The sequence below is a fragment of the Vulpes vulpes genome, unplaced genomic scaffold (assembly GCF_048418805.1).
Source record: "Vulpes vulpes isolate BD-2025 unplaced genomic scaffold, VulVul3 u000000664, whole genome shotgun sequence".
NCBI classification, from domain to species: domain Eukaryota; kingdom Metazoa; phylum Chordata; class Mammalia; order Carnivora; family Canidae; genus Vulpes; species Vulpes vulpes.
In genome coordinates, this window is record NW_027325791.1 from 113,778 (window position 1) to 257,956 (window position 144,179).

General features: G+C 45.0%; 1 protein-coding gene across 1 annotated transcript; it reads right to left on the minus strand.

Annotated features, from left to right (window-relative positions):
• Positions 1–4,787: 4,787 nt before the first annotated feature.
• Positions 4,788–111,504, minus strand: LOC112912636 (solute carrier family 13 member 1). The gene is given in 16 exon segments (XM_072745606.1): positions 4,788–4,868; positions 33,276–33,440; positions 35,803–35,940; positions 37,340–37,501; positions 39,569–39,678; positions 42,140–42,246; positions 45,549–45,650; positions 45,980–46,078; positions 50,484–50,603; positions 62,539–62,690; positions 80,543–80,591; positions 80,673–80,730; positions 81,272–81,459; positions 83,539–83,675; positions 92,152–92,280; positions 111,363–111,504. Coding segments are annotated over 15 exon segments (1,788 nt in total). The 5' UTR covers positions 111,462–111,504; the 3' UTR covers positions 4,788–4,868; positions 33,276–33,302.
• Positions 111,505–144,179: the final 32,675 nt, after the last annotated feature.

Sequence of the window (144,179 nt, forward strand, 5' to 3'; positions counted from 1 at the left end):
GTCCCGACCGGAGTATTCCCCTGAGTCATCGGCCCAAACTCTTCTGAAAGCCCCATGGTCACCTCATCTCCGGGTGGTGATGGGTGGGAGCAGACGGGGTGTGTGTGTGTGTGCAGGTCGGGGAGGTGAGGTGCCCCTGGGGCAGGTGGAGGGGTGGGGGTGGGGGTGCCCCCGGGGCAGGTGCAGGTGTGGGGGGGTACAGGTGTGGGTGGGGGGTGCAAGTCAGGGAGGTGAGGTGCCCCTGGGGCAGTTGCAGGTGTGGGCATGGGGGGTGCAGGTCGGGGCGGTGAGGTGCCCCTGGGGCAGTTGCAGGTGTGGGCATGGGGGGTGCAGGTCGGGGCGGTGAGGTGCCCCTGGGGCAGTTGCAGGTGTGGGCATGGGGGGTGCAGGTCGGGGCGGTGAGGTGCCCCTGGGGCAGTTGCAGGTGTGGGCATGGGGGGTGCAGGTCGGGGAGGTGAGGTGCCCCTGGGGCAGTTGCAGGTGTGGGCATGGGGGGTGCAGGTCGGGGAGGTGAGGTGCCCCCAGGGCAGGGGCAGGTGCCCTGGGAACCCCCCGTCCTTGCTTCCGGTGCGGGCCCGGCGGCCTTGTAGAAGGGCAGGGCCGGGCCTGCGTGCTGGGTGAGGGAGGCCCCCGCCCCCGAGGGGACCCCATGCGACCAGCTCTCTCGTCCTCAGCGTGTCCCGGGGGGGCGCAAGCGAGCTTCAAGGTAACAGGTTTATTTACTCGGTCTTTCGTCTCCCTGAACGTCAGCAAGGTGAGAGCTCTCACAGGGATGCAGTATTTCGAGGTGCCAGTGAGACCGGGGCGCCGCTCGTGGAGTCCATCTCCGAGTCTGGGGAGATGCAACTGAAGGAATAAGGTAGCGCAAGGTAACAACAGCTGTGATGGAAGCGTGCGGGGGAGCAGGTGAGGGAGGTGGGCCGAGACACCCAAGGCGTTCACGACCCGTCCTTTCCTCCAGCTCCTCCTCCACGCGTGTCCGCGCGTGTCCACGGGGAGCAGGGCGGGGAGGCCCCGGCGCCCAGGGCTTCCCTTCCCGCTGCTCCTGGAGTGGGGGCGGGCGGGGTGGGCCGCAGGCCGCCAGCAGCATCAGCCAAGGAAACGCACCTGCGAGAGGTGAGCCCCTTCCAGCTCCTCTCTGCTCCCAGACAATAGCGCGGTTAGAGACCCACGGAGGGTCACGCACAGAAAATCGTTCCTCGAGCCCCGTGGGGACAGGGGTTCCAGGGCCGAGGGCGGGCCTGGGCTGTCGCTCAGAAGCAGCTCACGGCCTTCCAGGCGCTGGCTTGAGCCCAACCCCAGATGCGGTCAGTGTTATTTATGTGACGTCTTCCGGCTTCCCGGCACCTAGAGAACGTAAAGTATATTCCAGAAGCAGGTGGTGAACAAGCTTCTCCACTTCCAAACAAAAACAAACCAGAAGTGCCTGGGCTGGGAGCTGGGGAGGGTTGGGGGGAGGAACGAGAATCAAAGTCCTTGACTCTTGGTGGGAAAGGTCACCCTGTGACCGTGGAAGTGGGCACGAACCAGCCCTCCCGTCACCGCCCGTCGTTAAACGCAGGAAAAGTGTCTAAGGCTTTGTCTCCCGCGCCGAGCACGAAGCGACAATTACGCGGACAGTAGTTGCTGCTCCTCGGGTCACTGGGGCCGTAGCGTAACTTGATGGCACTTGAAAATCAGTTTTGTGTTTTGATCACAATAGTCAGAGCACACTGGGAAGCGTCCTGACACCGCATGGTCTTCAGCTATTGGGTGGAGACGCGACTCCCGACGAGGCCACCGGGGCCGCCCCTCCTCGTGCTGCTAGAATAAGGCATTTCCCACCCGATTTCATTCCGTGGAGGCCGTCCGGTGAGGGACGCTGTGGGTCGGCCGTGAGCCAAGCACACCCGCCCCGGCCCCGGACAGCCTGCCCCCTGGCGCGCTCCGGGCCCCCGCAGCACCTGCTCGAGGAGGCATCACGTTGCTCCTCTGGCCTCGAGGCCGAAGCCCTGGGGCGGCCCCGGCAGTGCTGCAGGCACCTGCGTGTCCGGGAGCAGGAGGTGGCCGCCTTGGGCCAGGCCGCAGCTTCTGTCGGGGCAGCTCCCGGGGACCCGGAGGGCCACGGCCACCGACTCGGGAGGGCTGGACCGGGCCCGGGGCTCCCCACCCTCGCGTCCCCGCTGCGCCCTTTGCCCGTTGTGAGCGCCCTGCATGGACCCTCCTCCTCTCGTGTGACATGACTGGTGGGGTGGCCGCGCCAACGTGGGGACACAGGCCCAGGCCCCTCCATTACCCAGTGTGACCACAGGGGCCTTGGCAGAGGCGGGGACGGGCCTGGACGAGGGAGGAGCTTATCTGCTGCAGTGACAGGTCTCTACCCTTCGCCCACTCGATCTGAACGAAAACCACAGAAGAAAGCCCCCGGGTCATTCCCCGGCGTGGGGACTCTCCACCGCCGCGGCTTTACCGCCCCTGGCGCTACAGATTCATCGTGTTGGGGATGTCGCCGGCTGGAGCAGGGAGTGTCGACAGCCTGGGTTGCCCACCCGGGTCCCTGCACACCTGGAGGGGAGCGGCCCGGACTCACGGAGCCCCCGAGGCCAGGCTGCAGCCACAGCGAGGGACGCCGCCAGCCCCGGGGCTCTCTGTCCCCGAGCCAGCCGCCCCAGCCTGGGGGTCGTGCCCTTACACCTGCCGGGGGACAGCAGGCGGCCGTCCGTGATGAACGAACTCCAGGGGATCCTTCAGAACTAAGGGGTTAGGGAGACGCTAAATACAGCATGACTGAAGCTGCTTTTTCTTGAGCTCTTGGTCTCACTGCTTGTCTCACAAACCGTCCCAGCAGGTATGACCCAAGCTGTGAAGACGGAGGCCGCGGAGGCCGTGGAGGTGCGAGGCACCGGCGTGGGGCGAGCCGCGGGGCTGACAGCAGTGCGGGGGAAAGCAGACGGCACAGGGGCCCTCGCCCTCCTCACCTGGCTAGGCTGGGCTCTGACACGGTTCCGCGCGGGACACGTCAGACGGCTCTGGGACGTAGCTAGCAGGCGGCCTGCAGCCCTGGAGCCCCCGTGAGTGGCCCAGTTAGAGGCCGGCCTCCTGCTGGTGAAGCCCCTGTGCTGTGAGCCGGTCCGGGCAGCGAGACACGACAGGCTGCTGCTTGGGACAAAATCCAACTCTGATGCCCGAGGAAAAGGGTTTTCTCTGAATCAATAGCAAGTCAGGCCCAGACCGTGGCCGACTTCCTTCCGAGGAGCTCTAGCCGTCGGGGGGACGGTCCGGGCACCTGCAGCTCCCGGCCGCTCACAGGCTCTCTTTAAAGAGCTGCTCCGGCACTGGGGGGGGGCGGGCACTTGCTGGGATGAGCACTGGGTGCTATTCTGTATGTTGGCAAACTGAACACCAATAAAAAATAAATATATTTTTAAAAAAAGAAAAAAAATAAAGGACAATGCTTTTACATTAAAAATAAATAAATAAATAAAGCAGGAAAACAAACAAACAAAAAAATTAAAATAAAGAGCTGCTCGGAAGCACTTGCTTCGCCTTTGGGAGGGTCCTCGGACCCCCGAGCCTGACCTCACGCGGACTCTGCCTGACGCCTGCACTGCTTGCAGCTCCGAGGCCTCACGCCACTTCAGGGTCTCGGAGCAAGTTCCTCCCCGGAGGCCCACGGACCGGGCACCTTCCTGCCGGGCCGCCCCCCAGAGGCGAGGGTGGAAGGTCGGGGCGCGCAGGCAGCTCCTGCGGGGTCTCTGTCAACCTCCTTCTGAATCACCGTTTCCACAAGGCCAGGCTTTAGCTTCCTGGTGCAGAAGCCCAGCCCCAGCGCGTGTTTCCAGGGAAGGGGGAGCACGGAGCTTCCTCTGCTCGGGTTGCTCCCGAGGGAAGTCTCCAGCTGCCGAGGAGCCCACTAAGCGCTCACAGAAGCCCTAAGAACCCCACATTGTCAACCCGTCGGGATTTAGATTCCCACCTAAATAAGCCCGGGTGGCTCAGTGCTTGAGCATCTGCCTTTGGCTCAGGGTGTGATCCTGGAGACCCGGGATCGAGTCCCATATCGGGCTCCCTGCACAGAGCCTGCTTCTCCCTCTGCCTGTGTCTCTGCCTGTCTCTGTGTGTCTCTCATGAACAAATAAATAAAATCTTAAAAAAATAAATAAGCATTAGAGAAAATGTCTTCAAAACACTGATTGATGATACTCTACGTTCTCGAACTGTCAGTCATTTAGAAAATATTTTCACAAGCATTATCTCAGTCTATGGATCTCGTGATTACCACCCACCCCTCCATTCTTATATTTATTCATCAATAATTTTGAGTCATTTTAAACCACCAGACAGACCTGTATGAGCTACATAGTAACAAATTTATTTCTGAATTGAGGAAATTGAAGGTGAGGTTGATTAAATGACTAGTTCAGCATCACAAGAGAGTAAATCCAGGGGGTGCACAGAGTCAGGCAAATCCAGTACCGTCCTCATGACTTTCAGAGTTGAAAACCAGTTTACTCGAGCAGAGCAGATGACTAAGACCAGTGCCTATTGCTGCTGAGATAAGTTTGAGCTTTAAGTATTTTTCTTCTTCTTCTTCTTCTTCTTCTTCTTCTTCTTCTTCTTCTTCTTCTTCTTCTCCTTCTCCTCCTCCTCCTCCTCCTCCTCCTCCTCCTCCTCCTCCTCCTTCTTCTTCTTCTTCTTCTTCTTCTTCTTCTTCTCCTCCTCCTCCTCCTCCTCCTCCTCCTCCTCCTCCTCCTCCTCCTTCTTCTTCTTCTTCTTCTTCTTCTTCTTCTTCTTCTTCTTCTTCTTCTCCTTTTCCTGATCCACATAGGTGGGAAGTCAAGCTCAGGAACCAGAAAAACATTCATTGTGATATCTATGTTCCATCATTTCTAGAAGGAGAAGAAGTAGAAGAGAGAGTCTATCAATCTCCAGCTCCTGATGATAGAGATTAACGATGATGGTACATTAATGGGTCTAAAATTACGTAATCACTCTTCTTTGATTTGTACGTGCCTGGAATGTTAGCCTTAGATGACACTTGTGCTGATATTTGTGAAATGTGTTTCTCTGAGAAGCTCACGACGTTAAAAAACTAGCCATCTTCCTAAGTTTTATGTCACCGTGGTAAGGAAGCCGTGGTACCTGAGATGAGTTGGACGATGTCAGAAAAACTGTGAGACATAAACTGATTCAAATACATTTGAATTTAGTCAGAGTATCAGTTAATATGGTGGTGCTAATTTTAGAACTTTATTAATTCTTGATTATATTGTGTTCATTCTGGGTTCACCTTATTATCCCTTTAGAGACTGTGACCATGTTCCAGAAGGGAATAGTCACAATCAACTTTTCTCCTAGTATTTCTGTTGGGCCCGCAGGAAGCACGGCACGTGTATTGGTCAGGACAAACGAGGCCACGCCCGGGCAACCTACTAGCCGTGAATTCCAGCGGTTAAAGACCATAAAGGTTTATTTCTGCGTCAGGGCCAGACAGAGGCGGGCTCTGCTCCACAGAATCACTCGAGGATCCTGGTTAAGGGAGGCGCGGACAACTCAGCGACAGGTCTCGGGGTTTGCTGTAGGAGGCGTAGAGAGCCTGAGGACCGCCTCGAACTGGAAGCGACCCGGTCATTTCCATTCACATTCCTTTAGCCAAGACCAGTCCCACTGGCCTGCCTAATTGCAAGAACTCCTAGGAAATCCAGTTTCCCTTATGTTCAAGGGCAGGAGAACTGCATGTACAGTATTTGTCTCAGCAAGTCTGCGATACTCACAGCACGTTGATGGGATCTGAGAGTAGAGAAGACGAAAAGGTGTGTAAACCAGTTGTCTAAATAAAAGAAAATACAGCTGGCTACTTGATACAGTGTATAATTCCTTTTATTCAAAGTATATGTCTCTCAAGCCATCTTCCTTCATATTGTTGATCATAATAAAGAATTTTTTAAAAGAATTTCATGACATACTGTATTACTCAGAGTTTTGTAGAGAAACAGAACCAATAGGGTGTGTGTATTTGTGTGTGTGCGGAAAGATACCTATTTTAAGGAATTGACTCATATGATTATTGAGGCTGGCAAATCTGAAACCTGCAGGGTGGGATGGCAGGCAGGAGATCCAGGAAGAGCCAACGCCGCACTTCAAGGACACAGGCCATCTGCCGCAGAATAATTCCCTCTTGCTAGGAGGTCAGCCTACAGTTCTCAGGAATTTACCTGATGAGGCCCATCACCGTAAGGAGGGTAATCAACTTTATTCTAAATTCCTATTTTAAATGCTGATCTCACCCAAAACAATGATTATCACAGAATTATCCAGAATAATGTTTGACCACATACTGGGCACCGTGGCTCAACGTAGTTGACACATAAAGTCAATCATCACACACACGGAAGTATAATCCCACCAGCTGGGGGAGCAAGGAGGATGGACTTGCCCTCATGACCAGCGCCTTCAGCATGAAATACTCTTTTCTAGCCACTTACAGATTTATAATTCCCTAAGAATCACTGTGTTTAGTAATAATCCCTTAGAATTACTGAAGATCACTTTACTTTCAAATATTAAGCTTTATAAATCAAGTGTAAAACCTAACAGCATTGCTTATCCTCATTAGTTCAGTAAATTCCTTTTTTTTTAAAGATATTATTTCTTCATTCATGATAGACATGAGAGAGAGAGAGAGAGAGAGAGAGGCAGAGACACAGGCAGAGGAAGAAGCAGGCCCCATGCAGGGAGCCCATACATGGGACTCGATCCCGGGACTCCAGGGTCACGCCCTGGTCCGAAGGTAGGTGCTAAACCGCTGGGCCATCCAGGGATCCCAGTTCAGTAAATTCCTTTACAGCATCTGCTCTTTTCAGATTCTTTTTTTTTATTATTATTAATTTTTATTGGTGTTCAATTTACCAACATACAGAAAAATACCCAGTGTTCATCCCGTCAAGTGTCCACCTCAGTGCCCGTCACCCATTCCCCTCCAACACCCGCCCTCCTCCCCTTCCACCACCCCTAGTTCGTTTCCCCGAGTTAGGAGTCTTTATGTTCTGTCTCCCTTCCTGATATTTCCCAACATTTCTTTTCCCTTCCTTTATATTCCCTTTCACTATTATTCATATTCCCCAAATGAATGAGAACATACACTGTTTGTCCTTCTCCGATTGACTTATTTCACTCAGCATAATACCCCAGATTCTTAATCACTAAACCATTACAATCTTTTATAAAAGCTTTCCTTAGATTTTTTTTCTTCAAGTATGAAAATATTTCTACCCACCCAGATCAAGTTTTTAAATGTGTATTAAAATCAGACTCCTTTTCTATGTTAAGAATTAGGTACTTACAGTTCAATAGCATGTTGAAAAGTAGGAAGTGTATTGTTGCCTGAAGAAAAGTCATCCAAACCACAATGAGATCCCACCTCACACCAGTGAGAATGGGGAAAATTAACAAGGCAGGAAACCACACATGTTGGAGAGGATGTGGAGAAAAGGGAACCCTCTCGCACTGTTGGTGGGAATGTGAACTGGTGCAGCCACTCTGGAAAACTGTGTGGAGGTTCCTCAAAGAGTTAAAAATAGACCTGCCCTACGACCCAGCAATTGCACTGCTGGGCGATTACCCCAAAGATTCAGATGCAGTGAAATGCCGGGACACCTGCACCCCGATGTTTCTAGCAGCAATGTCCACAATAGCCAAACTGTGGAAGGAGCCTCGGTGTCCATTGAAAGATGATGGATGGAGAAGATGTGGTCTGTGTATACAATGGAATATTACTCAGCCATTAGAAACGACAAATACCCACCATTTGCTTCAATGTGGATGGACCTGGAGGGTATGATGCTGAGTGAAGTAAGTCAATCGGAGAAGGACAAACAGTATATGGTCTCAATCATTTGGGGAATATAAAAAATAGTGAAAGGGAATAAAGGGGAAGGGAGAAAAATGAGTGGGAAATATCAGAGAGGGAGACAGAACAGGAGAGACTCCTAACTCTGGGAAACGAACTAGGGGTGGTGGAAGGGGAGGTGGGCAGGGGGTGGGGGTGACTGGGTGACGGGCACTGAGGGGGGCACTTGGTGGGATGAGCACTGGCTGTTATTCTATACATTGGCAAATTGAACACTAATAAAAAATAAATTTATGAAAAAAAAAAGAAAAGTCATCCAACGTTCATAAGCAGAAGAAAGGAAGAAACTATCAACTATCACATAATAGCCAAAACAGAGGACTTCATGGAACATGTTTTTCAATAGTTTTCCTTTTTTAAGGAGCACTGGTAAGGCACTTAATCTGTGTCTCTGAATTAACAAAGCCAGTGGAATCGTGGTGTCACCTATTTGTAGAGCACCGGGTGGGGATTAACACGATCTTGTTGGTAAATCGCTCGGAGAATCTCAGCTGAAGGCAGTGGGTGAGAAAGTGGTCAGCTAAGCACTGATTACAATACACTCACGTGTGTGCAAATAAGTACACACACTTCTGATGTACACTTGTGTGTAGGGTATGTCATGACGGCTTCTACGTGTTCCTGTGTCGTCTGGAACAGGGTTCTCAACCTTCGCACTAGTGACATTTGGGGTCAGACAATCTGTTGTGGGGGCTGCCCTGGGCACCCCTGGTCTCTACTCACTAGATGCCAGGGGCACCCCTCACTTCAGCTGTGACAACCAAAAAATGTCTCCGGACATCATCCAATGTCCCTTGGAGGGCAGAAATCACTTCTGGTCTAGAACCACTGACATAGAGACTAAGGTAGAACTAATGGTGGGAAGTTAAAATATGAGAAAATTCATAAATTAGGCTAAAAGGGAGCTTTTAAATTAAAAAGAGAATGAAACAGTTTTTATTCAAAGTGATAGCTCAAAGGAGACTTTTTTTTTTTTAACTTGCTACTCTGGCCCCACAAATTTATACTGGAAGAAAAAAAGGACAAAAATAACGAAGATGATTTTGGATAAAATTGGCAGGAGAATTGCCCTTTTGATTAATTATTATATTAATTAAGGCAGAATTTTTTTTTCCGGGAGGGCAAAAACTAAGGTTTTATTTGCGTGAAGGAATGTGCAATTATACATGCAAATTTTGAAATGTCTAGTATGAAAATTAGGAATTTCAACACATTGAACTCTGCAAAGACATTTACATTTAAATATATATCCACTTACTAGTTAGGTAGTAAACAAAATTTTACATGTCTAAGCATAAATACTTTATATAAATATCCTAAATGTTGAAAAGATATGGGCACACATATGCAACCACTACATACCAACAAGTAATTAAACCATATATTCTGAATTCTTTTCCCCAAATACCTAAATGGTATTTTTATGGAATTTTTATGTTAAAAAACTCACTACTTAACAGTCAAGACCTTAAAAATAAACACTTTATGTATATTTGTTTGAACATTTAATGTTCATTTTAATAGCCTGAGTTCTTTTTTCTTTGTTTCTTTCTTCTTTATTTTTTTTTAATATCCCAAATTCTTAAGTAGTTATCTAGGGAATTGTTTTTTGAAATTTATTATTTTTTTAATAAATTTATTTTTTATTGGTGTTCAATTTGCCAACATATAGAATAACACCCAGTGCTCATCCCATCAAGTGCCTCCCTCAGTGCCCGTCACCCAGACACCCCCACTTCCCCTTCCACCACCCCTAGTTCATTTCCCAGAGTTCGGAGTCTCTCATGTTCTGTCTCCCTTTCTGATATTTCCCACTCATTTTTTCTAATGAAGGCAGAATGTTATTGATACAGGACTAGACAAATGGTCCAATGGAACATGATTAAGAACCTAGAAATATACACAAACACAAGATGCCCCTTAACCTTTGTAGGGTCTCGGGCAAGAGTGCAAACGAAAGCCCATATGCCATTTAATCAAGCTAGCAAACAATGAAGCGAAATATGTCTTACCTTTTCATTTTGATATATGCACATTTATATGTATATATATTTGGAAGGCAAGATCTGAATTTATAATTCTTGGATTCCTGGAGTTCTGTCTCAGGATGTGGTGCTATGGAAGGAGCAGACCTCAGCTCCAGCTCCCGAGTCTCAGCCTAACCCTGTTCTCTTTTCATCCCCGAGGGTCTCATGCACACCTGTGTGTGGACGCCGGGACCGTGGCCTGCACATCCAGGCTCCTGCCGTGGACAGCACAGCCCCCATGCTTACTGCGGTGTGGTCTGCCCTTGGGGCTCCCTGCAGCCACACCAGTGCACCCACAGTTGTCTGGGCATAAGATTCTGGGATCCCGGGTGTCTATCGCTGGCTAGGTCTAAAGCTGGGACACGGGCTCCAGGTGGGTAAGTCTCTTGCGTCGCTGTCTCCTCTCTGCATGAGAAGGGGTGTGGCTGGAGGGGAACAACAGCAGACCCCCTGAAGCACGGGGCCTAAGCTGGAGGCTCCCCCTTCTAGAAGTCTGTGGTGGCATCGCACAACCGTACATGGAAATATTTTATATGGCAGAGTCTTTCAAACTAGTGGGGTAAAATAGGGGCATTCAACAACCAGTTTTAGAATAGTTGGTCATTTATATAGAAAAAATTAAGTTGTATCCTGTCCTTATAGCAGCACAAAATAAATTCAAAGCTGTATCAAATACCAAAATATTAGAAGGAAAGCTTTAAAGCTTTTGCTTTTTCTTTTCTCCTTCTTTTTAATATAAGAAAATGCCCACAGTCCCAGAGAGAGTATCATGTGGAGCCACAGGGGAAAGTCAGACAGACGCAACATAAAATCTATCACCACAGGTTCATAATTGATATCCTAGTGAGAAGTTTAAAAGAATATTTAGTTGCTCTGTAAACATTCACCAGAATACAGTTTAGGGCCTCAATTCAAAGATCTTAATTTGTTTTAATGAACAACAGTAACCGTGATGGGCACCCTGCTGAGGCAGGATTGCTGGTCTCCCCTCCCCCTCAGACTTAGTTCCTATGTCAGGCTAATAAGCTACACAAGCACCAAGACGGTACGAAATGTTGTATTACTCACATAATGAAACTTTCTGGGGAGAGCAGGGCAGGCACCCAAGCAGATCAAAATACCTAGAGGCCCAGTCTAATCATGAGAAAAAAAAACATTAGAAAAACCCCAATAGAAATATCAGAAAGGGAGACCGAACATGAGAGACTCCTAACTCTGGGAAACGAACTAGGGGGGGTGGAAGGGGAGGGGACAGGGGGGTGGGGGTGACTGGGTGACGGACACTGAAGGGGGCACCTGGTGGGATGAGCACTGGGTGTTATTCTGTATGTTGGCAAATTGAACATCAATAAAAAATAAATTTATATTAAAAAATAAAATAAAATAAATAAAATAAAATAAAATAAAATAGAAAAGAAAAACCCCAGTAGAGTGACATTCTACAAACTACCTGACCAGGACCTCTCAACATCGTCAAGATGGTTAAAACAAAGAGTGTCTGAGAAACTGTTGGGAGAGCCTAAGGAGATATGACACCTGAAGGTGGTCTTATCCTGGAGCAGAAAAAGGACATTAGGTAAAAGTAAGAAAACAGGATTAAAGAAAGTACTTTATTTAATAATAATATTCCAATATTGGTTCCTTAATTGCAATGCATCTTACCAATTAAGATATCAATAATAGGGGAAATTGGGTGCAAGACATAAATATTATCTGTCTTTGCAACTTTCTGTAAATCTAAAATTATCTGAAAAAAATCTTATTTAAAATTTATATTAAAACTTTATTTTTTAAAAAATAGAACCAATAGGTCAACGAAAGAGATGAAAATGCTAGCACGGGGATTATCCTAAGGGAGTTTGGCACGGAAGAAGACAGTCTTGCCAATCGCCTGGGAAAATATTAGACTTCTCAACTTATATTACCAGGGCAATAGGTTTATTCATACTGAAAGCTTAAACATAGGTGCTTATTCTCAGTGTTTACCAAAATACATTTTAAATGGATTAAAAACAAATGTGAAAAGCAAAACAAATATTTTAAAAGAAACTGTAGAAAATAACTTTCTAACTGGAGAAGGGAAGGCTCTTCTTAAATAAGATATGTATAGAATAAAAAAGAAAGGAGACATTAGTTTGATAAAAACTTAATGAGGATTAAAAGCTAATTTGATGAGGGTTTAAACCTAAAAACTTCTATTTAAAAAAAAAAACAAAATAAACAAAGGCAAAGACGGTCGTTTATCAGGACAATTGGACGCGGCTTCAAGTGTCAAAGGATTACAAACAAGAAGGTACAAGGAGATGGTAGTTTGACGAACAGAAGCCCAACAGCTCAACAGAAACATAAATGGGAAAACATGAAGAAGCAATTCAGAGAAGAAATTAAAAATATTCTCATTATCAATCAGGGAAATGCAGACTCAAATCATCAAATACTGATTATCCATTCACCAAGTGGGCCGAGATTATAGGAAAGTTGCAAATATCAATTTTGGGGGGAAAAAATGAGGGTAAGTGAAAATGGTCGGTCATCCCGGTGGGATCGGAGTGTGGCTACTGTCAGGGGTCACCCGTTGGCCGGGGGCTCTCACTCCCTAGCACCGTGGGCCCGGGCACTGCCGGCGTCCACAGGTGCCCCAGCGCAGGTGCCCCCAGCAGTGCCGCGTGGGCTCGTCGTGCACAGACGTTCTCTGCCGCGGTTGGGAACTCAGGGAACAGGCATGTCATGGTGTGTCGTATTATGAATATATATTAAGGGAAACACATATACGGACGAAGCACGAACATAAACAAGACAAAATTTAGAGTGAGACTCTCATTCCAGGTCGACCTCCCACTATCACATCCTTGAATCTGCTGGGATCATATCCCCCCAGTCGTGTGTGGCGGAGGGCGGTGGAGACAGGGCCTGGGGCTGGGCGTCAGCCCCCCGGGGGTCCCAGTATCGGGGACGGTGTCGCTGCACAAGGCTGGTGGCTGTGCTGTCGCCACCGCGGCTCCGAAGGCCTCAGGCCACTTGGTCACAGCCACGTCACCCGTTCCTGAACCCTGCACTATCCGTGTCTCTTCTGCTCAGGGAAAACGGATTCTTTTCTTTTCTTTCTTTTCTTTTCTTTTCTTTTTTTTAAGATTTATTTATTTATTCATAGAGACACAGAGAGAGAGAGAGAGAGAGAGGCAGAGACCCAGGCAGAGGGAGAAGCAGGCTCCATGCAGGGAGCCCAACGCAGGACTCGATCCCGGAACCCTGGGGTCACGCCCTGGGCCCCAGGGAGGTGATGCTAAACTTCTGAGCCCCCCAGAGATCCCCAGAAAAAAGGATTCTATTTGCTTTTGTCCACATAGGATCTTAGACCTCGTGTCGCTAGGACAGCCTCCCTGCTCCCCGCCATCACGTCTCCTGCAGATTAGGAGCAAGACAGGTGTCACTCTGGGTCCGGGCAACAGGTGCTGGTGGCTGCCCCAGGTCCCCATGACCCCAGGGCCCCTCCCCAGGGATGCTCTGGCCCCGCACCCCCAGGCTCCTTCCCCAGGGATGCTCTGGCCCCGCGCCCCCCAGGGCCTCTGAGGCTGGAGGCCACGCTTGGGGCTCCTGGAGGGCTGCTCGGGGCACTGCTGCCAGGTCGGCGGGTGGGGGGGGCGACCACAGGCAGCGAGCAGCACCCCGGGATGGGCGGCGTCCAGGCCCAAGGAGGGCCACTGTCTGCGCGTCTGTCCCGCCTGAGTCCGGGGGCCTCCCTCCTGGGCCCCCCTGGCTTTGCAGCGCCCAGACCCGTGGCCAGCAGATGGGGCAGGCCTGGCGCAGCCTCAGCAGATGGCCGTGGAGGGGGGGCTCAGTGCCAGGAAGACACAGGTCAGGTGCTCCCCGCGGCGGCTGGGGGGCCGTGCAGGTTCTGCCCCTCATCTATGTGAACCCCGCCGAACACCGCGGGATAAGTGTGCAAAGGCAGTGAGCGAGGCTTTAGAAAATAGCACCAAACGAATGAAGAAGGGAAAAAATAGCAACAACAAAATCCTGTGAGGATCATTTAGAATCTTCTATTGTCACCGGCGTGATTTTAGGCGTGTAATTCCAAATAATGAATTCTGTCCGGCTGCCTTTGCGTGTTTTTGCACAGGCAGGCGGGTGCTGGCTGGCGCCCTGCTGACCCACCCTGCCTGGTGGCGCCGGCTGCACCCTACCGGGAAGGGCAGGAGGGAAATGCTGAGGATGCGTCCCCCACTGATCCTGCTGCCGCTGAATCGGAGTTAAACTAATTTTCCACCTTTAACAAAGCGGTGAGGTGACAGGGAATGGGCCCAGTGTAGGAAGCCCAAAGTGCCCTTAGGGCTGCCACCCCGAGTGGCGAGTGGGAGCCCGAGAGCCGTGGGGCCAGGCCTGCGCCCAGGAGGATGCTGGCCCTGTCATGGGAGCCGGGCCCAGGCCAGCCCCGAGTGCCTGCTGTCCCCCGCTACTGGAGAAGGGGTGGGGAGCGGCCCTGGCCCCCAAGTCCTCAGGGCTGGTGCCCGACACCGGGGGTGTCTGGGGCCTGGGACACACACCAGGAGCAGCCGGGGCTCCACTGCTCTTCTCTGTGTGCAGCCAGTGTTCTTCGGGCAGCGCCTGGGCCCGGTCGCGAAAGGGTGACGGCCTAACCTGACTAGGAGCAGAGATCCAAGTCAGGAAAGCGGTGACACAGGCTGCATCCGACAGGAACGGGGGAGACAGCAGCTTCTCCCACGGTGCACAAGTGACAGGAGCAGGACGGATTACAGTGAATCGCTGGGCATCGTGTGGAATCCACGGGCGCGGCAGCTCGCGGAACAGGTGCTTGTTCTGACCACGACGTCGACAACATAAAATCCGCGGGGACCTATGAGGAGAAGACTGGAATCTTATGAAAGCACACACAGCAGGATCTCAACAGCCGTAGCACAGGGGAAAGTGCACAGGGCATACGAGCACAAATCACTCGGTAGCGACACGCTGACAGCACCGAGATGCTACTGGAAGCAACTTATGGAACATACGTAACAAACACACCAGCATGACTTACAATTCACGCCGTATGATCATTTATTAGAGATGTTTTTAAAACGTGTAACGCTTGAGGTTATTTTGAACTATCTTTATATTATTAGCTACTAATTTTATTACATTGTGGTCACAGAACATTGTCTCAAGTTGATTTGTTGTGATGTATTGAGAGGTTTTGTGAAATAGTTCATGATCAGCCAATTTGTAAAAAAAAATATAATGGAGAGATGGGCACAGTTACAGATATAATAGACAAAATAATAGGATCATAACAAAAACTTTATTCTGATAATACTGAAAACTGAGGTGAAAGTCATTCATAATAAAGTTTTTTAAATTCCGAATTGGTTTATTATATCAAGGCAGAATCAAATCTATTTACCCCCAAGAGTCTAGTTGGGCAGAGAGTTGGAGAGATGGACAGATCCGTGATAAAGCAAGTACAGTAAAATGTTAGTGGTACAATCTAGGTAGTAGGTACGGGGACCTTCACTTAAACTCATTTGACTTTGCTATATGAGAACTTTCACAGTAAAATTTTGTGGGAAAATTCTAGATACTTATGTAGTCAATTTCTCTCGACTCTTGGAAGAAAGATAGTCTATAGCAAACAGAAATGACTTCAGGGAGTAGAAAAAGTGGGAAAGATATTTAACTCACATGATGAGTATCATAACTTTGATAAGGAAATTGGACAAAGACAAAGAAAGAAAAATTATAAACTAATATGATAGATGAGATTGCTGCAAAACATAAGAAAATAGCTTTATGCCATTGGGGCACAAGGATGGGTTTCCTAAATGCATAGAGTATATCCATAAGGGCAAAAAGGACAGAAACCACAAAATGCTAAAGAAAACAACTCATAAGTTTTACTACATTAAAATTAACAAATTGGTTCAAAGATAATCCGTCATGAAAAACAACAACAACAACCTGCCAACCAGCATGAAGACTGTTATTTAAAATATAAATTAAAAAAAAGAATTACTATGAATTAATAAAAAGAAATAGCAAAACATTAAGGAAACCCAATTTATAGACACGTCAAAGAACATGAAATTCTGAGGGCTGGCTAATAAATATATGGAAAAATGGTCAACCTCAGAACATATTAGAAAAATGTTAAAGCAATATCAAGACAGAATTCCTATGAGAATGGCGAGAATTGAAATATCTAACAACAAACGTTGAAAAGGATGTGGGCAAGTGAGAACTCCTGTATGTTGTGGGCAAGTGAGAACTCCTGTACGTCGCTGCCGGGAGGATAGATGCGCACGGTCACTCCCGAAAGCCGGCTCGGTGATGCCTAGTAAAACCGGAGGTGTCCGTACTCTGGAACTGAGCAATTTCAATGGTACCGATCTTCTCTGGAGAAATTCATACGTGCGCACAATGAGCCATGGGCAAGAATATTACAAGGGAAAAAAATATTGTCCACAACTAGAGGAGTTGATAAGATTGTCTTTTAACATAAGATCTAATGCTATACAGAAATTAAAATGAATAAACTAGGTCTATCAATACAGTTATTATAATAGTTATCTGTTAATATCTAATAATACACATTGATACAGTTCCTAAGAAAAATATATTGTAAAAATACACTGATAGAATGAGAAAAGTTATATAAAACTTAAAAAAACCCACTCTCAACATAGCACTATAAATTGCTTATGGATACACACAGATGTTGAGGAAGTATGGCATCGTGGATGGATGGCAGTGAAGCCAGTGATTACCTCTAGTGGAAATAATGAGTTTTGGGGGGCTTTAGATTTTATTTGGAATATTTATTTCTTTTTGGAAAATATACATGGAATGAGCATCATACATTGTTATTAATTTTAAAGATCTGCATCATGGATTCATGGGATAGTGGGTGTACTGGTATTGTTACTAATATTTTCTGTGCTTTTCTATATATTTGAAGTCTTTCATAGTAAAAATTAAAAAATATCAGGAAGGGAGACAGAACATAAAGACTCCTAACTCGGGGAAACGAACTAGGGGTGGTGGAAGGGGGGAGGAGGGCGGGTGTTGGAGGGGAATGGGTGACGGGCACTGAGGTGGACACTTGACGGGATGAGCACTGGGTGTTTTTCTGTATGTTGGTAAATTGAACATCAATAAAAATTAATTTAAAAAAAATAGATAAAAACAATTGATTAACATGGAATATGTTTCAAAGACAATGATGAGATGAGCATTGGGTGTTATGCTATATGTTGGCAAATTGAACTGCAATTAAAAAAAAAAGACAATGATAGTCATTCTTTAGATAAAATATTGAGTCAAGCCAGTAGGATACCAAACACCTGAACTAAATGAAAGTGTGTCATTCCCCCTCCATCTGTCCTCCCCACCTCAACTCACCCCCACTGCCCACCCGGTTGTAACAAGACTTGCTTTTCCTGAGTGATATCTTGTGATTATTTTATAGGATTTTATTACAGAGCATTCTAAGAAACAGCTCAGGAGCTTCACTATTATATTAATGTCATGAAGGCTGGGATCCTCTTTAGCACCAAGGTAAAAAGACACCTGACTCTGTGCGACATTATCTTAAATGCACTGTAATGCATTTAGCTTCAACTGATATTCCTGTATTTATTTTCCCTATACTCTTTCTTCCTCTATTTTTAAAAAAATTATCTTAGATTGCAATATCTATAATCCAATCACAGTCCTTTTTGGAAGGAAGTCCAGGGTAAAAGTTTAAAAATAAACAGAGTAAAAGAAATTATCAAGAGGATTCAACAGGAGTTGATTTTCTGACCCTACTCTTGTATAAGAGCTGCGATCCATATAGGCAAAAACGTATTTTTTAAGGAATAATAAAATAGTGAGGACGATTTTAAAGTGCTTCCTAAAAACTAAATACAAGCACTATATCTTGTACTCTCAATAGTATGACATTTTACAGGGGCGAGTGGCAGAGACAAAGGGAGAAGCAGACTCCCCCTGAGCAGGGAGCCTAACTCAGGGCTTGATCCCAGGACCCTGAGATCACGATCTGAGCGGAAGGCAGACACTTTACGACTGAGCCACCCAGGCGCCCCAGGCCTTGGGATTTCCTACTCTCAAACCAGGTTCTTAACTCATATATATATATGAATAAACTAGGTGTATTAATACAGTTATATATATATATATATATATATATATATATATATATATATATTTTTTTTTTTTTTTACTTTCCTAATCTTAAATTAGACAACGGTACTCTGGCAAATAATCTAAATCCAAGGCATCTCGATAGTGTTTGTTTGTTTATTTTAAGGATTTATTTATTTATTTTAGAGAGAGAGGGGGCGCATGAGGGCTTGCACGTGGGCAAGAGTGGGGCGGAGGGAATCTTCCAGCAGGCTCCTCACTGAGCGCAGAGCCCTTCTCATGACCCTGAGGTCACGGCCTGAGCAGAAACCAAGTCGGTGACGGAACCAATTGAGCCCAGGTGCCCTGGATGATACTTAAATATTATACAAACATGGTCCTACCTTATCTTGTACTTCCCCACCTCAGGCTTTCATATTCCACTCACTCGTTCAAAACAACTTGGTCACACCTTCCTTAAAATCAGCTGGTCAACGAGCTCTTCATATCAAAGATCTTTGAGCACCCACATTTACACAAAAAATGAGAATGTGGACTAAGTGATCTTTTCCGGATGATCATTGTTTATTCTGATTTTTTTTCCCCTAAGAGTGACAGAAATATTTATTACAATGATATGTTCTCACAAAGAATTCCTAGAACCGATTGCAAGGTCTTGCTTGAAAATAACGCTTTGCACAACAGGCTGAATCAGCCCCCAACTAATTCTAGCCTCTGAACGGGAGTGGCTGTGCGTGTGTGTGCGTGCGTGTGTGTGAGTGTGTGTGTAGGGGACGTGGCTGATTTCCCAACTCTTCCTGGAATGTTCGCACGTAACGCTGATAGGAATTAAGAACAACACTGGGGAAACAGAGAGCAGCTCTTGTTATATTTTTTTTCTGAGGGAATTAAAAAAGGGGATAGAAAATGTCAACAAGAAAATTTTGGAAAGTCTAATTCACAAGCTGACATTTTCCCACAAGCCGGAGTCAGAGGATGAGCCGATGGTTGCGTTGATGGTTCAGCTCCTGCTGCTTCGCCTCGCACGTGGCACGTCCCTGGACTCCGCTGAGAACGAACAATGCGAAGGTTCGTGGAAAACAAGAGGTCACGGGGGGATGCGTCTTCCAACTCACACAGACATTCTGCGGGCTTGAAGGAAAGGTGTCAGCCCCCAGATAGGAAGAATGAGAACAGATGGGTCGTGAAGGATGACACTGGGAAGGGAAGAGGAGGCCCAGAGCTGCTCCCTCCAGGGTCACTGGGTCACTGCGGTGCCTGCGCAGCCCAGGCGTCTGCACCTCTGGGTGCCCCACTGCCCCGGCACCTTGCAGCGCAGCCTCGGGCCCCACACCCCTGCTCACCACGATCTCCCGTTGGCGGTGGGGGGACTCAGAGCCACGTCAGCAGCAGGTGTTTACAGGGACTCCCACTAATCTCCTAGCGCCTCGGGAAGTACGACCCCACGACCCTGAGAGGCGCCTGGGCCTTTCCACTGGGCGGCCACGGACACTCAGGGGCTTAGGCCCTACAAGGCCCCAGCTCGGTGCAAAGCAGTTGTTCTTTTTCAGTGCTGAGTGATGTTCCCTGGCACGAGTGTGTGGCTCTGCTCCACCAGACGTGTCTGAGGGTCAACAAGGCTGTTTCCAAGGTCTGACCTTCGCTCCTATATAGGTTTTTGTAAGAACATACATTCTCATTTCCCCCAGAATAAATGTCCACAATTGCAATTTTTGGGTCATATGGCAGTATTGTGTCCAATTTTTTGTTGAGAAGCTGCCGCTTAGTTTTCCAGGGCAGCACCTGTACGCGTGGCCGCCTTCCTCCGCTCCTCGCCAGCATTTTGTGCCGTCATTATTCTTTATTTTAGCCATTCTGTTGCAGGGCTGGTAATATCTCACTGTGGTTTTAATTTGCATTTATCTAACGGATCATGATGTTGAAGTTTTTTCCTGTGCTTATTTAACATCCGCAGGCGCGCCTCTGGGAAGAGTATCTTCCTATGTTTTGCCCACTTTCTCATTGGATTGTCTGTTACTGTTTAGGCGTCCTTCATCCATTATCAGTATTATTCCCTGTGGTTTGCAAATATTTTCTCATTTCGTGGCTTGTTTTTTTGTTCTCTTAATGGGATATTTGTTGAGCAAATTCAAATTTTAAATTATTAAGTTTTGCTTTTGCGGACTATACTTTTGGTGTTAAGTCTAAGAACTCTTTGCTAAGCCCTAGATCCATAAAGATTATCTTCCATATTTTTCTCTAGATGTTTTAGAATTTTATGTTTTTCCAGTTTATGCATTTAAGTTCACGATCAATCTTGAGCTAAATTTCATACAAAGTATGAAGCTTAGGTCAAAGTTTTGTTTGTTTTGTTTTCTGTTTTTGTCCATGGATGTTCACTTCTCTAACACCATTTGCTGGAACGGCTATTTTTCCTTCATTAGATTACTTTTGTAGCTTTGTCAAAAATAAGCATAGTTATGTGAGACTACTTATGGGTTTTCATTTCGTGTCAACCCTACTTGTCCATCTCTTTCTCAAGAGCACATAGTCTTGATTACTATATCTATTTAATAAGTCTTGAACTTGGGTAAACTATCTAGTCTGGTTTTGTCCTCTGTCATGACATTCAAAAATCTAAATTTAAAGTCTATTTTGGGGGATCCCTGGGTGGCGCAGCGGTTTGGCGCCTGCCTTTGGCCCAGGGCGCGATCCTGGAGACCCGGGATCGAATCCCACATCAGGCTCCCGGCGCATGGAGCCTGCTTCTCCCTCTGCCTGTGTCTCTGCCTCTCTCTTTCTCTCTGTATGACTATCATAAATAAATAAAATTAAAAAAAAAAATTAAAAAAAAAATAAAGTCTATTTTGAATTTCTTTGAATGTTTTTTGTTGGATATACTGAGCCACTTTACTACTGATTCAATATCCATAATCTTTAGAGAATAGATTCAGAGGAGATTGCATGAGATGCAATAGTAATACTAGAATCACCGGTACTTGTGTGTTTAGTTATCATCTCTGCTTTCCATATAGGTTTTCCCAGGAAAACTCATCAAGGATTACTAGTTAGAACGGCTCTTTCTTGGAAACTTGCTTTATATTTTGCAAAGTACTTGGCTAATGACAGATTTTTAAAAAGCAAGAAATGCTCAAAAGTGCTTTAGGGAATTGCATACAATTGCTTTTTTTTTTTTTTTTTGTTTATATTCTTTAGTCAAATGAATATGTGAAGATAAAGGAGATAGATATAGGGGATGGTATGTACACAGAGGCCAGTGGGACTTCTGTCTCCATGAGAAGACTGAGGTTCTTTATAACCTTCAGAGTTCTGGTTTTACAAAAGAAAAAGAGGGGGGAGGGAAGCAAGCACAAGGAACAATAGCCCTCAGTAATATATTAACTACAAAGCTGCTTTAAGGGACACCTGGGTGGCTCAGTGGTTGAGCATCTGCCTCTGGTTCAGGTCATGATCCTGGGGTCCTGGGATCAGAATCCCACATCAGGGTCCCCCGCAGGGAGCTTGCTTCTCCCTCAGCCTGTGTCTTTGCCTCTCTCTCTCTGTGTCTCTCAAGAATCAATAAATAAAAATCTTCAAAAAAATAATGAAGCTGTTTTTAACTCAAAGTACAAAATATTTAGCACATTAAATCATGCATACAGTCCTGACTACAGATGCAATAAAAGAATTCGAATTCCAGTTCTGATGATGGATTCTGGCCTTGTTCAAATTCTAGGGAGGGCCCATGAGTAGGTTCTGTATGGGGGAGGATGAGGACCCTACTAGATTCTGTGAGGAAAGGACTGCTTGCTCCTGTGAACCCCCAGCTCTGGCCAGAAGCAATTACTTTCCCAGCTGAGATGGAGATGAAAAGTTTATGGAGAGCAATATCAAGGACTGCAGTCAAAAATGCCTTCCCAGACCCTGAGGAATAACCTGCCATTATTTATTATTCATTTAACATTTGTTAGATGATCTACCCAGAAAGCCCCATGGCTGTGAAGATACAATTTTCTTGCCAGACCACAATCTCTGTCAGAGACCTAATCTTCTCAGGTTGAACTTACTTTGGGGCTGAATTGTTCTCTGAACAATTTCCCCAGGATTTTAAACTTGCTTATTCCTTAATTATTTTTACATAAAAATAACAACAACAACAAACACGAGTTACATTTAAGTAATATTGTACAATTATATTTCAAGTATGGCCATAAAATCTTCAGTTTTGTATTAAGATAATAATTAAAAATATATCAAACAACTTAGGACATTAGTATTAAGTAGCTGTCATAGTATTGAAGTTGATGAAAAAACAGAAAGGTTGTTCCTACACATTTTTTCTATTTTCTAGACTCCATCTTATATTTTAAACTAGAATGCAGGTCCGACCATTATTCTGCATTTCACATTTGGATTATTTAAGTGCCCATTAGTTATCTCTTCTTGAGTCTCTCATGAGTGGTGAATAAATCTCAAACTCAACAAATTCAGAATTGCATTCCTGAGGTAATAGGAGGAGTAGGCTCCTCATCCAGGGTTTGCTCTTACTTAAGAGCTGCATTATACACCAGTGATTAAAATTGGAGACTTCATAACCATCCAATTAACTCATCTTGTTCTGATTCCAACCTTACTAGGAAAAATAAAAATAAAAAAAGACTGTAATGAAATCTGACTCTTCTAGATACTTCTACTTTCAGCAAAATGCAGCATGAGGAACAGGAATACCCTCTGCCTGAAACAACTACAATAGGAGAAATTATTTGAAATGGCAGTTTTCAGACATTGGACATCAGGCAACATAGGCAGTGATCGCTGAAAGAGAAAAAATAGTTGAGTCCTCTGATTATTCCAACTTACAACAAGGAAGAGTTTCCAGGCAGCAGTTCAAAAAAGGAGGAATCCAGGCAGATGCTGATGATCATGTGTTGAATAGTTGGAGCTGGGAGTCTGAGGAGAGGTGGTGGCTACAGTTTTCAGGCAGAGAATCAGAAAGGAAAAACAGGCACGGACATGGGACATGTGCATAAAGATCTGTGGGCATCCTGTCCACTATTCTGCAGACTACTGATCAACACAAGTCCCAGAGGAAACTACCTGAGGGTGAAGAAAGAACTAATCAAAATTATTAAATGGAACAAAGTCCAAAAGCTAACACAGGGCTGGGAATAATTCATGTTCCCACCAGCCACAATGGAAAACCTTAAATTTAATGGAGCATTAAGTACAATGCTCAAAAGGGCATTGTCTTAGTAGTGAGGCAAGTGTAGCTGTAGACTAAAGAGTGTTCTAGTCTCACTCGATAAATCTGAAGAGCAGGACAGCCCGGGTGGCTCAGCAGTTTAGCACCACCTTCAGCCCAGGGCGTGATCCTGGAGACCCGGGATCGAGTCCCACGTTGGGGTCCCTGCATGGAGCCTGCTTCTCCCTCTGCCTGTGTCTCTGCCTCTCTCTCTCTTTCTCTCACTCTCTCTCTCTCCCTCTCTGCATGTGTGTGTCAAAAATAAATAAAATCTTTAAAAAAAATCTGAAGAACAAACCTCAAAAGGATCAAATTGTTTCCAAATAATGCAACTGTGTCCCAGAATAACATTCAAGTATATAGGAATAAAAATATATCTGGTATTAAACAAAGCAAAATAAGCAATGTCTTTCTTTCAATTGAAAAAACATATCAGGCAGAAAAAGCAGGAAAATCTGATTCTTGAAAGAGAGAAAAATCAAGCAATAGACAGAAAGGCAGGAATGAATATGTGATAGAATTAGTAGACAAGAATATTAAAAGTTATTAAAACTATACTATGTATGTTCAGGAAGGTAGAGAAAAATATACATATGCTCAGTAATGACAGGAAAAATATAAAAGACCTAAGTCAAATTTCTAGAGTTGAAAATTACATTTCCATTAAATGGAAAATACACTTGATGGATTTAATAGACGATTCAGCAGTGCAAAAGAAAGAATTGGTGAACTGAAAGATGTAGCAATAGAAACTATTCAAAATAATACAGAGAAAATGGTGGAAAAAACAAAGAACAAAAACAGAACCATTCCAGCAAGTGTACTTTGGGATAATTTCAAGTGACCAAATATGTTTGTAATTGTAGTCTCTGAAATAAAAGGTGTAGAGAGAATATTTTAAGGGATAGTAGATGAAGATTTTCTAGATTTGATTAAAAAACAAACAAACCTATAAATACTTCAAAGCCTAATGAACCCTGAACACTAGAAACAAAGAAAATGACATCAAGGTACCTCACAATTAGTTTACACAAAATCAGTAATAAAGAAAAATATCTTAAAGGCAACCAGAAGAAAAAAAATACACATTACACTCAAAAGAATGGAGTTAGGAATTAAAGTACATTTCCCATCAAAAAGGATATAAATCAGAAGAAATAGAATTAGAAAAAAATAGCAAAATGGTAGACTTAAGTGCAATTATACCAGTAATCACATTAAATATAAATGACCTAAACACCCAAATTAAAAGACAGAATCTGTCACTTTTTATTAAAACATAAGAAAGCAAGATTCAATTATATTTCCTACAAGAAACTCACTTTAAAGACTCAAGTAGGTTAAAAATAAAAGGCTGGAGAAAGATAACTCATGCTAAAACTAATTTAAAAAGTTGAAATACCTATATTAATATCAATGTATTTCAGACTGAAGAATACCAACATTGATAAAAGAGCATTACATGGGGATAAAGGCATAATGTGCAACTTTAAACATTGGCACATTAACCAAAAAATACAGCTTTGAAAAACATAAAGCAAAACCTGATAAAAATGCAAGAATTGGTGAATCCACAATTATAGGCAAGGATTTTAACATTCCTCTCTCAATATATCACTGATAGAACAAGTAGGGGAAAAAATCAGTCAGAATATAGAATATGAAAAAAAGTAGCAACCAAGTGGACCCAATTAACACTTTAGAAGACTCTGCCCAATAATAGCAGAATACATATCTTTTTCAAGGCAGAATATCAGAATGTAAATTTCATAAACAAATCTCAGTAAGTTCAAAAGGATTTAAATTCTACAACTCTTGTAGACAACTGAAGAGAAGAAATGCTTTCTAGCTCATTCTCCAAGGCAAGCATTACCTTAATACAACAAGGTCTGAAAGCTTCAGACCAATGTCCCTCCTGAACATTGGTGCAAAAATTCTTAATGACATTTTAGTAAATAAAATATAACAATATATATAAAAATACAAAATATCATGTTCAAAGTTTGTTTAATTCAATGTAATTTAGCATACTAACAGACTTATAAAGAAAATCATAAGATCAGCTCCAAAGATATAGAAAAAGCATTTGACAAATTCCAACATCCATTCTTGGTTAAAAAACAAACAAAACCTCTCAGCAAACTAGCAATAGAAGTTTCCTCAATCTGATAAAGAGGCTCTGAAAATTCTACAGCCAACATTCATGATTAACGGTTAAAAAAAATGCTTTGCTACTAAGGGAAGAAAAAAGACAAGGATATCTTAAGATAAAATGTGAAATAAAAATATCTAGATTGGAATGGATAAATTTCACTGAGTTTATTCACAGAAGATATTATTAGGTACAAAGTCTTATGAAATCTATTTAAAAAAAAACCCAAGTAGAAATAATAAGTTAACTTAGTGCAGGTGCAGATACAAAATCAGTTTATTAAAATGTGCGGCATTTCTAAATCCTGGTAACTGTCAATCAGAAATTGGTGCCAAAAAACAGACCACTTACAATAACGTCAAAAAATGAAATACAGTGATATCAAAAACATGAAGCACTTAGGGATAAATGTGTTTAAAGATGAACAAGACTGCATTGAAAGCTCTATGGCATTGCCCAGAGAAGTTGAATACCTAAATAGAGAGATACAGTGTGCTCCTGGGTCAGGAGGCTCAGAAATTTTGTGATGTCAATTCTTCCTGAGTTGATTTATCTGTTACGACTAGAGTTCATTGGGTTCCTGTGCTAGTCTCAAATTTTTTTTGCGACTGGTACCTGCTTATTTTCATTGTCTAAGGTGGTAAAATCCCTAAACATCATCAAGAGTGTTAAGGAAGGACCCTGGAAGCTAGTCTGGAGGGCTGACGTCTAACAGATACAAGAGTGTTTGAAGAATCAACGTCTTTTGTCAAACTGGAAGCCAATTTCATGGCAGTCGTGTGAGGATAAATCAAACTTGCTTTATTCAAAACATCTCGTCTCTTCTTTCCTAGCTTTTCCAGCAAACATTTCCCTCACTCTCTATCAAGATGATTTGGAGTTTGAAAGCCATTGCACAGAATATAAGGTAGGTAATTTTCAAGCTTTATTTGAAAATTTATCCATAGGCCACAACAGAGGTTGGAATACATGGATGAAGTGATCTATTTGTAATTTTTTTGTGTGGAAATGCCGTCAGAGACCAGTATTCTTAGAGATTCTAACAAACGTAGCATCCGACTTTCCGAGAAGTCCAATCGCATTTGCTTAAATAAAAATAAAAGACAATATGTTGAGAAAGACAGCTGTGCTGATAAAAAAAGGATAGAATGAAGCAATTAGAATAAATAAGGAAAAATAATGGAAATGCTGGCTGTTGCAAATGGAGGCAAGAGCACATACATTTTCTGGGAACGAAGGAGGAGGCTGCGTGACATTTCCGATGCTTGGTCCATCTTCCGGTCATACTTTTTACAGAACTGTAGCCACAAAGGCAGGTGTGGACTCCACGGCCACCGGGGGTCAGAGGGCACGCGGGCCCCAGCAGGTGCGCTACAGGTGGGCTACAGGTGTCAGGATCCATCAACACCCCGCGGGCAAGCTCTGGGGGTACCAGCAGCAGGGCGGGGGGGGGGGTGAACTATCTGAACATCCCTGAAGTGAGAACAGTGATGAGAATCATTTCATGGAGGGAGAGGCTCATTCGACACCAACATGCCACTACTATTATTTCACTAAGTTATTGAACTTGGGTTGCAGCATCGCATGTGGGGTGGAAACCCTCCTAGACTCTCTCCCTGAGCCGGGCTCTGTAAGTGGGGGCCCGTCTAAAAAGATACATGCTTCGTTCACCCTTTGACCTCCAGGGCTCTCTCTCAACCGAGGACTGATTTTGTAAAAATGAGATTTTCTGGAAATCTGCACTTAGGCGTTATAAACAGGAGTCGCCCTTCTACCGTAAATCCCAGGCTCCGGGGAGACCCGGCTAGCGTCTTCCAAAGCAGGGCTTTGACCCAGGTGGTGGGTGCGACTCCTGGGGGGACCTGGGGCTGACCCCACTGCGCCTGCATGAGCCCAGGGAGGGGCCTCCGCGACCCCTCGTCTCATCCCTGCGGCCCTAGAGGCAGTGCCCAGCCACTCCAGGTGAGGACCGCGCAGGTGAGGGCTGGGGGCGGGGCCTCCTGCGGTGCGAGGCTCCCCTCCAGGGCACAAGGTCACACTCCTTATTTTTGCTGTGAACCCCTTGCTACTAGGACTCAGGGCAGAAGCAGTGAGTACTTCCTGGGGCGGGGAGGGGCCGGGCTTCTGGGTGCAGGTGGGGCTCCATCCTGGAGACCGGGGGCCGGGGTGCAGAAAGCACGAGGCTGGCTCTGCAGAGGTGGAGCGACGGGGCGGATGAGGCGCGGGAGGCACAGTCTGGGGTCAGAAGCTCCAGCCAGCCTCCCAGGGGGCTGCGGACGCACCCACTACACAGTTTAGATAAAACCCCTAAGCGAAATCAATAAGAGAGAGGCTCTAAAAACCTAAGGCCGAGTTGACTAAATTAAACTCTGACATCCGTTAAAACACAGACATGGTGAATTCGACTTGGATTCAACTAGATTAAGTGTTCTGCCGCCAAGAAAAATGGGGGCTTCAGAGAAAATTAGAATGTTTTGCCTCCTTTGAACTGTATGTTACACTTTTGCAGGATTTTAATTCTAGTCGGTTTTTTAAACCCACGTATAATGTGTCACATTATCTTCTTTGTTGGATTATCTTTTCCTTTGTTATAGACGTTGGAAGTAACTTTGGAGCTTTGGTTGGTGGTAAACTCCCTTAGTTTCTGCGAGTTTGAAAATTCTTGAGTTTCCTTTTATTCTTAAAATGTAGATTTTCTAGATGTATGATTCTAGGTTGACAGTTCCTTGTTTTCGCACTTGCGATACTTGTTTCCAGTTGCTCTGGAGAAGGTAGCCTTAGGCTAAGCCTTAATTTCTCTGTTAAGATCTTGTCCTTCCTTTGGGGGTTCCACTATTCCACAATCATGGAGGTGAGTGTACATTTACTTTTTTTTTTTTTCTTTTTAAATCCCGCTTTGGATTCTTTATGCTTCCTGAAAAATCCTGTTTCACTTATTAGTATTGGAAAATTATTACTCATTGTGTTCAATGATTGTCGTCTCCCTTGTTTTTTAATCTAGTCTTGGAATTTCAACTAAACATATGTTATATTTATCATCCTGGCTTGTATTTTCCTTAATGTCCCTTTCAGAGTTCCTTTTGTCTATCTCTGTGTTGCGTTCTAATTAATTTTTTTGGAATGTGTCCTCAAGTTCACACACATTTTTTTCCTAGTTGGTGTAATGTGCTATTTAATCATTTCATTACATTTTTAATTTAAATTATCATGCTTTTCATATCTAAAATTCCTATTCAATACTTTTTCAGATATGGTCACTTTTCACAGTCTCTCATTCTTTATTATATTTGATTTCTACTGTTGTCATGAAAAAAATTACCATAAATTTAGTGGCCTAAAACAATAGTCATTACTATCTTAAAGCTCTGTAGATGAACAGGCCGGTCCAAACAAGTCTCATAGGACCAAGATCGAGGCCTCCCTCTGCTGTCCTCCTTAATGGAGGCTCTTAAGGAGAAGCTACTCCCAGGCTTCCCACGTGTTGGCAGAGTTCAGTTCCATGCGCCTGTAGGACTGACGACTCTGTTTCCTTGCTGGGTTTCAACCAGGGATCATTCTCAGCTTCCAGAGGCTTTCTGCATTCCCTGGTTTATAAATCCTTTCAACTTCAAAACCGCCAATATTGGGTCCATCCTGCTCATGCTTTCAATCTCCCTGATTTCCCCTTGTCTCATCTTACCCCCTTGATCCTTCGACCTTCCTCTTTTGCTTCTTAAGGCTCATAGGATCACACTAGGACCACCTGAATAATCCAGGATAATCTCCATCGTTTAAGGCTGGTTGAGTCCATGTGTAAAACCTCTTCACAGCAGTACCTAGATTGGGGTCTGACTGAGTAACCAGGAGCCAGAAGTCTTAGAAGACATTTTCAGCATTCTTCCTACCACAATTACATTTACAATACCCTCTTTTATATTCTCAAACATATTTCCTCATCTTATATTCTCTATCTGATAATTAGAGTATCTGTTGTCTTTGCACTCGGATTGTTTCTTTTGTTCATGTGGCTCTTGAACAGTAATGTTTTCTGTCTTGGCATAATTGACAAGTTTCTATCATAATCTCTTGCTGAGCTTTAATCTTAGTAATATGTTGAGCCCCAGGTTGAAGAAAGTGTTCCTTTTTTTGCCAGGTACTTAGGCACACTATCAACCCAGAATTGTTTTAAAATAAAGTTTGGGATTAAGGGTTTGGTCTCCCCCTACCCCCACCCCCACACTGGTATTGGCCCATAACCTGCACATTGTGAATTCTCCGGGGAGATTCCTTCACCCAGTGCATAGGCCAAGACATCAAGGTTCCCTTGAGGTTTCCCTTTATAAGATGGGATTTTGTCCTAGCTCACATCTTTTCAGAGAACACAGTCCTTTGAGATCCTCACTCATAGTTTTTCACTCAACCCACAACTTGCTTGGGTCCTGGCTTTGTCTCCCATCCCTTGTTCCTTGTGTTTCTGTTAAAGAAAATGTTGAGCTCTCTAGGGATTAGCAGTTGCCATGTCTGCATTCTTGCTGATGCTCCATCATCTTTCTCTTTGGAGGATTTCCATTATTTTCTTGCTGACACAGAATGCACGTAATGCAATATTTTATTATTATTATTATTATTTGGCTTTAAGATCTACTCCCCTCAAAACTGCCCCCAGTATCTCTACCACTATACTATAAGTAAGAAAAGTCCCTTTGTTTCTTTTTAAATGCTGTGTCTTTTTCTTCCAAGGTAAATGAAGATCCCCATATTTGGAAAAACCCTTTAGCTTCTGCTTTGGTTATGTGCTGTTTCACTGTTTGCTCTTGGGCTAGTCTGGCCTCGCTTCTACAATGGGGACCTGTGTTTTTGATATGTGTGTTTTCAAAACTTACCTAGCAAATTTTTCCTTTGACTAAAGTGCTTCATTTTTGAATAGCATGGCTAATGGTGTCCTAGACTAACAATTTTAACCTTTCCTTTTTAGATTATGTTAGAGTACTAAAACTGACCCAGTTTGTTTGAGTTTATTCTTTTGTTCTTAGTACAACCCTCCCCGTCCTAAAAATTAAAAAAAATTTTTTAATTTGGTGAAATTCACATAGTCGAGCAAAGATAGTCATTCATTAACTGAATCAGTAAAATTTTGGAATAAAAGGATGGATGACACAGATCTTTATCATATATTTAGTCATGGCAGAGATAGAATAATATATTTAATAACAAATCTTTGAAATATAATCCTATGCAGTACACATGTCAAGAAACAGTTCAGGTATCAGGATAATTTTTTTAAGTCAATTTTGGCTAATAGGATTAATTAGTACCATTGGCAAAAAGCATACTTTCCTAATGTCCAGGCTGAAAGGAGAGAACAAAGCCTTGGATACCAAGTGAGGTGGAAAGAGTGCAGACATTTGAAAGGAAGGAAGTCTGAGTTCTGGAGATGCTGACATGCTCAGAGGCGGTTGGGGTGAGTGAGGGATCCACACATGTTGGTGGAGTCTTCCAAGCACTTGCATGAACAGACAGTAAATAGGCACTTAGTGAAATTGCTACTATTATCTAGACAAGATCCAACCCTAAGTGAGATACTGGGATTTAAAGTGACAAAGATTTCTAGTTAACCTTTAAGTAAGGATGAGGATAATGACAAAAACACTATCTACCATAGAGTGGGAGGACAGAGATTTGTTTGATCATCTTTCCAACTAAAAGAGCTTGAGAACGTTGATGTAAATGGAACAAATGTGAAATGGATGAGTTAAGTCATTTTTGATATATCAACTAAACAGAAAGATGTAGCAAGAGAATGATATGGCTCACTTAAACAAATTTTGACTAAGTATTACTTTTCCTGTACTCAGCTGGCAGCTGTTGGAAGTAATTCATTAAAATGATTCAAGTTGAAATGTTTATATTATTTTCTTGAGAGCAAAACTTACTCATTCTAATTTGAAAAGTCATTTCATTTTTCATAATTAAAATGTATTCATCACATAATTCAGCAGTGATAAATTGAATGACTAGAGAAAAGCCCAAAAGAAATACTATTGATCTTAAGTAAATATGTAACATATGATAGGGAAAGAAACAAATGAATAGAGGGGGAACTTAGAAGATATACATAAAGCGGCAGTATATTTTAAGGTTTAAATTGACAAATTTTTAAAAAATGACAAATTGTGCATTGACTAATTAATAAATAGATAATAGACAATGTATCATGTATGCTTTTTAAAGAAATGTCTTCCTTTTTAAAAATACTTTTTACTATATTTAATTTTTAAGAACTTTATAAATACCATCATTTGCAAAAACAAACAAACAAACAAACAAAAAACAAAAAACAAAAACAAAACAAAACAAAAAAACCCCAAACCAGGTCTGATGACTTCTATGAAGATTAAAAATACCAAAGATATTTTCTTGGCCTCTCTTCCTTTTTATTTTTAGAATGAAATTTGTTATGTTTTAACTTCTCCATCTTTTCCTAACTGCACATTATTTTGTTTTTGATTGTCATTTTTCCCCTTGTAGTCTGATTTTGGAATGTCAATAGATCTTATTACTCTTCACATCCCTCATATTAGGAGACTATTCTCTTCCACTTTTTGTTTGAATGTTTAGATCTCCTTTTTTGTTTGTTTGCCCATGAATAATTCATTTTCTTTTTGTAAATTTTTCAAGAGTTTTATTCTTATTTTCCATCTGATATTTCATCTCAATGTTGATAATAATGGAGTTGTGTGACCTTTTTCTGTCTCTATACATAGTGATAATTCATTTAAATTTCTGAGTCTTTTTACATGACATTATGTATTTCTATTTCTAAACTTTTAAAAATTCATTTTATTGTTTACTTATTTATTTTTAGACAGAAAGAGAGAGAGAAAACAGAGGGAGAATGAAAGAGAGAATCTTAAGCAGGATCCAGGCCAGGGCTCAATCTCATGACTGTGAGACCATGACCTGAGCCGAAATCGAGAGTCAGATGCTTAACTGACTGAGCTCTCCAGACACCCCTAACTTTGTGTATTTCTGAAGTAAGATAAACACTAAAGCAAAATTGCTATACAGCTACATAAATGTGTTAATAGTTCTATAGTGTTTAGCTTTCTTTTATAACTATGCTGTGCTAACAGTGCATCTCACAGCAAGCATTAGTCACAGCCCTACAAAATGCATTTCTTAGCACACTGAGATATTAAAGGTATGAATTACATTAATCTAACCACAGGGTCAAGTAGAAATTAATCCTTATCTACAAGTTTTCTGTTGTTTAGTTGATTCAATTATAATTTTGAAACTACTACTTCAATTTCAATTTTTCATGCCATATCTATACATGAAGAATAATCTGGCATTTTCTAAATGGGAGGATGCACATTTCATTTAGACTAAAACGTTTTTCTGCAATACAGTGCAGATAACCACAGTGTTGGTTTTTCAACAAATTCCCTTCAACAACACAACAGGAATGATTTATCCATGTATTAAATAACTGGTATGTTTTATTTCCTATTTCTAACTTTACGGGAAGTTTTTGAGATAATAAATTGATGTTTGAAATGTTACACCAAACCCAAAATGTAAAATGAAGTAGATCGCCTAATCTTTTTGCAGGTCATGTTATAAATTATTCTTATGATGAAGCAGGATGCATATGGTCCATGAGCAGAATCTCAGCTGTGGGCTTCTTGATAAAGGGACATGGTCGCTCTTTGGTTGCGTCTCAAAGGAATTGTGAACTCTAGGTTACGACGGCAGGTTTTGGGTGTCTACTGGAACCACAGCAGCTACAACAGGACTAATTTAAATGAGTCACCAATTTTCCAATGCCGTATCTGCAGTGAATTCTCAATGGTTTCCAAAACTCACCAAAGGATAGTCATAGCATCCAGCTTGTCATGGCATGGTCTCATTACTGACTGGAGGAGCCCAGGAAGGGTAAGTAGAGAGGTCAAATAGAGCCCAAATCCAGGTGGACATGCCAAGCATCACCACAGCAACACCCACAATATTAACGCCAAGTCCAGCTTTAACCTTGAATAGGGAAGAGCATAAATGTCAGTTTCCTGAAAAGAAAACCTATAGGAGGATCCGAATACTACCGCAGAAAGCAGATGTCAGACTTACATAGGTCATAAATGATTAGCATAAGTTGCTGTTACTTCACAAAACAATGAGCTCTCCATTCGTATCAAAACAGAATCTATCCTCAACTAAATGACATTTAGTTGCAAATTCTATGAGGTTCCTTTTAGGAATATACTGGAATCACTCTGATTCAAGAAAAATCCCTTTAAAAATTTCCCATTTCGGGATCCCTGGGTGGCGCAGCGGTTTGGCGCCTGCCTTTGGCCCAGGGCGCGATCCTGGAGACCCGGGATCGAGTCCCACGTCAGGCTCCCGGTGCATGGAGCCTGCTTCTCCCTCTGCCTGTGTCTCTGCCTCTCTCTCTCTCTCTCTGTGACTATCATAAAAAAAAAAATAAATAAAATAAAATAAAAAATAAAAAAATAAATAAAAAAATAAAAATTTCCCATTTCATGTTAAATCAGAATATGAGTTTTGAGGTCTTGTATTTCAGTGGATAAGGTTCAGGTCACTATATGATAACTGGATCTTTCAAATTCACTCAATACCATTATTAGTTTAGCCTTCAGTATTCTCTTTTTGAGATTTAATGAAATGCCACTTCTATTCATCTTCTTTAGAGTTCTCATTTTTCTAGCTCTTGTGTCATCATCCTGGTGTCCACTAAAAATTTCAAAGTTGCTTTTAATCCATTAAAACAGAGGTTGGCAAACCCCTGCTCATGATCTGTTTTGGCAATTAAGTTTTATGGGACCACAACTATGGTGGTTACATATTTTGGCTGCATTCATGTACAATGGTGGAACGAGCAGTTGTGACAGAGAGCATATGGCCCAGAGAGCATTAAATATTTACTATCTGACTCTTTACAGAGAAAGCTTATCTCTGCATTCTCTGTATTAAAACATGGAGCCACAAAGCAAAAGGGGATACCTAGCAATGTTTATTATAGAGGCCCCCTTTTCTGTCCATGCAAGCCACTCATTTAATCCAGAATCCTGTTTTTTGTTTGTTTTTTTATAAATATATTTTTTATTGGTGTTCATTTTGCCAACATATAGAATAACACCCAGTGTTCATCCCGTCAAGTGCCCCCCTCAGTGCCCGTCACCCAGTCACCCCCACCCCCCGCCCACCTCCCCTTCCACCACCCCTAGTTCGTTTCCCAGAGTTAGGAGTCTTTCATGTTCTGTCTCCCTTTCTGATATTTCCCACTCAAGAATCCTGTTTTTATTTTTTAAATTCACATACACCCAACACTGGTTGTATTCTATTATGCACATTTTCTTTTCCAAAAGGATATTATGTGACTTCTGCATAGAGACCTTTCCAGAGTTTTTACATTGCAGGGTTGTAGGGACAGCACTGTGTGTGGGAGGAGGCAACTGAGACCTTGGAACTGAATTTTCATAGTAAGCTCATTGAGTTTACTTTGGTTATATTCTTTTTTTTTTTCCTTGTTTGGTTTGGAAGTTGGTAATCAAGGTTAGGGGGACACTAGAATATTCTCAAACTAGTCCTTGACAATCACTACTTTTGTATTTGGGAAAAATGACCATGTTTTATCACTTGAATGTCTCATTATTGCTTGTGCTTTTATGTCAGGTGCCACCATTAGAATCAGAGCAAGAAAGATGACCTTTCATCAGCAGGTACTGAGTCCAGTGTATTATGTGAAGCAAGTATTTGCTGCAAAATATTTGTGGTAGAAAACCACAGCGTGGGGATCCCTGGGTGGCTCAGCAGTTTAGCACCTGCCTTCAGCCCAGGGCGTGATCCTGGAGTCCGGGATGAAGTCCCACGACAGGCTCCCTGCGTGGGGCCTGCTTCTCCCTCTGCCTGTGTCTCTGCCTCTCTCTCTGTGTGTCTCTATGAATAAATAAATTGAAAGAAGAAGAAAAGAAAAGAAAAGAAAAGAAAAGAAAAGAAAGGAAAAGAAAAGAAAACCACAGCGTGTAATTGCTGAATTTCATTAACCCTATTTCTTCCTTTTGACTAGGTCAAGTTGGATCCTGATCCTGATATGCGAGTTTAAGCCATTGTGTTGCATATACTCTGTGCTCTTCATTTTTCAAGTACATTACTGATGCGTTCAGTATCTCTGTGTTTGTGACTGCAAATCCTAATGGTAAGTTTGCTTCTAGTTACCATTTTTAAAAACAGTTCTGTGACCAATCATGCACTCACCTTCAGAAGCAGAACTAAAGCCTGGCTTTTCCTGGCAGTTGATAGTGTGTAAAAAGAGCGATAACCCAGGACATCACACACACACAAAGATGTCTATTGGACCTCATTTCAGCTCACTCACCATGTCCATAACTTTTAGATGTCCATAGGAAAAAACAATAGCATTGGGTGGATTTGCTACTGGTAGGAGGAATGCAAATGAAGTACACAGAGTAGAAGGTATCAAAATATAAAGAGGGTTCACTTGAATGGCTTCAGCCTGTTGGAAAAGATAAGAAGGAGTTTAAGTAAAATTTTGAGGTAGGCACCAAGCATCAAAATGAACAAGATTATTATGATAAGCTTTCCCAGAAGCAGGTTAAAATCTAAAGACCTAATACTATATACATAAATGCAGTTATCACTTGAAGAATATTTTCCTCTTGTTTTTATATGGTAATTAGTGCTATTTAAGTGCTATAGCTCAGTTCATATAGAAAATAAAGTATCATTTACTTCAAGAACCATATAAAAACAAAAATAGTTTTTACTCATATAGCGCCAGGTGCTCTGTGTGTGGGGGGGGTGTATGTGCATTTATATAAAATAACTGAATTTTCCCAGTGACCTATGAGATGGCTACTATAGCCCCAAATAACAGATGAATAAATTAAGGCACGGAAAGGCAAAAGTAACTTGTCCAGACACAAAGCTGGCAAGCAGTAGAGTGTATGTAGGGTCTCAGGTCCCTCTGGCTTCAAAGCTTCTCATTATTCCATTAATTGTCTGCCCCTGTGCCATATATAATTTAAAATTGCTTAGGGATCATCATAGAAGAAGAGTTACTACTACCCTTAATTCATCACATAATTTTCTAACTGTGCCTTGTTGAGAAGCAAAAAAGAGAAAAACCAAAATGATATTTTACCAATCAAAACTGCCTACATTTCTTCTCTAATTTGAAGCAGCACCTCAAGAAGGCCAACATATGCCCCTTGAGTTGTGGCAGAACAATCCCAGAAGGGCGATCCTTCTTAATTTGAAGTGCTATCCTTTCACCAAACTCAGCTGTCCCCATAAAAAACACTTTACTTAAGGCTATTTCTTGTAATTGCTAGCTAGGTGGGGAGACAGAAGTAAGGCTGTCTTTTCCTCTCTCTCTCTCCTTGCAAATCTGCTTTTTTACTTCTCTTTAAAAACTATTCCCTGGGCCGCAGAGAACTGTGTCTAAGATATTTTAGCTTAAAGCCTGAAGTGTAAGCCTAGGTTTTCATTCATTTGCAAATCACTTATATGAACCACTTCTCAGAAATTGAAGAATAATCCGAAGAGAGAAGTGTTAGTGTCAGAGCCAGAGTTGCCAGGAAACATGGATTCCCAAAGTCTTACAGCTAGAAAGGATTCAAGCTGACCCTCCCGATGATCTGCAAATATAAAATCCGGGGAGACAGAAGAAGGTAAGTGCTTTTCTTAAGATCCTTCTACTTGAATGTGGAAGAAAAGAGTTCTCTGGATTTAAGGTCTCCTAAAAATGTATTCATGCAAATAAAGACCACCCTATAAGTTACTTACAGGAAGATCATTCACACCCGAAATGATTCTAGACCACAATATGAGAACAAGCAGAGTGGAACACTCTTCTTTTGATGAATATAAAAGCAGATGAATGAGATACTCACCAATGGAGATAATATAGGGAGAAGGAGGGTGATGGTAGCTGGATTGCTGGCTACCTCTGTTAAAGATGTGACGAGCAAAGAAGATATCAGAATTATCAGCCAAACTGGTAATGAACCTAGAGGAGATCATTTATTTCCTATCCACTTAGATAATCCTGACTCCTAAAAAAAAATTGCAATATTATTCATTAACAATCATTTTAATCAGACACAATTTAAATGCATAAGATGTCAGTTGCTCTAAGAACTCGGTTTCTAAAATACAATTTTAATCTTTCCTATTTTCCCATGGTTTGGTGGATCCAGGCGGCTTTGACACAGAGAAACTCAATTATTCTTATTTCAAAACTACTGACATGCTTTAGGAAATTCGAATTGTCTTCCCACATTGTTTCAATTGAAACTTAATTTTATCTAATTAATATATGTGAATAGGTTAACAAGTCATGTGGCACTATACGGCTTTAGGAAAATGGCAGCCTCTGATCTACCTCTCTCCCCTCCTAAGTTGTGTTCCTCAGACACAATTTTCAAGCCATATTAGCTATATATAGTTTTTAAAATATGCTTTTTCCTAATTTTCACATTTAGACATTGTTTACTAACTTTCTAACATGTTACATAAGGATTTAGTTTTCTTACATCATCAACCATATATATATATTGTGTCCCCCTATTTCTTTTACTCTTGTATCCGCATTTTTATTAAGTCAATGTTTAAAGTTTGCCATTATGATTATATCAATATTGCTCGTACCTGAATCACTTAGTGTACTGTGAAGAATAAAGTTGCTACTTCTTTGTCCTATGATCTATCCAGTTTATATAAAGTACAAGTCTGGGGAGGCCTTTGTCACTTGAAAGTCATTGTAGGACTCCTAGAAGGAAAGTATCTTCTCAAAACGTCCATGAAAATTTTTTACTCATTTGACTAAAAACCTCTCATTTCTGGATTTTGAAGCCTTCTGTGAAACATTTAAAGCTCATGGCTGTTCCATTTCCTTATCCAGTCATCAAAGTAAAAAGGTTGGTGAGAGAGATGTGTTGTATCCACCCTTTTAGCTTCTGGAGAGTTAAATTTTTATTCTTCTCAAGACAAATAACTATCAGCTATTTTCTTAACAGCCTATAGGGAGGGTTTTTTTTGTTTCTGACTTTATTGTCATTTTTTTTTATTTGGACACAACTCTCAGCAATACGATTTAGTAATGGGTGAAAATCTTAGAAATTGTCTCAATTCTGAGTGCCACTTACAATGTTGTTTGATGTCTAGATTTGGCTTGCTTCATAGACCACTCAAGTTTAAATGATAGAAATATAAGACAAATACACTTTTCTACTATTTCAGCAAGACTGAGATCTGGCTTCTCAGAATCAATAACTTCCATTCTTTTGACAGATACTTTGAATTGTGAGGGAATCAGAATCAGCAATTGCAACCTTGACATGAATTTTATTCCTTATGTTGGTTTTATTTCTCTTTAAAATTGGACATAATATATTAGCCACGGTTATATAAAATTCTGACTTCATTCAATAAACATGTACAAAGCACCTTTAACATACTTAATATGTAATAAATAAATGATGTAATAAAGTACTATTATATTTCTCCTTCTCTTTCTCTGACAGCCTTAGGACTATGATATATTGAAAAGAGGTCCGTGAGCTACTCAAATTCATCATGAAGTAAGATAAGGTTATAAACAGAATGTTTTACGAGGAGTCATTGTACATATGACTTTTATATTTTTTCTTTTTAGTCAAGTTTCTAATACTATTTCATGGATTAAGAATTCTAATCTTCAGGGTCCTGCGTTGGATAAGGGTCTGACTTTTGATTTTGGCCCAGGTCATGATTGCAGGGTGGTGAGACTGAGCCCCATATCAGGCTCTGTGCTCAGTGGGGAGTCTGCTTGAGAATCTCTCTCTCTCCCTCTCCTTCTGCCCCTCTTTACCCCCTTCCTGCAGAAGGGGGGTAAATTCTAATTTTCTCTGCTTTATCCCTTTCAACATACTGAGACATCATTTAAAAACGATGTTTAATGCCTGCAGCCTGCCAAAATTATTAAACTCACTTCATCTGTGTGGTATACTTACTGCATGGCTATTAAAATCTGCATCATTAAAATGATAGGATAAAGTTGAATATGCCAAAGCTTGAATATCTCCTGTTTTTCTTTTAAAAAGTCTAGTTAATTGTTAAATATCTTAGTCACAGCATATTACCTCACAGCCATCTGCCAAGGCAAACCCTCCACCAACAAGAATGGCTATATCCCAGGGCATGAATGACTGGAATTCTTTCCAAGTAATCAGTGGAGAATAATCAAAAGCAACTGCAAAACACAAGCCCAATAGTTATACATTGCTTGATTATGACCATATTACATTTTTTTCTATTATCCTAAATCACCATCTCAGGAGAAGTTTTTAATATCCCTATCTTGAGGTGGAACACTGCATTACAAAAAAAGAAAAAAAAAAGCCATATCTTGGAAAAATCCTTTGGATCATATTACAGAGTAAACTTAGAAAGACTATATCATTGTCCTTTATAATGTCTCTCATTCATTCATTCCACTAACATCTTTGCCTACTATGAGCGACACAGTGCATTGGACTGTACTCTTCTTTGCTATACAAAATGTGTATAATATGCCATTGGTTCTAACATCATCAGTGTGACATTATACTTTTATTCATTAATATTTACTTGAATCTTTACTGTTTTTTTTTTCCAAATCATGAGGAAGGTCATAATAGATTCATCAGGATTTCAGTTTAAAACAAAGCTCAGATTAAATAATTGAAGTATCATTTATAAGACTCTTAAAATTCTTATAAAGCAATTATCATGAAGATTTCTCTTGATATTTGGGTCATAATGGCCCATTTGATTTATTGAAAAAAAAGTCATCCATGAATATATTATTAACATTTAACATTTGTGTGTAACAAGCAGCCTTCTACGGTAAGATTTTAAAGTTACTGATAAGATCCCTTCCTATTTCTTTCCCACAAACCTAAGCCAAACCTACCATCACTATTGATGGAAATTTTGTTATTTCTTACTTGAATTAAGGCATATTCCTGTTATTATGCAAACATCTCTGAAATGTACCTCTCATGTAAAATTTAACATATGATATCATTTTTAAACCTAGCGTGAGTGGGTTTTCAGGGAGAACAAGAGTTGAAGAATGAGAAGAGAGAGAATTATGGATAGGGGTGTGGGGTCTAAGGGCAGGCTGTCCCAAGATGGGCCTCTTTGGCATGAACATTATTTTGAGTTAAAAGCAATCAACACCCAGCAGATTCAGAAAAAGCTCTTGGCCTCCCCCTCAACTACCCAACTACCCTCTTGTACCAAGAAGAGAGATTAATACAGATTCCTTTTTATCTAAGAACCTTATCTTCATAATTAGGCAGCCTTTGTTTTACAAATATCTCCTTTCACCTTCCTGCTCATGGTCTTTCTCCTCTTTGTATCCTCAGACCCCTACCCTTCTTCGCAGCCCATCAAAGTGTCATGTTGCCTCACTGTCTTTGGAACTTCCACGTCTATGTGGATTCCTTGCCTGCACACTATTAAATTTGATTTTCTACCATTAATCTGTCTCATGTCAACTTGATTCTTAGTCCAGCTACAAGAATCTTGAAGGGCAAAGAAAATTCTTTCTTCACAACAGAAGCAAGGCTCTTTCTCAGTGGGTGATTCAGATATGGGAGCCAGGAAAGTTAAGCCAAGCATTGGTTCTTCAACATTTGCCACCGACAGGCCTTAGGGCTTTGTGCAATGGTCAGTACTCAGGGTCTCATAGAAATCGTTACTCTGTACTTTAATATCTCCTTCTAACACGCTTTGAGATGTTCTAGTGTCAAGTAAGGAACAAAAGGCACTTATATCTATGCTGTGGTATTTACATATATCATGTCCTAGACATCTGACTCTAGTCATTTATCAGTTTGGACTCAGGGAGTCAGAAGGGCCCACCCAACTACATGAATCCCAGTTCCATCTAAGTAAAAAAAAAATGGAAAAAGAGAAATAAAAGAAAAGCCATCAAGAAAAAAGCCCACAACTATACCAGACTATTTTCAAACAATTTTAAGCTCTTTGTCCCACAATAATAACATAGAAATCTGACTACCCAAAACATACTGTATTAGTACACAGCATAGATGCAGATGAATCCTATGTTTAAAAGGTGTGTGTGTGTGTCAGGCAAAGGAAGGGTAGGTTCACATAAACGTGGGTACTTCTTTATTCACGTACCACAAAGACAACGAATGATCCCACGGAATACCTCATCTTTCATTTGTGACACTAGGTTCCGGCTAAGTGTGGGCTGGATTTGCATTCCCTCCAGGATTACTGTGAGGCTGTAATAGTAGTTTCCCTTGAAACTCCTCATCTTTTTAGATCCTTAGCACTTATTACCAAGGGCTCCTCATGAAGTGTGCCTTCCAAGTTCTTGTTCCTATGTTTGCCAATAGTAAGATTAATTCTGATTATGGCAGGGGAAGTGGGTTTATTGTGGACCAAATAGTATCAGTCGTAATGGAATCCTAACCATGGTACATAAGGAAATGTACTTCTCACTTCTGCCAAGAAAGATGATCCTTCTTGTAGGGGGAGAACATGTGCTGGCTGAATCAGGGTTGCGATGTGCACACAGGGCATGCCCAGACAGGGTGAGCACGTCCATTCTTTCTAAGTACTAACTGAAACCAATGGAATTTTGTAATTTTTTTCTCTTCTGTCAAATTCATTCAGAATTATAAATAATACTCAACCAATTTCTCCTGTAGGTGTAGTTTTAGTCAACCTCTTAGCTGGGATAATAAAAAATAGGATTCCTATAAGCAAGGCAACAGTTGAATCTGTAGCAAAACCAGGATACCTGAAAAAGGACAGATGGATACATTAAAAGATTGCATCAAGAATTTGCATGAACTGAACAACAATTGACTATGCTAATAAGCATACAAATAGTAGTGATGTTATAGGTTCTTCATTCTGGATAATCTGGTCTAACATCTATGGATTTCCAACCAAATATTAAAACTTAGTAAAGCCAAAAATCTCAGACCATGTTCCCATTGTTTCCATATGTTTCCAACATATAATGTTTCCTTATTTTCAAAACCATGAATACACATGCTGACATACAAGGGCGACATGGCAAATTCCTTTTAAGGTAAAGCTTAAGGATTTGATACACAAGTTTTTCTTTGAATTATTTCTTTTAATTATATTGGCAGAGAATTGAGGCCAAAACAATTGCTAGCCCAGGTTAAACCCTGTATGATTGTTGTATAACATCCTACTATTGCATTGTGGCAAGGAAAGGGTATTTCTGGAGTCCTCTAAAATTCTTCTGAAAAGAAATTGATCTGTTTTTCTAAGATGCAACATCTGCTACTGTGATTATAGGCCCTAGCCATATCATACAAATGAAATCAACCCATTTAATGCTTTGCACCCTATGGAACTCAATCAAGAATATTAATTATTAGAATGGTTTATGAGATGCTCATAAATGATCACTGTGCAAATTAAGAGTGATTCAGGAACAGATGGGGTCTTAGAATCACCAGGCCATTCCAGCAAATAAGACAGGCTCCCAGAAGCCTCAACAGTTAAGAAGCACCTGGAAACCAGATATGAATGAAACCGACGTAAATAATTAGAATTCAGTTCTAAGACTCAGCAATATTAGCTAGTGAATATTTGCAGTCTGAGAAGAGCTATGCACACCCCGGAGATTATTTTGCTCTCCTGTGACTCAGCAACGTGTCCACAGTATAGAGGCGTCTACATCTGTGGTTTACTTGAGCAGTCTAAACAATCAAGGAAATGGACTATTTTATTCAACCTGACAAAGGATAAAGGAGTCTGGTAAAGGAGTCTGTTTTCCTTAAATATAGATTTTATTTATTTCTTTGCTGAATAAAAAGCTATCTTGGTGTAATTCATTCAACAAATGTAACCAATATTTATTATGTTGTTGTTCCTTATTTCTTTTATTTGAGCTGTAATTTTTTACGGTATTTTTGCCAAATTAGGTCAGGCATCATGTAATCTGATTTTGTTTTATATGAAAAGACACATTGAATTCAGTCCAGGTTCAAACAGATGGAATGAAAACATTAGGTGGTAGCCATAAATCTTGATATATCATTCTAGCTTTGGAAATTCGAAATGCTTAAAATCTCTATAATGTACATTCTACAGATTATACTTTAAATAAAATCAAGCTATAAATACTGACGTAATTTTGTTCCAAAAGACTTTTAACACTATAATTATTTTATTGTTATTTTCATTTTATTTTTAGTTTATTAGGAACAAAGGTTGTCTCACCATTACAAAATATTAGGCTTACACAAATTTTATTTGCTTTGGCAATTTATGAATCAAAGTTGATTAGATTTGTATCCTCAAATCCCCTTTTCTCTCAAACCTTTGTTCCTTTTCGTATTGTTCTCTCAGAATTCTAGGTAACCTGAGCACCTGCCCATAGCAAATATACTCTGTTCTCCTGCTGCAAACAAAGTGTCTCCTGAATTACACTCTCCTTCAGGAAGGAATAGAAATTAGAAACTGATTATATTGAATTTTCTACTGGGATTTCTTCCTGGTTTTTATTAGCTACTGTCTGATTTCATTTGGTTTTTACACCCTGGTGTTTAGAGAAGACTCTCCCTTCCTAAGGTAATAGGACTAGGATTTTATTTTATTTTATTTTTAAAGATTTTATTTATTGATTCATGAGAGACACAGAGAGAGGCAGAGACGCAGGCAGAGGGAGAAGCCGCTCCCTGTGGGAAGCCTGACGCGGGACTCGATCCCGGGACCCCGGGGTCACGCCCTGGGCCGAAGGCAGATGCTCCACCTCCGAGCCCCCCAGGTGGCCCAGGAGTAAGATTTTAAAAGGATAATAATCACTTTATGTTGGTTTAGGACCTATTACAAGACCAAAAAGTAATACTCAACGCGTTAAGTGCCAATTTGCTATGAACAGCCTGCTTAGCACAACCGGATGCTGCCTCGTGTTTGGACTTTGCAAAGTGACAAGTCTTAGTTCGAAACACGAAGTTCACCGTCTGAAGCCGACCCCGTGGAACCCGCCCTCCCGCGGCACCGCTGCGCCCGGAGGGGACCTGCGCCCCTGTGGAGCTCCCAACAGCCGTGGCAGGGCCCACGCAGTCGAAGGTTCTGGCTCCGGGGTCGGGGAATTCTTTACCCCACGTGGGCCGGGTACTTCTAACCCCAACAATTTTGGTTTCTGTCCCCACAAACGTGGATTCCCGCTGTGGGGTGTGAGGCAGGAAGTCCCCACCAGGGATCTGCTCAATTTAAGAACCCGAGCACCTCAGTGAGAGATGGATTAACAGCACAAATCCCAAAAACCCAAGTATTTATATTGATATGTAGGCTGGTCCTTAATTTAGAAATCACAGTCTCGTCGTCCCCCTCACTTCATGTGACTCAGCATGACTGCTGGCCTGGGAGATGCGAGGAGGTAAAATTAACGTGACCCAGCTTCCAGCTCCCAACGTCAGTTTGTAGAATCGGTGCAATTACTTACTTGGAAATTCCCGGTCACAAAATAGGGGCAGGGATAGAGTCATAGGGAACTAGAGTGCAGGTGAGCACGATGAGAGGACAAGACGAGATACTGAACTGAATAATAAGCTGAAGAATCCCAGAATGTGAGCCTCTCTCGGGGGCCAGCGAGGACAGGGTGGCATTCATGTCACCTAAGAAACACGTGTCTCGCCCCCCCCATCGTGGAGCGACCATCGCCAGTGTCCCTTCCAGGCCCGAAATGTGGGGGACTCGCCCCAAGCGAGGAGCCCGGTGAGACCCAGAGGGGCCCCGGGGCTCTGCTCCCACCCGGGGCTCTGCTCCCACCCGGGGCTCTGCTCCCACCGGCACCCACAGGCCCGTTACGGCCTCACCCCTGGGGGACCAGCAGGGCCTGTTCGGAGGAGCCCAGCTGGGCATAGACCTCTCGTCTGCGGTCACCCCTATCGTTTCACTCCTTCCCACCTCTTGTCCCGAAAAGATTAGAACCGAGCCAATCGAGCCACTTCCCAGCAGAGAGAGGAGTCCCTCCGACCCTCCAGTTGTGGGGCCACCGAGGAGAGAAACGGGGCGAGACGGAAGGGTCACGCCGGGGCACGGAACGATGCTTACTTGGAGAACAGCGCCGACCAGCCGGGCACAAACCCAGGATCCCGGCTGAACCAGAGCAGAGCCATCACGATGAAGAGGATCAGGGTCACGATCTCCTGGTACCTGCGGGAGGAGTCGGTGCCTAGTCGGCCCGGGCCAGGACGCCCGCAGGCACCCGGAGCCCGGCCGAGCCCACACCGTGGCCAGGTGACCGCGACCAGCAGCTGAGGGCGACCGTCGGGTGAGAGGGCCCCGGCTCCCTTCCACTCTGCCTGGGAAATGTTTGTATGTGCTTTGTCGCGTCGAGTCCTATCTACAAGGGTCAGCGGGCTCCAGGCCCCCGTTACGTGTTCCAACACGTTAAATCACGTTAAGGTGCACGTCACCTTAAACACGGGCCGCATAGGCCTCTGCGTGTGGAGGGTTTGCACGTGCGCCCACGCGTGTCTCACCTCATTGGCCCGAGTTTCTGGTATTCCTGTTTGATCACCTCGGCACAAGCTTTTTGTTTGGCTGTTTTGGTCTTGCCGCATTTGAACATCTCCTTGAAGCTGCAAACAACAATAATGGGGCCCGTTAAGCAGAGGATCCGCCCTAAAGAGGAGATTTGTGCCAAAGCTTCACAAATACCAACCTCCCGCCAGCCTCAGAGATCTGGGCGCAACGCCGATGCCCCCGGGTCCTTCTTTGAACGTCCTCTCCCCTTTTCCCGTCTTGCCTGGTTTGCTCCGTTTTCAAGGCCTAATATTTGTTCCGTATTTCACACATCCTGCCCCGATCGCCTCCTTCTCGAAGTGTTCACATCACTGGAATTTTGCCACGTGCTGCTCATCTCCGACCTAACGGGTTATTCCGTACCTGAGTGTTAGATTTTGATTTCTCTATTGTCTACCTTGAGTGTCACTGGCTGCACATGTGTAGGCCTTATCCCTGTAGGTGATGAAGGCTTGGAAGGCCGGGCAGCGCCACTGGTGTTTGCCCCGGTGCAGGAACTCTCAGCGCTGGCACGCACGACAAATACTTGACTCGTCAACTCAGCAGAACCTTCCTCAAACTTATGGGACAGCTGGTTGTCAGACCCATCAGTTTGCACAAAATATACCAGACTCGAGCCATTCTCTAGGGCAGAGAAGTCGTGTACGCTGATTGTCAGGCGAGTCGAAGCTAGGGCTCTTACGCTCAGGACGCACACCAACTCTATTACATTTTCTTTTCTTCAAGTTTCTTTCATCCTTTATGTCCTAATAGAATCCACTAGTTTCCCATCTTCTGCCAATGGTAACTGCCAGTCTCCGTTTTTTACTGACACTTTCCCTTGTGACTAATTTTGCTTTCCTGAAGTCTCAGATCTTCAAAACTTTTTTTTTTTTTTTTTTTTTTTTTTAGGTGAAGTACTGCTCTAGGCCTAGATTTAAAAAAAAAAAAAACTCCTCCAGTGGAACAAACAAATGAGCAAATGGTTAGATTCTTATGGCTTTTTTTTCCTTTCTTTTTTTGTTTTTTTTTTTAAGATTCTTATGTTCTATCTTTTGGAATGTCTATAAGTAGCTCAGTTAGATCACATTATGTGTGGGTAGGGAAGGTATTTCTGAGTGGAGGATTAAGGAATTGAAATCTGGATCTTGAAGAGATACCTGCATTCACGTGTTCACGGCAACATGACTCACGATAGCCAAGGTGTGGAAACAACTCAGATGTCCGTCGACAAACAGGTCGATAGAGAAAAAGCGGTATAGAAAGAAAAGAAAAGGTGGTATAAACATACACTGGAATATTAGCCTTAAAGAAGCAGGAAATCCTGCCATTTGTGATAACGCAGATGGACTTGGAGGACCTTGCGCTAAGTGAAATAAGCCAGACACAGAAAAACCGAATATTGTATGGTCTCCCCTATAGGTAGAGTCTAAAATAGTCAAACACCTGAAAGCAGAGAGTAAAACAGTTGTTTGTCAGGGAATGTAAGGAGACAGAAATGGTGAGGTGTCAGTCAAAGGGTGCAAAGTTTCAGTCACCAGAAATAAGTCCTGGAGATCCACCGCACAAAGTAAGGCCGATAATTCATGACACTCTACTGTCACTTAAAAATTTACTGAGAGCTTAGCTCTTACATTAAGTGCTTTGACTATAAAAGGAGAAAAAGAAGAAAAAGAACCTCAAAAAGCAAAGGGGGCAACAGGAAACTTTGGGAGGTGATGGGAAAGTTTATGGGCTTCACATTGATGATGGTTCACGAGTGTCCACGTATCTCCAAAGACATCAAGTCGTATACGTTAATTATCTACGGCTTTTTGTATGCCAAGGGAGCCTCAGCAAAAGCAGTTTTAGAAAAAAGAATGAGTGCAGAAGCATGTTCTCCTATAAAATTGCTGGGCTAAAAATAAATAAATAAATAAGTAGATAAATAAATAAATAAATAAATAAATAAATAAATAAATAAAATTGCTGAGCTAAACATGGATATATATGAGGGAAAAAATAAGAAGTCTAAGATGGTGTGACCGTAACCATCACACACATTTTTATTTACTTATTTTTTCCGTAGCTCTGCTATTCTGATATGTTTAAACTCTTATTCCCTTTGAATGAACAGATTTTCCTCAATTCTTACATCCATCGTACGTATTGAAAATCATTCTCCTGGACACACTCCAACCACTGGACAGAATTACATGGATGTTGTCATATTTAAGATCGATGAGGTAATATTTAACTTTTATGATCTCAACTAAACTACTGACCAGTGCCAATCTTGAAATTTTACCCCTTGCCACAATTTAAATAAGAGTATTGTGAGAAACGGATCCACAGACCACTTTGAGATCCACCTAGAGGACAGAAAGTAGAATTTTAAAAATTCTCAGGGTGCCCGGGTGGCTCAGCGGTTAAGCGTCTGACTCTTGGTTTCGGCTCAGGCCATGATCTTGGGGTCGTGAGATTGAGCCCCTCGTTGGGTTCCGTGTAGGCTGTGGAGCCTGCTTAGGATTCTCTCTCCCTCACCCTCTGCCCCTCCTGACGCTCTCTCCCTCTCTCTCTAAAAAAAAAAGAAAAAAAGAAAAGAAAAAGAAAAAGAAAAAAAAGGTGAGTCTCCTTAAAAAATGTTTTTCGCCCAGTGGACTGCATGCGTACTTGGGCTTTTTGGTTGAAGATGATAAACAGTGAAGACAAATGAAGTTGGTGCCTTCGAGCGGCCGGTGACAGGGCGGCAAGCTCTTGCTTTGAGTAGGTTCAGGGCGCTGACGGACGAGCTGCTCCCGCCAGGTGTGCTGGGGCCACTTATAACGGGGCGTCAGCCGTGTCGCCCCCAGCCCCGAGCAGCCCCGTTGTCCGGGGAGGGGCTGATCATTTCTGGTTGTCGCTCTTAGGCCTCCGGAGGTGAAGACCCTGCCGCCCTGAGGCGGACACTGCAAACTTAGCAGAGGCAAAGCCGTGCGCGGCCTAAGGGACACGGCGGCGGGGGCTGCCCCAAGGTGCCCGGGACCGTGGGTCAGGGCCTTGCCTAGCGCAGGCACCTCCCCGCATTCTCGACCTACACAACCCCCTTCAGTGCGCCTGCCCTCTATTTTCTTGGTTTTCCCTTCAAGCACGGTGGGCCACTTCAAAATAACGACCATGGTCGCGTACGTTTTTTATAAAGTCCTTGTACGTAGTGAAAGGGAAGGACAGCGCTGTGGGTCTGGGCCTGGGCGCTGTCCCACACGGCTGGCACTGCCGCCCTTCGCCTCCTGCTTTGCCACCCGTGCGGTTGAAGCCACCCCAACGTGCGTCTCCAGGAAGGGGCGTTAGGATGCAGCTGGCCTCCCCGGGCCCCTGCTGGGGTCCGTGACCTGCCACACATTTGCTTCAGCGGGAGACGGCCGCATGCTGGTCCCACAATCTGCACAGAGTGGGCTGTTTCGTTTTGTTTGTTTTAGAGCCATCAGTACCGTCTTCCGACTACGAACAAAACTGTGGCCGTTCTGGAGAAGACCCGGGAAGGGGAAAGGAGGGGGAGGAGCACCTTCCTGGTGGGGCTCGGAGGGCGGCAGGGAGCACCACCTGGTCACTGCGCTTTGCTTTGCAGAGCGAGGCTGCGGAGCTGACCGCGGGCCCCTGCCCGGCAGAGAGCGTGTGGCTTTGCTCACAGGTCCTTGAAATTATTTGAATACAAGACAGTAAAGATGAATTTGAATTATTTTGGTTTTTTTTTTTTTCAGGAAAAGATCCTCAGGGATTGATTTATAGTCATTTCCCTGGTCTTTCGGGGGTTTTGTTATATGTGCTCCAGGTATAGGCTGCATTCGGATCTGCCGTGGAGCCCTTCGGGATTTTAGACGCTGCCCGTCACTGAGGTCATTTAAGTAGCTCATTAGCTCCAGCCACAGCCGAGGTAATATTTGCAGATTCTCCTTGAACACAGAGATTTGACCTTTTTTCAGCTGGCACCCATGTGCGTTAGAACCGCAGCGTGGGAAGCGGGCTTACTCATCTTCCAGTTAAATTCCATCGTTTTATGATGGAAACACTGAGACCGAGACAGATGGCTCGTCGCGAAGAGCCACAGCTCTGTCCCCGGTCTTCCGGCTCCTCGTCCCGGACACACAGGGCGCGCTCTCGGTCTCCCTGCGGCTCTTCAAGGACGTGCCAGTCTTGGCGGCGGCCACGGGCACTGGACGGCACAGGCGATGCCCGCGTACACGAGGGGACAAAAGTCTCGGAGCCCCCCCGGATGGGCTGGCCTGGCCCATCAGGAGGAGGCCTCAGGCCTGCCGGCACTCGGTGAATCACTGCGTGGGACCCGAAGGACGGCAGGACGGGCTGGGTTCTACGGGCCCCGTCCTCCGCCGACCTCGTGTGGGGACTTGCTAGGGGCCTTCAGCCGGGCCGGGGGCTCTGGGAGTCCGGGCACCGCGGGGCTCCGGCGGCTCTCAGGGAGCCCAGGCAGCCTCGTCCCGTCATCAGCATGGGGGCTCTACTTACTTGAACCCTAGGAAAAGCCACTGGAGCCAGATCCAGGACAAGAGCAGAATGATCACAGCAGCCGGGAAGGAAAGCAGAAACCAGGATCCGAAGTTAATGCAGCGGCAGTCAGGGTAGCGCCTGTGGAGACATGGAGGGTCAGGGGGGTGCGCCCGGAACCCGGCCTGGGGCCTGGGGGTTCTGGGGGTCTGGGGGTCTGGGGGCCTGGGGGCCTGGGGGGCCTGGGGGGTCTGGGAGCCTGGGGGCCTGGGGGGTCTGAGGGCCTGGGGGATCTGGGGATCTGGGGGCCTGGGGGGTCTGGGGGTCTGGGAGCCTGGGGGGTCTGGGGGCCTGGAGGGTCTGAGGGCCTGGGGGGCCTGGGGGCCTGGGGGGTCTGAGGGCCTGGGGGGCCTGGGGATCTGGGGGCCTGGGGGCCTGGGGGCCTGGGGGGCCTGGGGGTCTGGGGGCCTGGGGGCCTGGGGGCCTGGGGCAGTGGCCCACATCTCCCCGCGGCCCAGCCAGCAGGAGGACGTACAGCGGTCGGTCTGACTCTGCCCTTGGGTCCCGATTCCGTGAGTGCTCCCTTGTGGCTGCTCCCCTCCAAGGACGGTGGGAGCTGGGGCTCGGGGTCTCCTGTCGATCTGTGAGGCGGCACGGCCGAGCCGGCTCAGGCCCGGCCGTCACCCAAGGCCAGGGGATGGGAGCGCAGCCTCCGGGGGCCTTGCCCTGGTCCCGGCCACCAGAACGGCCACCGGAACGAGCCCCAGGATCCGACCGGTGCTGCCACCATGGGGTGCACCTGCCCCGCCCTCCGGGTCACCCGCCCTGAAGCAGCCGTCACCACCAGGCGGGCCGAGGCTAGCCCTGGGCTCCCTTGAACACTGAGACCAGTTAAAAACAATCCAAAGTTCTGTGGAGAGCGTGAGCTCGGCCGTCACTCCTCCTACTTGCAGGTGTTCAGGCCACAGTCACGAGCAGTAACAGGACACTTGGGGAGCGTCAGACACCAGCATAGTTTCTTTGGTAACCTCACACTTATTTTTGCGAAATGTAGTATAAATTCCAAGTAAAATCTCATATAGTTATCTATTTTGTGACAGAAGAGGGAAAAACAGGTAGTTTGAGAGACAATTGTCCTTGATTTTGTTTCTTGACACAATGACACAAAGAGTTGGAACTTTGGAAAGTATAGGAAATATTCAGAAGCAATAAAAACACCATTAACATACTTTTATTATTTTTGAAATTACAAAATATAGAGAACTTTCTAGGAATGATAGATTTTTAAATTGTTATTCTATTGAAATCACACCTTGTATTTTTCCATTTAAAAAATTGATGTAAATAAATGAAACGTTTCATACCACGTGCATCAGCAGAAGCCACATCTTTTTGTACTTTATGAATCGTTTCTTCTTCCATTTTAGGATGGTTGCTAAGTAATGCAAAGACTTTAAAAAAAACAACAATGGGTTTTTAAAACTCTAGGTTTGTAATGTTTTCTAAGATTTCTTTGAGGTTATAAGAAGTTGTCGTGGATTCTAGAGTTATCATTATCAAGTTGAGGGCGATTATTATCGACCACGAAGAGATCTAAAGCTTAATTTACGTATTATGCAATTAGAAGCGACAAATGAAAATAAATAAATAATAAATAAATAAATAAATAAATAAATAAATAAATACATAAAAGAAGCGACAAATGATGAATAAGACATGCTAGAGAACACAGAAAATTGATGAATGGAAAAATGCTTTATCACGTCCACAAGACTGTATTGGGAATGCTCACTTAAAAAAAAAATGTTTGTTGTCTTTAATTGGAAAATGCAGTAAGGAGGAAATGCTTAAGCTTTTTTCCCATCAATTTATTAGACTTGGATTACAGGTCGATGACCTAGTTACTCTGTCCAGCCTAAAGGCATTGAGAGATGCTGCGGTTCGCCCGCCCAGCTGCAGCTGTCACCACTGCGGCTCATACCTTGAGATCAGGTTCTCTCCACCCAACCCTGTTTAACCGAATGGGGGTTTTATTTGGAATTTTTGCCTGGAGGGATAGTTCAGGTAGAAAAATGAAAGCCTGCAAAAGCAAAATTCTGTTTTGTGTTAGTTTCTTTCTTTAGTAAGGAAGTGAACACCGCGCAGGACAGTGGCCTCCATGATCACAACCTTTACGCTTCCATCTGCAGTGACTGTTTTGAACGATAATGGAACGAATAACTGTGAGGGATTGGTTTCACCGTTTCTTTTCCCACTTCCTCGTACCCTGTAAGAATCTGCCCAAAGTGAATACAGAATTCTTTCATCATGAATTATGTGAAGTACGATTAACTCTGATAGACTCTTTCGCCCAACAGCATATTTTGAGCGTCTACCATGTGGACACCTACCAGGCGCTCTTCCAGATAATGAGGAAATAGTGGTGAAGTCGATGGATGCAGTCCAGCCTCTCATAAAGTTTACATTTAAATGAGGAGCACAGGCAGTAAATAGGTAAGCATAAAAAGAATCAGAAAATATACCAAAATAATATAATAGAAGGTTGCTAGGGGGAAGGAGAGATTTTACATAGTGTGGTTAAAGAGGGTAAGATTCAGAATGGGATCTAAATGGCAAGAAGGAGCCAGTCATGTAAGTAACTGGGAAACAGCATTCCAGGCGGAGGAAATAGCAAGTCCAAAGGCCCTAGGGTAGGAATAAGAGGAGCATGTTTGAGGATCAGAAGGCCGTGAGGCTGTGAGGTGAGCTAACATCAGTGAAATCAAGTCTACGGAGTAGCCAGTAGGGATCAGACCATATAAAACCTTGTAGGCCGTCAGAAGAAATGTGAATTTTAGTATGAATGCAACTAGGCGTGATCGAAACAGGAAATACGTTAGTGACATGATTTAGAGTCTGTAAATTTGTGATTTACTCAAAACATCCTGGTTGGATGATCCTCAGGATTGAAGGCCATGGAGTAGAAGCCACAGTGCGATAGGTGACCCCCTATCTGGCTCTGGTATAAATTTTTGTATAATCCTCCCTCCTTCTGTGCAGGCGGAGTCTGATTAGGTTCTTTCATGGGAAAGGTGAAGGGATTTTGTTGCGGAACCAAGGTCCCCATTGAGATAGACTCCGGTTACTCAAAAGGGAGACTTGGACGGGTCTGACTTCATCAGGCGAGCGCTCAAAGGACAGCCTTTCCCGCTGGCCTAAGGAAGCGAGCTTTCCTGTTGTCAGCGGAGGGCTCAGGTGGCGAGGATCGAGGCACAGCCTCTGGAAGCAGGGAGTGACCCCAGGCCACCTACAGTGGGCACCTCCGTAGTTGAGCCCCGGGGAACTGAATTCAGCCAGTGGGTGATCTGAGAACAGGGCCCTGGCTTCTGTGGGATTCAAGGCCCCAGCTGCCACCTCGATTTCCATCTAACGAGATCCTAAGCAGCAGACTCACGTAACCCGGGCCTAGAATTCCTGACCTGGGGAATTATGAAGTCATAAACTCATGCTTTTTTAAGCCACTAAGTTAATGGTAGTTTGTACAACAGTCACATAAAACAAATACGCAAGGAAATTCATTAGAGGACAAGGAAGCTTGGCAGAGGAGGAGGGTGCGATGGCGTAGGAAGTAGAGCAGATTTGGCCGGAGGCGGATTGGTGGCGGTGAAGGTGAAGAGAAGACCATTGGTTTCCAATATACTTGGGACAAAATGTGGAGAAGCGGGGAATAGGTGCCATTTATTGAAATGAAGTCTGAGGGAAGAACAGGTTGGCAGACGGGGAGGGAGCGGCTGGGCACACACCTGAGGTGGGAACGTCCGCAGGCTCCCAAGTGCTCACGTGGGTCTGGCCCCGAGGGCAGAGGGCAGGTTACATATAAGATGGGTAGGTAGCGACAGGTAGGTGACACCGCAAACCAGAGGAATGGGTGTGACGGTTTCAAGAGTAAATGGAGGCAGGAGGAAGGGGGCGCGCACCCCGGGCGTCCGGCCACAGGTCACACCGACGGTTAGGACGAGCCGGTGAGCCACGCACACTACGCTCTAACCGCGTCCAGCATCTTTCCACTTTCCGCAGGATGACACCATCTCCCGAGCTTCGGTGGGGACTCTTCAAGGTCGCAGACTGTGCAGAATTCTCGCCCCAGGGGAGCGCTTCAAGCGCAGCGTGTTTGCATCGAAGCCCACGTCCTCAGCTCCAGCCCCGGTGAGAACACACGGTTCCGTGTGCTGCGGGACGTGCCCAGGCCGGCCCGGACCTGGTGTCCTCAGGACGCGGGAGAGCCCGTGGAGATGCTCTCCCCGCGACGAAGGCCAGCCCCGGCAGCTGGGGGAGGCCTTGCTGCCCTCCTCGGCCCACGGCCCGGCCCACGCGCCACGGCCTCCCGCGGGCAGCTGGGGAGGTTTGCGGCCTTGAGACCACGTTTGGCCTTTCGGGCGCCGAAGCCGCGGCCACGCTCATCCGAGCCCTTTTGATTACGGGCTGCCCTGGTGACTCCTGAGCCCGAGCCACTCGTTCGGGTCCGTGCAGACGGTTCTCTGCGAATGTCAGCTCCTCCCGCTCACGAGCCAGCGTGTCTCCGGGCAAAGGCCTAGAGGGCAGCCGGCGGCTCGGTGCCGGGCGGGCTCCCGCGGGCCAGGCCCCTCGCCAAGGCCCACGCGCGTCCTCCAGGCTGTCCTCGCAGTCCTCTGACATTGCCCCGTTCGGCAGAAGGAGCGACGTTCACAGACGTCAAGCTCACATATGGCAGGACTGAAACCTGAGCCAGTCTGAGTCCAAACTCTGCAATGCCCAAATCTCCCCTGTGGTGTTTGCCAGAGAAATTATTTCTGAGAAGTAGAATTGCTCGTCCCTGCAGGGGAAAATCGGGGCGACCTCTGACGGCAGCTGCTGCTCGGTAAGCGCTTCGCCCTCCCCTCTGCAGGGCGCCAAGAAGAAAGGGCGGGAAGGTGGGCTCTGAGTTGGCGCCCCTACGAACACATTTATTTTGCCATTTCTTAGTTTGTGAACCTAGAGTAGTCATAATTTAACACGTAATTAGTAACAGTGGTCGCGCTAATTATTGATAACAAAACTTCCTTCTGTGCTTCTGGTATACCCACAAGCTGACACCTGAAGCTGAATCATACTCTGACCATTAGCCAGCTAGGAGAGGTTTCTCGGGATAATCTTCCATTTTAATCCGGTAGATTTGTTTTTTGAGTCTAATAGCTATTCTGTTTGTTAACTGCTATCGATGCACCCGAACTACCTGCTGTGAAAGCAGTCATTGTCTCTAATAATATTTCCCTCAATAGCATAATTTTAATATCAAAAGATCATTTCATTGTTTAGGTGATTCCCAAGAACAGTAAACGCTTCATGTAGGTCTTGGACGGTCCATCTCAGACAGCGCTTAGTGGTCGCCCTTGGTGTGATGAAAGGATGAGACCGGTCCCTGCGCCCTCGACAAGATTTCAAATCATTAGGGGTGATGGTGTGAGCGTGGGTGAGACAGGTTTGTAGAAAGGTGGCAGAGCAGCACCTGAGCAGAGGCAGACGAAACAGCACTACACAGGCCGAGGAGGACGTTGGAGCGTCGGCCCACGCTCCGGGAGCCGGAGTGGGAGGAAAGGGCTTAGGGACAGCGTGGTGGAAGGCGGGGGCTGGGTGATGACTGGGGGCGTTATCCCTGGAGCAGGAAGGAGTGGGGCCAGGCAGAGGGCACCCAGCAAGCAGGATTTATCCACTGGAGGCGCCAATAAAAACCTAACAAAGCAGCAAGTCGTAACAGGAGGCGAGAACAAAAAATATTTCCAGAATGCTCTGTTCCAAGGATTAATTAAGGCCAACGATGAATTAATGTCAGGTAAGTCAGCGCTTAGGTACCTCTGGAGCTCGCTTCCAGGATTAAGAACGTGAGAAATGTCACCCTTAGAGTTGAGTTGGACACGTCGCTCCGTCTTGATAGTATCACCCTGAAAATCACCTCCCGAGCTGGCTATGGGCTCATGACCAGGGGATGGTTCAGTCTAACTTGGAGCTAACTGAGCTTTGCAACTATTCACATAAGACGTGCGTGTTTGCAGGCTCACTCACGTTTTATAGGAAGGAAATGCGACCCGTGAATGTGAACATGGATGTAGCCCTTGCTACTGGCAGCAAACTCACTTGTTTTTCTAGAACTTTACAGACTGGCACCTTCTCCATGGTCTGCGAGGCAGGCCGTGGGGTCGAGGGAGCCTGGGACTCGGCCGTCTGCCCTCAGCTGGCAGTCCCCTCGCTGACTAGGGGTCATTACAGAGTGTCCGAGCCATGGGGCCCCAGGCTCACTCAGTGGAGCGTCAGACTCTTGGTTTGGGCTCAGATCATGGCCTCAGGGGCTTGTGAGGTGGAGCCGAGTGGGGCCTGGCGCCCAGGGCAGACTCAGCCTCAGATTCTCTCCCCTGCCCACCCCCCCCACTATCTGCTCTCTCTCAAATTAATAAATAAATAAATACATCTTTAAAGTCTCTGTGCCTCAGTTTCCTCATGTGTGAAATGAGGGAATCGTATACGTAACCTGAAGTTTCTGTGTCTTCCCATTTTTCTACTTCCCCCCATTAGTCCTCAGGACGACACGTCCTTCTTTTCCAAGACCGACATTTCCACGCTTGTTTCTATTATCTTTCTGCTTCTACCTGACACTTAGCCACTCATTTCCTTCTCTCTCTCTCTCTTTCTCAAAACGTCACGTATCTGTTTTACAGTTTCCTTCCTGAGCGTAACACAAAACTGACGTCCTCCTTGTCCACGAGAGCTCTCCGCCTCTGGGCACACCACGCTCTGCTCTTTTCTTCTTTGCTTCCTCAGCGTCTCAGGAAATCATTCCAATTAGCTGTTTCCCTCCCTACTGCTCACATCTTCCCTCTCCCAGGCCTGGCTCTGCCCCACCTCCCACGTCTTACGGGAGGGCGCCCATGAGAAAGGAGCCTTCCCTTAGCCACGGTCCCCCTTGACCCTTCTACCGCGCGGCTTGTTCCAACTCATCCTCCATCCTGAAAAAGGTCTCATTTAGCCCTCAGAACACCCCATGCCCGTGGTTCTCCACCCACTTTGATAAACTTTTCTCATCTTCTTTCTTGTCAATAGTTCCCAAGAATCTATTTATGTCTTGGTTCTTTCAACTTTCTTCTCTCTATGTGACCATTTCTACATTCAAGACGCTAATTTCTGGGTTTATATATACATAGCCCTCAAAGTTTTCCACTCCATTTGCAAATGCCTACTAAAAACCCCGTGCAACACAAAGATAAACTCAAAATGGATGAAAGATCTCAATATGAGACAGGATTCCATCAAAATCCTAGAGGAGAACACAGGCAACATCCTTTTTGAACTCGGCCACAGTAACTTCTTGCAAGATACATCCACGAAGGCAAAAGAAACAAAAGCAAAAGTGAACTATTGGGACTTCATCAAGATAAGAAGCTTTTGCACAGCAAAGGATACAGTCAACAAAACTCAAAGACAACCTACAGAATGGGAGAAGATATTTGCAAATGACATATCAGATAAAGGGCTAGTATCGAAGATCTGTAAAGAACTTATTCAACTCAACAGCACAGAAACCAACAATCCAATCATGAAATGGGCAGAAGACATGAACAGAAATCTCACCGAGGAAGACATGGACATGGCCAACAAGCACATGAGAAAATGCTCTGCATCACTGGCCATCAGGGAAATACAAATCAAAACCACAATGAGATCCCACCTCACACCAGTGAGAATGGGGAAAACTAACAAGGCAGGAAACCACAAATGCTGGAGAGGATGCGGAGAAAAGGGAACCCTCCTGCACTGTTGATGGGGATGTGAACTGGTGCAGCCACTCTGGAAAACTGTGTGGAGGGTCCTCAGAGAGTTAAAAATAGACCTGCCCTACGACCCAGCAATTGCACTGTTGGGGATTTACCCCAAAGATTCAGATGCAATGAAACGCCGGGACACCTGCACCCCGATGTTTCTAGCAGCAATGGCCACCATAGCCAAACTGTGGAAGGAGCCTCGGTGTCCATGGACAGATGATGGATAGAGAAGCTGTGGTCTCTGTATACAATGGAATATTCCTCAGCCATTAGAAACGACAAACACCCACCATTTGCTTCAACATGGATGGACCTGGAGGGTATGATGCTGAGTGAAGTAAGTCAATCGGAGAAGGACAAACAGTATATGGTCTCATTCATTTGGGGAATATAAAAAATAGTGCAAGGGAATAAAGGGGAAAGGAGAAAAAATGAGTGGGAAATATCAGAGAGGGAGACAGATCATGAGAGACTCTTAACTCTGGGAAACGAACTAGGGGGGTGGAAGGGGAGGTGGGCGGGGGGTGGGGGTGACTGGGTGGCGGGCACTGAGGGGGGCACTTGACGGGATGAGCACTGGGTGTTATTCTATACGTTGGCAAATTGAACACCAATAAAAAATAAATTTATAAAAAATTAAAAAAAAATAAAAACCCATGCATAGGCTCTGAGCAGCCATCCCGAGATATCTAAAATCAAATTTGTTAATTTCTTCAATGAACCTAAAAGTTCGTGGCATCACCATCTATCTAGCTGGATCGGCAAAAATCCCAGACTTGCCCTAACGCCTCATGGCCCTTAAATCCTCACACCTGATTACTCACCACCTTCTGCCTGTACATTATCTTGAGTCTAAATCCTATCACTTCATAACTAGTTTAGTTCTGCCCCTTGTCACTTGTCAGCACTTTGGTAGCAGACTCCTAAATGGTCTCCTATCCCCAGACTCTTGGAATGCCAATCAATCTGCACATTGTTATTTAAACAGTGCAAAAAAAGGTAAAGGAAAAAAAAAAAAGAAAGAAAAGAAAATCCACAGGCTCTTTTACTGCCTTGAGGGAAAAAAAAAAAGAAATGATTACAAACTTTTTGTGCTTTCATTTTATGAATATTTGCATTCACTTTCTCCATAAATGTGGTGTTTACCTCTTAGGATTGAGCCATGTTGCACAAATCTCTAGTGTTTGAAGGATGCTGCATACAGCTACAGTCCCCTTTTGGGGTGTATATTCAATTATGTTTCTAAGGAGGTGATTTTTTAGGGAGACAGACTTTGGGGTTTGAATGACCATAGTCCGAACTTCAGTCTGCTAGACGAACATCAACTTTCTCAAATCTCATAGTAATAACCAACATTTACTGAGCATATTCTCTGAGATAGGCACAATTTTAAAGTGCTATTTATTTTTTAATAAAAACTTTAAACAATTCTCTAAAAGAGAGTTATTAATATTCCATTTTTCTGGCAAGGTAAGAAGCTTAAAGAGAGTAAGTAGTGTAAGATCACCCAGCTTGGAAATGGAAGAGCTGGGATTTCAACAAAGGCAGTTAAGCCCAGAATCTGTGCTTTACTCACCTCCATATGCTGCCCTCACAGCAAGGGCATATAGAGTAAGTGTGTACTGCGGAGCAGGTGGAATCCAACACATACCACCTACCTACTGGCCTCCATGTGAAAAACCAAACGTTATTATGTTTTAAAATTTTTAATGGTTTTCACAGATGTACATTTTGTCTAGAACCCAGAATGAATCTCAAAGCTTCCTGGCAAGTTTCATTTTTTTCATTCTCCAAAAGAATTCACAACAGTGCCTTGCTTGCACATCATCAGTCCTAGAACAAATGTTTATTCTGAGGAAGCTAAATTTTATTCGGCGCAAATAAAAATAAACCTTTACCCATTCACTCGGTCAATAAACATGATACATTTTATATCTGCAAGTGATAGGTGAATAGATGGATAAACAAAGGCTTTGAAATCCATTCCCCTCTTCCCACTGTTTGTAAGATAGCACCTTTCCCTAGATGTCAAGTCACTGATTCTTAGGATTCATGCACCCATGGAGTTAGGCAAGATCCAAATGAAATTATACAAAATGACTCTCAATACTGCTTTAAAAAGGATGGCAAGCAGTGTCAAGAGGAAAAGGTGGCATTATTGCATAAGATTTGGAAACAAAGGGCAATTTCTTTCCAGGTCCAAACATCTTGACAAAGAATATAAATATTTTTTTCCCTGTATTTCTAAGTTCTTGGCACTTTTTCCAATGAAATTTAATGCATTTCATTCCACTGTTGCTTTGAGATGTGGTTGTATCTTGGGGCTAATGTTTAAGAAAAAGTGGGTTAAATATCTGGCTTGTTTAATAGGATCAATCATATTTCCTCATATAAGTTTGTTTTCCCCCTCTATTCTAGTATTTTCTATCAGGAAGGGATACTTTGAGTTTCTTTCTGTTTGTGTATAATTCTCTAATGTTAAAGCAAACTTTTGAAGAAAAAACTTCACTAAATTTCAAGTACATATTAAGCATTTTCTAAATTAAAGAATATTTGGCCAAATTCCCATGAATAGGAGAATTGGAAGATTAGATAATTAGGGAAAATAGTTACTGAAACATTTTGCTTAAAGTGCTGCAATGCTCCCAATCTGTCATTGCAAATGGATTACTGCATCCAAAGAATCAAGGGAACAGATAAATAAAAGAAAGAAAATTTGGTTGATACATTGTGCAAGACCGCAGACAAAGGGCAAGTCAGCATGGATTACTGCAACAACATCGATCTCATGAGAATGGTGGAAACCATCAGTTCTCTAACACCAAGAGTAAAACAATAAAATTTTGGTCTACATTTTAGAAAAAGATTTTCAGAGAAGACCAAAATGTGGAATCTCTTTCTGGGGGAACTCATGGAAAAGGATGGAAGTCTAGTTTTCAGAAAGAGATCAAGTACATCTCCTGTCTTGAATTAGGAGACACATTAGATAAATCCTCTCCGACACAGAGAGCTTCAGAAGTCTCCCACTTAATAAACCAGATGCCATTTTAAGGTTCCTATCGACGTTGGCCGCTGGAGCATGCGTGATGGACGTGCAATCGTGGAAACAATAAATACACATGGAGGTCTGTATTAGACGGTCTTCAGCTGCTAGCCCACTGCTCTTTGCACACAGTTCTTGTTCTTTTTAGGACAATGGAGTGTGACTTTTTTTTTGTCTTAGGTTCCCGAGAAAAGCTATGCATGCACAACATTTTGCAAATAATTTTAGAAAGGTCATAAAATCTGTGAATCTGCTTTGAAGAATGTAGTCTTCCTGACTCTGAACCCTAGTCTTTTTGTGAAAAGACGTACATCCTGTTCCAGGGCATCCTTAATCTGGCCCACCTTGCTGGAACTCTGATCATCTGTCCTGTTAGTATTTGAAAACACACCGCGGGTGTAGAATTCAGTTTGAGTCCTCACGTGAAAGCATGGACTTTCAAACTATTGTATCAGTAATTCTTACAATAGCTCTCAGAAATAGCATCAAGTATTTTTACATGGTTTACTTCATTTAAGTCTCACAATAATCATCTGAATTGTGACTGTTTTAGATATGAAAAATTTAAGTCTTGGGAGAGTAATTCACTTTTTGTTGTTCAAATTCACAAAGTAAGTGGCTGAAAATTACAGATTTTTTAACCCAAGTTATCTGACTCTACCCACAGATTCCCCATGTTCTCCAATAGGTGAACATCACGGTTGCAAACTTATATTTAGAGTCCTATGTCTGTCCTTAGAATACTTTATCACTGACATTTCTTGCAATTGCCCAATCCTTCAAATCTTTTTGAATTCTAGGCAAGACTTCTGTAATAAGCACCTTTGTGCGCAACTCTCATCTTTTATGTTTAAATGCTAGTTCCTGAACCCTACATAAATTTTCCTACCCAGATAATCCCTATTCACATTAGTTAACTATCATTCACAGTATTATTTGTAACAAGAAAAGTCTTCCCATTTGATTAGAATGGTCCGCCAGACATAACTATCTATTGTGAGCTGATTTGGGGAATCTTAAGGCACCTGTTAATTCACTATACCCTCCATATTTAACTCTTAGTGGAAGGGAAGGTCTCTAGACCTATAGATGTCCTGATGAAAAAAAAAAAAAGGTTAACTCAGTACAGCAATTTCCGTTCCTGATTCTCTGAATCAGTGAAGAATAAGCCTCGTAAGTTATGTGCTGCCTATTTATTTAATCAACGATCCAATCATTTACTTACGTATTGAAATGCTCAGAGAAGATCAAGTTGGTAGAAGTGCCTGTGATCGTTGTGAGTCCACCAATGGTAGAAGAGTAAGCGATACACAAGCACATAAGTTTACACATCATGTGGTCCTTCTTTGTTCGGTACTTGGTTCCTGTGTCTGAGTTCTGTTCAACAAGAAAAAAGTTTACACATCATGTGGTCCTTTGCTTAATATTTGGCTTCATGCCACCAACATTTCATCATTTTCAAGTCATCTTTACAAAAGAGAAAATGGCGGCCTTTGTTACCTTCTTCTCAATTAAACCACGGCCCTACCTCACCTCCATTTTCACAAACTACGCAAAAGAGTCGTCTACATTCACTGACTCTGTTCCTTTAACCACTCCAATCTGGCTTCCGTCCCTTCAGGCCACCCCAACCGCACTTGCTTTGATTATCAATGTACTACTAAACCCAACACATACTTCTCAGTCTCAGTCTTGTAGACCTCTTGACAGTACCCAGAAGAGTTAACCACTTCTTCCTGCTGTAAAACTCTTCTTGGGGCTTCTGTGATATCTCACTCTTCTGGTTTTTCTCCCACATCTCTGCTTGTTTCTCTATTTACCTTGCCAATTCATTTTCATTTATCCTTCCTGAAAACTGGAGTTTCATGAAACTCTGTCACGGCTACCTCTTTTTTCTGAAGTATTTACCCTTAGGAAATCTCATATATTTTCACTGATTTAATGCCTGTAGATACACCATACCATCAATTCTGGTCTTCAGCCCAGACTTCTCCTTTTAGACCTATATATCCAATTGACTATTTAACATAACTTGAATATCTTAAATAAAACTCCACTCCCAAAATGTTCAAGACCAAACCCACTATTTTCTTCCTCAAATGTAGTTCTTCTTTAGGATCACCTATATAAGCTAATAGCATCATCATCATTATAATTACAAACACAGTGTGCTCCGTATATAATAAACACTATTCTAATTTCAAAGTAAATAAACAATTTAATCCATGTTATTCTTACAGTGGAATGAGGTTAGCGCTGTATTTATCACATTTTACACATGAAAACATGAGACAGAGTAAAGTTCAGGGGCTTGCCCAAGGTCACAGAGTCTGGAAATGGCAGACTTGGATTTTGAAACCATGTAGTCTTGCTTTAGAATTCATACCCTCAGCCACTATACTATATTGCTTGTCCTCCCTGAGAGCATTCTCTTCCTTCCCACCAAATTGGGTCAATTTTATCTATATAAATGTGTCTGGACTATTTCATGTTCATCTCCATCGCTATCACTTTGGAATAAATCAACATCACCTCTGATTTGGGTTACTGTAATAGCCTCCTTATATTTCTTCATGTATCAATTCTTGTCTATTTACGATCTGTCCTTATTTAAAAATATACAAATAGAAGAATCACCCTGTTTCATACAGAGAGGTATGCTGTCTGTGATATATACACTGAAGGATCTTTTTAAGAAATCATGGAAAGGAAGTATTTATTTATTTTTTTTAATATTTTTTTTTGGAAAGGAAGTATTTAGTACTCACTGAAAGCCATCATGGATGTGGGAATGACCTAGCATAGTAGGGTCAGGTGCATTGGATTATAATTTGCCTTTTATGTTCTAATTAATTTAAAAGTTAGCTCCCTGGGGTGTCTACTCTTCACCCCAAACAAATTAATTTATAAATATCTTGTTTGTCTTATATTTCATACATGGGAATGTTTTATATTTTCCATGGTAACAGTTTCCATTGAAAACTTGAAAAACAAATGGTATGTAAATAAAATAGCAAAATAAGTTTAAAAATTCTTATAGTGTAGTACTAAGTGGCAACTGAAATTTGGGGCTTAAATATTAACTATTTTACTGTAGAAAAAAGCAACAGAAACCAGGAAGTGATATATAATTTGGATATTATTAAACTGAACATAAGAAGGGGAACTTAAAGATGTAATGTACATTCTCACCACACTTAAACTTTCTTAATTGCAAATATATGCATATGCATATATATGTGTATATAAAACATAATGATTAAAAGGTATGGGTAGATACAAAATTAAAGAATCAAAATAAGAAAATACTAATATATTTGCCATGCTTTATCCTTTGTGGATTTCTCATACTTTTTCCTATGTATAGACCTTTAAGACATATATTAGGTGATATTTATGCAAATATTACAATTTAGAAACACATTAAAAGTTCAGGGTGAATTTAAATTCTGCAGTAAATTGTAATGCTAATATACCATAATACATGTTGAGGAGTAAGTGCAGGCGTTGGGAGGTGGGATCGAGGGCAATGTCTGTATTATCTTGCCAGTAAACATGAACGCCTTCTGGTCAGCTCTATTACGGTTTTTCGCTTAGGGCATGTGATTGCTGGGCTGGTTGAAGAGATGATGCTGTAGTAAGGGGTAAAGACCGAGGACCAGAGAGACAGTTGGGAAGGTCAATGGCAGAATAATAGAGCTCTTAGGAAAGCCTGAGATGAGCCGTTAATTGAGCCAACTATTAGTACAGAAACTACAAAAACAAAGGAAGGGTGGATCATCAACAGATTAGTCTTTTGCCTAAGACACTAGTTTCAACCTGAGACCAAGAGTTTGACCTAGGCCCAAAGGGATCTGGAATAAATCATTTGGAAAGTTAAGAGCATGTGTTTGCAGATATCAGGACAACAGAATAAACACGACATTTTTCCATAAGTGGAGGAGGAATTTGGTGTTTGTGTGTGTGTGTGTCTGTGTGTGCGTGTGTGTGGTATATCTTTTCCCAAGAGTTTTGGAGAGAAAAAAAGATTCCTACCCAAGAAGGGAGGAGAAGCAAAACATCTAGAGGAATGAAGCTGTAGGGGATGAGGCAGTCGGGGATGGCATGGCTAGAGGGAACCTCCTGTGCTAAGGTGACCGAAGGGCATTGCCATGGACACACTGTGAATGGGAAAATGCTTGTTTTATACTGTTTCACAACAGAGGACTTATGTGAAATTAAATATACACAAGGATGTAGTTTTTATGATAAAACTATGTCCACACACATAAAATGCCCAGGAATAGACTAAACTGAAATATGTCAAAATATTAACAATGGGATTGGGGATATCTTCTGCCTTCTTGATACTTTTTGTATCTTCTACAACCATAAAAAGTCTTTCCAATATATGAAAGAATTGTAGACCCCTTAGTGCAGAAAGTATTCAGAAATTAATGTGGTACGAAGAACAGGGATGCCTCACTATTGCTACCTGGTGGTTAGGGGTGCAGACCCAGGGGCTTACTCAACACTCCATCCGTGAACCACGGGGGCTAAGCCTGGGGTCTCCAACGCTGTACAAGACAACTCACTGGGGGGACAGTGGCATGAAACCGTTAGGGTTTCTATTTATGGTTGAATAATAATGTGAGACGACTTGTAAGAAATATCACTAATCATTTTCTGCTTGCCAAAAAGCCAGGTTAAAATCTAGCTCTTTTTGGATATTTACTTGCATTAGATCCATCTGGTATCACATATTGATTTCTCAGTTGTAGGCATTATGGTTAGATTTCCACTGTTAGATGATGAGGATTTAGCTTTCGTTGATACACTCGACCACCCAACACACTTAAACTTCATGTCCCCATCCTCCTCCTATTACAGCTACGTGATAATCCTACTTAGAGCGGAGTTCAACATTTAGAATGTTGTCGAGTAGAAATCCATGAACTTCTGAGAAATATGACCTATATTATTTTTCCTGTTCCGTACTCCTGCTCTACCCCTCCTGGCTTGCTTGGTAAGTTTCGCTTGGTTTTCTGAATAACCACTAAATGACTCCAAACATTCCATGGTTGTTTAAATCTTCTCTCAGAACAATCAAGTAAGATACTTAATCTACATCAAATATTCTACCCATTTCATTGTCTTAGAGCATGTCTTCCAGGACGTTCCTAACCTGTCCTAACTCCGAGCATTTTTCTCTCTGGATCTGCAAAGATTTATCTCAACTTCAGTCAGTCTTCCTACTTCATTGATAGCTTGGTTGGATATTGATTTCAAGTTTGAAAATAAACATCATGCCAAATGTTGAAGGCATCCTTTTCCGATTGTTTGAGTTTCCAGTGTTGCTATAGAGAAGTCTTTAAGCATTCATATTTTTTATCTTTTTTAATGAATCAGTGTTGTCATTTTTCTGAAAATTTTTAGGATTTTTCTCTTTTCTCATAATATTCTGAACTATCAATAACCTTCTCAATGTGTGTTTCAACTCTTGGCTGGCACCCAGTGGGATTACATTCTTACACTATGGAAATTTCCTTCAATTTTTGATGTAGTCTCCTCAGTTTCCTCTATTCTTTTTCTGAAATTTCCTATGATTCTCTTACTTTGTTTCTTGCCATTTTTCTACTAGATTTTCCATTTACGATATATTTTTATATCTTTTTAACTACATTTTATATATTTATTTTATTTATATTCATATTTTATTTTTTGTCTTCTTGGTCCTCTTTTAAAGAATGCCACTCATGGATAAATTCCTAGAGTCACACATTGTACCAACACTGAATCATGATGAAATAGAAAATGTGAACAGACAGATTACTAGTAAGGAGATTGAGTCAGTAATCCAAAGTCTCTCAACCAAAAAAGTCCAGGACTAAATGGCTTCATTGATAAATTCTACCAAACATTAAAAGAATAATCAATGCTAATCTTTCTCAAATTTCCAAAAAATAGAAGAGGAGAGAATCTTCCAAACTCATTTTACTAGGCCAGCATTACCCTAATACCAAGACCATTCAAGGACACTACAAAAAAAAAAAGATAATTACACATCACTATCCAAGATGAACATAGATGCAAAAATCCTCAACAAAATTGTAGCAAGCCAAATTAAAGAATACGTTAAAAAAATCATATACCATTATTAGGTAAAATTTATAAAAATAATATGATCATATCAATAAATGTAGAAAACATGTTTAACAAAATTCAACATCAATTTATGATAAAGTGGGTACAGAGGAAATATATCTCAACATCAAAAAGACCATATATGACAAGCCCACGGTTAACATCATACTCAAAGATAAAAAGCTTAAAGTCTTTCTCCTAAGATCAGGAACAAACAAGGTTGCCTGCTCTCACCATTTCTATTCAATATAGTATTGGAAATCCCAGCCAGAACAATTAAGTAAGGGAGAAAAAGCCATCCAAAATCAAAAAGAAGTAAAACTGTCACTATTTGTAGATGAAATGTTATTATATATAGAAAACCTTAAAGACTTCATCAAAACACTGTTAGAACTAATAAAAAAATTCAGCAACACTGCAGGATACAAAATCCATGTGCAAAAATCTGTTGCATTTCTATACACTAAAATGAAATGTCAGAAAGAGAAACAAAGAAAACTACATCATTTATAATTGCCCCCAAAAATAAAATATCTAGAAATAAATTAAACCAAGGATGGGAAATATCTGTATATTGAAGACTATATATTGTTAAAATTGATACTACTCAAAACTATCTTTAGGACCCAAACTACCCAAAACAATCTACAGTTTTGATGAAAATTTGATATCAAAATTCCAATGACATTTTTCAAAAACAAGAGCAAACAATCCTAAAATTGTATGGAACCACAAAAAAAAAAAAAAAAAACCTGAATAGTCACAGTAATCTTGAGAAAGAACAAAACTGGAGGCATCATGCTGCCTGATTTCAAACTATATTAAAAATCTACAGCAATTAAAATAGTATGCTATTTGCATACAAATAGACACAGATCAGTGTAACAGAATAGAGAGCCCCAAAATAAACCCACATAGATATAGCCAATTAATTTATGACAAAGGAGCCAAGAATATATAATGTGGAAAGGACAGACTCTCCAATAAATGGTGTTGGAAAAACTGGACAGCCACATGCAAAACAATAAAATTTTACCACAATCTTACAGCATACACAAAAATTAATTCCAAATAGATTAAAAACTTGAACATAAGACCTGAAACCATAAAACTCCTAGAAGAAAACATAGATGGTTAGTTATTTGACATAGGGCTTAGTGATAATTTCTTCAATCTGACACCAAAAGCAAAAACAACAAAAGCAAAAATAAATAAGTAGGACTACATCATACTAAAAAGTTTCTGCACAGCAAAGGAAACCATTAAAAAAATGAAGACAACCTACTAAACGAGATAAAATATTTTCAAATTGTATTTCTGATAAAAGGCTATTTACCGAAACATATAAAGATTTCATACAGCTCAATAGCAAAAAACACCAATTTTATTTTTAAAATCAACAATTTGATTTTAAACTGGGCAGAAGGGGGCACCTGGGTGGCCCAGCGGTTGAGCATCTGCCTTTGGCTCAAGGCATGATCCTGGGGTCCTGGGATCGAGTCCTGCATCAGGCTCCCCTCCTGTTTTTCCCTCTTCCTATGTCTCTTCCTCTCTCTCTCTCTCTCTCTCTCTCTCTGTGTGTGTGTGTGTGAGTCTCATGAATAAATAAATATAAATAAATTCTAAAAAAAAGAAAAGGGCAGGTCTGAACAGACATTTTCCCAAAGAAAACTTACAAATGGCCAATAGGCACATGAAAAGATGCTCCATATCATTAATTATCAGGGAAATACAAATCAAAACCACAATGAGCTATCACCTCATACCTTTTAGTATAACTATTATCAAAAAGACAAGAAATAATAAGTGTTGGTGAGGATGTGGAGAAGAAGGAACCCTTGTGCACTGACAGTGGGAACGTAAATTGGTGCAGCCACTATGGAAACCAGTATTCAAGATCCTCAAAAAATTAAAATAGAACTACAACATGACATAGCAATTCTACTTTGGGGTATTTATCAAAAGAAAATGAAAACACTAACTCAAAAAGAAATATTATGCTTGTGTTCATTGCAACATTATTTGCCACAGCAATGATATGGGAACAACCTAAGTGTCCATTGGTGGGTAAATGGATAAAGAAATTGTGGTAAATGTACACAGTGGACTATTACTCAGCCACAAAAAAATGAACAAAATCTTGCCATTTGTGACAACCAGATGGAGATCAAGGGCATTGTGCTAACTGAAATAGGTCAGAGAAAGACAAATACATGATCTCTCTCACAAGTAGAATCTTTAAAAAAAAAAAAAACCACAAATACAAAAACACACAAAAGAACAAGCTCATAGATGCAGAGAACAGATTAGTAGTTGCTGGAGGCAGCGGGTCAGATAAATATGTGAAGAGGGTGTAAATTTATTAAAAAATTAAAATTAAAAAAATTAAAATTAAAAAAAGGAGTGTACAAGACAGCATATCGTATGCTACATTTGTTTGTAAAAAAAAAAGCAAAAATAAAACAACATATCTATGTTATGAGAAATAAAAGGATATTCATATTCCATGAATGCAATTCCTTTGTTTTCCTCTGAATATATTAATGATAGTTTCCTTTCCTGTGTTTTCCTTCTTCTTGCATAGTCCCTGTTTCCTGCAGCTTTCTGCTTTCTTTTTGCTTCTTTGGAACTTTCATGCCCGAGGTTTTCTTCAGCTATCCAGGACCTTCTCACTGTTTGCTTATATTTGAGACCCTGAAAAGCTGTCTGGAAGCTCTGTACCCCTGCTTTGGGAGTTGTTGACTGTGGGCTTCGCTGCAGTACCTCTGACTGGGCCTCTTCTTTCTCTGAGAAAATCCAATTGTATATATTTTCACCTTTTCTTTTCTTTTTTTTATTTTCACCTTTCCTTTATGCTGATTATATTCCCCAGGAGAGGATCTCCTGACGTCCTGCCTGCTGACACCTGGAAGGGACAGGCCTGGATCCTGGAACTAGTGGAGTAGAAGCAAGGTTTCCCCCATTCTGCAGGTAAACTGCCTCTCAAAGCCCCCCCCCCCTTCATCGTGAAACCCTCTGTGACCTGAACTGTGCCTGATTCTCCTTACTCTCTGCTTTACTGGTCTGAAGAGGACACTGGTGTTTGGTGGAAGAGAAGCAGTTGCATCTGTGTAGAGTTGAGGAAAAATCTGGGAATTCATCTGTTTTCATAAGCAGTTTTTTACCCCTGATTTTCAACATTTTAAAAACTTTGAAGGCTGCTGCTATGTAACCTGGATTGTTCATTGCCTCTCCTCACTGTTGATTTAGGATTCCACTTTTATGAGATAACTGAGTCATTTCATATCCATCCTTTTACTTTCCAGCTTCCAAAATGATTTTGCTGTCATCTCTTCTCTTGACATTTACATAATCATGACTTATGACTTAAAAGGTCTATTTGTTCCTGTTTTAATGGAGATTTAGGAGATACTGAAGGTAAATGGGTGTATTCAATCTAGCATCTTACTGGAAGATGCAACCTTTCTCTTACATTAAAAAATAGATTAATCTTAACTAATAATCATTGCACGGACTGACCTCCATTCATGGTCTATATGTCAGTGGGTGATATAGGGAAAGATGGGGGGAGGAAAAGCTCAATAGTGTGAGGAGCGATTGACAGCGGGGCCCTATCTCCCTCTTTGCTCTCAGCATATTGAGTTTACATGTGCTTGGTTAAGTGAATAACAGTTACACTTTCTAGTTTTAATTAAAACAGCCCTCTCATAACGTGCATGTGGCTTTAAATGATTTCTATAGGAAATTATTCATGTAAAGAAAGCCCAGAATAAAGATAATACATAAGTGAACGGCAAGAAAATAGGAGGAGAGACCCTTCTCCTACTGTTGATATGAACTCATCATGAAGCTCTGGTAAGAATCTAGTCTGTAATAACCTGAAAAACTCAGAGCAGTTGGTAACAAAACTGAAGTTATCAATAAGACTCCTGGAAATATGATTTATATACACTGTAGTTAATAACGAATTATGCTGCATATTGTGAATTGGAATATTAGTTTACATAGTAATAGTATGATGAATAGAAAGGTCTTTAAAATTAAACACTTAAGACCTGAGGACTCTTTATAAAAATTCTATTTTTTCAGCAATATCAAAAATCATAATTAAATCAAAGATTTATTTTATAAAATGCTATTATCCTATATGTTAAATATTTAGAAGCTTCCTTTGTAATTTATTTGTGAATATCCAAAAATAAATATGTATTAGAAAAAAATCTTTTTCTTTCTATAGCAGTAAAAATGACTGACATAATATATAATAAATAATATAGTATTTTTCTTTTCCACAGCATGACAAATCAGATTTCCTGTTAAATAAAATGTTTAAAAAGCACGTTAAAAATGTATCTCAAAACTATGCAAAAATAGGGAATTTGCCTTGACCCTAAATCAAGTGAAAGTGGGAATCTTAAGTGAGTAACTAGGCAGCTTTTTGATCTGAGAATCTCAATCTTTTTTTTTCCAGAAAGAGCTGGATATGGCAGATAATGCCTAAGGCCCATCATCTATGAGGAACCCTACAGGAAAATACACATAAAGCTGGTGTCCTCTGCAAAAGTTGACAATAAGGAAATCTCATGCTGACTTACAGGAAAACAAAATGTAGCCTAAAAACTCCTAATCATGAGCATTTTTAGCCTAAATTAGTGTTACCTGTCTGTTAAAATAAAAACAATAATATAAAAGCTCTTCTAGGAAGCTGCAACTCAAGACTTAAGGAATTTCCAGAGAAGTCTCAAGGAAACCTACTATTTCAATACTTACATAGCTCAATATCTCAAAAGCAAACAATCCAGTTAAAAAAAAGGGCAGAACACATGAATAGATATTTTTCCAAAGAAGACATCCAGATGGCCAACAGACACATGGAAAGGTGCTCCACATCCCTCATCATCAGGGAAATGCAAATCAATACCACAAGGAGACACCACCTCACAGCCCTCAGAAGGGCTAAAATTAACACAGGAAACAATAGATGTCAGTGAAGATGTGGAGAAAGGGAAACCCTGTCGCACTGTGGGTGGGGATGAAAACTGGTATAGCCACTGCGGAGAGCAGTGGCGGGGGCGGGGGGGGGGCTCAAAGAGTTAGAAATAGAGCTACCCTGTGATTCAGCAATTGTACTACTGGGTATTTACCTAAAGGATACAAACATACTGATTCAAAGGCGCACCTGCACCCCGATGTTTACAGCAGCATTATCAGCAAGAGCCAAATTACACAAAGAGCCCAATGTCCATCAACTGATGAATGGATAAAGAAGATATGACATACGTATATGTGTGTGTGTGTGTGTGTGTGTGTGAATATTAGCAAAAAAAATGATATCTTGTCATTTGCAACAACATAGATAGATCTAAAGGGTATAATGCTAAGTGAAATAAGTCAGAGAAAGACAAATATTATACAATTTTACTCATACAGGGAACTTAAGAAACAAGACAAATGAACAAAGAAAAAAAAAAGACAAACCAAAAAATAATCTTAACCATAGAGAACAAGTTAGTTGTTACTATAGGGGAGGTGGGCAGAGGGATGGGCGAAATAGGTAAAATAGGTGACGGGAGCTAAGAATACACTGGTCATGATGAGCACTGACTAATATAGAGAACTGTTGAATCACTGTGTGGTACACCTGAGACTAATATAACACTGTATGTTAACTATATTGGAATGAAAATAAGTACCAAAAAAAAAAAGAAAAAGAAAAAGAAAGAAAGAAAGAAAGAAAGAAAGAAAGAAAGAAAGAAAAAAGCAAGCAAGCTGGCATTGCTTCATTAGCATCAGACAAATAAACTCTAAGACCCCAAAACATCGGGGCACTGAAAAATGGTAAAAGCATTAATTAACCAGGAATATATAAACATTCTAAACTGGTAGGGACACAATAACATAATCTAAATAAGTCCAAAGTATATAGAAACCAAAATTGACAGAACTAGCAGGAGAAATAGTCATATCCATAACCTAGAGGGAGATTTTTAACAAAACAGTTTCATTAACTGCTGGGTTAAGTAGACAAAAAATCAGGTCACAGACAATTTGAAAAACAACCAGCAAACTTGATTTAACAGACTTTTGGAAAATATTCCTCCCAGTAAGTTGAGAGTATACAATTCTTTTTAAGCACGACGAGACATTTATCACAATTGACCATGTGCTAGCCCATAAATCTGCCTCAACAAGAACTGATGTCATATAAACAATTTCTGAGCACAGTAAAATGAAGTCAGAAATAAAAACAGAAGAACAAAAAGTATCACAAAAGTCTCATTTATTTCAGATTTTAAAATGCACTTCTAAGCAACTCATGAAGGGAAGAATCTAGTATAACAGAAATCTAGAAGATACAAAGAACTGAAAAATATGTGATGGAGCTAAGTTAATGGGAGAAAATTCATCTCCTTAAATCCTTACTTTGGAAGAGAAGAAAAGCTCACGTTTCATAATGTGAATGTCTAATTTAAAAAGTAAAAGAAAAAAAAATAATAAAAAAATAAAAACTAAAAGAGCAGCAGAATGAATGTAAAGATAAAGTAAAACAAAATAATAAAGAGAGGAAATGAATAAATTAGAATACTTATAAAATATGATCAAAGAAACAAAAGTCAGTTCTTTGACAAGACTCGTAAGACTAATAAAACTAATTTTTGAAAGACTATTGAAAAAAAAAGCTTAAAAGATTAAGTAGAAATATTAGCAATGACAAAATCTATAACTAAAAATACTTTAGAAATTAAATTGGTCTTGGTGATATTATAAACACCATATGCTATTAGCCGCAGGACGGAAGGCATACGGATCCTGGAAAAATACAACTCAAGAAGAAATAGAAAATGTAATTAATCCTAAAGCCAGGAAAGTGATAGAGTAACTCCTGGGAGCCTCTGCCTTCTGCGTTCTCCTCTTCCTGTGAGCTGGAGTAGAGGATGGGGAGGGCGAGGGGAGGCAGCGATCTTGCCCCGGGGGGGCGGTTGGTGCTGAGGCCTCGGAGCTGGGAGGCAGAGTCGGGCCCGGTGATGTGGAGCCGCCCTGCCTGCTTACTTCTCTCTCGTTAAGACTCTTGCTATTTGGGGGCTCTGTGGTGATGAAGGGGTAACCAGGACGAGCAGAAACACCGAAAAGAGGACGAGAGAATGATTGTCACGACCCTCCGGCCTGTGTGTCTGGGCGAGGGGACCGGCGAGTGACTGAGCAGAGGAGGCGGAACCAGACAAGGCCCCGAGACTTTTCGGAATTAGTTAAGCTGGGGTGTGAGGTACACCATTTCGTGCATTTTTATATCCTTTAAATTCTTTCTGTTGCGTTTAATAAATGTGTGTCTATTTCACATATTTCATGATCAAGTGCAAAAGCCATTTGGGGACAAAGCAAAATGAATGTTTTCCTGCTTTAGGGAATGCTCTTGGAGGACGCTCGGAAACACGCTGCTGAGGGTGGAGAAGACAAGGTCCCCCGGAGAGCAGACGCGGCCGTGGGAGGCTCCCCCCGGCCCCCCGGCCCACCCTTAGCTCCAGATGCCAGGACCCCCGTTTCGGGGACTCACAGATGGAAGACTCGTGGGACCAAAGCTCTTCTCAGCGGTCGTTTCAACAGCACAACGTTGTGTGGAAACACGCCTGAGCGCAGACACCGAAGGAGCCGGGCCTTTGACCTCGACGACGACCGGGACCACGGGGAGGTCGTGGGCCCGGGCTGCTGCCGGGTCCCCTCTCCTCGTTACAGCGAATGTCAAAAAAATTCTTCACTCAGGAGTGAATTCACCTCACCCGCTTCCGTCCTGAATCGGGAAGTCCTCGGGGTGTGATTCCAGGCGGACCGGGCCGGCTGCTGCCCCACGCGCTCTCCACCGTGGCCGGACGAGCCCAGGCTTCTGCTACACACTGGGGGTGACAGGCGCCCGGGTTCTGGACGGAAATGTGATCTCCCTGTTGGTCTAGGAAGTAAGGGGGCTACGGTTTCTTCTAGAAGCCCCACTTCTCCTCCCAGAGGCCGAGGACGCTGCCCCATCAGGAGAGGCCACAGGGCACACGGGTGCACACGGCCCGCCCTGAGATGACCCGGCTGGCATCCGAGGCCACGCTCGGCCACTGCAGGGGCCCGCACTGCCTGCCCGGCCGGAGGTGCCCAAGCGCAGGCCCCGCACACACGTGCAAGAGCCAAACACGGGAAGTGGGTGAGCACCCAGGTGCTGCCGAAGGATAGGGGTGATCCTCTCACGGCCACACGGACACCCAGCCACCTGGCTGTGACCTGAGACATGTAGACATTACCCCAATCCAGCCAATCAGCACACCCTCCACGTCCCTCTCCGTCCTTCCTTCCTTCCTTCCTTCCTTGTCCTCCTCCTCCTCCTCCTCCTTCTCCTTCTCCTCCTTCTCTTCTTCTTCTTCTCCTTCTTCTCTTCTCTTCTTCTTCTTCTTCTTCTTCTTCTTCTTCTTCTTCTTCTTCTTTTTCTTTCTTTCTTTCTTTCTTTCTTTCTTTCTTTCTTTCTTTCTTTCTCTCTTTCTTTCTTTCGTCAGACATTCAAGCACCATCACCCCACCTAACCAACTTCCACCATACAACACTGCCAAGTATACTTTAACTTTATACGCTTGGAGCTTATCCGTCTTACAGCCACAAGTTTGCACCCCATCCCTCAACCCTTGACAACCACTTCTTTACTCTTTGTTTTTATGAGTTTGACTTTTTATTTTCTTTAGATTCCACATATAAATGCTACTGCACTATATTTGTACTTTGCTGCCTGTCTTCTTTCACTTAGTCGAATGTCCTCAAATTTCATGCATGTTCTTACAAATGGCAGGATTTCCTTCTGTTTCCTTCTGTTCCATAACATTCCACTGAATACGCATAACGCATGTATCCATCCATCCGTCGGTGGACACGTTCTCCGTATTGTAGCTAATGCGAATAATGCTGCAATGAACATACGCGCAGATATCCCTCTGGGATCTTGTTTTCATTTCCTTTGGATCTATACCTAGAAGTGGGATTATCTATTATCATATGGTAATCCCATTTTTAATGTTTTAGTGAACCTCTGTACTGCCTTCTGTGGTGACTGCACCAGTTTACACCACCGAGAGTGCACAGGGCTCCTGTTTCTCCACATCCTTGCCAACACCTGTTATCTACTGTCACTTCGATGCTGCTCTTTCTCTGTCATCATCTCTCTATAAACTACAGGACTTGGCTGGATGAGTGAAAGAAGACACGTAGGTTGTGTCAGGTGAGGACTGACATTGACCTTGCCACCCAATTTCACCCAGCATTGAATTGAAACATAATCAAGGAGGATAAACTCCTGTTTACATTTGATAGACACCAGAAACTCTAGATTTGATATCCCCTAACTTGGCAGAACCAATGACCCTAGCCCATGATATTATGAACCGTGCTTATTACCGTTAATACAGTTCTTTGAATTCTTGGAGAACATTAAACAGTGTCCTTTAACATAATTCGGTTTTCAAAAATAAGGAATTTCACCCCCAAACTAAACACTCAATTAAAAAGCAATATTTAATTTGTTCAAAGAAATTTTTCCTTTGAACTTTTCCATTTAGAGAACTACAAATTATATAAGATGAATGGAAAACAATTATCTTAGACCTTTCATTAAAAGCGAACCGATTCTCCGATTCCTTTCATTTGAAGATGCCTGGAGTTTAGAAATGGAGCTAGTATAAAAATCTGGGATATCTCTTTGAATGATACTGGTGCTTGTGAGGAAGGGAAAAATCTAGCAATTTCATTCTTCTTTTGGTATGTAAAAAAATGGAAATAATATGAGTGATGATGACTGGTCTCTCAGTTTTCTCACTGGAACCTGACAAATATATTTCTCCATGTACTGCCAGTGTCCTTTTAGTATATTCCATTCTTTTTGTCCCTTTTCTTCTCAAAAAAATATTTTAACTTCTTTTGGAGTCATGCAGGATTTACAGGCTAAGTATCTACCCACCACGTTTATTCTGGACACAAGTAGGAAGCTCTGCTAATCTTTGGGTCATGGCCTATGATAAGAACAGAACTTGGCGAGTCGTGGAAAACATCTATGTTTAGATATGCAGCATTGGAAGATGACTATTCTTTAATCAGTTTCTGGAATCTAAGGGACTAGTGACTATCCACCATCTTTAAAACCAACATGTAATCATCACCATCAGCAGCCAAAGTAATGGCAAAAATATCATCATCATCATCATCATCATCATCATCATCATCATCCTCATCATCTACATCAGAAATTTGCAGTTTTATTAACAAGAATTTTAGGGCTGATAAATTTTAGTTCCCAACCCTTGCTTTCTTTCCACCAAAAACGAAACTGATCTCCATAAATAGCCAAGGCAATCCTGAGATAGAAGAACAAAGCTGAAGGTATCCCACTTCCTGGTTTCAAACTATATTACTAAGCTGTATAATCACAATAGTCTGGAATTGGCATAAAAACAGACACACAGACCAATGCAACAGGATTGAGAGCCCAGAAATAAATCCTCACGTATACAGTGAACCCACATGTGTCAAGGAGCCAAGATACCCAGTGAGGACATGTCTCTTCAATGAATGGTGTTGGGAAAATTCAATAACCACGTGCAGAAGAATAACATTGGATTCCTATCTTGTACTCCTCACAAAGATTAACTTAAAATGAATTAAGGACCCCAAACTGTAGAGCTCCTAGAAGAAACCATAGGCACATACTCCTTAACATTGGTCTTGGCAACACTTTTTTAATGTGACACCAAAAGCAGGTAATACTTTCACGTATCTCTAATAAAGAACACTTTTGTAAAGTAAAAAGTCATCCTTTAATTTTTCTTTTACACGAAACTGAATTTTTATACCTTGAGTTCTAGAAAGACCATAGAATCATTGTTTAAAGGCCTTCCTTGCTCTCTTCCCCCAAACTCAGAAGTCAATCCTTATTGCCTATGATGTACCCAAATTGCCTTACTTTTGCCCCCCTGGAGAGTTATTCCTCCTTCTGCGTTCCCCTTCTCAAGCAGTGGCGTCACAGCCTACCTTTACCAAGTTTATTCCAGCAAAGCGTCTTCTCTACGTTTCTCTCTCTTGTCTTCAAAGTCTGATTAATCAAAAAGTCCAGTTAGGTTCACACCCTCTGCCCTTCGAATTGTTGCCATGGTGAGTCTCTCAATGGCAGAACCTACCGTGCTGCTCTCCAGCTTCAGCGATTCCTAAGGTCTCTGAGACAAGCTCTGCGCTGTCGGCTGCCTTCACCAACCGTGTCTAACGCGGCCCGAGCTCTCCAGGCATCTCACTCACCACAACTCAGCCCTGGCACCTGCAGTACAGACGTTTCCTGAAGGAGCCCTGCTCTCTACATACTTGGGTCCTTGAATTCATTGTTTTTTCTAATTAGAATACCTCTTATCTTTCCACTCGTTAGTTAATTAACCAGGATAGGGATCTACTGAGCATCTACCCTGTGTTATGGGACGAAGCGCGCCAGGGGATGAGGTGGTCAACGACGCAGACAAGGCGCCTGCATACACGGAGCCTGCACTCTGCTGCTGAAACGTGCTGTCTCCTCCTGGACTCACGTTCCTTTCGCTCGCACCCCGTCCTGCGATACCCCGATTCAGTGAGTCCCTCCACCTTTGGAAGACTCAGCCGCTGTGCATGCTTTTGTCGTAGGATTTATTTATGTCACACATTTTTTTCTTTCTTTTTTTTTAAGTCCATGTTCCCCACTAGACTCTGAGCTGCTTACAGTAAGGGCCAGGTCTTTTCACCAATGGACCCTCCTAAAATGCCGAGGACAGTGTTAGATGTCAGGTTGATTTGAAGGGGCTTGACCCAAAATTTAGGCATCGTGCCAGAAAAGTGGGTTTCTAAAGTTAACCGTGAGAAAGTTACTGTGTGCAAGGATATTCTTTCTGTTTATGCTTGCCAATTTTCATGATATTTAAAGCTCATTTGTAATGTATTCTTCTGTAATATACCTCACGTACTATTGATTTTCTGTTTTAAAAGAATTATTTCTATTCCTAAAGATGATAATGTTCTCATAAATATATATTCAATACTCATCTTTAAAGCCCCTAACCCTTACACTGTAGCTAATGGCTTAAAACGTATCTTCGTTATTTGTATTCTGTTTACAAAGAAATCATTCTTTCCCTGAAGATTTCTGTAAATAGCAAGAAGGTTTTCTTTCTCCTAGTGAGTCGCAAGTAAATGCATTGTAGTCGAAGGAAGGACCATATGCCCCACTCCATTCCTAATGCCATGGTTACCAGAAAACCATTTCTATGCAGGATTATTTTTCAGTGGTCTCAAGATCTATTGCTCCCAATACAACTTAATATAGGATTTTTATATTGATTTATTGTGGGTGCAATGAATTCTATGCGATAGTTTACAAGAGTCTCCTTCCTTCCTTCAATAGCTAGAATGACTACGACTCCTTCATCTGTTTGACAAGAGCGATTCATAAATTCTGTACTGAATTTTTTACTGGGGACACTAAAGATAACTGGATTGTAATTAGGCAAATAAGAGTTGCTCTAAGTTTATGACCTGAAAGAAATAAGGATAGTTCTAGTGAAAATCAGGCTTTCGGGCTGATAAGATTTTACTAAGAAAATGAGACATTCTGAGACTGGAATTATATTTCTTTAAACTGCATATGCTAACTCCCATCACCATGAACTCAGTGGAAGGAGAAACTAATGATGCTAATCCTCAAACCCAAACATGTTTTCTACCAGAGTGTTGATTTTAGTCTATGTCTGCGAGGACTCATCAAACCATTACACCCGCTTTGACTTAGGCAAGGAAGGAAGTAACAGGTTTTAATGTGCATACATCTCAGGGCGCCCGGGGGGGCTCGGCTGGTTGAGCATCTCGCTCTTGATTTCAACCCAGTCATGATTTCAGGGTCATGAGATCGAGCCCCGGGGATGGACTCCACACTGAGCTTGGATCCTGCTTAGGATTCTCTCTCTTTCTCTCCCCTTCCCTCCTCCCTTTCTAAAAATAAAAGAAAAAATGCATGCACCTCTAATGGCAGGTCTAAGATAATTTCACATATAATTATTTAGAAAGAATCACATTTAAGGTACCTTTTCTGGCTCCGTCTTGCTCGAAACTTTTCCTGCATCATTACCGTATCTGAAAAATAAATTGACCCAGTTTATAATTTTATTAAAATGTAATTTAGAAAATCCTGATCAAAATGTCAATATTCCTTACCCTGGAGCTGGTATTGTCTTCTCATTCCTCTCATTTGTTTCTTGTCCATTAACACTTTCTGCAAAGTAGTAAAGAAAAACAATTTAAAGGGTTATCAGCATGTGCCTGTGTGGGTGTGTAAAGATGCAGGCATTACTAGAAACTGAAAATAAATTCACCTGTACTGACATAACATTCATTTTAATAAAGCATTTTATAAATATAGATATCACCCCACCATTTTTCACTCCACCAGGGCAATTTATCAGAGCCAGAAATAACCACGGCCAAATGTAATAATACTCTTTCCAAATGGAATGTCGGAAGTAACGATTCCCACCATTATGCAGGAAGGTCGATTCTGTCTGAGAATCGGGGCCTACGAGAGGCGGGAGGGAGAGAGCTCCCTCAGGGGCTGGAGGCTCCGACGGGGATTCTCTCTCTATTTCCAGAGCATGTGGATTCAACCATTAGAGGAAGGTAAAATATGCGGCAATGCCGCTCCCTTGCATTAATACTGGGAACTACAGAAAGGAGAGAGTTAAATGCACGTCCTGCTGGTGTGGCCGGTGGAACCCACGCCAGGCCTCTTGAGCTTCTGCTGGGGCGCCATGTGATACCGTCGATCTCCAGTCCATGGTTGGTGGATCCACCGAGAGAGGTCATCTGAGTGGCCTCCACCTCCGCCTGGGCGCTGATGATCTGCTGGGCCACGGCCTCCACGATGGGCATCACCATGGCAGCGGTTGACGTGTTGCTGAGCCACATGGACAGGAAGGCGGTGCTGCTCATGAGCCCCAGCGTCAGCCTGGAACGAGAGGGCTTTTAGGGGGAAGGGCTCTCCAGCGTCCCCGCTCTGTGACTCGACTGGAAGGGACGCTGCTGCTGGGCTGGGGACAGTTTCAAGACACACGTCGGTTCGGGCTCCTCTCAGGTGAGGAACCCGAGGACGGTGGAGCCAGGAGGGGACGGAAGCAGCATTTGGAAGAGGGATGTTCTTATGGGACGAGACTCTCTCACCCCAGGAGAGGGGTCAGTTATGACCAACTGCAAGTCAAACTGAGTGTATGACCGCTTACATGTCACGCCAATATCTGAAGGCCCTTGATGAGTGACACTTACCTTGAAATACTACTTAGATGAAATCAAATCAGTTTTTCAATTTAGGGTCCCTTACTCTTTCTTTGATCTTTTGGTCACATCTCTGTGTATTAGTATGTGTGCCAAGGAGGCACAAGGACAAGCAGAGAAATTAATATTTGTAAATCTACTTTTTACCTTTGCCTGCCCTGGTTCGATATATAGTAGGTGGAGGAGAATGGTTAAAATTGCCAGCTGAAACGCAGTGTCAGAATTTCCTGTAGATTCTATTATTTGTGCTTTCCCGAATTCGACACTCCTGCCTGTGGTCAAGAACTGGATGTGTGACATTGTCTTCTCTTATATATAGAGTAGTTCTTCTCCCTTAAAAATAGCACCCCTCAGATTGTAGGGTTTTAAATCATATTTTTAAGCTTTCAAAATCACACTTGGGGAAAAAATATCCTCTCTTTTGAGTTGGAAATCCCAGAAAATCATTCAGAGGCAGATCTTTCCATATAGAGCCACTTATGAGATTCTGTGACTCCCTTTGTAGGTAGATCTACAAGACAAAGTCTGCACTCCAGGTTTCAACTTCAGATCAAGTGAATGATTTCTACATATAAAACTTTTTAGATACCTGTTTAAACAAGAAATGGTTCTCGATAAAAACTAAACTAGAAATACTTTTAATTTAAGACATTGGCAAGACGTGAAATCTTCCTGTAAAAAAAGATAGCGCGCAGATAAGCCTGCGTGGGGAGAATGCCTTCAAAGCCACGTAGTGGCACAACGGGGAGGACTCTGCTCCGCTGTGCAGCTCACTACCCCGTCCCTTGGGGTCACTGAACAGGTGGTCAAGGAAAAGATACACATGTCTATGGCACCCCAAGGGGCAGGAAACACCATTTCATCTCAAGAATGAAATTCTATTAATACATATATGTCATAAAAATTAAAGTAACGAATATTTTTTTTAAAAATTGGCTCATCTAAGTTATTTTTTGTATTTAACAAAACTGTTTGATTCATAAATGATAAATACAGATGAGGATATATTCTAGGAGGAATTATGCAACATGAATCAATACAATTTTCTTGTTTTCCAAGAAAAATGAGAAGGGAAGAACCACCTAAGGCTTTAGAGCTTAACGCTATGATGCAAGTGTTTATGACACTGGAAAATATTTTTTTTTAGCTCACATCCATGTTCTTAACAAGAGCTAGAATTAAAACTAAAATAGACAATGTAAAGGAAAAAAAAGTATTTCAGCAGGGAAAATCAGTCAACTGAGCGATTTCACACTCTGTAGATGAAATTTCTTAAGTTGGTTGTTTGGTTTCGCAGCGGTTCACTTAAAAAGAAGAATGTTCACCCTGGAATTTTCCTGCACACATCTGCATTTTGTCAGTCACGTCTTTGTCTTTGGTTCTGAACGTCCTCCCTGTGATCAGGGATGCTCTTGAACAAGCCTTGCATGTGAAATCGGCCAAATAAACGAGGTAGGCCTGAAATCTACTCTGAAGTCTCTCCATCCCGTCTGTTGGGGTTCAAGGCTGCTCACTGCGTGTGGAAGGCGCAGGGGTCCTGTGCACTTAGCCCAGCCTCCGTGTAATTAGACCTGGAAGCTCTTGCTGCTATTGTTTCCTCCTACAACACCAGGGCACTTTACATCCCTCTCATATTTGCAGAGGAAAAAAGGCATGAATTACACGGAGATATGAATGACTGCCTGGATGTGCATTACCTACTTAGCTATTTGCTCTGTTTGGAAAGCACACCTGGAACAGTACGGGGAGTACTTACCATGCTGGGTTCACACCCACTGTCATCACCATTCTCAGAGCAATCCTCTTGTGCAAGTTCCATTTTTCTATTGATGTTGCTAGACAGATGACTCCAATTAGCAGTAGGTGAAAGTCTTTGAAATAAGCAGATGCCACCTGAAATTATAAACCCATGATTATTTATTTATTTATTTATTTATTTATTATTTTTTAATAAATTTATTTTTTATTGGTGTTCAATTTGTCAACATACAGAATAACACCCAGTGCTCATTCCGTCAAGTGCCCCCCTCAGTGCCCACCACCCGGTCACCCCCACTCCCCGCCCACCTCCCCTTCCACCACCCCTAGTTCGTTTCCCAGAGTCAGGAGTCTTTCATGTTCTGTCTCCCTTTCTGATATTTATTTATTTATATCGGTAGGAAAATAGTATTGCACAAGAAAGCATTGTCCACTTTGCTCTATTCAAACGTTACTACCTTGATGGAGCTCCTTCCTGCTTCTCGCACGGTTACTATTGGATCTGTGTCTTCCTATTCTGCCCCTTACCATTGTCACAGCTAGTTTTCTGAAGTGTAAATCTAATCACATCATTGTGCTCCTTGTACGCCTTCACTGGACTCCACGTCTTTTAAGACTTTATCCAAATTTCCCACCCAACATGTCTTCTTCTTCTTTTTTTTTTTTAAGATTTTATTTATTTATTCATGAGAGACACACAGAGAGAGGCAGAGACCCAGGCAGAGGGAGAAGCAGGCTCCATGCAGGGAGCCCAACGTCAGACTTGATCCCAGGTCTCCAGGATCACGCCCTGGGCTGAAGGTGGCGCTAAACCGCTGAGCCACCCGGGCTGCCCCCCAACATGTCTCCTAAGATTCTTCATCACCTAGTCCTATCTCACTTTTCCAGCTTAGTCTGTTAGTGCTCGGCCAACTTTTCCTACGTGTGACATTCTCTGGTCACAGAGATGCTCTAACACTTGCCTGTCATTTAACCTGGAATGACTCTCTTCTCTTTGGTGATCCAACATCTTCCTTCACGGATGAACTCAGGCGTCAGTTCTAAGATTCCTTCCCTGACTGTCCTCAACTTGGTTGGATGCTACTTCCTTTTGCCAGAGCACATCTTAATCTATACAGTGATCATTTATTTACTTAGTTATCCCCTTTATTAGACTAGACATATTTTAAAGGCAGAGATGTATCTTCCTAATCATTGAATTTGTGGACTTGGCCCATGCCCGACACACACTGGCACCCAGGAGAGATTGAATTACTAAGTCCCAAGAACTCAAGCTTAGAGGTTATTAGGCGATAAAAACAAGTTAACAGACTGCAGTAAGGCATCATAGGTGGATGGGACATGTTTCTTCAAGGTAGAGTTGAGGCTCAAAGAGTAAGCGACCACCTTTTTCTAGGGGAATTGGCAAAGTCTTCTTAGAGGACCCGATACTCAAGTTGACTCTTAAAAGATGAATAGACATTTGAATTTTTCTCTTCTCATCTCTTTTACAGTTTTGCTCATGAAAATAAGACCCACTCACCCTATTATCACAGTCTGAGAATTCAATGAAAAAAATAAATGCAGAATGACTTCAAAAACACAAAGGAGCAGCAAGCCATTATTAGTAAGTACTTAAACACAGAAGGAAGGCCAGGACCATGAGACATTCTTATTGTGATCTCTTTAGATTATGCTAACAGTTGGCTGACTTGGTCTGTAAAAGGTCAGATAATAAATGTTTTAGACTTTGTGAGCCTTATTGTTTCTATTGCAACTACTCAACTTGTCTTTGTAGCAAAAAAAGCAGCCAAAGAAAATATGTAAATGGATGACCATGGCTTTGTGTGTTTCCAATAAAATTTTATTTTATTTTATTTTATTTTATTTTATTTTATTTTTTTTATTTATTTATGATAGTCACAGAGAGAGAGAGAGAGAGAGAGGCAGAGGAAGAAGCAGGCTCCATGCACCGGGAGCCTGACGTGGGATTCGATCCCGGGTCTCCAGGATCACGCCCTGGGCCAAAGGCAGGCGCCAAACCGCTGCGCCACCCAGGGATCCCTAAAATTTTATTTTAAAAGTTGGGTAGCGGGCTGGATTTGGCCCTCAGATTCATAGTGTGCCAATCTCTTAATAGACTATGTAAACAAAAAATGGCCTCTAGCCCAATTGTCTAAATGAAATCAATTGCAGTTTAAAGAGGAATTTTCACATTCTTTGCTTTTCATTGTATTACCCATTCTTTGGGTTTCATCAGGTTAGTGTATTTGTAGCACATTAGTCACAAGCATATGTGTTTCTTTATAGCCTACAGACATAGGAGGTAATAAGAGAAAATGCTACTGGTTTGAAAAGGCCACTGATATTTTTGAGGCAAAGTAGGCATGTCAAATAAAATTCCTAATGAAATTTGAAATCTATTTTTAAGATCAAGATAGTCCTATTTCTGTCTCAAAATGGGATTTCATAAAAAAAAAATGCAGTTTTGCAATCACAGCACCTGGGTTCTCTCTTGGCTATAAAATGTACCAGTTCACAAGCTTTCTACAAGTCAATATGCTTGCCCATAAAAGTTTAATAATACTGCACATCAAGTTTGTGAATTAAATGAGATTTTTTAGAAAAGCTCTTAGTAATAATGCATATGATTAGAAATAATTCTATTATATCGTATATATTTTGCTGTTTTAAAAAATATTTATTTATGCTTTGTTACTAATTCCAATGGTCAAGTCCCAGTTTTCACATTAATTAACCTATTAGCAGATTTGACACATTTGATCATTGCCTCATCCTTAAAACATTTCTTCACTTGGATTCCAGGATTCCACACTCTCCTGGCCTTCCTCCTACCTCAATAACCTATCCTTCTCATTCTTCTTTGCTAGTACTACTCTTCTCATCAATCTCTTAATATTTTAGTTTTCCAGAGCTTGTTCTTTGACCTCTTTGATTTTTTTAAAGATTTATTTATTTATTCAGTTATGATAGACAGAGAAAGAGAGAGAGAGAGAGAGAGAGAGAGGCAGAGATCCAGGCAGAGGGAGAAGCAGGCTCCATGCCGGGAACCCGACGTGGGACTCGATCCCGGGACCCCAGGATCCAGGCGCTAAACCGCCGAGCCACCCAGGGATCCCCGTCCTCTTTGATTTTGTTTTGTTTTTTTTTAATCTTCACTCACTCTCTAAATCACCTCATCAAATTTTAGGGCTTTCCATACCATCTATTTGCTTGACAATTCTCAAATCTGTATTTCCAGCTCAGGTCTATCACACAAACTCTGGACTCATTTGTATTTAACTGCCTAATCAACACCTTCACTTAGACATTAGTTATTTCAAACTTAGTGTCAAGCTTTGTACTCCCGGCGTCAGCCTCTCTTTTGCAGGAAGCCTACTCTGCTCATAGTTTTCCCCATTTCAACTGATGGCAACTCCATTTTTCCAGCTGCCAAGTCAAAGAGTTTTGAAGCATCCTCGAATCCTTTTTATCTTCCCTGTCATATGCCGTATCGAATCATACAGGAAATTTTGTTGGTTTTAATCTTAAAAATACATTAACAATAGATTCAATATCCCCATTACTATCCCTGCTCTGAATTACCACGGCCTCTCAACTGGATTATTGCAATAACCTGCTACCCGTTTCCTTCTTTCTGCCTTATTTCTCAACACAGCAGTCCAAATTATCCTTTTAAATAAAAGTCAAACTGATAATGTCACTCTTCTACTTAAAACTCACTAGAGGGTCTCATTTCATTGAGAGTCACACCTTTGAGGTGGCCTACCTTGGCCCTCGGGGGTCGAGGCCCTCTGCTAATGATCTCCCTGGAGATCAACACCTCCCTCCTGTCCTCACCTGCTCTCGTCACACCGCAGACACGTACCCGCCTCGACATCTTCGTGGTGGGTGTTTGCCCTCAGCAATGGGTGTTCCCCCGATGGCCACACGACGAACTCCCTCATGTGTAAGTCTTTGTTCAAGTACTGACACCTTATCGAGGTCTACTCCGATCATCCTATTTAAAACTGAAACTCTCCTGATCTCCATTGTCCTGTTGCATTTTCTCATGACACCAATTACCTCCTAACTCACTGTAATTCACCTATACATTAAGGTATATTGTCTCTTCTCTCCTAGGAAGACGAGGACTCTTGTCTGTATTTACTCATTAATGTATTCCCAAGAGCCTAGCGCGTATTTATCAAACGACTGAGGAAATATGTGACATGACATCTGCATATGCATATGCACATATACCTCCACAGTTATGGGTGTAAAATTCATGTATAAACATATGGTCAATGACAATAATAATGATGTCTGTTTTGGAATATCTAACCGGGCACACTAAATATTTAGCATTTCAGATTTTATTCAACAGACACGAGAAAATTCAATACTTGTTGATATTCTTTGGTACAAGGTGCTCGGTAAGATATAGACATTTAGCATTGTCTTAATAAATACAGAAAGTGAGATTAAAACTATGGTGGCCAAAGAGGAGGCTGTGGAGGGCTCTGGGCTTAGGGGAGGATACCAAAGACTCACGATTGTCAATGGCTCTCAAGGAGCTGAGATTCAGTACGCTTCCGTGCGCTGGCATGAGAGTCCAACACCTTTGACTGTGGGTATTAAAATTCATAAGAACACTTGATGCATCGTACGCATTAGCATTACACATCTATATTGGCTTGACTCTCACAACCACCCCTGGATTGTGTGGCATTGTCATTCCCTACTCATACGTGGAAAAAAAGAAGCGTTGCTGAGGGACAGATCAGGGTCATATAAGTAATTAGTGTGAATATTGGGTGGGTTTTTTATTATTATTTATTTATTTGACACAGAGAGAGAACATAAGCAGGGGAAGCAGCAGAGGAAGAGGGAGGAGCAGGCTCCCGGCCAAGTAGGGAGCCTGACGCAGGACTGGATCCCAGGGGCCTGAGATCACGACCTGAGCCGAAGGCTCAAGCGACTGAGCCCCCCGGGTGTCCTGAATATCAGGTTTTAGGCTCAGATCTTCTAACTCTCTAGACCTTTCCCTGTACCTTTGGTCAGATATTTCCTAGTAAAAGATCAGTCGTACTGTCTGAAAAGAGGATCACAAGGCTGAAGAGAAGTCGTCTACACTAAAAGACCTAAGGACTTTGATTTGCTGTAAATTCCCATTAAGCTTAAAAAATCACACGAAGTTTAAAATGAATTTAGGCTGAAATAGCGGAGGGGAGATAGACTCACTTAGCTTTGCAACAGTCCGAATGTGTCTAGAGTGGCCTATTCACTGCTGCCAGTGTGTAAATAATAGTGCTGATTCGTGTGCACCGAGCGCTCCCCACGTGACCCCCTACACTTATTAACTAGTTAATCTGTAAACGTCACTGACGAACCAGAGGGGGTTCCAGGAAGGGGAGTGAAGATGCTGGTGATGCTGCAGGCGGAGGCCGTGGGGGTTGAGGAAGGGAGGCGAGGGCTGCGGACCATAGGACCGTGCAGACGAGCTGGGGAGGCGGCAGAAGGAAATGACAGCTATGGGCATCCAAGCAGCACTGCCCCGCGGAAGGCGAGGGGGCTTTTGTTGCTCTTGTTGGGTGTGTGCGTGCGTGTGCGTGACCTGGGATGTTTAGAGGAACGCTGAGCGTCAAAGTGACGGAGTTTCACACTTGAGCTCAATAAAGATAAGTGACTTGGGCCCCCGGGGGGCTCGGCGGCTGAGCATCTGCCTTGGGCTCAGGGTGTGACCCCAGGGTCCCGGGATCGAGTCCCGCATCAGGCCCCCTGCAGGGCAGCTGCTTCTCCCTCTGCCTGTGTCTCTGCATCTCTGCGTCTCTCATGAATAAATAAATAAAATCTTAAAAAAAATAAATACAGGTGAATGACTTAAATATTAAAAGTTTTGAAAAATAATACGCATTTTCGTGTGGGCTGTTGTAGGCCCCCACACAGGAAGCCTTATTTCCTGAGTGACCTCATCTGTCAGGAATCCTGGAGGGAAGTCCCCGCCCGGCGGCCAAGGTCCGGCTGGCCAGCGGGCGAGGCTGACGTCGGGGTGCCGGCCCGGCCTCCGCAGCCCGCGGGGCCAGGGCCAGGGTCCCTCTGGCAGCTGTCGTGCTCCCCGGCTCTGTCCTCCTCTAACCTGTGGGCACGGAAGCGCCCCGACTCCGGGGAGCCGGTCTCTATCTCAGCCTCTCTCTAAACATTCACCCTCAGTTCTGAAGCCCGAAGAGCCAAGCATGTCCCCGCTGAACCTGAGGGGCCTCGGGGCGAACCCCCCAGGCCGCGGGGCAGGCCCCATAGGGACACGTCGTCCCCGAGAGCTCGCCAGGCCCTTCACCGGGAGCCCGCGAGCACTCCCGGGGTTCCGGGGCCGGGCCCAGGCGCTGTGGGGCAGCGGCCGCAGCCCTGGAGACCCTGCCCCCCGCGAGCGGGCCGTGCAGGCCAGCGTGGAGGTCAGGAGGGAAGGGGAACGCAGTGAGGACAGTGAGGCGGATCTGAGATGCAGAGAGATGAAAGCAAAAGGAGGAAGGACGGCGTGAAAACGAGGGAAAACCCAGAAAGATTCTTGTCCTGCGTCACGGGTTGGTAAAAAGAAAAGTCTGCACCCCGTGGCCAGACAGGCGCCCCACGGCGTTGGGCTGTGGCCTAAGACCTGAGTCCACAGGCGCCGGACTGCGGGCCTGGTGCCCCAAGGACCTGGGCGCTGGGTGCTGGGCGCTGGGCATTGGGTGCTGGATGAGGGCACCCTGGGGCGGCTCCTCGAGCCGGGTGGCCAGGCCTGTGACGGGAGCCCCGAGGTCACCGGAGCCTCGGCCTGCGTCGGAGGTTGCACCTCCCGGCAGGACTAAAGTCCTTGCAGCAGAGCAGATGGGTCACACAGCAAAGTTCATTGGGCTTTGTCTCTGGAGGTGGCAGGAGCATGGACAAGAGAACACGGTGGCTTTGTCCTCATTAAACACAAACATTGCTTTTTTACATGGTGTAAAGCCAAACTGCTGAAAAGCAGCTGCTTATGCAGGATGTGAAAGGCTTGGTCCTGTCGCTGGGAGGTGGGTGCAGGTGGGTGCAGGCAGGTGGCAGGTGGGTGGAGGTGGGTGGAGGAGGGTGGAAGTGGGTGGAGGCAGGTGGCAGGTGGGTGGAGGTGGGTGGAGGAGGGTGGAGGTGGGTGGAGGCAGGTCGCAGGTAGGTGGAGGTGGTGGAGGCAAGTGGAGGCAGGTGGCAGGTGGGTGGAGGTGGGTGGAGGCAGGTGGAGGCCGGTGAAGGCAGGTGGCAGGCAGGTGGAGGTGGGTGGCAGGTAGATGGAGGTGGGTGGAGGCAGATGGCAGACAGGTGGAAGTGTGTGGGTTCAGGTGGGTGGAGGTGGGTGCAGGTGGAGGCAGATGGAGGCAGGTAGAGGAGGGTGCAGGCAGGAAGATGGAGGCAGGTGCAGACAGGTGCAGGCAGGAAGGTGGAAGCAGGTGCAGACAGGTGCAGGCAGGTGCAGGCAGGTGGCAGGTAGGTGGAGGTGGGTGGGTGCAGGCGGATGGAGGCAGGTAGAGGCGGGTGCAGGCAGGAAGGTGGAGGCAGATGGAGACGGGTGCAGGCAGGTGCAGGTGGGTGCAGGTGGGTGCAGACAGGTGGAGGTGGGGGCAGGTGCAGGCAGGAAGGTGGAGGCAGCTGCAGGCAGCTGCAGGCAGGTGCAGGCAGGTGCAGGCAGGTGCTGGTGGTTGCAGGTGGGTGCAGGTGCAGGCAGGTACAGGCAGGTGCAGGCGGCTGCAGGCAGGTGCAGGCAGTTGCAGGCAGGTGCAGGCAGGTGGAGGCAGGTGCAGGCAGGTGCCGGTGGGTGGAGGTGGGTGCAGGTGCAGGCAGGTGCAGGCAGGTGCAGGCAGGAAGGTGCAGGCAGGTGCAGGCAGGTGCAGGCGGGTGGAGGCAGGTGCAGGCGGGTGCAGGCAGGTGGAGGCAGGTGCAGGCAGGTGCCGGTGGGTGGAGGTGGGTGCAGGTGCAGGCAGGTGCAGGCCGGTGCAGGCAGGTGCAGGCAGGAAGGTGCAGGCAGGTGCAGGCGGCTGCAGGCAGGTGCAGGCGGCTGCAGGCAGGTGCAGGCAGGTGCAGGCAGGTGGAGGCAGGTGCAGGCAGGTGCCAGTGGGTGGAGGTGGGTGCAGGTGCAGACAGGTGCAGGCCGGTGCAGGCAGGTGCAGGCAGGAAGGTGCAGGCAGGTTCAGGCTGGTGCAGGCAGGTGCAGGCAGGAAGGTGCAGGCAGGTGCAGGCAATTGCAGGCAGGTGCAGGCAGGTGCAGGCAGGTGCAGGCCGGTGCAGGCAGGTGGAGGCAGGAAGGTGCAGGCAGGTGCAGGCAGGTGCAGGCAGGAAGGTGCAGGCAGGTGCAGGCAGTTGCAGGCAGGTGCAGGCCGGTGCAGGCGGATGCCAGTGGGTAGAGGTGGGTGCAGGTGCAGGCAGGTGCAGGCCGGTGCAGGCGGGTGGCCGCAGCCCTCCCACGCAGCCCTCCCGCCCCAGGGGCCGCAGCCCGGGGGGTGTGCGGCCGGGGGCGCCTGCGCTGCGGGTGCTGGGAGGGGGCGCGGGGGGCTCCGGGCTGGGTGTCGGGGTCCGGAAGCAGCCGTGGGGCCCCGGGTCCCGCGCACTGTCCCCGGGGAGGACCCACCTCCTTGGAGGCCGTGATCCCGAAGAGCGGAAACAGGAGTCCGGGCAGCAGGGCAGTGACGGGCAGCGGCAGGGCCTCCGTGAGCCAGAGCGCGGCCACCACGGCCAGGGTGTAGGCGCATTCGGCCTCCTGCGGGCGGAGCGGGCGAGACAAGGTGAGGCGCGTGGCGCACCCGCACCCGGACCCGGACGCGGACCCGGACCCGCACCAGCACCCGCACCCGCACCCGCACCCGCAACCGGACCCGCACCAGCACCCGCACCCGCACCCGCACCCGCACCCGGACCCGCACCCGCACCCGCACCCGCACCCGCACCCGCAACCGGACCCGCACCAGCACCCGCACCCGCACCCGCACCCGCACCCGCACCCGAACCCGGACCCGCACCCAGACCCGCACCCGCATCCGCACCCGCGCCCGCACCCGGACCCGCACCCGCGCCCGGACCCGCACCCGAGCCCGCACCCGCACCTGCACCTGCACCCGCACCCGAGCCCGGACCCGCACCCGCACCCTGCCCCCACCCCCGCAGCAGCCCCGCCCCCCGCAAGCACTCCTGGCCTCCGCCCCAGCACCCCGCCCCCAAACCCCCCGGCCCCCCCCAGCACCCCCCAAAAACGAGCCCAGAAGGCGGGAAGCTGCAGGACCCAAACCCTGGAGGCCGCGAGGAAGGCGACGCCAACCAGGTCCTCCTCCGCGGGGCTCCTTCACCTCCCCGTGGGGGGGGACCGCGCACAGCTCCGGCTCCCCCCGGAACGTGCGCCCCTGAGCCTGCCCCCCACGTGCACCCCCGGGCCCCAGAGTGTGCTCCCCTGAGCCTGCCCCCACATGCACCCCCGGGCCCCAGAGTGTGCTCCCCTGAGCCTGCCCCCCACATGCACCCCGGTCCCGGAGCGTCTGTGCCCCTGAGCCTGCCCCCAACATGCACCCCAGCTCCGGGCCTGCACCCGGTCACGGGCTGCCTCCCCCCCAGCCGGTCCCACGCGCTGCCAACTGCACCTCCCGGGCCCCGGGCCATGGCCCGCCTCACGTGGGCCTCCCTGTCCTCCCATCACCAGGGAGATGTGGACCCAGAGAAAACTTTGCTGCTCATGGTCTCCGAGGAGGGAGGCCAGCACCCCACTGGGTGCCCAGGTGAGGGGATCAGGCCCTGAGGGGCCCCCAGGGTGAGGGCCTCCCGTGCCGCGTCCTGGGGGCTGAGCCCCTGGGCAAGCACAGGAGGCCCAACAGAAAGAAGATTCTTAGCAGTGTCTGTGAAGGGATCAAATTGTGCGTTTCTGTTTTAGGGCAATGATGGGAGAAGGTTGAGATCCGGATTCAGGGAGGGGGCGCGGCCTCACCCCCTCCCACAGACAGGACACACCCACAGCTACACGGGAGATCATTTCTCCTGAAAGACTCTACGAGTCACCCAAGAAACTAAGAAATCCCCTAAGAAGCAGCTGAACGGCTTCCTTCGTCACAAAGGATGGAGGAGCCGCATCCAGAGGGACGGACAGACAGATGCGGTCCTACCAGACCCCCCATGTGCCTGCGGGGACCCAGCATTGGGAGGAACCTCGAGGTCTGAGGTTTCTTCCTGAGCAGTGGGAGGTTTTGCGCCCCACCCCAGGCGCCTGACTCCGGGATCTGCACCAGGGAGACCAGCTCCCCGAAGGTCTGGCTTTGAAAACCCATGAGGCTGAGGTTCCGGGGAACCGGGGGCTGTGGGCATGGAGAGTCCCCTCTGCTCCTGCCCCACTCGTGCCCCCGACACTGAGCCCCAACAGCAGTTTGAAGGTGCCTAGAGCACCCGGGCAGGGGCGGGGTCCGGGGGTGCAGGTGCCACTTGGCGCCCCTCCTTAGCCTTGCTAACGCTAGTGGGCCTGCCCCACTCCCATCCTGCCTGCACCCCCGGGTGGGAGGCCCAAAGCCCCGACTCCCAGGGGCGCCCAGGCCGGCGGGCACGCCAGTGCGGGACAGGCCCCTGGGCTCCGGGAGGACAGCGCTCCTAGGCCCTGGCGGCCCTGCGGGGGCCTGGCTGCACCCGATGCGGGGCGTCACCCACAGTTCAGAGTCGTGTGAGCACGTGTGGATGGAGATGGGATGCGTGTCACGTACACACGGACGCCGTGCGGGTTTTCTCCCTACGTATAAACACATGCACACGCAGTGGAATCCCCTCAGCCCTACAGAGTGCTAAGCTCGCCCAGCTGGGCACCACGCTGGCCCTCAAGGTCCTATGGTCAGCGACGTAAGTCACACAGAGAAACACAAGTGCCACACGACTTACTTATGTGTGGGAGCGAATAAACACGGAAACAAAGGAAATCAAGCCAAGCCAAGCCCATGGACAAAGAGGACGGCCTGAGGCTGCTAGAGGGGAGCGCGTTGGGCAGGGCCCAAAGGCGCGGGAGGGGGTCAGAACGTGCCAAGTTCCGCTTGTAAAATAACGAAGCCACAGGGATGCAACGTACAGTACAGTGACCACGTCGATAATGACGCATTTCGAATTTGCGAGATGCTAGGAACGTGAATCTCGTAGGTTCCCATCATGAGAAAAAACATGCCGATTCTGCATGGCTGCAGGTGGCACCAGGGCTTCCCGCCGTGGTCGCTTCATGACGCAGACAAACGTGCCATCGTTAGGCTTCATCATACCTGAAACCAGCGCAGGGTCGGTATCGGTCACACGTCGATGCAAACGCTTGAAATGTTCCCTCTGTGTGGCTGACGGACACAGTTCTGAGGCAAGCACCTGGCCTGTCCTAAGGGGTCAACAAGTCGCATCTATTCTGTGGCTTCGTTTTGCTCTCTCGGGGCTTAATCTCTGCAAATTCTGAGCTGCCTGTGACAAATGTACAAAACTGCTCTGAGATTAATGAGGGGTTTTATTTGTGGTTTTCCCAGGGCAGCAAAATTTCTAGCTCTGCTCCCCTCAGACGCCCCCTCGTAGGGTGTTTGCTCACCCAGCAGCCCTGCACCTCCGGGCTCCCTTCCGAAGCTGCGACCACGCCACGTCCTCACTATCTTTTGAAAGGAGGAAGCAGAAAGGGGTTCGCAGGCTGACAGTTTTATGGAAAGTCCCGTAACCTTGACAATAAAGCAATGGAACAAAGCCGGGCCTTGACTGAAACTTCCTAATTTGCCCTGGAGAGAATTTGTGAATACGAGCTCAATTAGGTCATTAATTGATTTTTAAAAATATATTTAATTTATTTATTTTAAAGACAGAAAGAGGTGAGCAGGGGGAGGGGCAGAGGGGGAAGCAGATACCCTCCAGCAGATTCTGAGTTGAGCCCGGAGGCCGAGGCGGGGCTCCATCCACAACCCCGAGGTCATGGCCTGAGCAGGGACCCGATAGCCTGGGCCCCCGACAGCCCCCCGCGCCCCCACACCAGCCTAGCTGTGCATGCCCGGGCCTGTGGTCCCCCTGGCGGACACGCGGGGACTCCCCGAAGTGCCTCCTCCCGCCGGTGCTTCCCGTCCTGCTGATGAACCTGGGTCTCCAAGATGAGTGGACCCCGGCACCAGCCCGCCGCCCCGTCCTCTTCGTTCTCCCTCTCTGACCCGCCCCCCAACCTGCACCCCCTTCTTCCCAGGCCGCCCCACAGCCACCCCGTCTTCCAAGGATCCACTTGGAGTTTAAGGGACCGGCCGCCTGACGACGCTGGGAGCACCAGCTGCAGCTGAGCGCCGGAACAGACAAGTGAATAGGAAACCCGGCGCCAGCGGCCACCACCCCGGCCTCATCCCAACACGGGCCTCCTCAGCGGGACGTCACCGGCCGCTCACGCGTGGCCACTTTAAAGCACGATCAAAAGCAAAATTCCAAGTATTGAATTATTAGTTTCCCTAACAACGTCCCTATTTCACCTGGCCCTGCCCTGATGCGAAATCAAGTCAGGGATTTTCAGTCGTTGATTGGAAATGATCTGAAATCCTCATCTTGCATTTGAGGCCCCGACCACTCTGACCGTACGAAGACCTAGCCCGCGACCTCCTGGCATCACGTCTCTATTCCTACAGTTGATTTACATCCTTCTCGGTGTCTGGGCTCTGACCCCCACTCCTTATCACGCAGCCTCCTCCTGAACTTGAGTTGGTAATGGTGAGCCAGGATCCTGCGGGGAAGTCCCCAGGGGCCCTTAGTCACGGCTCGACCTGCCCGTAACCGCACTCTGGACTCTTGGACCCTGCTCCACAATTTAGATGAAGCAGTTGCAAGCTGATGACCAAGCCCAACAGGAAAATATGACGTATTTGACTCACAATGGAATGTGTGTGAGTGTGTGTTTCCTTAGAATTATGATTTATGAACCAACACATTTCATATTAAAAATAAAATCGGAATTTCTGGCTTTCCTTGAAAAACTCAGGAATTTGATAATGCTAGGACCATATTCTACGTCAACAGTTCTTTGCACTCAAGGGGAGCTCCCCCTTTAGAGACAGGCTTGTGCTTTTCAGTTGTGCATGGCTCCCCGTCACTTTTCCGGCTTCCCTGCTCGGGCTTTGTGGGCATTTGAATAAAATCTCTCATAGTAAAAATGCTGCCCAGATACCCTGCCTTGCGAGTAGATCTTGCCCTGCCGTTCCAGAATCAACACGCGGGCTGTCCGTTTGCACTTCTCTGCGCCCCCCCATGTGGCCCCTGGACCCGCAGCTCACGCAGGCAGACATCAGGCCCTCCCCAGACTGAATCGGGAGCAGGTTTCCCAGGTGACTCCTGCACAGGTTGGAGTTTGAGAAGCACCGGGTTACCTCCTCCCCAGACCCTCCCCCTTATCTCTAACTCTGGGTCCAACTCGGAAACCAGACACTTGCTTCCAGGCCATGTCTTGCCTAAGTTCAATCCCTACACTCAGACCTTATTTTGAAAAGTTGCCCATCCCTCAGAGTTAAGGTTCAAATTTATATCTTGTCTATGGAGCTTCCTCCAAACACTCATGCAGATTATATATATATATTTTTAAAAGATCTTATATATTTATTCATGAGAGGCCCAGAGAGAGAGAGAGAGAGAGAGAGAGGCAGAGACCCAGGCAGAGGGAGAAGCAGGCTCCATGCAGGGAACCCGACGTGGGACTCGATCCCAGGTCTCCAGGATCACAGCCTGGGCTGAAGGCAGACGCTCACCTGCTGAGCCACCCAGGCGTCCCCACATATATACTTTTGCATATAAGTCCCAGGAGATTATAATTGTAGTTGGCTAAGGTACCACACCTGCATTGTCCTTAAAGAGATGCCTTCCCAGAATCTGTGGGAAGTGCCCCATTTTTCATAACTTAATGAAAAATCAAAGCATAGAAGAGAAGGAATCGGGGCTGAGTGGGTAGGAGGGCAATCTGCCTCAATTTGGGGGGATAGTGCTGGTTTACCCCTGTTGTATTGGTGTCTTTCCGATTAGCAACCCTCTTCATTCCTAAAGTGTCTGTCTTTGATAAACGACAGTCGTCCTACTGATGGGTCCACCATCCCAGGACGTCCACGTCCTACTGATGGGTCCACCATACCTCCTTCCAGCTTTCTGTCCTGTGATCCCTCTTGGTCAGGCTGGGAGACGTGGGCAGGAAAGTACTCTTTCCCACCAACACTCTTCAGGCCTTTAACAACAGAAGGCCAATCCAGATACGATGCTTTTAAGACTCTAATATTAAAATATATAGAATCCTTTTTTAAAACCAAGATCTAAAAAAAATAAATAAATAAAAAACAAGATCTACAAATATCCTTAAGAAGAAGTAACAAGGGATCCCTGGGTGGCGCAGCGGTTTGGCACCTGCCTTTGGCCCAGGGCGCGATCCTGGAGACCCGGGATCGAATCCCACATCGGGCTCCCAGTGCATGGAGCCTGCTTCTCCCTCTGCCTGTGTCTCTGCCTCTCTCTCTCTCTCTCTCTCTCTGTGTTACTATCATAAATAAATAAAAATTAAAAAAAAAAGAAGAAGAAGAAGTAACAAAAGATAAAGGAAAACATTCCATTGTTTTCTGTTATTAATATATATCCAAAAAAAACCCCCACTAATATCAGGGTGAATAATTTTTGGCGAACACATTCTTCTGATGAAGGAGAAAACTTGTCAGTTGTCTGTGCTACCACTAGAATTGTGTCCTGGATAAAATTCCTTCATTCCGTCAGTGGAAATCCGGAGACTAACCCATTATCTGTAGCTATAGCATCTTTGTCTCCTGTGGATCCCTTTCATTTTTTTCTCTTCCCTCTCTTCACCTTCTCAGCAAGCGCCTTACTCCTAAAATAGAGCCTCTCTACCATCATCGCCGCTGTCCACCACGGCAACTGCGGCCACTACTGTGAACAATGGTAAAGCTACGGGAAAAGAAGGCCAGTTGTCAAGTCCCCCCCCCCTTCCAATTCCTCTTGGGTATGGGGAAGTACTGATGTCTTTATTAAAATGAACTCTGCAACCATAACAAGTAACAATTTGAGTAAAGTTTTGTTCTAGAAATAGCAAAGAGCTTTAGTATATGAGTTCTTGAGCTAAAGTAGAGCAACACGTTAATGTCTACTTCTTTTTTGTTTGTTGTGATGGGAAATACAGAAAGAAAAGGAAGGTTCAAAATTCTAAGACCCATCTTACAAAAAATATTTTTTGAATCATGATTCATTCTAGGACACCTGGGTGGCTCAGAGGTTGGGCATCTGCCTTAGGCTCAGGGCATTACCTGGGGTCCTGAAATCGAGTTCCACATCAGGTATCCACAGGGAGCCTGTGTCTCCCTCTGCCTGTGTCTCTGCCTCTCTCTGGGTCTCTCATGAGTAAATAAATAAAATCTTTAAAAAAAGAAATAAAATCATGATTCATTCTCAAAATACCACACACATGAAACAAGGGGTGGAGGGAGCTGAGAGGGCTTCCCTAAATAAAAATACTTCAAAATAAAATAAAAGGACAAAATTTTCTGCTCAAAAATGTATACACTCCCTACCACTTCCAAAAATTACATGGACAGAGGTAGTCGTGCCGAATGCAGATGTTGCAAATTCCGTTACACAGGATGAGGCAGTGGCACTTAGCCATGGTTTCCCGCCTTGGTGGGTACAACATGCCTCCCTGGCTCCGGTGGGGCCACCTCCACCCGAGGGATGAAGCTGGGACGTGTAGACTGATTACCCATATGGATAGGAAATTCCTCTTCCCTGACAATAGAACAAAGTATTAGAACCCTTCTAGCCAAATGTCTTTTAAGGGTTTTTTTTTTTTCAAATTTTTATTTATTTATGATAGTCACAGAGAGAGAGAGAGAGAGAGGCAGAGACACAGGCAGAGGGAGAAGCAGGCTCCATGCACCGGGAGCCTGATGTGGGATTCGATCCTGGGTCTCCAGGATCGTGCCCTGGGGCAAAGGAGGCACTAAACCACTGCACCACCCAGGGATCCCTAAGGGTTTTTTAATGAAATACCAAGAACATATGAAAAATAATATAACACACTTTATGCTTCATATTTTTAAAATGTGGCAAATTTGGCCACATTTGCTTGAAACTTTTTAGGAAAATAAAACATTCCTCATATAGTTCAAGACATGTAAGCCACTTCTTCATTTCTTTCTCCTCTGTCAACCCCAAAGTCAGCCACCGTCTATGGTGCGGGTCGTATCCTTTCCATCCATGTTTTTGTGGTTTTCCTACATGTAGACATGAACACACTGACAAACACACGATTTTAAGACTAAATAAGGTTTACTGTATATGTTATTTTTCGGCTTGTTCTTCCACTTGTAAAAGAAGAAATATATTATTTTTCACTCTATCATTTTACTCATGTATTGCAAATGCATTCATAGTGATGCACATAGACGTAGTCATTCCTTTTAAATGGACATGGCATTTCTTTTTATGAACATATTACAATTCATTTGTCCATTTTCCTACTGAAGGCTATTTAGGGCTTTTCTCCCAATTGTTCATTATCATAAGGCTATGAACATCTTCGTACGTATCTTCGTGTGGATAAAGGAAAGAGATTTTCTAAGCTAGAGTATAAAAGTAGTGGTGAAATTTCTGAGTGGAAGAGGAGTCCAACTGTAGGGATATTTGCCCATTTGGTATCCAAGATTTTCTATCAGTTTGTATCAGTAGGAATAATGGGAGAAAATTCCACCTCGCCAACTTTGGGTATATTGGGCTAATTTATTTATTTGACAATCTGTTGATATGGAAAGTTCCTCTTAATTTAATTTGTATTTGCTTGAATACCTTAAAGTATTTTTTCATGGTTATTGAAACATAATTGTTTCTCTCATACAAATTACCTTATTTATAGCCTCTTACCATTTTTCTGTTGCTTGTTTGCTTCTCTTTTTCATGAATTTGTAGAGTTACTTTTAGAATTCTTATCATTTCTTTATAACTTAAATATTTGCAAATATTTTTCTTGATCTCTGGCTCCTCTCTGAAATTTGCTTTATTCTATTTTTGGTTGTAGTGCAGTTATTGTCAAATTCTTTGCTATGTTTTTACTACCTTGTATGAGAAATTTTTCCTATATTATACACTCCCATGTTTTTTGTCTAAAGTTTATAAAGTTTCAAGTGTGGGGCCTTGATTTATTTGTATAGGAAACAGACACCTTATTTTTCATAAATGGGTAGCCAAAATGCCTGGCTTTTTAAATTAGATGGTCCATCTTTCCCCCATCACTTCCTATTGCTCTATATTTCCTGTGCCAAATTTCTACAAATGCAGGCAGATAGGTTACTGGGCTCTTTATTTTGTCCCTCAGTCATCACCACCTTTTGGAAATCACATTTCGCAAAATTATTAAACTCTTTTAATTATTACAGCTTTTCAACAAGTTCTGCAATCTGTGTCTCAAGCCCCCATCTTATATTTTTCTCAAACTTGCCTTGATTCCCCTTTGCTTTCATTCTATTTGGAGTGCTTTCATCACTGTGCTTCCATTCTCAGTCTTAATTGTCTTCTTGCATGTTGAGATTTTATTTTTAATTTTTTTAAAAGATTCTATTTATTTATTCATGGAAGACACAGAGAGAGAGAGAGAGAGGCAGAGACCCAGGCAGAGGGGTAAGCAGGCTCCATGCAGGGAGCCCGACGGGGGACTCAATCCCGGGTCTCCAGGATCATGCCCTGAGCTAAAGGCGGTGCTAAACCGCTGAACCACCCCGGCTGCCTGAGATTTTATTTTCATATTTATCCTGTGTGGTAGTTGTTTTATTTTTGTGCATATTCCTTCTGTATTTTTTATTCCTCATCTAGAATCTTTACAGTTGCCTCCAGTTAAGTCCCTAGCTTCCCACCTAGAATGTCTTCTCCTGGCAGCCTGGGGTCCTGTCCGACCAGGACCATGCAAATCCACTCATCTAGCCGGACCCAGTAGCTTGAGTCATGTCCTAGCTGGGAAGCGCCTGCTTCCTGTGAATGCTGCACAGACAGTTGTCGATGTAGCTTTTTTTTTTTTTTTTCCTGGTAGCTACAAGAAAATTACTCTCTGGCCCTTAGTTCAGGTCATTGAACTTGCCTGAACCCAGGATGATGGGAGAGCATTTTCAACCATAAGGTTCTCACCTTCACTACCCTTGTTTGCTTGTCTGACTCACTCTGGTCCACAGGAAACATGCATCTGTTTAGAGTGGAGGGTGGTTGGGGTGGAGGAGCCCTAACTGTGTGAGCTGAACTGCTGATCACAAGCTTTGTAGATTCAAGAACTTACTTAAAAGGTAAAGACATCTAACAAGTAAATAGACAACGCTGCTTTTCTGTCTTCTGAATAAGTAAAAGGATGCTTTATGAGGAGGCCACCACACACCAGGTACAGTACTTGGAGTTCCGCAGACTCCTCTTATTTAGTCTGCACCCAAACTCTTCGAGGTAGGCATTGCAATTCCCTGTTCAAATAGAGATCAATGACCACATTGCTAAGATGAGGTAGAGCCGGGCTTCAATCCAAGCAGAAACGCCACGAGAACATATATTTTGTCATTTATTGCTCTGTTCCCAGACCTTAAGGCAAGGCCTGGCGTGTAGTGAGCACCAGTAATATTTGTTGAGTTGTTTTCTTTTCACAGTTTTGCTGTGTTCTTCCTACGGTTGTTTCTATTTATATGTCTTGACCCCTATGTAAAAGTCTTAATCACTACCCTAGATATAAAATTCTTCAGCATAGGAGCCTTGCCTTCTTTTCTGCATCCTCTCCTACCTGCTGGCACTGGATATCGTAACCTCACCCCACAGGGGGAATGTTTCTCCGTGTTTCCCGGAGCTCTCATCTCTCTTGCCAGGAAACAAGAAGTAGAGCTAAAACTTTTCCTGCGTCGAACACTATCTTCCCCAGGCCCCACTTAACAATGATGCAGTCGTACCGCGTCTTCACCACCTCAACCGAGTGCAGCTGGGGCGCTCGCTGCAGAGGCAGGAAGGCACACGAAGCCATGACTGGGCAATTTGGATAATGGCTTCTCCCCCACAAATTCCGACTGTCAAACTGTCTTGGGAAGTGCGGCTGATTATATTTAAAAATCACCTTGTTTCTCTTTTAAATTATACCTCCAGACGGAATTGAAATAAAAATTAGTCTGTAAAACATAGTTTTTTTCACCCCTTCCCTCCATTTTTTAATGACACTCTGACGGATATTAGGGAGCAATTTGGCTGATGAATTAGTACACATGTGGGCACGATCGGTCAGCACAGCTTGAGAAAAGCAGGACCAATCACGGGCCTCACTCGCTGCAACTGATTTTCTAAAGAGAACGCAGAGCAATTAAGGAAGGAGAAAAATCATGCATTTTAAATCTGGGTGCTACGAGAAAAACACTATTATTATTTGACAGAGCCTGTAAAGGGCTTGCATCGTTTGTGATACACCTACCCCTTCTGCGGCAGGGATTTCTCAAGACTCAATCCATATTAATTGCAAGGCTTAAAATGATTAGAAATATTCTCCTGTCGGAAGATGAAGAGTAAGGAGGAGCTCAACTTACAAAGTCAAGGAAAAATAACTAGCATTTCTTGTTACTTTTTAGCCCAAATGGATGGCAAGGAAAGGCCATGGGTGGAGTCACTCTGCCAATTACTGGAGAATGTTTAACTCCCTCTTTCCATTTGACCCCTGCAGCTAGTTAGCGAGGGGGACGTGCTGTCCGCACCTGCTGTGCACACGGTGGCACCAGACGGGCGGCCCAGCTCACTAGCCCCGGCCTGGGGGCCAACGTGCAGGGTGCTCCACCGCCTCCGGACCCCGGGCCGCCGCGGCCTTCACACCCACAGCCGCCCACAGATGCCGCTGGAGGCTCCTCCAGGGCCTGGTCCACTTTACAGACGAGGGGGGCCTGGGTGGCTGCAGCCCCTGTCGCTGAGGGCCACCGGGGCCTGCGGCCGCTCCTACTCCTCCCGGGTTGTGGTCACCCTGCGGCCCAGGCAGGGGACGTTCCCTCCTCTCTCGCTTTGTGATTGAAACCCAGAGACGATGGAGGGAGGCAAACTGGGCACGAGCTCCTAAAGGTCGGACACAAATCCTAGTAAAGACGCAATGTCCCTGATGGGCTGCCCAGACTGCATTTGAACCCCCTCCCTTCCTTCAGGAGGCGGTGAGCTGGGCAGATTGCTCCACCTGTCATCAAGTCTCTGCTCATTGGGGATGATGATGGGGATGATGGGGATGATGGGGTGATGGGGATGATGGATGATGGGGTGATGGGGTGATGGGGATGATGGGGATGATGAGGGTGATGGGGATGATGGGGGTGATGGGGATGATGGGGATGATGGGGATGATGGGAATGATGGGATGATGGGGATGATGGGGTGATGGGGATGATGGGGTGATGGGGATGATGGGGTGATGGGGTGATGGGGATGATGGGATGATGGGGATGATGGGGATGATGGGGTGATTGGGTGATGGGGATGATGGGACGATGGGGTGATGGGGATGATGGGGATGATGGGATGATGGGGATGATGGGGATGATGGGATGATGGGAATGATAGGATGATGGGGATGATGGGGATGATGGGGTGATGGGATGATGGGGATGATGGGGTGATGGGGGTGATGGGGATGATGGGGATGATGGGGATGATGGGGATGACGGAGTGTTGGGGATGATGGGATGATGGGGATGATGGGATGATGGGAATGATGGGAATGATAGGATGATGGGGATGATGGGGATGATGGGGGTGATGGGGATGATTGGAATGATGGGGATGATGGGGATGCTACTGAGGATTTCTCAGGTTGCTGTGAGGCATAGAATGCACAGTCACCTTTATAACTGTTGCCAAGCCAGGCATAAAAATGGACCTCCTCGTCCACCAGCACTTGCTGCGTCCCCTTGCTACACTTCCACTCTATCTGAACTCCCTTCCTTTCCCCATCTTTCTTCTCCTGCACCCTATCTTTGCCTCTGAGGCTGGGGAAGCTCCCCATCCTTCTGCGGGGACAGGTCATCCTTCTGCGGGGACAGGCCATCAGCCCCCATCCCGCGGAGCTGCCAGCATCTGCTCTGCAACAGCTGACATCTCCAAGGCCTGTAGGCCCAGGGGAAGCACACTGTCCCCAGGCCCGGGCCGGGCACAAGGGAGTGGCAAGAGGACGCGAGGCCACGGCCACAGCCCCCTTGTCCAGGACAGAGCGAAGGAGAGGGTGCCCCAGGACCAGGGTGGAGCAGGTGGCCCCAAGACTCCAGGCAGCCACCCAGAGACTTCATCCAGGGAGATGATGCTGGTGTGGGAGCTGTGAACGTGGGACCAGGTGCTGGGCTGGCGGGCTGGTTGTTAGGGCAAATGAATGGCAAGATCTTAAAGGCCCATCAGTGTAGACACGGCTTGTATAGACACTTTTTCCCCTGTAGGCAAAGGGAAATCACCGAAGAAGTTGGACCAGGGGCGCAATAGGACCAGGCTGATATTTTGGAAGTAGCGCTCGGGCAGGACCCTGGGGGAGAAGATTGTGAAATGGTCCATGGGAAAGAGAGGGGGCGGCCTGAGGAAAGCAGGGCCGGGGGAAGGCAGATGACGGAGCAGATGGGGCAGCCCGGGGGCCCAGCGTGGAGCACCGCCTTGGGCTCAGGGCGTGATCCTGGGGACCCGGTCGGGGCCCACGTTGCTCCCTGCAGGGAGCCTGCTCCTCCCTCTGCCTGGGTCTCTGCCTCTCCCTGTCTATCATGAATAAATAAATAAAAATCTTTAAAAAAAAAAAAAAAGCAGATGGGAGGGGGTTGGATTTTGGAGATGAGGCAACACAGCCCGATGACCTGAAGCACCTGAGATGACACAGGTTTCAGGCCTGGGAAAGGGGTGAAGGCCAGCAGGTTCTCTGAGATAAAGAAAGGAGCAGCAGGTGGTGGGCAATGGGACTGGGTGTGGCTGGGGGCGTGGAGGGGCTGGAGGAGGATGACTCCCCGGAGATTAACTACCTTTTTTTTTTTTTTTTTTTTTAAAGGTAACTGACTTTCCTGGAAGTCGTGTTGCTTTATTTTTTTTATGATAGTCACACACAGAGAAAGAGAAAGGCAGAGACACAGGCAAAGGGAGAAGCAGGCTCCATGCACCGGGAGCCCGACGTGGGATTCGATCCCGGGTCTCCAGGATCGCGCCCTGGGCCAAAGGCAGGCGCCAAACCGCTGCACCACCCAGGGATCCCCGATTAACTACCTTTTAATCACGCGTCTAGACACAAATGATTTGTTTAAATCACTTGGCACATATTTATATACAACCTTGTTTTGTGATAAATATTTGCCATAGTGTAGGTGGCAACTGTGCAAGCTGCTTGGAAGCTGAAGCATTCCTTTACACTTACGCCAATATCCCACAGTTCACTTAGCGCAGCACTTTGGGCTTAGCAAGTTCTCATAAGATATTCGTGGAGAATATACACCAAATCTGGATTTCTTGGTTTTGCTCATCGACCATATTACTGTTACCATGATTTCTCTTTTTTCTTTTTCCTCACCCTCCATCATTCTGATGCTCTTTTGTGGCTAAAATGCTTACTTTCTTGGAGTTTACAGCATTTCCCCCTTATCTTAAACCCCTACCATATTTTAAAAGAACATTTAAAACAGTATCAATTATTTCTGTTAATATGCTTAGTTGACTTGTCCCTTTCAAAGTTCATTATGTTTTGCTTGGAATTCCTCCCTTTCCTCTTCTTCCACTTGTAGTCTTTTTAAATTCTATCCCCTTCATTTTCATTTTCTCTGTCAGACTTCCCTCCTTTTAGCACATTCTTTATCACTTACAGGTTTGCATTTCTCTATGAGCACAATATTTCTCCCAGATTTTTTTTAGATTTGGCACCATAAGTCTCTCATTATAGATCATTTCTTCTATTTATTATTTCCATCATAACTTTGAAATTCATGATATGGGGACATCTGAGTGGCTCAAGTCATGATCCCAGGGTCCTAGGATAGAGCCCCACATTAGGCTCCCTGCTCAGGGATAGATAGAGCCCCCAGCCGATCAGGGAGCCTGCTTCTCCCTCTCCCTCCTTCTCATGCTGTCTCTCACTGACTCTCTCTCAAATAAATACATCTTTAAAAAAAGAAAGGAAATTCATAATGAAACAGATGAATATATTGTGAAGGAAACACAGGTAGCACGTGACAGCTGCAGAAGTACCGCCGGCCCTTCATGCTGTGGTTCCTCCCTCCCTCACCAGCGCTGTGCCTGTGCACTCACGCTCTGCTGTGTTGACTCTCCTGTCCTCTCTTCAAGCCTCTCCTCATGTAAAATATTTTGCAGAGAAATCCTGACATATCTGAGAAATAACTGAAATCTGGTTTTGGTTTTACAACCAATCAACTGAGGCAAGCAACTCAATATCCGTGTGCCTGTTTCCCTTCCCCTTATCTCAGGAAGGGGTCCTGGAGCACCACCTGGGTGGCTCAGTCAGTTAAGCAGCTTGAGGGTCAGACTTTTGGTTTTGGCTCAGGTCAAGAGCTCAGGGTCCTGAGATGGGATGGACTGGGCGTGGGGCTCTGCTCTCAGGGCAAAATCTGCTTGCAATTCCCTCTCCCTCCCCCTTCACTTATGCTCACATGTGTTCTCTCTCTCTCTCTCTCTCTTTCTCAAATAAAAAAATAAAATCTATAAAAAGGAGGGTCCTAATTAGAGACAAACCAGGGATAAGCCAGACAGAGTGAGACATACCTGGAAGAAATGCACTATACACACGGAAAATATTATTGCTCAATTTTCCCCACTTACAGCTCCTCAAAAAACCCGGGCCTTCTTTCTATCTCTTTGTTTTATTAATAGAGAGACAAAGAAAAGCCAAGAATTGAAAAAAATGAGTAAAGACATAGTACAGTGTACTGAGAAAAGCAAAAATTAACAAGATACTTGAAATAGTAAAAAAAAAAAAAAAAAGAAGAAGAAGAAAGTTGCAAGAGGATATCGTTGGAACTATGGCATGTACTCTAGGCCAATTTTAACTTTTTTTCTGGGAATACTTAAGAAACTTCCTCTCCAAAGTGAGAAAAATTCAGTGCAATTATTAATTCCATTCAATCATTTACATTAGTAGGAATAATATTACAGGCTTGTTTAATTGATCACTAACAACTACTTGGAGAAAGACTAAGACTACCTCTGTGCTTATGTGACAATAAAAAAGACAGCATTCCTGATGTTTTAGTGTAAAGCAATGAGAAAACAGGATTCCTTTAGTAAAGTGATATTTATCCCAACGTATTATGGGTATACATATCACAACACCGTGGAAGCCATAAACACATAGATATTCAGTTGTGGTTGAAATCTTGGCTCTAGAGTCAGACAGATGCTGATCGGAAACATCTATATAGCCACATTTTGGCAAGGTATTTACTTGTTTCTGTCTCTGTTTCTAATCTGCAAAATTGGGCTAATAATAATAATACCCAATTTACAAAGATTAAATTAGAGCTTCTCTTTGACTTATGCCTGGGAGCATATTCTTCTTTGTTATAAAATATTTCCAGGAAAACACTGAAAACCACAATCTTAAAATTCCTTCCAACTAGAAGATAGGAAGATGCCAACCTAATGCTGTGACCCTGGTGGACATCTGGGCACAGGTGTGAAGGGGGGCAGCATATCCTGACAAGCCCACGTGACCTACGTGTGCAGCTGGGACTCTGGGACTTCAGCAAATGGCACAGACGACTGCTGCTTCGGTGCAGGCCCCTCCCCGTGGTTAGAATCACGGCAATGATCTACCTTCCAGACGTTGGGTAGCATGAGGTCAACTGAGGAAATGGCTGAGATATACCTCGCCTGGGGTTTGACCCGTCCGACGTATTAACTCAGAGAAACACCCGAGCTATTGATAGCGACTCTCCAGTCACACGTTATCTAACTCTGCAAAATAGGGGGTCAATCTTCAAAGTATAAGTACGGAAAAGACATAACTACTGCTTAAGCATGAGCTCTGAGTTCTGACAGAATGTGGGTTTAAGTCCAGTTCCTACAGTATCTGGGTGGGCGACGTTTGTTGGGTCACATATCTGTGAGCATCAATTCTGATGATACGATATACGTGATTGTCTTATGATTAGTGATGAAGGTTAAATAAGATAATCACGCAGGATGCCGAGCGGAGAGGTGCGCTCCGCGAACTCTGAGTAACTCTCCTTCACTCTGAGTAATTCACTGTAAAACCACGGAGGGCTTCTTGTTGTTGACGCCACATTTCTGGACTGAGATGGAACTAAAGTAAGGGTTAAGGCCAGTCCATAGAAACAACCCAATAATCGGTAGAAAAATGGGGAAAAAGTCAGTCAGTAATTCATTGTTCATTCTACATTGTGTAGACTTATTGTGTCTTTACAAATCAAAATTGATTTTTTTTGTTTTGTCTGGATTCTTTAGTTGTTCTATTACTGAGTGTTTAGAAGCACTGAGTTCTCTAGTTCAGTAACCTAAAAGTCATAATAGGTTGATTTGCATCCTCGTCGCAGTAGCCTCTACTTTAGGTTCATACCCTCCCAAGGCCCATATTCTTTGGGGGAAAAAAAAAAGTTCTGCTTTCATTGTAAGGAAGAGTTAAAATAATATTCTTTGAGTTTATTCAGCAGTTGATTGAATGATTGAATATGCATTTGAAGCAGCCAAAAATGAAATCATGTTATTGTACTAGGAAAAAACCCTCACATTAACATTGATTGAGTTTTAACAAATGAGTTGATTAGCGGAAACGGAAAGAGGAACAAAGTTCATCAAATGCAACTTGGTGCCAGGTCTCTGGTCTCTCCACAGGCCTAATGTACTCGTATCATAACACCTTGGGGAAAAAATCAGTGACTGTATTTCTTGGCAAGAAAACACTTTCTGATTAATGAATCATGCGCTGAAACCACCGCTTTTTATTTATTTAGTCGTTCTCCCTTTCAAAGAATTTATATTCACGGTCTCTGAAAATTACGGGAGATCATCAAAGTGTCATGTATGAGTATGTCAAGGAGCAGCACAGAGGATACACAGCCGCAGCCTAAGCTTGCATCCACTTGTTTGGTTTCTCATTTTCTCCACCATAAGTAAGGACTCACACTGAAGCTAACCAGAAATATTAAAATATAGCAAGGTCCGGGTATGAACCAGGATGCAGTCATAGTAGAATGGCAGTAGTCACCAGATCGGGGGGGGGGGGCAGGCCCAGGGCAGCTAAAAGGGAACCACCACACATGCTAGCCAGAGGAACAAGTCTATGAAGCGGGCTTGGGCCGAGCATGTGGATGAGAGCCCTGTGTCGTCTAGTGGCCACCGGAGACTCCTAGAGGAGTCCTCAGGAGTAGCTAGATTAGGAAGGGAAGAGGGGGGAGAGGGGAAGATTAGCCCCACAAAATTGGAAAAACAAAACCAACCAAACCAAAACAATGGACTGTGCCTGTTGCTATCACTAGACATTCTTTAGGGCTGTGAGGGTTCAGAAGGATGTTTGACCAAAAAGGGCTGGGGAAGGTCCCTTCTCCAATAGGGAACTGTGAGACATTAGTGGGAAGAGAGGCCCAGCCAGGGGCGCCGCTAGAGCTGGGTGGTTGGCAGGTAGCCAGGGCAGCAGGGGCCAGTCCCTTCTCCAGCTACCTTGGTAGCCTTTCCATTAGCTCACATGAATTCCTTCAGAGTCCCAGCCCAGGGGCGGACTGCTGAGGCGGCTGAGGATCCCCTGTATCGTGATTACTGTGATGCTATTTTAACCCAGACTGGTAAAACCCTGGTTGATGCTTGTTGGAGAAGAACATCAGAAAAGCACCATGGGATGGTGGGAATTGCCCCAGCTGTGGGTCAACACATTTAGGGAGACTCTTGCAGCCCTACTTACTATGTGCCAGCCGCGCTCCAAGGAAGTGAGAACTTCCTTGAACTTACGCATTTAATTCTCACAACAAGCCTGTTTCTACCCCAATCTTACATATAAGAAAATAGAAGCATAGGGAAGTTAGCTGGTGTGCTCGGGTCCCTCAGCTTGTGTACAAGTGGTGGCCCTGGGACCTGACGCAGAAAGCCTAGCTCCAGGGGTTGTCCTCGTGCCAACTGACAGTCATCATGCTCATGCCTGGCACAAAGAATGCTCACTGTTTGCTGATTCAAATCATTTTACCATGGAATTAAAAATGTCTTGGGTTTATTGTTCCTGACTAGTAGACTATTAAAAGTAAACAGAAAAATGCTTATAAGGACACCAAAATGAAATAACACCTCAGATGATCAGAACATGGTGCAATAACTTAATTTTCTGATTAACCAAGGAAAATTGCTTCGTGCTTTCAATGTTGTCTCATCCCACAAGGAAACTATATTTCTCGGGGGGTGGTGGCCCACACCAGCCGGGGAGCTGACACGTAAATTAGTTTGTGCTAGACCCTGGGGCTCCCGGGTGCTTTTCCAGCTCTTCCCCGTATCGCTCGGCTGCCGGGGCGCGGGGCACGGGACGGTGCTAATCCAGGATCTCCTTGGAGATTGATGACCGGAATGGGAAGGTCCCAAGCGATGTGCTGCTTTTGCTCTTCCTCTCAACTACTTGCCAGGCAGAGAACAATTCTGACTGAGTATGTTATTTAATTATTCTAGTTAGTCATACTGAGAATCGATCAACATTAACCACGGAAAAGGAGAAAAACACAATGTATGACCATCGTGACTTCAGCTGGAAGCGACAGCTTCCCTTCAGCTCTGAACCGGGCCATCACACAGAAACAATAAGGGACAACGAAATAGCCCAGGAAAGCCATCAGCCTCCTCTCCAGGTTCACTCACCTTGGTGCGAACGATGATTGGCAGCGGCAGTAAAACCAACGGAGGGAGAACTATAAGGAGAAACCGGCGATAAACTAAAATATAACTGAAGACTTTCATTGTCCCGAGCAGGAGCCTTTGACAGTGCTCTCCTCAAAATAAGGCAGACGTTAAATAACCAATGTGGATTAATATTTCTCCAGCCCATCATCACCATTTCCTGCGCTAGACTGATCAACATGAGTTAAAATTAAATCTTGATTTTTATTGTTTTACTGTCACAATTAACATGGAGAGATAAGCCCAAGAGTATTTGCAAGAAATCACATGCTACTTGCTGGTGCGGCTTTTTGAAAGATACAGTTGTTCTTCCTTTATTTAATTTTTTCACATTGGCTAGAACACTTACCGGCCGTATCTAGGGGAAGGCAGCCTTGGGAGGTAAATTGGGTCTGTCTACACTGCGGCCCCTCTGCCCCTCTTGACATTCCCACTCTCGGTCTCTGCACTTGGATGGTACCTTGGGCGTCTCTACCGGCTGCCTCCGGTGCGCTTGCAGGGTGTGAATTGAAACAGCAATTCCCATACTAGGAGCTTCATGTATGGCAGCGCGAAAGGTAAGGGTCTTGGTACAGGTGGATTTTTCTAGGGCTTCTCAGATAACGCACTGAGCCAGCCCTCGACACTGCCTACGGGAAGCCTGGCTCAGAGAGGAGCTCCTGACCTCTCTCATTCAGGAATTCTCGGCTCTCGTTCAAGAGGTGGATAACACGGCTCCTGCTGTTGAGCAGCATTTCCTCCCCGGTGCCACTCTCCGCTGCAAAATGATTTATTCACCGTTTAAAAGCCAAGTTCTGTGTATTTCTTGAACCCTATTGCCTCTTTTGACAGCAAACCAAAAGTTACCATCAAGCCTTTTTATTTTATTTAAGATTTTATTTATTCATGAGAGACACAGAGAGAGGGAGGCAGAGACCCAGGCAGAGGGAGAAGCAGGCTCCATGCAGGGAGCCCAACGCCCGACTCGATCCCGGGTCTCCAGGATCACGCCCTGGCCTGAGGCAGGCACTAAACCGCTGCGCCACCCAGGGATCCCCTATCAAGCCTTTTAAAACCCTCCTTCGTTCTACTCCTTCAGGATTGAGCTGATGCTCTTGTGCTGATATGGACTAGATAATTAACGGGAAATCTGCACAGAGATGAGTCATGGGGGCCACCCACGGGGTGAGTCCGGGTTGGGGTGTACGTGTGTATAAGCACAACTGTGAAGATGGGGACGTTTATGATAGAGATATGGGGGATATATTTTAATAATTATATATATTAATTATCATATACTTTATATAATTAATTAATAATATAAGTAACATTAATATATTTTAATACATTTAATAAGGACTCTGGTTTGTTTCTCATTATAATGTAAATTAATAACCCAATACATTTCAACTAAGCAACTACTAAGCACCCAGTCCTAGGTGTCAACAGAACACATTTCTTTCTTTCTGTAATTTATAGTCACTTTCTCTTGGCATAAATAACCTTGCTCCGATGCAGTCTCTAGTTGGCTTCAAGACCTTATTTCTGATTCCACACTAATGGAACTCTGCTTTCTTTTCCTACAAAGAAAATAATTCTTTTGCCAACGCTTACTTTTTTTTAAATGTAGGTGAAGAAGCATTTTTTTCCCCTCTGTCTAAATTTCTAAAGATACATAACACATAGTGATTCAGGGAAATCAGCAGAGTAAACAGGAAAAAAGTCTCCAAACCAAAAAAGGCACATCATGTCTTGAATTTCTCAGGTGAAAAAAGAGAGGGGGGGGGGAGAGAGAGAGAGAGAGACGGTAATTAGAAATGATAGTAATAAATAGCAATAATACTAAAAAGTGTTAAAAAAAAAAACACACACACGTTAAAGGAACAGAGTTACTCAAGACCGTCTCAACACTTCTTTTTTTTCCTATGTAACACCCTGTACAGTTCACTGGTTGCTTTTTTTTTTCTTTAAGAAACCATTTCTGTTCTTAAATTCCCTTAGGCCACCTGGTAAGACCATTTGAGCCCCACTTTCTTACCTTAGAGGATTTTACTTTATGAGATGACACCCAAAATGAGAAGGCATTTGTGTGACAGTTAACAGAAATGAGGGGACAGAGGCACCCAACCCAGACAGGGATGAAGGGAAAACTCGATGTCGCTCGGCGCCTCCCTGCCGCCTTCTCTCTCTTGCTGCTGTTCTCACCAGGCTGGGGCTGCAGGGCGGTCCTGTGGGTGGAGGCCGGGCCCCCCCAGGGTTCTGCGGGCGCCCTTGATGCTAATGGCTCGGCCTTTCCCTTGTGTCTATCCGGTCTCCGTGCCCCCCACGCGGATCAGGGGGCTGCAGGGATAATTCACGCCCAGCATGTGTGTGCGGCACCCTCTGCCCCGGTCACCAGGGCACGACCCTCTTAATGGGAGACTCTGAGCCCCTTAGAAACATATCTGAGGGTGCCCTTCAAGCCACATTGCATTGCCACCTAGGCCTGCCATCGTCACACTGCACCCGCCTCCTTGGCACCTAAGCAAGAAAAACATGAGTCTCGCTTAATACATCACAGCTGTGCTGTTTTACCTGTTTGACCTAAGATGAATTACACCATGTGCAATCATGGATTAATTCTTAGAAAACATGCTCTTTACAAATATAAGACTATTATAAACATTATTCACTCATTTACAGTTGTCTGCTTTGTGCCGGGGAGTTTACTCACCACTGCATTTAATCTTCCAAACCCGATACAAGGTATTGATATGGTAGGTATCGTTATAATTAGTTCTCTTTTATAGATTTGGAAAATGAAATTCAAAGAGGCCAAGTAAAATGTTCCAGGTACTCTGTGATATTATGATGATTTAAATCCAGTTCTTTCTGGCTCTGAAGGCAATGATTTTCGTGTGTGTGCTAGTCATATGTCTACTATAATGACTGTCAACGTGACACTCAACACCAAATCATCCGATCTAGCATTTGTACAAAGGCACATGATTCGGTCAGCTTAGAAGTCGTAGCTCCAGGGTTTGCTTTTTTTTTTTTTTATGTTTCTTGAGCCTTAGGATTGAACAAGACACGTGAAACTCAGGTTCAAGTATACGGAGAAAGAAAGCCCCCTTCCTTATGTGCTCTGAGTAGCTTCGTAAAGAGGTTAGACTGTCCAGGATACGTAAATAAGTAAGTTGTGTAGACAGTCACCCTGAAGGGAGTGGAAACCAGCTTCTAGGTGGCTATCCTACATGCTTCCCCCAGCCTTGTTCTCTGGGTGTCTCTTACGCCATGTTTGCTCCCAAATTGGTGCTTTGCTTCAGGCCTTTCCCTCTTCCAAGAATAAGCTTCCCTTATCTATTTTTAAATCCCACCAATCCTCGAAGTGTGACTTGTCGACTCATCTCAAATCCGTGGCCTCTGTAGACCCATCCTGGCAGTTCCTGACTCTCCATGCACCCACCCAAGAGCCTTACTGGGCCAGCTACATCCAAATAACCTGGAGCGCCTGACGAAGGTACAGACTTCCTGCCCTGTTGTGGCTTTATGTTTAGTTGGCTCCCTGTGTACTTTTCATGCACATTCATATTTGAGAACCATTGACTTAGTATCTGTAACATATTTTCTGGCCTGGAGCAAACTGACTTACATTACTTACTCTTTCGATAATACATGTCAATCCTAAATCCTCAGTAAGACTGCAAACAACTTGAGTACAGGAGACATGAATTCATTTCCCTCATGTCTCCAACAAGGTGCTAGGGACAAGTGAACGCTCCGTGAGAACTTTCTCTAAGCTTAACTACAAATATAGATAAATGGGAGCCACTTAGCCTCATTGCTGACACAGGATGGTTTATAAGAGCAGTTCTTCAACAGTGTCAAGTTTGCCAAGAGATGTGGCTTGTTTAATGGAGGAATATTTGCTCCATTGCAAATGTACCCATAAATGCTTAGATAAGAAAGTGTCTGTACTCAGTATAGACTTCGACAAGGAAAAAATAATGCTTTTATGGTGTGTTCCTATTTTCATTTTTAAAAATTTTAGAGTTCAAAGTGCATGATGGCACCTTTAGTCGACTGCTGTTCTTGAGACTATCGACTCAAGGAATGTAGGTCGGATTGTCTCCCCACAGTCATTTGTTTCTAAGCTTCACCTAATCCCTAATTCTGACACTGATTCATGGTGCGTCTCCATTTATATGTTCTGGTTACAGTATAAATTCCATAGCTGCCACACATTGCACTGTGAAGCGTTTACTCCCTGGTGCCATATGTGAACTGTGCCCCCAAACCTTTTTAGATGCTGTGGAAACTAAGGTAATTTGTTCCTTCCTAACAGGCATCTAAAGATCATTTTCCCTAGTAATTTTTAATATTTTCAATTTCCTCTGGCCCTTTTTTATTCTTTAAGATGATGAATTCTCTTGATGAAAATGAAACACACAGATAATGTATATAGTATAATTTCCCGGCCCACATCAATTAACTGTGCCAGTTCTAATTTTTGTTTCCTGATATAAGGAATAAAGTCATTATCTGGGAAGGAAAATCTACCCTAGAAATTCCAGATTCCCATGCAATGGCTAAATACCTACATTGGTACACTGATTATTAACTACAACTTCACTAATCATTCCTCCACTGTCATGAAGTAAATGGTTGACTGAACAGTGAAGATTGAACTGTGTCCTGTGAGGTGAGGACCTGAAGTCCCATAAACTGAGAAGCAAAGCACATTCCAAAAAAAGGACCAATTCCCAGCAAAAAAAGCAGTTGCCAAAATACCTTAGTGCTCCAGACCAGACACAACTGGTCACACCCTCTACTGGGGAGGGAGGAATGTGTTTCCTTGACCAAGGCTGACCATATGTCTTTATCTTGGGCTCTCTGGGAGATAAGAGGGAAACATTGGGGGATGGAGGGAGGAAGAGGGAAGTGTTGAGAAGAAAGAAAGAGGAGAAAGGACTTTCTAGAATACTTAGCGTAACCATCAGAGAAGACAGGTGAATTGTCTAGAACTCTGTTTACTGCCCCTGCCCGTCCCTCCCTGCCCTGCCAATCCCCTTACGTAACAGTCATGTTCCAGCAGTCTGCACACATGAGATGGTATTGTCACCCTCGTGATACTCTGTAGGGTATCCAGAGGTGAGCCCAGGACTCCTGGGTGTAGCAGGAGTCGGGATCTGGATGGGAAAGCAGACCAGGGCTTACCTGGGCTGCTCTGGTTAAAGAAGGGCCGCGTATGATGGATTCCGGGGCTCCCGGCCATGAAGCTGAGGAACCACAGAAGCACCACATGACCCCAGCTGATCCATGAGTCCAGGCTTCTCGTCGAGTCAGAAGGATTTCTTAGGGTTCAAAGCAGGCGGTCAGAAACTGCCTTGGGGTATAGCTAGAGAGACCAGTTTAAAGAAACCAGTGAGGTAACAATTTTTCCCCTGGTTATCTCCATTCTGCTACGAATTCACTATTGCTCCACAGCCTCGTGTCTGGTCTTTTTTGTTTTTTTTTCTCTCTCTCTCAGAAAAAACATTGGTATTTCTCCCACCATTTTTAGCACCAAAAATATTGCCCATTTGAGGTTGGAACATCTCCTGTCCTTGATGACAGTGAAAAGAGAAAGGGTTAACATAGCTCCTAATGGTGATTTCATTTCAAGTGTAGTAAGCGGCACTGACATAATGCAGCTTACTGTCAAGCTGACCCATCTTCCTTGGGAGTTATTTTTTACCTAAGTGTAGGATATTTCACAATATGTCATTAACGTGAACACAGGAAGTTAGCCAGGCTGACCTGTCGCAGTAATTTTCTGTTGGCATAGCTACAGCATTCACTGGTCTTCACCCCATGGCTTTTGTTGTTTGGGTTTGGCAGTTTTGGGTTCAAAGTGGTTGCTTATAGAAAAAATTCATTGTTTAGAGGAAGTTAATATGTGCCTTGTACCAACTGAAGACCTTATGAAGAAACATAACCAACATTTATTCCGACAAGTTATATATACTTACGTTTTCGTCCATTTTTTTAAACCACAGATTCACAGAGGTACATTTTCAGAACAACATTTTCCTCTCAATTTATATGAGTGTGCAGTTAAACCACATTCATGTACAGACCATGAGGACACAGCCTAATTTAGGTGTTTGGCCTGGATAAGCATGATATAAAATGACAGTGGTGAGTAGTTTGAATTCTGGGAGATTTTAAAAGAAATGAGGCTAATAAAATGGACCCTTCTAGCGAGTGAATTGATGTGAATAAGATACTGTGCCTCCGCAAGAGCTTACATCAAATGGGGAAGACACCATGCACATGGCGAAGACTGCCTCATGGCTCGGAGCATGAGACACACGCTGTGGGAGGGCGACTACCGCCGACTGGTCTGTTGTCTTTCACAACAGCCTCCCTGTTCATAGTCCCTAAAATAACTACTTAGAAATTCTCACAGCAAGAGTCTTGACCTAACGTGGTTTCTTCTACATGTGGAGAATCATAGTATCTCTGGTTTGGAAAATTGTTTAGGCCCCTGTGACACACCGGTGCTGAAAAAAAGCCCTTGTTTGCTTGTTCATTTGAGCCCATTTTACGAAGTAGATAGGTTCTACAAATATGTATTGTATCTGGGTTATTACTGCAAGTTTTAAAGTTCCTTCCATTTTTCGGCTCTTTCAAGACCTTAGCTATAGTCTCCTACCATCTTTCCTCCGTGCCTGGTTACTGCTCTGTGGACGTTCCCCAAATAGATAAGGCTTCCGGCTTCATAATAAGGCTTGTAGGCCTCATTATTCTACCTTTAAAAATTAAGGATTTATATGATCTCATAGCTCTTACATTCTATATTTCTAAAACTGACTTCTATTCAGAGAATTTCTTTTCAGTATATACATTAAAATTTTTCTTTCAAAAAATACAGAATTCTCAAAATTTTCTAGAAAAATGTACAGATTTCTTTTGGTGCGGTTTCTCCTAAAAGTGAAACAAAACAAAACAAAACTCTTAACAATACAAAAGAAACTATCCAAAGTCAATCGAAACAAATAGCCAAGAGATTTGCTACCTAAAACGGCTTTGGACAAACTTATTGCCATATAGAACCTCAAGAAATCCAATCTAGATAGTATAAATGTTCAGATGATTTTATACGGAATCATTCGTCTTTCTATAGACCCAGCAGCTTGCTGTGATCACTCACCCCGGAAGATGGTTCATAGACACTGAGTAAACTGTCTCCCACAATTGACTTCATTGTCACATGTTTTCACTAATTACCTGGCAGCCAGCACTCTGTCCAAGAATGTGCACTTTGAATTTGAGTGAAAGCACAAGTAGTTGAGACTGACTTGGAAGTAGTGAAAATAGAGGAAAAAATAAAACTACTCTGATGAAGGTGAGGAAGATAACTCAATGGGGAAAGAAGAGTCTTTTCACTAAATAGTGCTGGGACAACTGTACATCCACATGCAAAACATTGAAGTTGCACCCCTGCCTCACACTATATACAAAAATTAATTCAAAATGGATCAAAGAACTAAATGTAAGAGCTAAAACTATAGAATTTCTAGAAGAAACATTAGTTTAAATATTTGTGACCTTAGATTTGGCATTGTTTTTCTTTTTTTTTTAATTTTCATTCACTCATTCATTCATTCATCCATTCATTCGTGGTGTTGTCGTTGGCTTTATCTAGTCTATTTTTTATTTATTTTTTTTTCTAGTCTATTTTTTAATTGAGATATAAGCGACTTATCATATTAGTTTCAGGTGTACAGAATAATGGTTTGGGATATTTGTACCTTTGAGAAATAGTCACCAGAGTCTAGTTAAAATCCATCACCACACAGTTACGAAATTTTTTCCGTTGTGATTAGAACTTTTAAGATCCACTCTCTTAGTAACTTTTAAATGTACAATGTGGTCCATTACATGCCCATAGCTTATTTATTTTATAATTAGAAATTTGTATCTTTTGACCACCTTCACCCACTTCTACAACCCTTGACACCTCTGGCATCGTTTTTTTTAGACATGATGCCAAAACCATAAGTAACCAGAGAAAACCTAGACAAATTGGGTTTCATCAAAATTAAAAACTTCTGTGCTCCAAAGACACTGTCAAGAAAGTGAAAACACAGCCTACAAAATGAGACAAAATATTTACAAATCATATACCTGGTAAGGGTGTGGTACTTAGAATTTATTTTTAAAAATTACAACTCAATAATAAAAACATAAATAATACATTTTTTAAATGGGCAAGAGGCTTTAATAGACATTTCTATTAATAAGATACACAAATGGCCAATATGTTTACAAAAAGATGCTCAAGATTATTGGTCGCTGAAGCAATGCAAATCAAACGATAATGGAGTATTACTGCAAACTCACTGGGGTGGCTACAATAAACAACAATAACATCAATAACAATAAACAATAAACATCTAACAAATGTTGGCAAGGACTTGGGAACTGAACCCTATACGTGATGGTCCAAACGTAAAATTGTGCAGAAGTTTTGAAAAACAATTCTGAAGTTCAAGTGTTAAACATCCAGTGGCCTTACGACCCAGCAATTCCACACTGAGGTACACACCCAAGTGAAACAAACACTTGCGCATGAGTCTTTATAAGAGCATTTTTTACAGGATTTCTGAAAAGTGGAAACAATTCAAAAGTCCACTAAATGATGAGTGGATAGACCAGGGAATGTCCGTACAATGGAATATTAATAAGCCACAAAATAGAATGAAATCCCGATATATGCTAGGACACGGACAAAGCTGGATAACATCCCGCTAAGTAAAGAAGCCAGATACAAAAGGCTACGTATTTTATACAATAACCTGCATCCGAAATGCCCAGGATAGGCAAATCCACAGAAACAGAAAGTAGGTGAGTGGTTACCAAGAGTTGGAGAAACGGGAGAATGGGGATTGACTACTAAGGGCAATGGGGCTTCTATTTTGGTTATGAAAATATGCTGAAATTGGCGGTGATAATTGTACAACTTTGTGGAAAAACTACTGAATTGCACACTTTAAGAGTGAACATTATGGCATGTGAATCACATCTCAATTCAAGAAAAAAGTAAAGTGACTCGAAATTAAATAATAAATATGAAAATTACTTGAAAAGCACTTTGTCAGCAGTTCTCAGACGTTCAGCCTCAGAACTCCTCTGTACTCTTACCTCAACGTTTTCTCACACGCCGTTAGAAAATAAAACTGAGAAAGATTTTAAATGTTTAGCAATTTATTTAAAGCCAAAAATAATAACCCCATTATAGGCTAACGTCAATAATACATTTTAAGAAGCCTGAATTTACTCTTCAAACAAACAAACAAAACAAAAGGGTGAGAATGGTGATATTGTTTCACATTTTTGCAAATCCTTTTAGAGCCTGAAAACAGTAGGATTCCGAATTCCATCTCCTGGCCTACAGGCCGTGTTGCCATGGGAAACGCCACTGGACACTGGCGAGGGAGCAAGGGAGGAAGGGAAAATAAGGTCTTTGGCTGATTATGAAAATAGTTTTGTAGACCCACAGGAGTCCCTGTACCACATTTTGAGAAGCGCTAACCTAAACAGGCGGTAGACCATTGCTATTAGACCATTTGCCTTCCATGCGAGGAAGGCGGTTAGAAGCATCCACCCAGTTTGGTGTTGATACAAAGAACTGTTCATGCTCAGAAAAGACTGCTATTAGATAAGAAAATCATTAATTGTTGAATCCTAGACCATGGACCCCTCTGTGTTCCCGATAACCACGAACACAGGCATCATTATGGATCGAGGTAGCCGCCGGAGCGGGAGCCACATGTTTGATTGCTGAATCTGGACACTTTTGAGAACAAAGGGATGTGCTCAATAATTACTTGGGCTATCCCAGGAAGATTGCATCATGCGGTCCCCTTTTTTTATTTTTATTTATTTTATTTTTTATTCATGAGAGAGAGAGAGAGGCAGAGACACAGGCAGAGGGAGAAGCAGGCTCCGTGAGGGGACCCGATGCGGGACTCGATCCCAGGATCCCGGGGTCACACCCTGGGCCAAAGGCAGATGCTCAACCACTGAGCCCCCCCAGGCAGGCGTCCCTAGGTGGCGTAAAGTAAAGATCTGGGATCTTCGGAGGGTCTGAGGTGAGGGTTCTTGTGAAAAAAAAAAAAAAAAAAAGGAGATTGACTTGAGTAGATTAGTTCATAGTACAGGATTTTAGAAATCCTAAGAGCTACCAGAATCCTAAGATGAACTAAAAAACTCACTAAGTGTTTTGAACACTGAATCTATTTTTGAGTGTCAAAAATTAGTTTGTGTGACAAGACGGTCTCTAGGAGAGAGATTTTATTTATGATTCTGATAGATTTGCTGATTCCCAGGCCGCGGAGCTTCATCTCACCAAGAAAATAAAATGCAGTCACGGTGAAAGTTACTGCGGAATTCACGCCCCTTCCATCCCGGAGGAGGAATTGCTTTCATTAAGGTCAGGGTCCTCCCTGTACAGCAGATACAATAGCCTGCAAGCAGGGCTGCAGACCCACAGCCTTTAGTTCAGGACTGCCAAGGATGAAGGGGAAGAAGAAGCGGAGGACCTCGGGGAGGCCGAGCGCCGGCCCACTAGGCCACGGAGCATCCGCAGGGCCAGTCTTTGGCGTGACGCGCCACAGGTCCCAGGGTGTCAGACTTCTCTGATTTTCTAAAAAGAAAAACCCTCACAAACCCAATCTTTTATGTGACATATCCTGATATTTAAACGTTGGCAACTGATTCAGTGTGACACTAATGGCATTGGAGGCATGAATACGATCCCGTTTGTAGTTGTTCCTAAAGCTCCGTCCTGTGGCCCAGGACAGACCTATGCCTTGCTCGTCCCATATCCCAGAGCGCGCGGATGACTCAGAACAAATCGTTACCATTAATTAAGAAAGAACGTCAAAGTCAGGTCTAACTGGGAGGTCGGCGTCATCCTTGTGTCCCAAGAGATGCACGTTGACGGTACGTGGTGGCCGAGCCATCTCTGACTACAGACGCGCTGCCTTCGGCTCAGGAGGGCACTAGCGGGTCACGACCCAGCAGGGACGGGAGCTGAACACACAGAAGCCACACTGCAGTGGGGCCTTCGGGCTCCTAACTCCGATCCTTGTGTCCACGACGAGCAACTGGGCTTCGCGCTCAGAGCGGACTCCAGCCGTGGTCACGCTGGTGCTGCCTTTGTCCCCTCTCCATCCCACTGGATTTAGCATCGCGTCACAGTGGGACATGCGAACAGCCCCACAGCATAGCCTGTGTCCACTCCTTACTGATAAATAATGCACATTAAGAGGAACCAAATAATCTACTGCTTTTTGTAGGGAGAAAGCTGCAGGGCTGACTTTGCCCGACGTCTTCCCCTGCGACCGCCTCTGCGGGACAGTCTAGGGCCTCAAAGGCGACACTGCCAGGATTCTGCTCCTTGGGGGCGGGGGGATGCGATGGTAGGTCGGGGTCAGCGGCTGAGGCTACCCCCACAGGAGGGTCCCAACGAGGTGACCCGTGAGATCACCCCACCTCCAGCGGCTTCGAGAGCCGAAACGTCAGAGCCGAGCTGCACAGCTTAGCAAGAGAAGGGGGAAGAGGGGGGACAAGGGAGAAAATAAACTGAAACCTCTGCTGTAGAATCATTTTCCGTGACTGAGTTTGGACTGAACTCCCGCAGATGCCCGAATGAGCTCTTCGGGGGCTCCCCCTGGAACTCGGCAGAAACACCAGCAAGCAAGGCCTGCGACTGGTTCGCTGCAGGGCCCTGTGACCTGGACCCCTACGTGCAGGCCGCTGAGGGCAGCTGGCAGTGGGCCCTGGAACCTGCTGGAAGGTGCCTCTGCTGGAAGGACCCAAGGCAGACCACTCATCCGCCCAAGGAAAGGGGTGCTGTGGGGACCAACCACCCTGGCACAGCATGGGCACTCTCCAACGGAAAGACAGAGATGTGGGATCCCCGGGGGGCTCAGGGGTTTAACCCTGCCTGCAGGCCAGGGCGTGATCCTGGGGAGCCGGGATCCCATGTCCCACGTCGGGCTCCCTGCAGGGAGCCTGCTTCTCCCTCTGCCTGGGTCTCTGCCCCTCACTCTCTTTGTGTCTCTCATGAATAAATAGATAAAATCTTAAAAAAAAAAAAAAAAGAATCTTCCCCTTATCAGCTTCCCAGGTTGGAAGGGAGGAAGGGTTAGGTTATACTTAAACTCTATAGGTCTTGCTAAGATTTGGGTCAATGGAAGATTTAAAGCATAAAAGCAACTTAAATAGATAAGCATTTAAGATTGCTAGTTCTGGCCACAGGTTTCAAGACGAATTAGGACAGGGCCTTGTATTTTTTGAATTTTAATTACTTGAACTATCTCATTTCTCGACTGTGTGTTTTAATTTCTTCAGTTAAGTTTCAGTGCTTTGTAATTTTTAAAATTTCTTCTATTATGTTATCCTATCTGTCCGTCTATCTATGTATCCATTCATCCATCCATCCATCCATTCCTTAAAACTAAATATCAAATTCCACTTTCTCTGGAAACATTGATTTTTTAGTGAAAGAGTAGATAGGGGAAAGAGAAAAGAAAGAGAAAGAAGATCAAGAAAAAGAGGCCAAAATACATCTTTCACTAGAAAATATGTGGTAGCATCATTCAAGGAATTTGTCAAACTTTCATTAAGTCTCTTTCATTTATGAGGCATTTTGCTTGGTGTTGGGGATACGAAGATGAAGAAGACCCAGTCATTGGTCCCCAATGGCACACAGCATAGGAAAGGGAAGCGGACTGTGGGATTAACGGCACGGAAGTATTTTAGAGACTGATGAAACCTCTTTAGGGGACAGTTTTTTTTGTTTTGTTTTGTTTTGTTGGTGGTGGCGGGTTTTTTTTTTTTAGGGGACAGTTTTAAAACAAAAGAGTGAGTGGTTCAATCTGTTGGGGAATTTTAAAAAGGGGACAGAAATGCTCAGTATGAAGAAGACAACTGAACAGCTTCGTTAACTGTGTAAATGTTTCCCAGAGAACATCCAGAGGAAGGACTTTACGGAAAGGAACAAAGACGTCAGGCGCCCTCGGTAGTGGAGGTGCTGAGGGGAGCACTTGGCTGGAGTAGGTGGGGTGTGTGGGGGGTATTGAGGGGGTGAAGTTGGATGAATTAAAAGGACTGGGTAAATTCATCATCTATTCGTGATATATAAAGTTTATATATAAAGTTTATATCAGGCATCAGCGACTGTGCCGGAAGTGGGCATACAAGGGTAAATAGCACAGTTTTTGCCTTTGAAGGGCATACAGCCTGGCTGTAAGGCCAATGTCTATGCCATTTCTCTAATGTGATGAGTTTCAAAATAGAGACACGTAGGACGCACCTTGAAAGAAAGAGGGAAAACACGTAACTCTGCCAAGGGGGTTGTGGGGAATAAAGGTCAGGGTGAGTTAGGACACGGAGAAGGAGAGGAGCGCTGCGTACTGGAGAGACAGAAGTGGAATTAGGGGCATTCCAAGCAAAGCGTAGAGCCCTAAAAACAGCCGCACATAGAGGGTCCTGCATGTTGTTTGCTGTACCTGGATCAGCGCCCGTGTGGGGAGAATTAGAGGACACGAGGCTGGAGAAGCTGATGGAACCTAAATGATGATGAACCTGGAATAAACAAGCTAAAGAATCCGGACCTCGTTATGTAGGCAGTAGAGAGTCCTGAAGAAGTTTAAGTAGGGGAGTGCAATGATTGGGTTTACCGTTGAGAAAGATTACTTTGGGCTTATAAGGGAGCAAGAAAAAGAGTGGATTTTACTGAAAGAACACTGAGGGATCCATGGAACCCCCAGGCAAGCTGAAGAACTAGCCTCCAGGCGACTTTGAAGAATGACACCCCGAATCGTGCTCAGAACTGGCTCCATCGGAGACGGCCGTCTCAAATGCCGCCTCTGGACACCACAGTGACTCTGTTTCCAGAACCAGACTTCCTGCCACAATTGCCCTCAAAATGGAATGTACGTAGAGCCTCCTTCTTTCATTTACACACTTGGGAATCCAAGTGTGCATGGATGAGCCTAAGTAATGGGGCCCAGTCCCCATGCCTGTGCCCTTGCTACCAAGAAGCCAGAGAAGGTAGATTTCTGGGATTTCTCCAGGAAGGCAGACTCCGAAACGTTGGACATTCTCCAAGCACAGCAAGCCTGGCCCCAAGGTGCTGGATTCTCATGGCAGACGGCCATCCCACCTGGTCATCGCGTTAGTTGGAAGGAGGCAACCATGAGAAGAGTTGAAGACATTTTGCAGTGGTTCAGGTGATATCTGAACTTTGACACCGACAGTAGAAATGGAAAAAAAGAGGAATCGAGACTAAATATGTAAGCTTTCAGGGGGTCGAATCTATTAAGACGGAAGACAGACTGGATTAAGGGATCTCGAGAAATAAAGGGCCACGGGGAGGCGGCCTGGAGGGACAGGAAGAGTGATAATCCTAACCAGATGTGGTAAAACCAAAGGGCAGTTATGCTAAAGGATGGTAAAAAGTGAAAATATGGGAAAATATACCCAGCCATTTGAAGGGTCTGCTTTTAATCCTCCAGAAATTTGCTTTTCGGATATTTTGCCTTCTAAGGACACTAACCAAATGAGGCAATAATTTATAATTATATAAATAATATATAATTATAATTAATAATATATAATTTTATAATTTATAAAACCCTTGGTTATGTTCAAGGAGTCGAGATGCTCACTCAAACATATCCGCCCTCCATTCCCTGGAATATATGTGTATTACAGGTCTTGCAAACTTAGGATATAGGGACAAATATTAAGGAGTTGATGTTTTCAGCCGGTTATCAGGCATTACTTTTTCTGGCATTCACTCTACCTAGGTAGTGGTTTACTTATTTAAATATATAGTTTGTGTCCCAATTTATTTTTTTTTTAAAGATTTTATTTTTTTATTATTTATTTATGATAGTCACACACACAGAGAGAGAGAGAGAGAGAGAGAGAGAGAGGCAGAGGGAGAAGCAGGCTCCATGCACTGGGAGCCCGACATGGGATTCGATCCCGGGTCTCCAGGATCGCGCCCTGGGCCAAAGGCAGGCGCCAAACCGCTGCGCCACCCAGGGATCCCTGTGTCCCAATTTAATGTCTGCAGAGAACATTTCTCTCTGAATCCTTTTGTGGTAATAGCTACTACGATCCGGTCGGCCTGGACTACAAGCAAAAGCGCGGAGGATGAATGGCCTTGTCCAGCCTACCAGGGATCTTTTCCACCCCAGCGGGCGCTCGGCCAATCCCTGAGAATGTGGCCTGGGGGACATTTGGCCCCGACCCGGTGCTACCCACAACACGACAGCCAGTGGCCCGGCTTCCCTGCCTCCCAGAGCCCCGCAGGCTCCTTGGGCTTTTCCTCCGGCGGGGCCAGGGCCCTTCTCCCTCAGCAGTGGACCCGGGCGGTGGGAAGCCGGTGTCCACGTCCAGGCCCGGGGCTGGGCCCACTCACTCCCCCGGGACGGGCACCGAGTGCTGCGGCGCCTCCCGCTCTGGGCCCACAGCTGCCTGCTCTATCCCTTCCCCCCGGGTCTGCCTCTGCCTCGCTGCTGCTGAATCTGCCCTTTGCTTCGGGTTCCATCGTTCCTATAAAAGCGACCAGCAAGCCACAAAGCGCTCCAGGCCTGTCGGGCGGGCACACGGCCTGGACCAGCGCTTCCCGGGTCAGCAGGGCGCCCGCACGTGGCCGCATGCGGTGTCCAGTCTGCCCGTGACGAAACACCAGCTGCGACGTGGGGGGAAAGGCTCGGGTTTGCAGTCACCAGCCCTGGGGGCCGCTCACTGACCTATGACCTACGTGGACTGGAGCAAGCCAACTCGCGTCTTGGAACATCATCGAAGAGGCAGGACTGCTCTGAGGACATGAGGCAGCCGTGGAGACACTCGGTGAACTGCCAAGAGGCGCCCACACTGATGCGGCACGAGAACAGAAGGGACGCGACATGCTCAGGCCCCGCGTGGCCGACCGAATCCTGGGCCCTCGCCACACGGAGGGAACATTCCCCCAGAGCCCCCCCAGCTGTTGTTGGAAAAACAGGGCCTCCAGGAAAACCAGGCCCCCCGGACCACCTGTGAGTAAACAGTAGGATGACAGTAGGCTCTTTAGGAGGGCCCCTCTTTGTTTCTGTGTATTTATCTACAGATTATATTACTCTTCTGTAGCCAGTTTCCATCTTTCTACTCCCACTGTGCATCCCACACCCGGGCTTTTCACAGCGACCCTCTCCGCTAGCAGTTCTCCACATTCCCACCTGTGCTGACCACCGTTTGTCCATCCTTCAAGTTTCGACATAAGCATCAGTCCTTCTGGCAAATCTTCCCGGCCCCCCAGAGCCAGCTGGGTCTATCCCAACTAGATCCTCACAGTTCCTGTGTTTTACTGAGGTTTTCAAAATTGTGATTCAACTATCATTTCCACAATTAATAGTGTGACGTCAGTGTTTGCCGTCGTACTATAATTTCTGTAAGAGCAGGAGTGATTTCTGGTTGGTTACTGGGAACTGGTTCTTAGGTCTTTGGACTGTGCCTGGGGTACGATATTACTAAGTATTTGTTGAATGAAGGCAGGACTTTCCTGTTTTGCCATATTCTGACGCATCTGGTTGGGAGAAACATCTTCCTGACTTAATTAGATATTTTTCACTGAATGAATCAATTCCATCAGATATTTATATTCGATCCCAGGCAACTCCCAAATGCTTTCACAGTACCCAGTATTTTCCTCTATTACAGATGCTACTAAATTTACTTGTATCTTGTTTTAGAAAAAAAATGCTGATGTCCAGGCACTGCCTCGGACCAATTAAACTAGAATCTCTCAGTTGGAACCCGGTATCATTTTTTCTTGAAAGGTCTCTCTGGCGATTCTATTATGAAGCCAGAGTTGAGAACCACTGACATTCACCAACTACTGGCATGTCTTATCTTGCCACGAGGCTCAAGCCTTTGAAATAAGTTTTATTCATTGTCCTATTCTCTGGATCTAGCATAGAACTGAATATTTTAGAGATTACTCAAAAAAATTTTTTAAATGAATGGTTAGATGAATATGTATCATTGGGGTAGAAGCAAGTGCATGCCAACACCAGGCTACCCTTACGTTAGATATGGGCGGCAAGAGAACGCTCTAATAAAGACAATGATTTCTAAGTAGTACACCAAGGCATTCTCCACTGAGTGGGAAAAAAAAAAAAACTATAGTAACCTATTGTTGACAAAATCCGAGATTTTTTTCCCTTCTTGGATAATAATACATCAGTATTTCAGTCGTATAGAGGATATTTCCAAAAGTATTTAAAAAGTAAATACATGCCAGTAGAACAATGATGGTATTTTCTTTCTGGCACTGAATGGAGAGCAGCTGGACAGGATAGTGTTTGGAGGAGAATGAAAAGGAATAAAATTCAGTTTTTCCAAAACTCTATGGCTAAGAACTACACTGGTTTTGTCAGTGAGGCTTTATCCATAATTTTGCACACTTTGGTAGTTTTTATTCTTTTCTAACCTCTGAGTACTATTTGATTTATGGGCCTACCATACACCACAATTTGTTTATCCAGCCATCAGCTGGTGGACGTATGGATTGTTGCCAGTTTTGGGTTATTCTAAGTAAAACTACTATGAACACTTGCATACATGCCTTTTACAGACATATATTTTCATTTCTTTCGAGTAAATACCTAGAGCGTGTATAATAAAAAATAACCTGCCATACTATTTTCCAATGTGCTCGAATCGTTTTTTTTTTTTTTTTTTTTTTTTTTTTTTTCCCGAATCGTTTTTCATTCCTACCAGCAGAACATGCGTTCCGGTTTTTCCAGAGCCTTGTCAACACTTGGTATTCTAGGTTTTTGAAGTTCTAAGCATTCTGGTTGGTATGTAGTAGGACCTCAGTATGGCTTAAATTTGCATTTCTTTATTGAGTAATGATGTTGATTATCTTTTGTGTGCTTATTAGCTATTCTAGCATATATTCTTTCTTTAAATCTTGGTCTTAAAAAAAATCAGAATGTCTAGTCTTCCTACTATTCCTATTACTATGATTGAGTTGTAAATATTCTTTATATATTCTCAATACAAGTTCTTCATCAGATGAATTTTCCTTCAAGTCACACTGCATATGCTGGGTTCACTTACATTAAAGTGCTCCTTCTGATGTTTCAAGTTCCTTATAGAAATTCTACATCAAAAATAAAATAAAATAAAATAAAATAAAATAAAATAAAATAAAATAAAATAAAACAAATAAATAAAATAATAAAAATAAAAAAAATAAAAAAATAAAATAATAAAAATAAAAATAAAATAAAATAAATAAATAAAAATAAGATAAAATAAAATAAAAAAGAAATTCTACCTTTGGATTTCCCCAAAATACCTCATTTAAACTCATAGTCTTCCTCCCAGAACGTGGTCTTCTAGAAAACAGCACCATCATTCATCAGCGGTACAAGCAAAATCTAATTTTCCTTGGTACTTTCCTCTTCTTTTCCCCTATATCTAATTCACTGCGAAGTCTTCCTTGTTTTACCTTATAAATAGATTTCGATTTTTTTCTTTTCATCCCCACCCTACCAGCACTATCAACACCACCATCATTTAAGCTTTTGCCTCCCAATAGATCTTTCTGCATTCAATCTAGTCCTTTCTCCACGTTGTTGCAGATCTGATGGGTCACTTCCCTCTGTCCCTGTTCTTCGGCTCGCCACTGCTCTTAAGATAGAGACAATGCTGCCCAATGGCTTCTAGATCTTTGTTCCGTCTTCCCTCCACGTCTCACACAGTATGATCCCTTGTGCTCAGAGGCTCTGGCCTTCAGTTGTTTACAGCTACCGCACTTATACCCCATGCTCAGCATTCATGTTTGCCCTTTCCTTTGCCCAGAATAATGTTCCCTCCCTTCTGTGTCTGGTTATTCCCTATTTATCCCTCAATCTCAATTAATTTCTTGCAGGGAAACCTTTCCTGACCCTGTAATTTTATATTCATCTGTGAGTCCATCTTATTAACGTCCACCCTTTAACCACATCTAACTTTTATGAGGACTCCATTCTCCCCCAACACCTAGCATAAGGTATGTGCTCAAAAATAGTTATTCAATCAATCAATCAATCAATCAATCATTCCTCTGACTGAGCTTCCAGCTGACTTGGAATCTTTAGGTCTTCCCTCAAAGATCTTTTCCTGTTCCACGTTCCCGCATACGTTAACAACCCCAGCTCAAGTCAACCCTGTCTAGACCGCAAATCACTTGAGGGAAGAAATCTGCTTTTTTTTTTTAATCTCTATAATTTTTACAATGCCCACTGCAATGTTTTGAGTGTAGTAGATGCTCACATACAGCAGCGTGAATGAATGAAGGGAGGATATGAATGAACGCATGACCTACCCTACCTATTCTCATTCTGTTACTCTGATTCTTGTGTCTCTGAGTCTCTTGGCCATCAAATTGGATGTAAATCTTTTGCCATCAGATATTCTAATTTCTTGCACTGTATCACCTGTTGCCCGTCTGACTCAGCTTCAGGCTCCAAGCCTTGGTTTGTGTCGATGCACAACACAAGATCATGCAAACCAGACCCACTCAGCCTTTGCGGTCCTCCGTGGAACCAACCTTCTGCTGTGGACATGCTCTTTGCCGCTGCTCCTCACAGATGCCAGGCTGCTTCTCGTGTCAGGGTGTGTGCTTACGCTAACCCTCCTGTTGAGATACCCTCCCTCTTCTCTCCTGTCTTTTGGAATCTGCACATACTTTTTAAGACTTCCTCTGGGTGCTTCATTCTGCTACAAGGCTGCAGGAGCTCGCTGTGCATCACGGTTCGGCTGTCGGACAAACTAGCCCTCAAATATGGATTCGGGCGTTGCTAACTCTGCTATGGCTGAATTACGTAACCACCCTAAGAGTAATATCCTATTTATAAATTAGGAATAATAAGGGTATGCTGTTTTCTCCTGGTAAGTGGGACTAATAAAGGGGGTTGTTGGGAGGATTAAATCAGAGAAGATACACAAAGTGCTTTGCATCGTCCCTGGGATACGGTGAGCACACGATGCTCAGCAAATGTTGTTATAATGGTAGTGATTTATAATAATGATTTAAAATTATAAGAAAAAAATTTTAAACCTATGTATTTCACACTGCTCTCTCTTTCCTGTGAGTTCCTATTGCACTGAGAGTCGGTCCACACGGTTCTCCGGCTATTTCCCATGTGCAGGCTGTGGCTCCACGGTTCAGGGGTGGGCTCTGGAAGGCACCAACACAAAGCCAGCTGCATAGTGGGGACGCGGTACAAACTGGCGGATTGGTCGAAGGGCTTCACCTCTGGGCTGCTGAAATAAGACTCAACAACGCTGCTACCCGGAACAATCAGGTCAACAGTGGGACCTTCCTGAATCCTCCAAAATCTGATTAAGGGAAGAAGATTTGTGCCGTAGCACTAGACACGCGCGGGAAGAGAACGATGAACACGCTCGCTGGAGTCAGAACGGAAGCGATTCCTCACAGTGACCGTCCCCAAGCTGGGCTGCAAGCGCGGCGGGGGCTGTTCTCCTTATAAATTTGAGATTAGGGGCAGCCTGGGGGGCTCAGTGGTTTAGGGCCGCCTTCGGCCCAGGGCCTGATCCTGGAGTCCCGGGACCGAGTCCCGCGTCGGGAACCCTGCATGGAGCCTGCTTCTCCCTCTGCCTGGGTCTCTCCCTCTCTCTCTCTCTCTCTCTGTGTCTCTCATGAATAAATAAATAAAATATTTTTTTTAAGAAAATTTGAGATTATTACCCTTGCAGTATCTCTTCTGCTTTGGTAAACATTCATTCGTCTTCAGACTGAAACTTCCTTTTCTGAAACCACAGATTTGTTTGCTGTCAACACCTGTGATATGAAAACTCTTCCATCTTTCTGACGACCACATCTCACTGCAGGGTGGAGGATGATCACCAAACACCCAGAAAACAATGAGGAATATAAGTGCAAAAAAAAAAATCACTTCATTTATTTGTTCTTTGAACTTATTATAAATGCTCCCACTGTTTATTTTTTAGTACATATAATTCAACATACATAAAATTTGGCTTTAAAGGGATGAATGGGGGAGCACCTGGGTGGCTCAATTAAGTGTCTGCCTTTGGCTCAGGTCATGATCCCAGGGTCCTGGGATCCAGCCCTGCATTGGGCTCCCTGCTGAGTGGGGAGCCTGCCTCTCCCTCTCCCTCTCCCTCTGCTGCTTCCCCTGCTCATGCGCTCTTTCTCTCTCTCTCTCTCTCTCTCTCTCTGTCAAATACATAAATAAAATCTTTAAAGGGATGAATGGAGCACCTCAGTGGCTCAGTTGAGCTCAGGTCATGATCCCAGGCTCTGATAGAGCCCTGAGTCAGGCTCCACCCTTAGGAGACTCTGCTTGAGGATTCTCTTTCTCCCTCTCCCTCTGCCCCTCCCCCTGTGCTCTCTCTCTCTTTCTCTCTCTCTCTCTATTTCAAATAAATAAATAAATCTAAAAAAAAAAAATAAAGGGATGAATGGGTCACCAAAAACAGTTCTGGGAAAGCGAATTATAGCAATAGTTGAAAAGGAGGGAGCAAATATCCCAAAGGATTTGGTGAGTGCTTTGGAGGGTTTTACTCTCCTTTTCAAGTAACCACATATTAAAATTCTCAGTTCGCAATCACTAGTACCACCACCAGCTACTGTTTCCTGCTTGTTCTTTGGTCCTGTCCTGCTAGACCCACTTGGGTCTACAGCACGTCTTCAGCAACTCGTTTATGGTTTTCCTTTTAACCTTCCCATCCTTATCCTGGCAGCTCCGAGTACCACCGAACACCCTACTGACAGCATGTGCCACAGTCCTCAGTAGCCTTCGTGGAGCGATCAGTGCCGCGAGCCTGGTGTGGCCCTGAACACTCACGCACGTCACCTAGTACAACCCTCCAGTGGTCACGCTCACTATCTCCACACAGGGTGCTTGCGGGTGTTGGGCAATTCGTTTATCCAGCTTTTCCTGACTTGCTGGTACCCTCCGTGTCCCTGGCCACAGAAAACTTGAAAGTAGTAGGGTTTTAAGGAAATATCTTTGAATTGACAAAAGAAACTACTTGGGAGTTCTGTACTGCTTTTAATTTAAGGTATAATTTATCAATCATAAAAGTATAGCAGAGATACGGAGCATATTATTTATTCAATTTATAAATAATGCTTCATTTTTATATAACTTTAAAAACTCCTTGCAGTAACTCTGTGTTCCACAGATGGAAGAGCTCCTGGGAAATAGGCAATACGATACATTTTATTTTATTAATTATCCCATGTTACCCATTCCGCGTGTTTATGCCATACTTCCTACCCTAATTACTGAACTAATTAGTAGGCTTCTTGATTTTAAAAAATGGTTAAGAAAATAGGGCTTGAGGGCAGCCCCGGTGGAGCAGTGGTTTAGCCCCACCTTCGGCCCAAGGCGTGATCCTGGAGACCCAGGATCGAGTCCCACGTCGGGCTTCCTGCATGGAGCCTGCTTCTCCCTCTGCCTGGGTCTCTGCCTCTCATTCTCTCTGTGTCTCTATGAATAAATAAATAAAATATTAAAAAAAAAGAAAATAGGGCTTGGAATAAAAATGGTAAATAATGGATTTAATACAAACTGTGTGATGTTGGGAAAGTTACTTATTGCTCTGTGCTTCCATTCCATTTTTTTAAAAAATCAATCTAACGATGATAAGAGCATTTACTCTGTAAGGCTGTTGCAGACCTTTAACGAGCTAATGCATGTGAAGTGCCCAGCGTGTTACCCGGAGCACGGTGAGCACAAGCATTACCTGCGAAAACTACTGCTCCCATTACTGTCATTGCTGAGTCTATAGTGGCTGCTCAATAAATACACTCGGTTGGAACTCACACGGTTCATCCTCCTCAAACTGAGGCCACTTCATGGTAGTCATGATGACCCATGAGTATATATAATTTTTTTAAGTTTTTATTTATTTATTCATGAGAGACACAGAGAGAAAAGCAGAGACACAGGCAGAGGGAGAAGCAGGCTCCATGCAGGGAGCCCGACGTGGGACTCGATCCTGGGACCCTGGGGTCACGACCTGAGCCAAAGGCAGACGCCCAACCACTGAGCCACCCAGGCATCCCAGTACAATTTTTTTAATCCAATCGTTATACTTTTTAGAGTTAAAAGGGATCCATTAATACGTATGTTGGTACAGCAGGTATAAACTGAATCTGCACTCTCGAAAGCAGAGGTGGGGTCATGGGAAATAATATCCTTAGGGAATTTAGGGAATTATTCCTAAACTATTCCTAAAGCTGTCCCAGGGAACAGCTCTATTCAACAGCTCTGTCTTCCTTTTTCAAATTGGTTTTAAAGATCGAACCACTTAGCAGCTCCAGAACTTACTGTTGTCTATGGTTTTATTATCCAGCATGAATTACAGTGCCAAGTCATTAACTCCACTATCAGTAACTGTCAACTGTTATTTATTCCTTGGTGTTTTTGCCACGGGTAGTTGCTCATACGTGTTTATTTACAAGTGAAAACCTCACCCCAAGTATGTAGAGGTTTTTAGATTAAATATCTTTTTTAGATTAAATATCTCCTTTATGGTAAAGGCCATATCCTGAAAAAGGGCATTAACATGCAATTTCCGTGGGGCCCCTGGGTGGCTCAGCGGTTTAGCACCTGCCTTCGGCTCAGGGCCTGATCCCACGGTTCCCAGATCGAGTCCCACGTCGGGCTCCCTGCATGGAACCTGCTTCTCCCTCTGCTTGTGTCTCTGCCTCTCTTTTTCTGTCTCTCATGAATAAATAAATAAAATCTTTTTAAAAAATGCAATTTCCAGTTATAATAGAAATGTAGGCAGGGTTGATACCAGAGTCTTGTGGGTTCTATGTCTTTATTCCAACCTAACCTCCTTTCCTCTCATCCTCATCCAATTACTTTAGGGAGAAAACACATTGATGGCTTCATGAATATTTGTTAACAGATTCTACCACGATGGGATTGGAAAAGTTTAGATTATGAGCAATATAAAATATAATCCAACTCATACTGACTTGTTTTCATAGAATCAATCATTTTCATTCCTGTCACACTGAATGAATAGAGCAACGAACTCTCGGAGTCTCCACACACAGTTTTCCTAAAGGGATACTCACGATGCCAAAAGCAAAAGGAAAACAAATGATTTTCTTCTTTTACAAGGACCCCCTTCAGAGAGTCCAAAAGGCCATTTAATTTCATTTTATCTTATATATTTATTTATTTATTAAAGATTTTATTTATTTATTCATGAGAGACACAGAGAGAGAGAGAGAGAGAGAGAGGCAGAGACACAGGCAGAGGGAGAAGCAGGCTCCATGCAGGGAGCCCGATGTGGGACTTGATCCCGGGTCTCCAGGATCACGCCCTGGGCTGAAGGCAGGTGCTAAACTGCTGAGCCACCAGGGCTGCCCGGCCATTTCATTTCAATTAGTAATTTGTAAATTTTGAAAGATGCCCTTCCTCTCCCCACACCTCCATTCTGTCCTGACTCCAAGCTCACCACCATCATAAACCACAACAGAAAAAAGAGAGCCGGTGAAGACCAGCCTTTGTCTCAAACCTTCACTCTTATCTTTTTAGTGCTAAAGTAAGGGGGAAAGGTAGTTTTCCTCCCCATAACCAGCGATACCTTGTGACTAGTTAAAGCTTTCTATTGGGGCAGGAGAGGGTTTTGTAGGCCCATTATGGGGAAATCAGAGATGGATGATTTGTACTTTCTGCTCCATCAACAGCCTCTCTTCAGGGGTCCATTGTGGCCAGATGCAGAGCATCCAAGGATGATGGCTGGTTTTAAGGCCACTCTGCACAAAGCCATCTTCACCATTAGAAATAGATCTCATGGGACACCTGGGTGGTTCAGCAGTTGAGCATCTGCCTTTGGCTCAGGGTGTGATCCCAGGGTCCCGGGATCGAGTCCCCCATGGGGCTCCCTGCATGGAACCTGCTTCTCCCTCTGCCTATGTCTCTGCCTCTCTCTCTATGTCTTTAATGAATAAATAAATAAAATATTTTTTTAAAAAAGAAATAGAGCTCATAACTCAAGGCACTCATGATAGAATCTTAGCACTTGAATGCTCACCGCTGTCATGATTTGTAAAGACTAGGACATCCAGGCAGGTGACACAAAGACCAGTTGACAGATTCAGGAGAAGTGAGCACAAACAAGCCAAAAAGTCGCCTGCATCCCCTAACTTTCTGTTTTGAGCATTATAAGTTCCGTACTTTATGCACAGTTTTTGATGAGAGTGGAAACCCTTATCCTTTACCTTTGGGTAGTCAAGCCCTTCATGTAGATTATGGTGTGCAGTAAGATCTAGATGGGAGGACGAGGACAGGAACGGAGCTCCCCCAGCCCCAGGACTGCTCCTAAACAGAATTCCACCCACATTTCCATCCTACTCCTAACCGTTTCCAGTTCATCTTCACGGCTGGACCTAAAATGTGGCCTCTCCTGGGAAGCTTTCCCTCATCTCTCAAAAAGAGATTAGGAACTCCCGTTATAGGCTTCAAACGACCATATATTTCTCTTGTTTGTGATGACTTGTGGAACCAGGGCCGTCACAGCTCAGACACCTAAGATGTGTTTAATTCAGGGATCGCAAACTACAGGCACGGCTCTTCCTTACTCATATCCACTTGGTTTTCGGGTTCTCGCCTTCTACTAATGGTGTCCCAGTGTATAACGTGTGCTTGGGGGATCAGGTTATCTAACAAGAAGACTATGCACACGCTAAAGGCACAAGCAAAGAAAGGGCACACGGCAGGAGTCGAAGGAGACAGAGATGTTCAGCTTCGGTTCAGTTATATAGAAATTTGCAATCAAACCATCTGTTATTTGAATATCTGCATATATGTCAAGTTTGAATCATCAAGAGCTATTTTGATTAGGATTATGAAGAGCGGGACGCACCCAAGTCTTGTTATTGGTCCAGGGTCCTGCTGACCAGGCTGTGGTGAGGTCCTAGTACATGCCAAGAAGGGAAATCAACTGGAGGAAGCCCAGGTGTGGATGATGGACCATCTCTTCCGCGTAATGGTGGGCAAGGACTCAGCCCCCACGGGACTTCTGAAATCTTGAGCACGCCTCTCATGGTGATGTTTTCCCTACGTCCACTCAGTTCTTCCAGAATGTTCTTGGGCAACTTCTCAGGCATCATCCTCAGGCCTTTCCTGAGTATCCTCCCCTCAGTGTGCTCTTTCCCCCCTTTGCCCTTTTCTCTTTCATTCCTGTCTCAGGTCCTTGTCCCCTTTATCCTTACAGCCGCCCCTCCCCATTCCCTTGTTCATTTTCAACAGACCACCCCACATAATGACTGTCACATAAGTAAGGAAGATTCTGGAAGAGGTTGTCTGGCCACATTTTTCTCAGTTAAGTTTCTGCTGCTAATAACTAGGAATAAAAAGTGGAGACGCTTATCAACCTCTCAGTGACTATTTTTTACCTGACACTGTTCACTACCTTGCCCTCTGCCAAGGATACTGCACCTGTGGGTTGAGTGAATGGTTAGTCTTTACCGTATTATGTGCAACATTCATTAATTTGACACCGATTTGAGAAAAGTTACTTGAGCGCCTTCTTGTCCTCATCAAACTTGGAATCTGCAAGGCAAACTACGAACCAGTGAAAACAACCCGCTAATTGCACATCATGACAGTGCTTTGGTAGTGGGTATGGGTTATGGTCAAGTGAGCCTGAACTGTCAGGGGGATGTGTTTGCTTCAAACAACATTAAACCTACCTCTGAGTCCCCAGCACATCAGCCTGGTGGGAAACTCCATCTCAGCGGGGTTAGGGCCCACCTCCTCCTCCTCCAGGCTTCAGGCCGGCGAGGCCGGGGTTGGACGGTGGAAGCCACTGGGCCCACACGGCCCGGGGAGGCGGGCAGCCCGTTGCCCCCAAAGCTATATTTGAGCTCAGAACTCTCGGCTGAGGCAACGGGTCTGGTTCCGAGGGACCGACATCCCCAGAGACCCAACAGGAGGCTGCTCGGCAGGACTTGGAACCTCCTGTGAGGTCCCGCCAGGAACTGGAATGGAACCACCGCGTGGATTGGCTGCTCTGTCCCTCGCCCAGGGTTTGGGGATGTCCTCCCCGACCCCGTAACCCTGACCTCACAGGCATGGCCTTCCCGCTCTGCCTCCTGGAGTGCCCAGCAGAAGCTCCTCCTTAGGCCTTCCAGAAACCTGGGAGAGAAACATGGAAACAAAACACAGTAGCTCCCAGGGTGCTGATTCTTCTACAGCAACGAAAAGAAAACATGAATTAGTATCTTAGGAGCTTCCGGTGGCACAGTGCGCAGGGGACAAGAGGCGCCCGACCTCGATATCCAAGTGGCCTCCATGACTAGGAGGTCAGAGAAGGTGCCGGAGGCCGGGGTGGCGGGGGGGCACGGGAAGAGAGGCCCAGGGCATCGCCCGCTACGGGCAGAGGCCTGGACGGGGACCAGGGCCCCGAGGCTCCCAGGCTGGGACATCCCTTGGAGGACGCTCACAGGTGACGCGGGGCGTCATCCAATCACGCTGGAACCGAACGGGGAGTCTTTACAAACCCAGCAGGTGTGCGACGGTCTCGTAGGCTCACACCCGGCCTTGTTGGGAACCTCTGGGTGACCGGCACGAACACAGTCCCCGCTCTCGAGGTGCCCCTAGTCGGAGTAGACGGCAGTGGACTACCACCGCGGGGTCGAAAGCCAAGGGCAGGGCACCAGGGGGACGGAGACACGGGAGGACACCTAGTCCATGCTGGGGAGACCACAGAGACCCAGGGAGACCCAGGGACACCCAGGGAGACCCAGAGAGACCCACGGAGACCTGGGAAGACCCATGGAGACCCAGGGAGACCCACGGAGACCCAGGGAGACCCATGGAGACCCAGGGACACCCAGGGACACCCAGGGAGACCCACGGGGACCCACGGAGCGTTGTGCAGGAGGCCCATCTGGGATGCGCCTGGAGGCAGGTACGGCAGGAGGGCAAGCACCCGGCCAGGGGACCCCGCGCGGGAAGGATGAAGGCCTGCGAGCCGCCGCCTACCCGGGGAGTCCTGGCTGTTTCGTTTTCTTTCTTTCTTTTTTTTCTTTTTGAGATTTTATTTACCTGAGAGAGGGGGGCCCAGGGTGGGGCTCCGTCCCAGGACCCTGAGATCATTCCTGAGCTGGAGCAGACACCAGGCCGACTCGCCACCCGGGACCGGGACGCTGGGGGTGTCCTGCGGTGTCAGTAGAGCCAGTTCCTGGGAGTCCGTGGAGGCCCCACCCGGTGCAGCGTGGACCCGGCCACATCCCTGGCCCGGAGCCCTGGAGCTGCTGCTTCCTGGCGGATGACGGCGACGCCTCCGGGCTCCCGGGTCCCAGCGGCTCCAGCGGTGCCACCTCGTCGCTCACTGCTTGACGATGAAATAGTGAGTAAATCCAAATAAAAACGGGGCACGCACGTGTGCCCTCCCATGTATCTTCTACGCTTGAAGACTCTCAAGTAGATCCCAAAAGATTTTTTTCATTCTTCTTTATTCTTTCGAAGCTGCTCCCGCCGCGTCACACTGCCTCGTCGTTAAGTCACTCCCAGGGGAAAATAAGGTACAATATTCCAGATTTCCTCCTGCTTCTAGGAAGGCAAGGTGCAGCGGTTCCCCTGTAGACGCTCCAGCGAGTGCGCGTCTCACGTCCCTGCCCCGGCAGGTGCACACCCCACGTCCCGCTGCAGCTTCGACTCCTTCCCACGGGCTGCTCAGGCGCCTCCCGGGTCCGCTCACCCCGCAGCTGCCACTCGGGGGTCCCTCACAGCTCAGCGCAGGCCTAGGCCCCCCGAGCGGGACGGTGGCCAGGGGGCGGTAGGCGGCGGGCCCGCGGAGCCAGCAGGACGCGGGGACCCAGGGGATGAGGCCACAGGCGCCACTCGCCACCTGCCCGCTGAGGCCCAGCCTGTTGCTCGCCACCCCACGGGTGGGTGTCTGGGAGGGCGATTTAATCTACCCAGACCCCGCGACCCCTAGTGACCTGTCACCCTCACCACCTTGCTCACGTGTGTGAGACACAGGAGTGAACGGAAGCTGTGGCGAGTCATGGCTACAGAGCAAGGAACAGGGTCCTCGCATCAGAAGCGACTGGCCACACACAGCACCAGGGCTGAGCCCCCTCCAGGACAAGGCCTGAGTCCCCTCCAGCACCAGGCCTGAGCCCCCCTCCAGCACCAGGGCAGAGCCCCCCTCCAGTACCAGGCTTGAGTCCCCCTCCAGCACCAGGGCAGAGCCCCCTCCAGCACCAGGCCTGAACCCCCCTCCAGCACCAGGGCAGAGCCCCCCTCCAGGACCAGGCCTGAGCCCCCCTCCAGTACCAGGCCTTAGACCCCCTCCAGGACCAGGCCTGAGCCCCCCTCCAGTACCAGGCCTTAGACCCCCTCCAGCACCAGGCCTGAGCCTCCCTCCAGCATCAGGGCAGAGCCCCCCTCCAGCACCAGGGCTGAGCCCCCCTCCAGCACCAGGGCAGAGCCCCCCTCCAGCACCAGGGCTGAGCCCCCCTCCAGCACCAGGCCTGAACCCCCCTCCAGCACCAGGGCTGAGCCCCCCTCCAGCACCAGGGCAGAGCCCCCCTCCAGCACCAGGCCTGAGCCCCCTCCAGCACCAGGCCTGAGCCCCCCTCCAGCACCAGGGCAGAGCCCCCCTCCAGCACCAGGCCTGAGCCCCCTCCAGCACCAGGCCTGAGCCCCCTCCAGCACCAGGCCTGAGCCCCCCTCTAGCACCAGGCCTGAGCCCCCCTCCAGTACCAGGCCTGAGCCCCCCTCAAGACCAGGCCTGAGCCCCCAGGCCCCGGGAGAACACTGGTGACCAGGTGGCCTGAGCCCACAGCCGGGCTGGGACGTGCACCATCCAGCCGCTGCCCCCGAGGCCCGGGGCCCCTCCCGGCTATGCAGCAGGAGGCCGCAGCAGGTGTCTCTAGGCAGGTAGGTGCCTCTGGAGTGACTTGGGTGGAATGACCGTAGCACCCAGGGCTGCTGCACCCGTCGCCAGATCCTCTAGATTTGTGGGAAGCCTGAGAGTTTAAGGGCACATACGAATCTTAATTGGGAAACAGAAAATCAATAATTTGGGAATTCAGTAAAACTGTGCTCAAAAGATGATTTTAACTAATTAATCCTCCTGTTCAGATTTTGTGGGCCCGCCGTTCTGTAATGGGGAGAGATGAGGGCTTCCTGTGGCCGAAGGGAAGCCAAGTGAGGGCAGTGCCTTCGGAAAGGCGGAGAGCTCTGGAGCCAGAGACCGGGAGCAGGTGCAGGGGAAGGGGAGCGGGTCCGTGGCTGGAGCGGGGGGGCCTGGGGAGGCGCAGAGGACCTGGACCCAGGACGCCTTCCCCATTAACCGTGAGCAGAAGGGCAGTGGAGGCGCGCGGGGTCTGGGAGGCCCACGGGCTCCCACCTGCATGACTGCGTGGGGACCAGGCCGGAGCCGCCAGCTCAGCGGAAGCAGCTGCCATTAGGGAGTTCAGTCCCACTGGTGCCACCCGGTCATCTACGGGCCAATCATCTCATCCTGCGACAGCACCAGCCTGTCGGGGTTGGATTTATTTACATCAACAGTATTAAAGTATCTCTCTCTCTTTTTTTTCTTTTAAAGATTTTATTTATTCATTCATGAGAGACACAGAGAGAGAGAGAGGCAGAGACACAGGAGGGAGAAGCAGGCTCCATGCAGGGAGCCCGACGCGGGACTTGGTCCCGGGGCTCCAGGATCACGCCCCGGGCTGCAGGCGGCGCTGAACCGCTGAGCCCCCCGGGCTGCCCTCTACGTGCTTTAATACGTGTGTTTGCAACATGATTGTTAAATACCCGACACATTTATTCTTTTTAATTCAGTCCAAGGCATCGGAATCATATAGGTTAGCCGACGGGTGTCGTAAGAATATTTCTTTTCACCTTCCCTCTAAATCATGTTTACTTTTTTCTTATTTGTTGTGATGGAAATCCTCACACTTAAATATTTGTCTTGACACACATAATTAAATTTAGGACAAATAAAGCTTAACTGGCTGGATCTTGCAGTATTGAGCTGAATGCATGGACGGCAGGGCCGGCCCGAGCCGACGCGTGACCTGAACGTCCCCCCGGAAAGCCCCGCCGTGGCCGACCCGCCGGGCTGACGTGATGGAGTTAGGAAGGAGAAGTTCTCTGGTTTGGAAAGACCCCGCGGAAAATTGGTGAGCGTGATTCTGGCCTTTTGTCGCTCGAGTGAATCGATAGTGATGGTGTCATGAGGTGAAATGGTCCCGCCTCTGCCACCGAGGGCCAAGGTCGGCCACGGTCCCCAGATGTTCGCCAGCTGCCACCCCAGCCGCCACCGGCCTGTGGCCCAGTGACCTGGACGTCTGTGGCGAGCGGAGCAGGTGCCGGCCCGACCGCTGCCAGCGGCGACCTCCTGGTCCAGCAGCCACGGCCACCTGCGTGCGCCCGGGGACCTGCTGGGACGGGCCCCCGCACCGCGGCCGGGCTGACGAGGCAGTTGGGCCGCGACCTCCGCGCCCCCAGTGCCTGGGCTGCCATGCAGGGCCCCTCCGGCCGCCGTGCGGGTCCGATGCTCCCCTGTTGACAGGCCCCGGGCTATGCGTGGGAGCCAAGGCCCTGAGCGCCCAGCGTCGGGTCCCCCCGCGGGTGTGTTGGCCCCGGGCGGGGCAGGGACACAGCCGCAGCTGCCTCTCGTCCTGCCAAGGTGTGCGCCCGGAGGCCGAGCAGCTCCCACCTGCCGAGGGGAGGCCTCGGGGGCTGGCAGGGCTTTGTGCGGGCCTCGAGGGGACCCCAGGGTGCAGGCCTTCCTCCCTCGGGCCGCCCGCAGAGGGCCGAGCTCCTGGGCCCCGGACACAACGCGCTTTGCACCCCGAGACCCGTAAATCGTGCTTCCCTGAGATCCCCTTCCATTGGGACAGGACCCCCAAGTGGCCCTGGCGCGTCTGAAGCAAGACCCTGGCCACGCAGCCGGGCCGGCCACCTGGGGGAGCCTCGCCCCAGAGCCCTGGAGGCCTCTGGGCCAGCAGGAGCCACGGGTGCCCTCGACCCTGGGTCGTCTTCACGTGTGCACGGGCCTCACGGCCTGGTCACGCGCCAGGGCCTCTAGGAGCACCGCGGAGCACCTGTGGACGCCAGCGTGTGGCCGTGCAACGTTTGATTTCTGTTACGTTCAAGAAAAATCAGTCTCAGTTTCTTTGAAAGAGATGCAGAAAGGACGTTCAGGGTTTTTTCTCTTGTGACTACTCTCTATTACCATTTTTTAGCATTTTTTTTAAAAGCAGCAATTCTTTTTTTTTTTTTTTTTTTTTTTGGCTATTGTTAGAATAGTTTTAATATAGAGAAAGGACAAATTCTACGAATTGTTTTAGTTACTGTTCTCGTTATTTCCAATACAAGGAGTCGGGAATGATTTATCGGCCTCAGTTATCATTCTGGAGGCCCGGGCTTATTATTTTTTTAAGATTTTATTTATTTATTCATGAGAGACCCAGAGAGAGAGGCAGAGACCCAGGCAGAGGGAGAAGCAGGCTCCGTGCAGGGAGCCCGACGTGGGACTCGATCCTGGGACCCCGGGGTCATGCCCTGGGCCGCAGGCGGCGCTAAACCGCTGAGCCACCCGGGCTGCCCGAGGCTCACCTGGCCTTAAACCCTGACGGAGGACTCAAGACATTTCTCCTGGATGTGTAGAGTTCATGCCAGTGTAAAAATCGGGCTACCTCTGAGGGATGCCTATAAGAAATGAAAAGGTATATTTGGATGA